The 144,179-nt window shown below is 43.4% G+C and overlaps 2 protein-coding genes and 1 long non-coding RNA gene across 3 annotated transcripts; 1 reads left to right on the forward strand and 2 right to left on the reverse strand.

Annotated features, from left to right (window-relative positions):
- Positions 1-870: 870 nt before the first annotated feature.
- On the forward strand, positions 871-3,237 carry CUNH4orf19 (chromosome unknown C4orf19 homolog). The gene is made up of 2 exons (XM_035452531.1): positions 871-902; positions 2,331-3,237. Exons 1-2 carry the CDS (start codon positions 871-873, stop codon positions 3,235-3,237), a joined length of 939 nt encoding a protein of 312 aa, XP_035308422.1.
- Positions 3,238-9,051: 5,814 nt separating this feature from the next.
- Positions 9,052-10,727, reverse strand: LOC118239641. The gene is made up of 2 exons (XR_004772331.1): positions 9,490-10,727; positions 9,052-9,156 (listed from the first exon to the last, which is right to left on the reverse strand). It is a non-coding gene; the product is annotated as an uncharacterized LOC118239641 (long non-coding RNA).
- A 4,285-nt stretch (positions 10,728-15,012) lies between these two features.
- Positions 15,013-73,999, reverse strand: LOC100773300 (RELT-like protein 1). The gene is made up of 7 exons (XM_027390720.2): positions 73,763-73,999; positions 42,313-42,540; positions 39,583-39,654; positions 33,614-33,671; positions 30,087-30,323; positions 27,806-27,944; positions 15,013-17,057 (listed from the first exon to the last, which is right to left on the reverse strand). Exons 1-6 carry the CDS (start codon positions 73,848-73,850, stop codon positions 27,809-27,811), a joined length of 819 nt encoding a protein of 272 aa, XP_027246521.1. The 5' UTR covers positions 73,851-73,999; the 3' UTR covers positions 15,013-17,057; positions 27,806-27,808.
- Positions 74,000-144,179: the final 70,180 nt, after the last annotated feature.

Consider the following 144,179-nt stretch of genomic DNA (forward strand, 5'->3'; position numbering starts at 1 on the left):
ATGGGGGTGGGGTCAGGAGATGGTGGGGGGAGTGGGAATGTGGAAGGGAGAGGGAACTGGGACTGATATGTAAAATAAGATTGCTTATAAAATAAAAAGAAGGGATGGTTTACTTTTGTTCCCAGACGGAATGGTTCATTTTGGTTCTCAGTTGTAGAAGTTTCAGGCAATTGGCCATGTTTTTGAGGCTATGTCAGTATAGTACATCATGGTAGGATCACGTGACCGAAAATAACTTGGTCACCTCAAGGCAGCTGAGAAAAAGAAAAAAAGAGAGTACTGGGTCCAAATACTCTCTTCAAAGGTATACCACCCTAATGATCTAACTTCTGTCCACGGAACTCCACCTTCTAAAAGGCCCACCACCTCCCAGGCTGGCTACCAAACCATAAACACATGGGCCTTTGATGGATATTCAGTATTTAAACTATTGCCATCTTAATACCTGAGATGGCAAGGAATCCTCTAGGAATGTTTGCATGTCCAGCTGCTGAGCCGTGTTGTGTTCAGGAAGATCCCTAGGTCCCTGAGGAAGGCCACAGGTTACTAAACATCATGGGTCCCTTTGCTCCCTGACATTATTCCATCATGTTTTTCTCAGATGTGGATGGGGGTGAAATACAAAGTCTGGGTGGCTGAAAAGGGGTTTGAGTGAATCAAGTGTAAAGAATGTTTAAGGATTTGGAATCCATGACTTTAGAGATTCGGGGGTGGGGAGCGGTTGTCTTCATGATTCACATGCTATCCTTTGACCAGAACTTACAGATCTTAATTTTGAGTGTCTAAAAATATTGAACTTGATTCTCACTAATATGGCTAATGACATTCTCTTTTTCTTATTCTTTCAGATGATAACAAAAATTAATCCAGATGGGGTGCAGGTGTTGTAAGATGATTCACAGGTAAAGTGAACACAGTTGGCATTCGCAAGGGAATTTGTAGTAGTTCTATAGTCATGTTAAGACTAAAATAAGGCATAAAAGTAGAAGAGGGACTCTAGGAAGAAAATGGGACAAGTGGGCATGGGAGGACCTACTAGAGGATGGGGGGTGGATGTAATCAAAGTCAATTATATACAGGTATGAAAATGTCATATTAAAACCCATTGCTTTGTCCAATGGCAGATGTGAAAGCAATAGCAAGAGTCATAGAAATAAATAAATCTGTAAAGATAATACATGTGACAGCAGCTCAAAAATGAAATTGTGACACCATCAGTGCATTTAGGCAGCTCAGGTTTGACCCACATTGCCAAGACATGAAGGCTTGGCTCCATTTGGCATCATTTACAAACTAGACTTTTTTTTAATTTTCCCATTTCCCAAAACTGTTAGACATACCATCACTCTTGAGGTCAAATTCTATTTCAGTTGAATTTATGTTTCTCACAAAGCCTTCAATGCAAAATAAATAAATAAATAAATAAATAAATAAATGACATTTTAAAGCTCAGGTTATAGAGAACTGAAATGACATCACTGACAATAAAGAGTCCAGTCACCTTTCTTGTGACATTCATAAAACTTTGAGTTATATGAATCATAAGGAAAACAGATTAACTGATGACATGACTTCCGGGGATTGTGGGGGGCAAGGCACCAGGAAGCTCTGACTTTGATTCCAAACACACACTTATAAGCTTTACTCCATCAAAGCCATGTGTAGTGGTCTTTATTCAAAAGTATCTATTAATGACAGCATTAGTTCTCTACATCCATGGACTCCACAGGCCCAGAGTCCACCAAGCTTAGATTCAAATATTCAGAAAAGAAACCAAGTCTGTGCTGAATATTTGGTCTTTTTTCTTGTTGCTTCCTAAACAGTACAAGTTGAAGATAGTCTATATGGCATTTATTTTGCCTTAGGTGGCATAAGGAATCTAGAAATGACTCGAAGTGTAATGAGGGTATACATATGCTGATATGCCATAATTCCATATGAAAAATGTGAGCATTTACAGATAATATTGTTATGTATGAGAGTCCTGGAACTAACCCCTCAGTGATCGTTTCTTTCACCCTACCACAAACTTCATACTTATCATTTCATGACTATATCATATTCCATTGGAGAAATACACAGTTGGTACTTGGTACTTTACCCCTTATTTCCCTGTTAGTGAACTTTTTAATTTATATTTTTAAATTCCATAAACTTCTTTTATAATTCACCTATCCCTTCCTTTTGGGTCCCCTCAGCTCTTTTCATGAGCCAAAGATTTGTATGCCAAGTATATTTATTCTTTTAGACACAATCCCAGGAGCTAGTTCCTTCCCCAGCTCATCTGTCCCAATGTCAATATAACTGATGCCTACTCCTCTCACCCCCAGCTATCTCTTTGATCCAGTTCAAGTGCCCTCTCCTGGTTTTGTCAACGAGGTAAACAACTGCAAGTTGGATGAGGATGACACTGTCAGACTAAAAGGCACCCAAAACAGTGAGGCTGAAGTGCCCAGGAATGCCCTGCACGGTGAGAGCCTGACCAATACAGAGAACAGAGATGGTACAGCTGGTCTACCTCACCAACGATCACTCCCTCAGGAGGACTCAGAAGAGAGACACTGTGTGGAGAAGCATGGTATTGTCAATGGTATCAGCCCCACTGCCACTCTGCATTTGGTCAGGAGTCCCAGACCCCACCAGGTTGACAGTGGCTCCTGGGCCAGCAGCCCCTGGGAAGGCACCATAGACAGCACACACCCAGCTCAGCCCTTCCTTGAAGAAGAGGACTGCAGGAAGCAAAGCTGCATGGTTCCCACTTCAGAAGAGACCCAGATGGTAGCCCATGGAGACTTCAAAGCCCCTGCTGAGGTCTTGGCAGCGGCGGACCATGTCCTACACATACCAGCCCCAGATTACCCCCAGCTCTGGAACCCCACAGTAGACAACGCAGACCCTGCGGAAAAGGATTATCTTTTTGAGAACCACCCTGAGGTGGAGTCCCTGCCCGGAATTCACCCCCGCATGAGTGAGCAGGGTTTGAGCCTGCCCTTCTCCCTCAAGAGAAGCTGGGACTCACTGAATGAGGCAGTGACAACAGAAGTTCTGAATGTCTACTTCAAAGAGGAGGGTCCCACTCACCCTACATCGGTGGTTGATTCTAGAAATGAGCAGGAAGTCCCCCACCCCTACAATGGGGACAGGGATGGAGTTGTAGATGAGGATGCTGAGGTGGCCGAAGCCCTTGCAGCATTAGAAGCTGCTACTGCAGGAGAAGATGCAGATGAGGCAGATTAGAGGATGGGCTGGGTAAAGGCTGGGTGAGGTGAGGCGAGTGAGCTGCAGTCATGCTGAGCAGATAGAGAAAGATAAGTGAACGGACACCGAGCTAACCACTCTGCAGGCATGCCCAGGCAGCCTTACCAGCTGCACCACATGTTTACATCTGTTCTCATCCCATTGCCAGTACCTGTGCCAGGCTGCTTGTCGTAAACAGCATCCCTCTATTGTAGCTGGACTCTGATTCAGAATGTGAGAATCAAAGTAAGAGTGGACCTTCATGCCCATGTCCACAACATATGCAGCTTGCTTGCTGGCCCTGGATGCTCCCCCAGAACATCTGTCCAGATGTGCATGAGAATGCCCCCACACACCTGATCCCAGGGGCACACAAACATGGACAGTGCTGTTTGAATGTATTTCTTTACCTTGTTTTTGAGAGCCAAATACTTCACCCAAGCTAGAAAGGGTGACTATCCAGTTAAAGTGCCTACTGTGTGCCAGAGCTTAACTTCAGGGACAGTCACCCAGGGAACTACTAACTAACCACTTGTGGGACAATCAGGTTCAGCTCTGTGGCCTTCAGGGTGGAGCAGATGTGACAAAGGGTTAGTCCTCAGCTGTGCTATGAAAACACCTAGACCTTAACTTTTTTTTTTTTTACACTATTACTTTTTAATCCCCTTTGGGATGTGGGTGGCTGGCCAAAATCCTTCTTAAAATGTGTGTCATGTTTTTGTTTCAAGTCCATGAGTGTTTTAGAGCAGAAAAGCCATTTATGGAGGGGTTTGTGTCATTAAATGTCTGGTTCTCATTAAAGCATCATAACAGACATGTCTCCCTGCCTTGTCTCAAATCTGGATATGAGTGTCCCAGACCATCAGTGACCATTGGTGTTTCCTCCAGTTTACACAGGTAGACCTTCATTTACGGTAATGGAAAAGGAAGGGCCACACATGGAACCCTTCTGTATTAAGGGGGTATTGTCCCACTTTCAATTTTTACCAGGTTGGTTAGCATCTGATCACTTGGCCACATCTAGCTGGAGAGAAAAGAGAATAGAAAACAATTAAGCTGTGTACTCGTGTATCCCACATCAATTTGGAATATAATTCCCATGGATAAGAGAGAATGGATATTGATTTTGAGGCGAGCAGCCTACAGTCTCTGCCACATCAGAACTCCTAAACCCTCAGGTATATGGTACAACTGACTGGTTTGCCAGAGATCCAAGGATGACACTGATATTGAGTGTGGCATAAAACATCCTTAAGCCTTTGGTCCAGGAAAAGGAAGTCTGGAAGTCTTGACAGCTGCCACCACCCCAGCTTCAGTCACATTCCCAAAATGGACACAAAAAGGAAATTCAGACAGAGCTGTGTAAAGAAGGGATTGATGCAAACACGACTTTCTGTCAGTCCCAGAAGCACTGTAGTATGTGTGCATGTTAGGTTACTCTCAGGATGGCCACTAAGTTCCCAACACTGACGGCTCTCTCAGGCCATAAAGATTTATTTTGGCAAAAAGTAGCTTTGAGAATGTTAATAGATAGCCAAGCATTCCAACCTTTTTAATGAAGTAGTCTTGGCCCTGTTCACCTTTACCCCCATTCAGGCTTCCCCTGAGGACCTCAGAGAAGACTCTGAGACTGAAAAAACTCCCCATTCTGGCTTCTTCTAAGGGTTGGTCCGACAGCCACCAGCATTTCGTGTTTGTAGTGTGTTCTTGGGGGGCACGTTATCGGAAGAGTGATGCTGGAAACAGGGAGCCCTTTGGAACATTTGAACATTTTGAAAGCACAGGCACACCCACTGTGAGGTACCAACCTAGTCAGGCTCAGACTAGCACATGGAATTTACAATATTAAATCCCAATTTTGATTTAAGTTTTTTTTTTTTTGAACAACTTGTGGAACTCAGTTCTCTCCTTCAACTATATGGAGCCCAGGAATGGAACACAGATTACCAGCAGTGGCAGCAAGCACCTTTACTGGCAAAGCCATCTTGCTAACCCAGGATTGTTTTATTACTTACTATTACATTCTGCTTTCTAGAGCTAAGACTTAACATTTAACCTCTCAGTGGTAGAAACTGAATTGTCCTGTTTACAAAACTTTCATGTCTTGGTTGCCAAGGAAAGATAGTTTCAGATTTGGTGTAATTGTCAAGGCAGGTCCTCAAAAGAGTGAAGAGAATCCAGGTGTCTTGCATGGTACATACCTATTTGTCAAAGCTCAATGGATGATGCCACCTGTCATCTCCCGTCTCCCTTCAGGCCTCTCTCATCAGTACATCCTTTCGGCTGAGAAAGCTGTCAGCAGTTCTTATGTGTAACATTGCGTGCAAAATGCAGGAAGATGAGCAGAGATCTCATGTCTTGCCTGGGTTAGTCACCACTGACACCTAATAGCATGTAGGACAGTCCCTACTGTAGCTTGGACTTGAGATTTCTTCTCAGAAAAGGTACTCTCATTTGCATAAGTCTTTTTTTAAAAGAATAATTTGTATTTATTTTTGACACTTCATACATGTTTGATATACAGACTTGTTTCTTTTCTTTTCTTTTGAGACAGGATCTTGCTACATAGCCATGGCTGCCATGGAACTCACTCTGTAGACCAGACTGGCTTTGAACTCACAGAGATCCACCTGCCTCTGCCTTCCAGAGTGCTGGGATTAAAGGTGTGTGCCACAACACAAGCTTGTTTACAATATGTATTAAATACTCTCCACTCCCTCAAACCCCACCATACATCCTCCTCCCACCTTCATACCCTTTTCTTTTGTCTTTTTTTTTTTTTAATAAAATAACCATTGAGTTCAGTTAGTGCTGCCTGCACATACAGAGTTGTGGAGACATCCATTGGAGAATGAGCAACTTTCAAGTGGCCACACTTGAAATCTGACTCTATGAGCAGCCATCAATTGTCAATATCTCCTTGGCTAGGGATGTGATTCCATTAGCCATCTCCTGTCCATGCTGGAATACTGACTGGCTTGATCTTGCATACATCTTTATGATGGAAAAGATAATTCTCCCTCTCTGGTTTTATTTTATTTTTTCTCTAGATTAAACTCATCCACTTAAAGATATTCCTACTATAGAGATGCTCACACACACACACACACAAAAGCTGACATTTGTTTATGGTAAGTGCTTTCCCTGATGATGAAAATGTAACCTTTTATTTTTATTTTTATTTTGGCTTTTGGAGAAGGAGTCTCATGTAGCCCAGGCTGGCCTTAAATGGACTGTGTAGCCAAGGCTGTCTTTGTCAGGATGCTGACTTAAGTTTGACTCACCTGCATATGAAAGTAAGCCTCGTGAAGTGAATTATCTGCTGTCCTTCCCACTAAAGCACCCACCAAACAGGTGCCATTGGCCATGCTCTTAAGATGGGGTATGGCACAAACAGTAACTAAATTCAATCTTGACTGAATGAAAGAATAAACACTCTGCACACAGCTTGAAGAGCCATCCTTAAGATTGCAGAATGATGACTGGACTGTGGGCTCATGTCCCTGTGATATACATGTGTGTTTGTAGTCTGGTGGAGCTCAGGCCCACATGAATCAGGTTTCCTGCAGGTAGTTTTGCTCAGTTTGAACCAGGTTTTCTGGTGAGTTGGGGAAGGGTAGACACAGAGTAGAAGACTGAGTCCTTGTTCACCTGACAGCAGGAATCCCAAACTGTCAAAAATCTTAAGAAAGCCAATGTTTAGGCAAACCTGTTAGGGGATTGGTGGCCTCAGTTTTCAGCCATCTTGAATTTAATCTTTAAAATCCCAAAGAAGGAAGGAAAAGCAAAGGATGTGTCCTTGTGAAAAGGCTCCCACTTGTCTTTCTCTTGATTTCAAGTGGTAGAGAAAGTACTTTGGGCTAGCTTTTTACACAAAGCAACAGCCAAGAGTCATGGTGTCCAGGTGTCCAGAAATTCTGACCCCCAGGACAGTTGCTTAGCATGTCACACACATATGGTATTTAGTCACACTGCTCCTGGAGTCCCCTGTGTCTCTTGCTATGAACCAGTGGTTTACATTTCTTCCTTTTTCTGAGCCTTGGTTTTCTAAAGTGGAGCCGTTCCTACTTTGTAGTGTGAAAACAGATACTATCCAGCTTTAGTGTGCCCTGGAAAAATGCACTATGCTTGCCTTTAAAAAGAAAGAGAGGCTGAAAACAGATTTTTACACCTCAGAACTTAGAGACTTGCTAAGCCTTGAGTGGCTCCCGAGCATCCACGCTGTTGATATGGGTAGGTCCCTAGCCTTGTCTAGCAACACTGAGGCGGTAGCATCAATGGCAGCCACCTTGTCGATCTCACTCTGGACATCAAGAACAAATACTGTACACTCACCCCTTCATAGGCATGCTATAAATAAATATACCGTCTTATTCTGATATGGATTCTACTTCACAGAGTAATAGTAAAAAGAAGTAATAATTAAAATATCAAAGTTGAACTCTTCTTTCCCATACCACCAGGACCTGTGAAACCTATTTAGGAAACCACTGGTTTAGAAGACCAAATGAGCCCACGTTTATAAAAGCACTCTGTCAATAAATAGAATGGGGCTAATATTGACAGAATATACTGTGTGTGTGTGTGTGTGTGTGTGTGTGTGTGTGTGTGGGCACACATGCACTCACACACCTAAACTTGAGCACACGCACAGTTGAAAACACACATCCATCGCCAGCTGCCTGCCACTGTTCCTTCACTGGGACTGCCCAGAGTCACTTTCAGGCTTTTGGGAATAGTTAATATGAAACTAGACTGAAATGTGACCTAAAGGCCAGAAAACAGGCAAAGAATTTTACTCATTTCTCTTATCAAAACTGCACATTCCAAACTAAGATGGGGGAGGGGTGGACTAGTCTAATTAGAGTGCTTAGTTAAAGCCTTGTTACTTCGTGCTTTCCACTCTTCTGATGAAGAATACCCCCATCCCAGCACCCACACTGGGCACAAATGACCACTGTAACTCCAGCTCCAGGGGATCTGACTCCATCTCCTGGCTTCCAGCTTCCATAGGTATATGCACACACATGTGGTAGACACAGACACAGACACAGACATAAGCATAGGAGAATCTTGACACTTTGAAAGCATGTGGTCCTCAGACATAAATGTAAGGATGGCTTCTCAAGTTCAAGAGTCAGCTGTGGTCTCTGGGTCCAGCTGAGATACTCTCCCTGTCCAAAATGTTGATGACTGAAGAGCAACAAAAGGTTTAAATTATGAATTTGCAACTCCATGAGACTTGGACTCAAAAATTTTCATGACATCAGTCATAAGTCAGGTGACAATCTAGCAAAAATGGGTGTCATATTTAAAGTATAGGTTATTATTTGTTTATAGCTTATTTATAGCAAGACGAAATACCTATATAGACGCTACTTCAAAATAATTCACTGAATTAGTTGGCTATTGATCGAATTATTGACTGAAATCCTCTTCATCAGTAGTATCTGTGAGCAAATCCTGCCAGTGCATGTTGAGAGCCATCCCCCAGTCTCATCACCTATAAGCAGAGGTGATGAGAAGTGAGGGCGAGGGCTCCCCCTGCACCATAAGACTACACTGAGACAGAAGTGCTTATCACCTGCCCGGATCTAGGGAAAACCGAAATATTAACTGTCATTTGGCCACTCAGCTAACGTCGTTGGCTCACATTCATGAGTCGCATTCCACATCTTTTTAATAACTAAGTCTTCACTGCCATGAGCTAAGGCTCTCTGGGCCACTTCTGATGACAATCATCTCTAGAGTGATAAACCCTTTCCCAACTACATCACCAATTACCACCCAACATTAAAAATACAGCAGAGGAACTCATCTGGAACATGCTTTATTTCATCCCTTACTGGCTAAAGAACACATAGAGGTACATGCCCACTTACACTTTTAGCTCACAATGCCTGCCCTTGAAATGAGTACCTTTGTAGGGAGCTGCAGAAAACCGCACCCAAAAGATGGCGCCGGTTTCCGCCCTCCGCCAGCCCGACGGCGAGCGCTCTCTGTGTAAACAACTCCAAATTAGGCAAAGGTCATGTATCCTCTTAATTCTGCTTGGAGACAACCTATCCTGGCGTGCCACGTAGGGTTAGGTGATTGGTAGATGTAGACTATATCAGGCCCCGTCTCCCTCGGCCCGGGGCCGCCGCCGCCATTATACACTGTAAAAGCAAAGAGGTTCCCGATTAAACTGTGTTTGAAGAAGATTCCTCGGTGTGGCGTCTTTCTTGCTGGTCAAGGGTGGACGCCGCATACCTTATCAAAATGGATCTTTATTTTGTCCTTCCTTGCCCCCAAATAAAAATTTATACAATAAAATGCATATTTGATGCACAACAGAAGCCTTGAGAGGGCCAATAGGGTCTGATGGTTACTCCAAGGGGTGACATTTGGTTTGTTTTTTTATTTAGTGTGCCTTTTGTTTGATATGGCCAATGTTAGGATATCTGTATGTAATAAGCTAACCCATGGATACTGCAATTTGAACACAGTGTCGTAACTCTGAGGACATTTTTGCTTACAGTTTCTCAGGTAACTCCAGAATAACAATAAACCTAGTTATTTCCTACCATACTAAGATGTTAATCTCCTTTTAGTGATAAAACAAAATTACAACTAGTCCCTTCTCTCACACTTATGAGTCCATTCAAGCTCAGGCAAAGACAATTATTTACTCAAATCAGGTGTGTGACCTGGACCAGAGGACTCAGGCCCAGCAGGACTGGAGTCTTGCCTTTGCTTAGCCTTCCACTCAAGTCCCCAGTTGTCTTCAAAGGCAAAGCATTGTGATAGGGAAAGAAACATCAACTGGCCAAACTCTCAGCATTTAGTCCCAAGAAAGAAAGTGAGAATCTAAATTGTGTAGTTTTGGTATCAAGTGAGTTGAATTCCAGCTCTATCTGGCTCTATACATGGCACACCCAAGCTCAGGTAATGCTAAAACTACCATCCAAAGAGCACATTATCTTTACACGGAGTTTGTAGGATGGGCAAACACATCTGGATGCCCAACCCTGGCTCTTACTGAATCTGTAGGAATAAGCCTTGTGCTAGATCATGGAGAGAGAGCATAGAGGGACTGTGCTAAGGCAATTCAGTTTGCAAGAACTATGCTTGACCAGGACTCCTGGAGATGGGCCCAAGGCAGTTCTGGAATCTGAGCTGCTGTGCTTACTACAAGGGTTTTGGAAAGTATGTGTATCTGGAACTCCTCAGCCATCTCCCTGTCACTCATTGTCTTAGTCAATGTTGTGAAGAGACATCATGACCATGGCAACTCTTATAAAGGAAAACATTTAATTGGAGCTCTCTTACAGTTCAGAGGTTTAGTCCATTATCTGCATGGGTAGTATGGCAGTGTACAGGCAAACATGATGGTGGAGAAGGAGCTGAGAGTTCTATATCCATATCCACAGGCAGCAGGAGAGAGACACTGGGCCTGGCTTGAGCTTCTGAAACCTCAAAGCACAACCCCAGTGACACACTTTCTTCAACAAGACCACATCTACTCCAACAAATAGTGCTACTCCCTAAGCATTCAAACATATGAGCCTATGTGGCCATTCTTATTCAAACCATTATACCCCTCATATTTCAATAAATAACTCCATTGCTATTTGGGGTCTATTGTTTGTATGCATATGGTTGCAACTAACAAGAGCATAAACTATGTAAAGCAAAAGAGATGCTTCCTTGAAATGTTCATGAAACTCAGACACCATACCACAGGGATAGTCTGAGATTCCTGTCTTCCCTCTGCATGCTTCCTTCTAGTCCTCACACCCATTGGTCTATCACAGCCCCTTAGGCCACAGCTTTAGCTCCAGTTTGTAAATATCCCACAGAGGGGCTTCTTTAGGCCAGGGGGGAAGTTAAGCCACAGGTCCACCCTGAACTATTATGGGCAGAGGAACAGGGTACCATTGAGTGTAAAGGAGGAACTATCAGTCTCCAAAGGAACAAGTGCACAGTTGATGAAGCCTGGGTGCACCACTACACACTCTGCCTTTTGCCTTCAGCTCCCTTGTAGCCCTGGGCTTTAGCATCTTCCACACTTGGTCCCTTCTTGAACTCTCCTACAAGGTCCATGAGCTCTAACTTGGCTCAGTTCAGAATAGGAAACTTAGTGTCTCAGCCAGACTCTAGACAAAGCTGTGTGCACTTGCTCAATAGACAGATATGCACAGTCCCACTACCAAGTTTCGTGGTTTGGCTAGGGTTTGTTTCCACCAAAACAACAAAAATGATTTGCAGTGTAATCATGTTCAGGGGCTCATGGGACTGTAGGAGATCGTTAGGTTATGCAGGCTCAACTCTCATGAATAGACTATTTCTTTCTCAAGTAACTGTATTAGGTCTGGAGACAGAATTAAGAAATGAATTGGGTCTTTGAGGCTGCATTAGTTACCCTGAGAGCAGACTATTATACAGCAAGGTCACCCTGGAGTTTGGCCTCTTTCTACATCTTCTTTCACCACTCACATCCCCCTGCCATAGTGATGGTGCTCCAGCCAAGTTACAGTGAACAGTAAGGGCTTCACTAAATGTGGCTGCCGAGCTTAGATTTTTCACCACCACCCTAAACTTGGGGCCAAGTAAGCCTTTTCTCCTTTTAAAGTATTCTACCCCAGATATTTTATTCATAGCTACACAAAATGCATCAACAGCCACTAAAAGGGCAGTGCCCTCTGGAGGTAGATGGGGAGACTGTGTGTGGCAGGCATCATGATTTTGCATGCATTTTCTACTCCTTAAAAACCCACGAGTGGATTCCTACAGCAAGCTGGCTAGCTAGGCAAGACAAATCAGTGATCTCTGGGTTTAGCAAGAGATCCTGCCTCAGTCAATGAAGTGAAGAGAGACTGAAGACTCTCAACATACTCGGGTCCCCCCAACACACACACACACACACACACACACACACACACACACACACACACACACACATGCAAAAGTAAATAAATAAATCCTGAGCAGGGGCCTCAGGAAAGTCGGAGCCTCCGAGAAGACATGAGCATGGTTCCTAGCACACAGCAAGAGTGGTGGAGCTAAGGCTCAACTCTGCAGCAAACACCAGGCTGTCTCTCCAAGTCCCAATCATTTACAATAATCACACCATTTCCATGACAGGACTTAAGGCCTGGGGCTTCCTCCAGAATTCGACACAGTCATTTCTGCCTTCATCCAATACAATGCCTTCAGAAACACAGGTGTCCATGTAAGATAAGGAAGTATTTTGGTGGGGAAAAACGAGATAAATTGACAAGATCAGAAAAACAGACCAGGAAAAAAACAAATCTGATCTTTTACTCTGTTTATATTGCTGTTATATTGTTTATTTTTAAAGGTTTATTTGTTTTGCAAACACACCGTGGGGGCTCTACATGAAAGATCATGAACAAATGGCCAGACCATCCTCCCTGCAGTGCCCACATCCAACCAGAAGAGGGGGCCAAAGAGTCAGTCCTGTGCAAGGTGGATGCTCAGAGCCAAACATTTGCTACAAACCTCCAAGTTATGGGGATCCCACTTCTAGGCAACCAAATGCTTCCATTCTGCACTGTATGTTTTGGATAGAGAAAGGCTGGCCAGAAAGGCAGGTTTGAGAAGGGAATGAATAAGTGTGCAAAACCATGAACAATCCCCCTATGAAGCCTCGGATGTTCCGGGAGCCCAGGCACTGAGAGCACTGACTAGGGACTCCAGGCTGGCCATGGTTTGCCACATTCCCAACACTGACAAACATAAAAGCTAAACAATATCTTGGCATCTCCAATCTGCACCACATGCATAAAAAAGAGGCTGATTAAAAACAAAATATGCCACCCCAAGTAACCCCTTTTGACTATGAGGAATCTGGGGAATTTCCAGTACCTTCCCTCGTGCAGTTCAGGCTTCTGCGTCTTCATGGGGAAAATTATATCAGCCTTTCCATTTGTCCAGCCTACTCAATAGTACATCTTCACACATTCCAAATCAAATTACTCAACTCCACAAAGAGTGAAGTGTACTGAATAGTCATTTGAAACTTCTAGCCTTCACAGAAAGCAGAGTTGGAGTGTGGGCAGTGAGTGACAAATGCCTTTCTGTGTTCCAAATGAATCCTATAACTACACTGGGTAGACAGGCATGAAGGGAGCTGACCCACATAACGAGTTTTCCAAAAGGAAAAAGCTGAGCCTAGTTCATTGCATGTTCTGTTAATAAAGGTGGCTCTCACGGAGAAGTATCCAACTATGTATGCCTGTGTTGAACAAATACATAAAATTATTGTATAATAACAGCCTCGTGTCCTGCAGGTTAACATGAACGTTACAGAGCAAGTCTCGAGTCAGGGGCTTCATGTGGACTTGAGCTCTTAACATACAGGCACACAAAGATATATACACAGACATGGGTTACCATACAGAGAGTCAAGGCTGGGACACCCAGCATCAGCAAGAACATCCTTATTTTCATTTAGAAAAAAAAAAATCATCCTCTAGTAAAATGACTTAAGGCTCCTTGGAGAAGCAGTTGGCCCCAAGACTGGGGCAAGAAACATGAGAAAATAAGAAGGGCCTGGAGCATCTTCTGGGACCAGAAAATAATAAAGGGTTAGAAAAGGAGGGAGGGTGGCAAATAGAGAAAGGAAAAAATGAAGGAGCCATCTCAGGGGGCAAAGACAACAACTTTAAGAACTTTCATTACAAACATCATTCCCTAAGGAACAGAACTCTGCTCCCCTGCCCCATCCAACCCCTCCCCCCAAAAAAAACTCATGTTGATACTAAAATCCCAATTTCTGGAGGGCTCATGTGACCCTACTTAGAAGCAGGATCTCTGCAAATGTAATCAAGTTAAGATGAGTTCTTATATGGATTGCAGTGGGCCCTAAGTCCAAGGGCAGATGGCCTTATAAGGAGGGAAAGGGCAGACACCCAGAGGAAGACATCTCAAGACACAGACCTTCAGTGATCCAACTTCAAACCAAACAATATTAAGAACTTACTAGCAACCATTTGAAGATAGGAAGCATGAACCTAACCCTGGAGAAAACTTGGTTTCAGGCTCTAGCCTCATGACCTGAAATAGTTTTCTGTTGCTTTAGTGTCACCAAGCTCTTGGTACCCTGTTTATGGGAGTCCTGGGGGAGCCAACTCCAGTGCATGGTAAAACTACCAAATGTAAATGTAAGCAGATGTAAAGTATCTCTCTTCTTCATTACAGATGTTAAAAAAAAAAAAAAGTAATTTTACCATAGTGAAACTTTCGACAGGTGAACCAAATGACTGGAAATTACAAAGTGGCACATGTCAACTACATGGTTTCTGACATGAAGCATTGAGAAAAACACTTCACCCAGGTAGCACCCTTCCCGATGCAAAAGTTCAGTCTATCCATGAGAAACACCTACCCAGCCTGAGTGGAAGGACACTGTACACAGCTAAGCAGCTTACTATAAAGTGCCATGATCATGAAACTAGGCTAGTGGACAGGCTTAATGCAATGGGGAATATTAGGGCAAAATGGAGAGCCCAGTTCCGGTTTATTTATCAATTTGAACCTATGATGACTTCTTAATCCTGATCATGTTCCTATGAGATATAAGATGTTGATAAACACAAAAGGTAGCAGAGTGAAGGGTACCCACAAGTTCCGAACTACATGTACTTCCCCATGTCCACAGTTACCCTCATATTAAGAAAGAAAAAACAGTTGTGGGGGGGGGGGGTAGAGGTGCTATGAAAGGGGAAATCCAATGAGGACCAGCCCAATGATCTCTCAACAAGCCAAGACTGAAGATGTAGCTCATTCAAGCACACTGGTTTAACCCTTTATTTTTAACTTTGCTTGGTAGTACAAAATTCATAAAAAGTACAAACCAGACAGTTAAAAATACATTGACACTGGAAACAATGAAAATTTTCCTTTACAATTTTTTTTTTTTTTTACATCGAGGTGGCAACTGATTCATTCATCACACCAAGAAGCTATCCATCATTAGTGTTGTGGACAGTGAGCTCCTCCAGGATCTCCAGTCCTTCTAAGGAAGAGAAAGGAGGAGGGATCCATAAACAACGCCTGTGCTGGGAACACACAGGATTCTCACCCGACAGTGTAAACCAACACAAATCGGATGTGTTCAAAGTATCGAATGCTGAATTTTTGGCATCTCTGGAAGCCAGTCACCCAACTTCTCAAATACTTTAAAATGTTTAAAATGTACTCTTGGTATATAAATACAATTTTAAATATCTTTGCATATTCTTGTTTTTTATTGCTATAGAAAGTGCTCTCTAGATTGAATAAAATTAAAAAATAATTAAAGCTAAAGAATATCTTACATATTAGCCCATCACCATTTAAAGGACTTTTTTTAATGCAAAATGTATGCTTTTTGCTTGTTTAAGTCAAAATATTGGCTTAGCTGCACAAACATCACTCTCACTAACACACACGCCACTCCCTGGACCACAGTGAATCCGGGATCCACACTGGCTTCTCTGCTTTGGAGACACAACAAACATATGCCAGTCATCGGCTACCACTGTGAGATAACATCAAACCACACCTACCACTCACATAAAATGTTAGAAAAAAGTTAGTTTCCAGAAACAGAATCAAGTAAGTATATCTAGAGAAAATACCCTGTGGTATACTTTTATAAAAAATCTTTGTTTTTCCTTTTTTTTCTCTTATTTTTGTGGAGCCAAACAAAAACAAAAACAAACCCTTCTCTTTGAAATAAATGAAGTACTCAGTGCTATCATACCAATGGAAGCAGGGCATAGAGCTTGCCTCACCCCCACACCGACACACATACTTTTTTTGTGCACTTTCGGGTGTTTAATAAAAGCAAGCTAAGAGAGAAAGCGACAGGGCTAGGAGCCACTAAGAGTGGCTGAGCATGCTGGCAATGTGCTCTACCACTGAGCTGTATCCCAGCTCTCTTTTCAATTTTTTGCTTTGAGACAGGGTCTGGCTCAGTCACCCAGCCTATCCCTGAACTCTCTCTGTAGCCCAGGCAGGCCTACAACTTGCAATCTTCCTCAGAAGCTGTTGCTGAGTAAGCATCAGCAGGGGCTTGTTTGCTTAAGAAAGGAGTGTTTTATTGTGGTCTCCCGATGTCAAAACAATTTTTCTAGAGTGACTTAAGCCATTTTCCCTTTTATTCAAATAGACTAAGTGACAACTGTGTAGGTATGTTAAATAAAAACAGTAATAGACTATTTTCTAAGTGACTGAAGAGTGGCAGTAGTGGCCTGATGGCAGCCGGAGTCAGTGCTGAATTCTTGGTCCAATGCCTGTGGTTTCCATCTGATTCCATGGCCTCCTGGGGGAACCAACTGGTGAGATAGATGCTCACACTAGATGCTTCCAAGGACCTTTTGGAGGAAGAGTCTTCTGTCACAGCCCACTGTGTGTATGAAGATCTTCTAATGACTATCAGTTGGAATCCGGCTTGGGTAACAGACACGAACACCCCAGCATAAGCTCAAGCTGTGAACGGCTCCATTGTTCCTAAGATTGTGATTCCAAGGGAGGAGCCGCCAAGAGCTGGGAATGGTGAGTGGCTAGGGACAGTCCACAAGTACAAAAAACAGGAGCTCTTTCCCGATGGGAAATTGAACTGAAATTTTCATCAGACTTTCAATCCCAAAACTTCTTTCAAACCAAACTGAATTCTGTGTTCAGAATAGCAAAAATATTCCCTTTTGGGTTTGAGCCACATGCCCAATGACTTCATGATAGAAATTGTATAAAAGATATAAAAATATTCCCTAGTCAACTTCATATCTTGCATGTTTGGAGGATCTTAGAACTCTTCAAGAAAGCCAATGCTGCAAGAGAAAATAACAACAACAAAAAATGTAAAGCTGTAACAAAAGAGAGAAATACCACACACTGACCTGCATGAGTATTTAAAACCACGGGAAAGCTGTGATTCTCCCTCACCCCAGCTGACCACAGTCCACTTCCCTATTACACCTTCCTTCTAGAATTTAGTCTAAGAACATTTAAGTACCACCAATCCAAAGGAACCTTTCACAGGCGTCACCTAAGAGCATCAAAAGCACAGATATTTACATTACAGTTCATAACAATAGCAAAATTACAATTATGAAGTAGCAACGAAATAATTTTCACCACAGCATGAGGAGCTGTGTTAAAGGGTCAAGGTATTAGGAAGGTTGAGAATCACTGCAGTGGAGTCTGAGAACCAAGGAAACAAGGCTGTTTTCACACACGTTCCCCTTGTGAACCCTGCTTCACTTCTCCAGGGAACACCGTCTTAACCCCTGCCCCTGGGCTGTCACATCATTCTACTATGTTCATCTGCATTAGTTGTTCATTCATGTCCCCTTGGACCTCAGAAGGCTTGCTGGATGGAAGTTACATGGTCAAGCTCAAGTTCACATCCACCTTTGTTAACAGAGACAAACTGAAGCCTTTTAAATTTATTGTTAATAAAGTTGGGCTTTCTGTGTGTCTGTTTCTGTGTTTCTCTCTGTCTATGCCTCTGTGTCTGTCTCAGATATGGTCTCACTGTATAGCCCTAACTGACCTGGAACTCACTAGGTAAACTAGGTTGGCCTCAAAAATCACAGAGCTCCTGCCTTTGTCTTCTAAGTACTGTCGTATATCACCATGCCCAGCCTAAATTAGGCATTTTTCACATTTACTAATCACTGTATTTTCCAATAACACACAATACTCATATTTTGTTGAGGGATTTAAATAATTAAAAACTCATAAATACCAATAGTGAACAAGTGTTTACATATTTGGATCAGTTCAGGGGAAAAATTTAAAAAGCACATAGATTTTTCCATTCAAAATTGAAATTAAAACAAGCAAACAAACAAAACCCAACAGACATCAGTGAATATTCGTGCAAATTCTATTGCCTTCTTTTGTGAACAATGTCCATGAGAAATCAAGCCTTTACAGCGCCTGGGCTCCTGGTACTTTTGTTATTCTGGGAAGTCTGCATGCTATCCTGAACTGGGTTACATGCAGTACCAACTCCTGTACTTAGCATCACTGGGTGACTGAAACACTGAGAAATGGACACTTAAAATTTACCAGCCCTTGGAAAAGTGAAACTCAGGAAGGAATTTAAGCTACTGGAAACACCACTGATGTCTAGTGTGGCTCTGTACCTGGAGGAATGAGGCTGAACAGTCCTCGGACTCTCAGCTCACCTCTGACCTCGGTCTCCACTGAGCCACCCTTGGGCTCCCCAAGGTCTGTCTTTAGGGTCCCCAGAGTCCCTAAGCCTCCTATGCTCCAGAGTTTATGATGAACAGAGCAGATATTACAGCCCCTCTTTTCTATGTCTCATCAAGGGACTAAAGGGAAGGACAAATAGGCTCTCTTTGTTGGTGGTCAGTTACAGGGAAGGGCCTAGCACAGGCTTATCCAGTTGATAGCTTGTTAGCTGACAATGAAACAAAAACCTCTGGTCTCTCAGATCCTGTGGCCCAGAGAACACTAGTAAATGTGCCTCGCGTCTCGGGATATTCTGTGAACAGAAACAATCTGTAGAAGAAAGCCTTAGGAAGAATGCTGACATGGATAACCCCAAACTCCCAGATGATAGCCATAACTACCAGAAGATTCTATCTCCAACAATAAAAGACAAACAGTGTTAAAGGCACCCAGCATGTATGAGCACAGCCATGGCTCCATCAAGATGGAAAGGTAAAGACTAGCTCCTTCTCATTTACCTATGGGCAGAGGAAAGCCTCAACAGCTGGGAACCACAGAGCCTAAGCCATCAGCTTCCACAGAAGCCAGCTTCTAGGGAGCATCTGTGCGCTCAACTGGGCAAAAGGAGGGAGGGGAGCTCTATACACAGACACGCTGCCCAAGTATGCACATGCTGAACACCTACACAGAACACTCAGAACCACAGTCCCTTTTTGGGAACAGGAAGAGATAGATGATGATTTAGGGCTACTGATAAAGATGGAAGGAAGGCTTTTGTTTGTTTTTAAGACTTTTATTTTTTTTCTAATCCTGTAGCTCTTTCTATTGTTTGACTACTTTGCCATGGGTCTGCTGGCTATTTACTATTTATTGTTTAAAAAAAAAACGACTGCATCTGTAGACTGGAGCCTAGCATAATCATCATCAGAGAGGCTTCATCCAGCAACCAACCGATGGGAGCAGATGCAGAGACCCAGTCAAACATTAGGCAGAGCTTGCAGAATCCTGTGGAAGAGGGGGAGGAAGGATTGTAGGAACTAGAGGGGTCAAGGACACCAGAAAACCCACAGAATCAACTAATCATGGAAGGGCTCATTAGACTCTTTGGAAAGATAAAACTATGTCTGAATTGAACTATGCCAGCAACAGCTGATCCTTTTAGACCTAAAGGTCTGTGACCTTGGTGCCCCTGGGTGAGGACTGATTCAGGTGCTCACAAACCAATGCCCATCTTGTCCAGGCAGAGCTTTTTAAAAGCTAATGACATCAGATGACTCTGTGGTGGTTTAATGAGAATGGCCCCCATAGACTCATATGTTTGAATACTTGGTTCCCAGTAGGAAGAATTATTTAGGAAAATTAGGAGGTATGGCCTTACTGGAGATGAGCTTTGAGGTTTCAAAAAACCTATGTCATTCCTAGTGTCTGTCTGCCTGATTGTCTGTCTACCTCTCTGTCCACCTCTCTCTCTCTCTCTCTCTCTCTCTCTCTCTCTCTCTCTCTCTCTCTCTCTCTCTCTCTCTCTGCCTTATGCTTGTGAGTCAAGATATGAGCTCTAAGCTGGTGCTTCAGCACCCACCATGCCTGCCGCCTGCTGCCATACTCCCTATCATGATGGTCATGGACTCAAACCCTCTGAACTGTAAGCCCCAAAAAACTGTTCCTTCTGTAAACTGCATTGGTCATTGTGTCTTTTCACAGCAATAGAAAAGTAACTAAGACACTACCCCTTAGTCAAAGCCTGAAGGTATGAAATGTCCACTACTGTGAGGTTACAGGCATGTTTCTGCTTTTTCCGTTTCAAGGAGAGCAACATTCCCTTACAACCCATGCCCCTGAGCAGGAGCTCCAGAGTGTGGATTTCTTCCCACCCTAAGATCTGGGAAAAGCAAGTCCTAAGCCTGGCTCCCCATCTGTAAAATGGTGGTGTTAGTATTTCCCACAGTTCCCCAAACCACCCTGCTACCTCAGATCTCACTGGACTTCTGAGGAGTCCCTGCATACTGTCCTCACAGTGGGCCTGCACAGACACTGCCTCCTTCCTCCTCATGTAAGATCATAGCTGCAGCTCCCACACACAGCATGCCAGGCACCACACAAGGGACAGAGAGCCTTACCCTGGAAACCAAACCAGGTGACCTTATCCAAGCAGTTTCCTTTGATAAATGTGTATTCAGCCCCTATAAGGCTAGTTAATTAAACTAAGGGTCATCATTCTACCTGAAACTTCTTTATTTAATAAATAAATAAATAAATAACTGTCTTTTCCACAAAAACTCTACATGCTGAGAAAGGGACAAGCTACTGGTTGTAGCTGGCATTTCCATCATTCTCTGTGGAATTTGTATGAATGAATGAATGAAACTAAATAAGAAAAACAATGCCAAGAATGTAAGTGAGAAGGATAAGCTGAGAAGACCCCAAGTATTCTACAGGCATTTGGCAGCCAAGCAGAAGGGGAGGAGAGCTGGCCTCTCTTGCTGAGAGGGGTCAGCTGTAGGTCAGGAGTGATGACCTGTGATTGGCTGGATGCTTGGGAAAGAGCCTGGGTCAGCAAAGCCTTCCCATCCCCTCCTTCTTGGTTCTGATTCCCCAAGGCGTGGTGATTCTCAGGTCTCCTCAGCACAGACAAAAATGGCTCAAATTCCTGAGGGACTTGTCCATCTGGGTGTCCTGAGAGTCCAAAGCTGTTTTGTTCTTAAGAAGTAAGAGGGAATTCACAACACTCAAGAAATAGCTTAATAAACAACAAAGGCTACTGGGAATGCCAGGACAGATTTGACAACAGTGAATAGTTAGTAATAATAATGATGCCAAGGATGGATTTAAGAACTGTACATAATCCTGTCAGTCAAGCCTAACAACCACCTCATTTCATGAGGAGAAAACTGAGGCTTAAGAAGGTTAGGGATGCCCTTAATCCCAGTATCCTGAGTATCCTGAACATAGAAGCAGAAGATTCAGATTGAGAAGGCTAGCCTTAGCTACACAGCAAATTTGAGGCTAGCCTGGGCTACAAGTTAGCCTAGGCTATGAGAGTAACACAACTGTGTGAATATGGTGATGCACACCTGCAATCCCAGTTCTTAGGAGGTTAGGGGTAGGGGTAGGGTGGGGTGGGGTCACTGGGAATTCAATATACAGCTTGAGCTATATAGTAAGTACCAGGTCAGCCAAGGCTGCACAGTAAGACCCTACGTCAGAAAAGTTAAAGGAAAAAAGAAAAAGAAAAATGTGGGTCAAGCAATTTGCTTATACTCATCAGTAGTTAAGTGGCACAGTTTATAGTAAATCTATACATTGAAAATATAGCTTTTAATCACCAAAGTAAATAATCAAAAATATAGTACCTTCATAAATAAATAAATAAATAAATAAATAGGTCTCTGCAAGGGTAAGAGGGGGATAGAGACTGGGGTGAGAGTAGTCAGAATGCATTATACACATGTAACATTCTCAGAGAACAAATTTAATTAATAAAAATAGAAAATCCTAACAACTAACCTGTTTTAATTTTAATAGTCTATTGTAAAACTATAAGATGGTCTAGACAGGGACCCCAAGAATCAATCTCAACAAGGCTCCCTAAGGATCACACTCAATGAAGCAACAGACAAATGAGGTTATGCAACACTGAAGAAGCTTCCACACAGCCATGGGAAGAACAGAGTGAAGACACAACTTACAGAATGGGGAAAATATTTTCTACATCTAGATAGATGACAAATAGGTAGGTAGATAGGTGTGTGTGTGTGTGTGTGTGTGTGTGTGTGTGTGTGTGTGTGCATGTGCATGTCAGGTAAATAATACAAAAAATCTATAAAGAATTCCAACAACTAAAGAATTCCAACAACTCAACAGCAAAAAACTAAAAAAAAAAAAAAAAGAAAGAAAGAAACCCACCTCGATCCAATTTTAAAATGGGATGAAAGTTGAAAACTAGTTAAAATTTTAAATGTGTGAAATGTTGTGCAACTTTCCACAGCAGTGTTTTCAATAAGGTGCAATCAGAGAGAGGAAAAAGAAGAACACACCTCAGAGACACACACCATAAAATGCAAGCTGCAGCATCATTTTTACAAAAAGTCAGAGACCAGTGACAATGAAGACAAGGCTGTGGCATCTGGAGACTGAAAGCAATTCAATTTATTTAACTTTGAAGAACAAAAGCTTATTCTTCTAAGGGGAAAAAAATCAAAACACATTTTCTATGGGGGAAAAAAAAGAAACCATTTTGACAGCATTGCCAAAATAAACCAGGCAGAATGTAAGTCAGAATAGGCTACAAAAAGGAGTTCAAGCCACAGGGGCTGGGAGGGGATAAGCAGAAGGAGAGGACAAACAGACTTTGTTTTTAAAAGAGGGAAGGAGAGAGGGAAAGAGAAATCCTACTCTATTTAAAAAACACGCAATGGTCCTTCAGTAGCTCCAAGGGTCAGCTCAAGGCCCTCCGTGGACACCAAGAGCTGTGGGTATCCAGTCCTCTGTATAAGAAACTACAGCATTTGCATATCGCCTGCACTTCTCCTCCTGTAAATTCTAAACCATCTCTGGGTTTAGAGATGCCAAATCCAAGTAAATGCTATCTATGTAAACAGCTATTGTTCTGCATTGTTTAGGCTACAGGTGTACAAGTGCAATACAGACAGAGGACTTCGAGAAAGATTTTCGGTGGGATATTGGATGAATCCAACAATGCAGAATCTGTGGATATGGAAAACTGACTTCACCAAGATTCTGTTAAAGACAAGAAAGGGGGGCGGGGGTGAGCAGGGAGGAAGAACCCTATAAGTGAATGTATGGTACATTAAGGCAATTAGGAAAACAACTTGGAAACTCCAATTTAAACAAAACACATTTGAGGGAAAAAAATACAACTTCAAAGACTTAATTCAGCTATATAAAAACAGGTCCATCAGAGCTGGAGAAAGAGAGGAAGAAGGAGGGAGGGGGATTTATCATAGATTTTCTATAGACAATGGAGTATTTGAAGTGTCATTACCTTTTGCTGATTCATAAGTAAGAAAAATAAAGCAATTATTAATGTGTAAAAAAACCAAACAGGTCCATCTTTTACTACTTTATGAGCTACGTTTTCTCTCCCGAGACAGGGTCTCACTGAGTAGTCCTGGCAGGCCTAGAACACACTAGAGCAGAGTGCTCTCCAACTCACAGAGACCTGCCTGCCTCTGCCTCCAGAGTCCTGGGAATAGGGGCATGTGTGCATCATCACACCCACTTATTGCTACATTTTACATCAGATCTTCTCATTCTGTCCAGACCCAGAGATTTTAGCACAGATGAAAAATTCCACATTTTCTTAGTTGAAAGTCAAGTCCAATTAACTGTCCCAAGCATATCTTCTTCAGAAACATAGGAAAACTACTAAGAAAATTTTACCAAATATCTAATATTTTAAACACCAATGACTATTGCTTCCTTCTTTTTCTCGGTCCATACTCTGCATTATTCAGCATGGACACGCCTAAGACCTGTTTTTCTTGGACTAGGTTGACATTTGTGACAACTGAAGCCAGGCTACTTGGGTTCCACCCTAAACTCCACCAATTCCAAACAAGTTATTTTAACTGTGTGCTGAAGAACCTCACCTGTAAAGTGAGGTGCCCAACTGATTCTGCAGATTATAAATCCTCAATTAGTATTCTCTCTGCTTTTGAATTTTTTTAACTTCCATAACAAAAACTTGTTCTTTTAATTTCAAAATTAACTACAGTGAATTAGAGTCTCAGAAGATATGTTCCCTTCTTAAGACCACTAGTGAATCTTACCGATTTGGAGAGCATACCACAGTATGGCCACCCTCCACCGAGAGCCAGCTTCATCCCAAACACTCTCTGGGCACTTGCTTGAATCAATGCATTAATATCCTTATTTCATATAAAAAAGGAGGTATGAGCAGTAAGAACTATTTATTTCCAAATGGACTCATAATGGAACGTGAGCCTCCTGGTAGAACCCAATTATGTAATCCTAGTAGATGTCAGTGTGCATTGTAGAGAATATCAAATTCTAGACCAACATGTTACCTGTGGTCAGGATTTCAGGTAATTAGATCAATTTCCTGAAGTGCGATACAGATAGAATGCAGGCCACAAAAGCCAGCTGAGCAATCTTAATTCCTTTCACCTTTCTAAATCTTGGTGTGGCTGTAACCAGGGAAAAGTATGGCATCAGGATGGCCTTGTATTTAGTTCCTGCCTACCACTGGACTATGCTTCTTAAGCAGTCAATTGCTGCTGGGGGGTAGCACACACACTGTCAGTATGACCCCATACTTCTTGCTGTGCTTTCATCACCTAAGACTTCAATACCAGATGTGTCCCTTCCCAGACAGTGATTTTAATCAGCTTCTATGATTATCCAGGTCACTCAGCAGTCCATGTCTAACATCAAAGGCATCTCTGTTCAGTACTGCTTTTTTGGATGATGGGCACGTCCTATGTTTGCAATTCCCAACAGGGCAGACTCCAACCTTGGTGGCTATTGATCATTAAAGTAAAAATCTAAATATTTACTTTGAATTAATTTACATGTAAGTAACTGTGGCTGTTTGAAAGAAAATGGCTCCCAAAGGAAGTGGCACTATCAGGAAATGTGGCCTTGTTGGAGGAAGTGTGTCACTGTGGGGGCAGGTGTAGCACAAGTTTTAATTGTTCTTAATAATAAAAACCCAGAGTCAGATATTAGGAAAGCTGAAAGATCAGAGAAGCAGAGCAGCCACTAGAGCTCTTACTTCTACAAAATCCTCAGACTGAAAAGGGACAGTGCTCCTGTCTCCTCCTACCTTTATTCCTCTCTCTGCCCAGGCATCTCACTTCCTGTCTGTCTGTACAGACCTCCAGACCTCTATAGTTAATTAGTGGCTAGCCCCGCCCTCTGATCTTCAGGAAAGCTTCATTAGAGCATAAACAATATACCACTACTTTTGGAAGTCTCTTTGGCTCAAGCTTCCCTCGGTGTGACTGTTGACTTCCTGTTGCCTATAAGATGTAGCACTCTCAGCTCCAAAACCACACCTGCCTGCATGCTGCCATGCTCCTCATCATGATGATAATGATGATAATGGACTGCAAGCTGCCACCTCAATTAAATGTTTTCTTTATGAGAGTTGCTTCGGTCATAGTGTCTGTTCACAGCAATGAAAACCAAGCTAGGACAATAGCCTAGCTGACTAGAAGCTACCCTAACAGACAAAGCTCTAGAATGATCTGTAGTAACATTCCCTAGTCAGGGCCTACGGCCTAGACTTTCTCCTCAGGAGCACCCTAGGCTAATTGGTCTGGCCCACCATTCTATCTTAGAGTCAGAGACCTGAGAGTACAAAGGTTGGATCTTCTCTCCAGTGACATGACCATTGATATATCTAAAACCTATCCACCCATGTACCAGTTCCCTCATCCGGGACAATGGGATGAACTAACAATGTTTGTAATGATGACATGGACGATATCAGCCTTATGTCCAGAAAACTAGACTACCAAGTTAATACCAATTCCTGTTACTAGCCATTCATCACCTTTTCCCTAGTTTCCTCTCAGCTGAGAAGCCAATCTTTTTTTCCTTGCTTTTCCTCTTTAAAGAAAGTCCCGGCTGGGTGGTGGTGGCGCATGCTTTTAATCCCAGCACTCAGGAGGCAGAGGCTGGCAGATTTCTGTGAGTTCAAAGCCAGCCTGGTCTACCAATGCTACACAGAGAAACCCTGTCTCAAAAAACAAAAACAAACAAACAAAAAAGGTAAGTCCCATAGCCAGGTAGCTCATACCAATAACCCCAGCAGGAGGCTGAGCAGGGACTGTTGTGAGTTCAAGGGCAGCCCAGGCTACATGGTAAGTTCCAGGCCATCGTAAACATAGTTAAGAGACTCTGTCTCAAAAACAACAGCAAGATAAATAAACAAGAACCAAAATCAACAAACAAAAAAGTCCTTGTTTAGCCCATAAAACAAGAAGAGACCCAGTCTCTCCCAATACAAGCCTACACGAACTAGTTCTAAAGAGGAACCAGTGCATTCACGCCTTAGAGAATTAAAGAACACACAGCTTCTCCAGATGACTTCAGCCTCTGAACCTGCACGCCATGAGAGAAGCTTCAGCCCAAATGCCCTTTATCCCCTCCATTCAACCTCAGGGCACCAGCAGCCCCATCCAGCATGTCCAGCATACCAGGCCCAGGGCTTCACTACTGCTTCAGAGAACTCTCAGGGTCACCCCAAGACAGGCAGTGACGTCTCCATGTGCCAATGAGACATAGAAGGTTGTCATGCCTAGCCAAGCCTCAGTGTTAGAGAGTGGTAAACAGAGATTTGAACCTGTCAGCCAGTTCCTGGACTCTGGCTCACTCTGCCAGCTCACTGTACTGTCGAGGCCGTGCCTGACCTCATCTGCCCTCACTTCCTTTATATGCACCAACCCTTCCAGCCTGAAGTTCAGGCCTTGCCCTTTTATATATAACAAGCATAAAGACAACAAATGCTCCCCAGGCCAGAAAGGAGGGAATCAGACGAAAGCTAAGCCAACAGGAAGTCATTACAGGGAAACTGCTGATTTTAAAGCTCTTAAAACTGCAAACAAAGAAGAGTAGCGGTCACCTTGAGTTTTTTCTGAGTGCTTCCGAACAGCTGGTGGAAAGAGCAATGTTCCCAGGTGGGGGGGTGGGAGTGGGGGTGGGGGTCTCAGAGTAATGTTATTACTGATTTCTGCAGAGTAATATTCAAAGGGTGGGGGATTCTCTTTGATACAATAAATGAGGGAGCACACCAATTCAAAATACTGGCCTGCTTGTTCCAGAATTTTTCAAACACAGTAAGATCGCATATCCTATGCTCTCTCTGTATCTTTTGGTTTTTTGTTTGTTTTGTTTGACATAGAGTCTCACTGGCCAGTCTCAAAGTCACAAACTTCTGCCTCAATCTCCTAAATGCTGAGATGGTCCTGTACTACCATTCCAACCTGGGTTTTGTTCCTTTTTTTTTTTTTTTTTCTTCCTTTTAAACAGCTTCAATGGCTTATTTGTTGTACATTCTAAAATTCTGGGTTTTACCCTGTTTTGAATACAAAGATGCTGTAGTGACACTATGACTTCTTGCTCTGAGGTGATGCACCTCCCAGCATGCTGTATGATTCCTGGTTCACCAGTCTCCACCATTCTGCAATGCTCCAAGCCTCTTTAAAGGGGCCCAGACAAGTAATCCTGAGGACTCGGTGCCCTACAGTCATATCAGTTTCACAGAAGTCCTCTAATTCCCCTCCCAAAGGTCATTCCCATGTGACCACAGACCACAGAAGGGCTCTCTGTACCTTCTCCCTCCTCTCCCAGCCCCAGTGTCCCCAAGCCTGTCCCCCAACCCACAGCTCACCTGCTACTCCGTGCCACTTCGGTCTCTCTTCACAGGCGTCACAGGCACATCCCCGTTGACACTCTCAGTCCCACCTACAGACATCAAACTTCTCCGCTCCTTCTGGTTGGACTTGTGCTCCACTTTTGTAACCCTAAACCTGAGGAGGGAAAGGGGAGATGTGATGGGCTTTGCTTCTCCAGTAAGCATAAGGGATTATAGGTAAATAAAAAATCACCTCCTGGAGGACAGCAAATAAACTCAGCACAAAGGAAGAACAGCAACAAACACTCTCGGGGCAAGAGGGGTGCAGACCCCTGTGCAACCACCTCTGACAGTTTACTTACAGAGCATGTGAAAGCACATTAGAAAACACTTAGCGTGAGAGCTGTGGTTTCTAGCGGTGACATGGGCATTAGCCACAGAACCCTGGGGGACAGGAAAAGTGGTTTACAATGCAGATGGGCATAACCAAGATGGTCACAGCATAACCACCTCGAGTAAATACACACCTGCCAGGCAGAGGAGCCACTGGTGGCTCCACTAAGTTGTTTCTGCTTTTCAAAGCCAAATTTAAGTTAATTTTTACTCGAGAGTGATGAAAAAAAATTAAACAAGTTACAGAAGAGAATCTCATGGAGAAACATTAAGGCAGTCTACTGTCTGCTCTTCTAGAACAGCATCATCAAATCTGTCTTCAATAACATTTATATAGTTATGGTCCTAATCTTCTTTAAATGATCTAAAATAAAAATTTCCTCATTTGTCCAAAAGGAGGTCACAAGGAGGAGGCATCTGGGAAGTAGAGACTCTGTCCTGTCAAACTACAAGAGTCTTAAGCAAACACTCTGAAAACCAGCCTGTAATGATTAAATACCTATCACGTCCAGCAGTTAAGAGGGGGGTGGATTCTGAGTCCTGGGAAATGCAGTATGGACCTGAGCTGAGAATTCTCAGCACATTTTCAGAGAGTAAACAGAACATGTTTCGTCCAAATGGCCTCAGGCTCTCATACCCTGCAGTCATCAATACCCATGACTGTCCCTGCATTCATAATGCTCATGACTCTGTTCCTACAGTCATCAATGCCCATGACTCCTCCTCTTAAATGAAGGCAGACTGTTATTAAGTCAGGTCATGAGCTGTACTGCTCTACTGTGAGTGGCAAACAGTCCTCAGCCCTGTGGTTACTATAACACAGGACAAGACTTGACCAAATTAAAATTACAATAATAATTTCTAAAACTGCCAGTGTTTTTGAATGCTTGTGCCCAAAACTAGTCTAAAACCTTTACCTGAGTCCCCATTTTTACTTCTGACAGAAGCCCTGAGAGGTGGGTGTGAGTGCCTTCTCACTTTGTGCAGGGGGAACCTGAGGCACCCTGTGACATAATAGTCTATAAGTAGTGATGCCAGGACCTGATCAGGGTAGATGCAATGAGTCCAGGCAACTCTTCTAGAGGTCTGTCCTAACTTAAACTCAGCACTTACCTTGCCTGACTCCTGCATGGGTGACCTTTTCCCCTGTGACACATTCCTAGGCAATGCACTTCGTATAAGCTCTCAAACTGCATGTGTCCCCTGCAAGTCTGCTCATGTCAAGTCTCACTAAAATGACAATCAAACAGCAGGATCTTCACATGCCATGTGGGTTACAAGGAAATGATGCTTTGGAACTGAGGTCCCCAGGACACAGCAGAGGTGACCTCAAAGAAAGCAGTTACTGCTACTGGTGTGGATCTAAGGTGGCAGAGACTGGAAAGTTCTGGTCCAAATCGGTCTCTATTCTTGATGCATGGCAGCATGACATTTCCTGATTGCCTGGCACTCTGGTGAAGACAAGTGACCAAGTAGAGCCAGTGGATGGGAGTCAGATGATACATATCACCCTCAGGCTGGTTTCACTAAGAACCCCCTCACAATGTCTGCCACAACTCTCTCTGTTCACAGACCTGCAGAGTCATGAGTGGAAGGGGCCCAGGGCTCTGGACAGCTGACAAGCCACACACTGACCTGATCACCTGTTTTAGATTCTCACAAGAGAAACAGAAACACATGTTCTGGACACAGTTGACAGTCTGGGCTCCAGCTATTACAAAGAATAATTAATCACTCAACTTAATTAATATTTGTTCTATAGGAGCTCTCAATAGCTGTCTGGTCTGTCAGAAACATCCAGGATTCAGACCAGGGCACGTCTAAGAAGCCAAGCTCATGAGAACTTATGCTCAAATGAAAAGCTAAATATAAGCCTGTAATCATAGCAACCACGTCCCACACGAGCAGCATCAAGACACCTTACCTGCCGACAGAGAGGACAGTGACCTCCCCGTGACGCCGTGGCCGGGCTTCTTTGGACTTGTTGGTAGGTCTTATGAAGTGCCATCGCTTATGCCTACAGCGTTGGCACACATCCCGTTCAACGACACCTCCCACTGTGTGCAGATGGTGGCCACAGACATGCTTCCCCGGGGTGCCTCCTGGTGACAAGGGCCCAGGACTCACAGGTGGGCTCCCTGGGGTGCTAGGGGTCACAGGGCTAAAGGCAGGGAAGAAAAAGAGAAGGAAAAGGGTATAAAAATGGCTACTTCGAAGAAATGCCAGTGAAGGCAGCTTTCCCCGTGATGCAGGAAGGTTTAAGCTCACAATCCCTTCAATTGTACTCATGAACTCTGTGAACTGGCCCTGGGCAGCAGCACTCAGCTCTCATGCAACAACTGTTCACTCCGAACAATGAAGCGGATGGGCTAGGGAGTAAGCCACTGTTTCCAAGGATAACACACAATTTGACTTCACAATACTATATTCTTTTCCAAAATTCCCATCCTCCTTCCCATGCAATCACAGATTTCTCACACACAGCCAATCATCTGCCTAGAACACCAAGCAAGACACCCTGAATGTGCCAAGGGGGAAAAAACCCCACAATTATCAGAAGACTTAAGATCGTCAGAATATAACATCCAATCTGTCTATTACATCAGAGGAAAAACTTTTAGATTAAGACATAGAAAGTGGCACTCAAAATAGATGCTGATGTGGTTGACAATAAGAAGAGTAGCCACCTGTCTCCTAAGAATGTCTTATGTGTTAATTTAATAAATCCTCATAGACCATTATGATGTATGCATTAATTTCCTCAACATAAAAATGAGGACAATAGGGCTAAAAGAAGCCAAATGTCCAAATGTCATTTCCAACACCCTTAGAAGAGAGTACTGTGCCAGGCGTTGGTAGCGCACGCCTTTAATCCCAGCACTCGGGAGGTAGAGGCAGGTGGATCTCTGTGAGTTTGAGACCAGCCTGGTCTACAAGAGCTAGTTCCAGGACAGCCTCCAAAGCCACAGAGAAACTCTGTCTCAAAAAACCAAAAAAAAAAAAAAAAAAAAAAAAAAAAAAAAAGCCAAATGTCTTTAGTATATCTTGCTAGTATAACACCTAAGTGGTTTTGAAATCCAAACCTAGAAATTCAAACTGCCGAGCCCCCACATTCATGCCCACAGCTACTGACACTGCTTCAAGGACAATGGTGACCAGCTGGGTACCCTGGGCCAGGCTAGCTAAGATAGACAAAGGAGAACTGTAGATGTAAGACATCAGTTACATTCAGAAGAAACTAATCCTATGTAGAAAAGGGGGAATCTAAACAGGATAGGGCCAGACTGACCAGGAATCAGCCTGTGCCACACCAGAGACTAATACCTAATACCTACAATGTGCAGCAAGAGCCCCAAAGTCACACAGGTGGCTGGCAGGAACCCGCCTCTGGGCTGCTGGCAGCCAGTGGACTAGCACACTTCAAAAGCAATCCAGGCCACACTCCACTGAGGGGAGTCAAAACAGTCTAGACAACTAGAGTTCCCAAGTGCTCTTTAGCAATGCCCTTAAAGATGTCCAAATAATGCCGGGCATTGGTGACGCACGCCTTTAATCCCAGCACTCGGGAGGCAGAGGCAGGCGGATCTCTGTGAGTTCGAGGCCAGCCTGGTCTCCAGAGAGAGTGCCAGGACAGGCTCCAAAGCTACACAGAGAAACCCTGTCTCGAAAAACAATAACAACAACAAAGAACAAAAACAAAAAGATGTCCAAATACAAACACACAGTAGGACCTCCCTGAAAGAAAAATGTTAGAATTATTTACCAAGTACCAGTGAATACAAAGCCCAATAACAGGCCCAAAGTCAACTGAGTCCAGGCTCCTCGGAGCTAATATGTACTGAACACCAACATTCTGGTGGAGGGCAGGAAATACAAGTCTCTACACCTTGAGCTGCATCTCCAGAGCTTCCTGAGCATACAGCCCAGTGTTCTACATGACCCCTCTAACGTACACATCCACCACAGCCTATCTGACAAACACATGGACATTAAAGAGGTGTCAGGTGCACTTTGCAGGGGCCACACAAAAAGCAGATCCTCCTTGTCATGCCACTCCACCCATCCGATAGTCTGCATTTCCTGCATATTCTCTGGCCACCCAAACAACCGTTCCCAGGTGGACTGTCTACAGGACCTGTCTACACCAGCACCTGCTTGGAACACCGGCACAGATGGTACTTCTTCCTTATTGGCCTTCTTCTGGTCCCCAGAACCCACCCAGTGCCCCCCCCCAATTCCAGCCTATACCTCTCATAAGGCCTTGCACACCCATCTCTATGTCCCACTGGCTGAATCCCTTCAGAGCAAAGACCTGACTGCCCTGCTCTGTAGCACACTGTATCCTGCACCCAATCAATGCTCCCGATTAGTGAAATGGAGAACTGTCTAGACATATACTATCTATAGGTAATTACAATGGAATCTGATAGTTAAAAAACTGTGACGCATAACTGGTAATTTGAAATCAGATAGTAGCAGGTATTCTAAACCGACCAGATTATCGTTTAGCTATTGGTGCTCATAAAGGCCTTTTAGGACCTGAAGTACTCTATATTCCTGGTAATAATCCAGTGGAATTGGCACAGTGGTATGTAGACAATGGATCTGGAGCTCATAAAGTTCAGTTAACTTGCCCATCAACAGGTAGTCACTACACACTAGCGCAGGACACAACCACTCTACAGATCTGAACCTATGCTTTCACTGTTAGCCAGGGTGTTTGGGACCCAGGCTGATCCAAGGCTTTCTCTGCGCCCTGATATATGGAGAAGGAATATGGCTCCTTGTGTAAAATTAGGAATATGCTTAGCAGAGCCAGCAAAGGCCTGGAGGCAGAGCCTTGGAGGAGCTTCAACTTCATCCTGAGACCTCAACTCTTCCTACCCTAGGGGGCTATGGTTATCAAATCCCATGGCCACTATGTGCTCAGTCTGTGGAGCACTTGGATATCCTGTGTTCCCCTTGATTGGCTTCCTGTTGATGTCACCACATTGTATGACAGCTTTCCATTGTCTGTACCCCATTTCTCCATGAAAACTGCAAATAAGACGCTGTACTTCTTAATAAACTTGCTTGGCATAAGCCATCAGCTCACACAAGAGCTCCTGGTCCCAGCTTTCTATCTTCTTTATCTTCCAATCCCTGGCTCTCACCCTCGACAATAAGTGGTTCTGGACCCTATTCCCGTGATCTCCAATCACAGGGTGATGGCCCCCCAAGGAATACTGACAATGTGTGGACACATTTTAGGTTAAAGGAGAGGTAGTGAGTACTCTGTCACCCAGTGAGCAGAGATGAAGGACTCTGTGCAACAATCCAGCCATTACTCTCAGCAAAGACTTGTCCGACCTCAAATGTCAATAGCACTCAGCTCTAGCTTCACAGAATACCAATGGCGGCAATCTGAACAAATGAAAACTTGTCTCCATCTGTAGGAAAAGAGACACTCACCTTTCAACTTCGCCGATGCTGTTATCAGCTACCATGGCTTTCAAAATATCTGCATTTGCTGAAGAGAAAAAGAAAGAATTAAATGAGGTAAGTGAATAACCATAGTCACCACATTAGAAAAGCTGTCAGTGAAAGACCTCAGGCCTTCCTTCACTTCAGAGGAGTTACCAGAGCCCCGGTGAAGAAGGTAGAAGGTTGAGGAGGTCCAGGGTCCCGGATGAAGAAAGGGGAAGGTTTACTTTCCAGGTGGCCATCTGCCTTTGCTCTCCTTTTGAACTACAAAGGCCCCTAAGTCAGGACAAAACATTCAAATTTCTGTGACATTTTAGGCTTGACCCATGCCCATGCCCTACTCAGCCAAAGCTGCTGTGAATGTCAAGTGTCTTTTGGCTATTTAATTGCCAGGGCCAAAAGCTATTACCCACTCCTAACCTTTTCCATTGGATTTTAAAGCACTGTTCTCATGACTTACCACAATAAATTCTCCAGAGAGGAAAGAATAAAAAGAATTACTATTTACCATGTGAGCCAATGGTAGCATGTAACAGTTTACATTCTAATGACATCCCTGGAGGAGGACAATTAACTCTAGTTCCAGCTTTGTCACTGAAGTATTGAAAAGTAATGATTCATGTGCTATGTATGTGTACTTCACAACCTGACTCCCTCCCCCCACCCAGTTTTTTTCCCTACCCATCTCCTCATGAAAATACAATACTAAAGATTTATATTCACTTATGATCTATGGCGTATCTGCTGCCTTATATATAAGACAGTAAACCTCTTGATTTATTTTATTTTGCACTGCTCCATGATCTTCAGTTTTCACTACCTTGGGAAGCACAGCACCTCACTGCAACGTTTAGGAATTTGTGGAGATGGGGGTGTTTTGAAGAAATACTTACATGTCACCCCTTTCCTTAAAAAGTACTGTTTTTGCCCTTCAAAACTGTGAGGGTGTCAAAAAGCACTGCCAAGTTTTGATGTAAAACCAAAAGCTCTTGTTATTTTTTTTTTTTTAAAGGCACTAAAATTAGAGCCATAATATCCACCCATACAGCAAAAAAGACACATTGACTCTGAAAAACACACTTCATAATCCTGTGACACATGTCATTCTTCCTTTTGACTGCTACTGAGGATTCAGGAAAATACTGTTGCTTTGGTCTGAATGTGGTTCATCCCCCAAAGACTCCTGTGTTGAGCTTGGTCCCCAGAACGACTTCTATATCTGCTATCATTGCTACCCTTGGCAATGTACCCTTTGATGCTATTCTCCCTCAAGTCTGCACATGATGACAGCAAACTGGCCACTTGCAAGGTGGTGCTACGGGAAGTGGCCCAACCTTTGAAAATCAAGTGAAGGCAATTAGGTTACGAAGACACTGCCCTCAGAAGTCAGACAGGTCTTGAAGTACCCTCTCTCCCTCAGTTCCCAGGAAGGGGTTGGTATAAAAATGAGAGGGCTGGGGGTGTAGCTCAGTGGCAGAGCGTGTGCCAAGTCCCTGAACTTGAGTCCCAGCCTCCCTGCACAAGGAGGAAGGCTCCCTCTGGCTTCCTGGTTACTGTGTGTTCTCTTCCTTTCCCCCATGCTTCCAACAAGCTGCCATCCACTAAGACGTGACCCAGCCAAGTGGACCCTCACAGAGTCAAATCAATGAGGCTGCCTGATCTTAGACTATCCTCCAGACTGTGAGCTACAGCAACCACTCTTCCTTTAAAAAGCACTGGCTTTGTAGGTTTCATTAATGCAAGTTGATCTAATAACAGTACATAATCTCGTACGTGGTGTATATAAAATACATGGTAAATGGTCAGTTTGTACTTTCCCATCATTTACCAAACTTGACATGAGAGAAAAAAATAACAAAGGGAATGCTGCTGCTGCTGTAATCGAATTTATAATGATAAGCATTCAAAAGAGAATTGTTTAAAGTTACCTGAGAAAACAATTCCCTACAAATGATGAGTGCCTGCTGAGTAAAATTTATTAGTCCTTAATGCTCTCCAAACTTCTATACTATACAATGCATGAAAATCCCACTGTACACACACACACACACACACACACACACACACACACACACACACACACACACTGCTCAGCTTGGCTCTATGGGGAAGATAAGTTAAGAGACAGCTCTAGGGTTACTCTAGTGCTTGGTATTAGTAAAAAATGATCAGTGTGTGGGTGTGTCAAAGAGCTTTTAAAACCCCGAGAATTTCCTGAGTGAAATTTCATGAGTCAAATAGGAGTGTCTTTTGTCAATCATAATGAGCTACTCGATCATACCTGAGTCTACGGTAATGAGGTGATTTAGCGAGTGGCTGGTAATCAGAAAGCTTGGGAGTGATTAGAGGACTGCAACTTTCAGTCCCAGCTCCCAATACCTGGCCCGGAGCCTCTGTGCCTCTCTTCCATCCAGCTGCTCCTATGTTGTATCCTTTTAACAAATTGCTAAATGTAACAGTAAATCCCCAAGTTCTGTGAGCCATTCTAGCAAATCGGCAAACCTGAGGAGGTAACTGTGGGAATTCTTAGATTCTTAGCGTGTAAGTTAGAGGAATAGAATTGGCATGTAAAGTAGGACAGCTTTGTGGAAAACTCTGCACACCCTATGTTGGAAGCATAGTATGGTTTGGAGATATGACTCAGTGATTAAGAATACACACTGTTCTTGCAGAGAACTCAAGCTTGATTCCCAGCATCCATGGTGATCAGCTCACAACCACCTATGACTCCAGATCCTGGGAGACCTAACATCTCTAGCCTTTCCAGACATCTGCAGTGACATACACATAACCCAAACACACATACACACACACACAGAGATAGACACTCAGATACACACTCACATACCTGCCCAAACACTCAAACTCACACACACATATATATACCCAGACACACACAAACTCACACATACCCACACAATCAAGCACATACACACACATACACTCACAAATACCCAAACACACACACACATGTACCCAAACTCTCTCTCTCTCTCTCTCTCTCTCTCTCTCTCTCTCTCTCTCTCTCTCTCTCTTTCTCCCCCTCTCTCTCACACACACACCACACTTAAATCTTAAAAATAAACCTTTAAGAAATACATAGTGTGACAGTGACAGCACATCCACAAAAACTGTGCCTGCCCAGCAGGTCTGCCATAGTCAAGCCCTGAGGGACAATGACTTAAGCTAAAACTAATTTCAAAAAGTAAAGGCGCATGCCTAAACCCTAAGCAAGAATGTCACCTTGGGACTCTGGCTTCTAAGTGTATACAACTTCAGCCTCATTTTCATCTTCCTTCTCTGGCTTAAATCTATATTAAAATCTTAATAAATCCCAGCTTTGCTTCATTTTTAAAAAATCACAACTACAGATTACATTTACCCATGTGACAAATTAAAAGTACAACACAGAAAAATGCTCATATATCAATACTTCAAATGTTTAAAACTATGTGGTATAGAGGTAAATAAACACGAAAAACATTAATGGGAAGAGTGCACTTCATTTTATTCCTTTTTAATTTTTTAAGGAAAGTTTGAAGTATGGTTATAATTTATAAATATAGAGTGTCAGTTTTAGAAAATAACAATGAAGTCTAATGAAATAAAGTTTGAAGCTGTGCTAACAATAGAAAACACGAGGGGGTAACTAACAATGTGCTTGTTCCATACAGTTGAGAATTTTAGCCTCAGAGTCAACATGAAAAAAATACTAGGTAATAAACTAGTGTGATCCAATTCAGTATTGCCAAATCCTATGCACTGATGGAAGCCTCAAGAGACAGACCTAAATCCAAGTATTCTTGTCCTTTTGTCCTTATTTTACTAAATTTGCTAAATTTTTTTGCGAACTATCAAACCTGAAAAAGAGAAATAGCATTGCACGGCTGGAAGGGGCATTATAGTTGGAACTAGGCAGAAGGGACTAACCACTCAAACCTAAACCCTTGGAGCTTCTCTTTCTTCACCTGTAAATTGAGTATATACCAACTTTACATGGATGTGTTGAGAATGAGATGAGAACCCATAGCAAACTACTAGACCTAAGCAAAAGACATAAAGCACAGCTGGAAAACAGGTGAAATTTAGGCTGGAGCAGGTGGGTGCTCTTACTGAACAGTAGTGGGGAGGGGAGGAGAGAAGGGCTGATGGCAGAAGGGTGGTACTTGCTGATGAAAGCACACACTATAGCACCTCAGCTAAGGGGCAAGGAGTGTCACAGACCTTAAAAATTACTAAGAGCAAAGAATCTGTTCTGGTTGGGGTGTGGCCTAAAATTCATTCATGTGTTGGGAATATTATCCCCCAAAGTCACACTGATGGCATTTGGAGGTGGGGCCTCAGGGTGACTGGGTCAGGAGGGCTCTGCCCTAATGAATACACCATCCACTCATGGGTTCATGGATTACTGAGGGAGTGGCTTTATCATAAAGGCAAATTCTTTTTGGCATGACTGCTCTGTCCTGTCATGTCCCCAGGTCAGAATGCTTCGATGCTGGCCCCATGCTTAGCTTTGCTAGTCTCTAAAACAGTGAGCTAATTAACTTCTGTTCTTTATAAAATATCAAGCTTGTGGTACTCAGTTACAGCAACAGAAAACATTATCTTCCTTAGATAATCCCCAGCATTCAGAACAATGACCCTAACTTATTTAATAACAATTGAATTCTTCACTTTAAAAGTTGACTTAATGGGACAGACTTAGTAGACTTGCTAGGGGAGGCCTTACCTTCTCCGAGGAGCAGATGGGAGGTTGAGGGTGGTGGTGAGTGGGGGGAGTTGGAGAGGAGGGGGAAGGGGGAACTGGGATTGGAAGGTAAAAAATAAATTTAAAAAGTTGACTTAAAATACATACTAAGCATACTGGCATATGTCTATAACTCCAGCATTTAAGAGGTAGGGGAAGGATGACCAAGAATTCAAGACCATCCTTTAGCTATATATTGAGTTCAAAGACAGGATAAACTACATGAGACCCTATCTTAAAAAAAAAAAAAAAAAAAAAAAAGCAAATGGAAAAAAGAGCACTTAAGCCCTAATATTTTAAGGTCTTCCTAGAAGCCACAAACCAGGGAGGCAGAAAGCAAAGTAGTGTTTTCAAGCAGTTTAGGGAGGAAGGAACAGGAAGAGAAACGTGTGTTTCAGTGTGGGATATTTAGGAAGTTCTGGAATAGTGGTGACACCTGTGTAGCACTCAGAATGGACAGGGGTGCACCTGAGTTCTCTATTTCCAAATGGTTAAACTAGTAAAAATGCATGTGTGTGCATGCATGAGCATGTGTATGTGTGTGCATGAGTGTGTGGCATGTGGGAGAGTGCATATATCTGTGTGCACATGTGGAGGCCAGAAGTCAATATGGGTGTCTTCCCCAATCACTCTCTTATTTGGAGACAGGTTCTCTCACTGGATCTGTAGCTCACGAATTGGCTAAACCAGGACCCTGCTATATCCATCTGCCCAGAGCTACAGGAACTCGCTGTCACTCCCCAGTTCCCAACCTGGGTGCTGGGGATCAAATTCACGTCTCATGTCTGTGAAACAAGCATTTAACCACTGAGCCATCTCCCAAGTCCCCTAAAATAGTAAATTCTATGTTTAGAGATTTTACAATGTTTGAGTGTGAAAGACAAGAGGTATGTTACAAGATGTGAATACATATGACATCAAGCACTTCATGTGTGAGGAGCATGTATGAGTGTGACTCTCACTACAGGAGGACACTGAGGCTATATAAAGTCATGTGACACACAGCCTAAATGTGGTGAGGCAGGGTTTGACCAGCTGGCCCTCTGCAATGCTGAGGCCACCAAACACTTGCAGAGGCAAACTCCTGTTGGGACAATGCTAAAAGCTGAGGTAGTACAGAGATCAGGTAAAAGCAGTGAGAAGCAGTTCAAATTCTAACTCTAGATTTTTAATAAGGCTGAAATGTCCTGAAACATGAACATATTCCTACCTTCATTCTTCATGATGTAGTGGACAATTTGCCCAACGGTGTCACTATTTTCATTTATACTGTCATTCAACTCTAAAAGAGAAAAAGGACAGGATGGTGTTATAAATGTCACCAGCAACAAGTCAGGCAGACATTCGTCTTAGAGCACAAGACCTCACTGAACTTCCAGAAAGTTCAAGCACCCTTGCACAGTGCTAAGATTCTGGCTTTGGTCCTTCAGCCCCCATCTTCCCAATGTCACAGTTTTGAGTTCCTTGGCAGAACACACATTTAAAAATTAAAAGAAAAAGGCTCAGGGCCTCAAGATCAATCTCTCAAGATTAAATACCCACTCACTTTGTCTGACAATACAGTAATACATTCATATCAGTCCCCACTGCTCTTATCTCTCCTTATTACCTTAAACCCTCAGGGGAAACAAGAAGAAGGCTAATTAAAAGAAATACCATTTTCCTTGGGTTTTATCTAATTGCCAACTTGCTGTCTACAGTTGGCCTACTGACTTATGTTTTCAGCTGAATTAGTAAGTGTTCATCCATGTTTATAAAACAATTGTTTCCTTTTAAACAAGGTACCTAAATTTGGGCACTAGTTACTTGTTTACAAATCCAGTTTACTTTGAGAACCCAGTACCAGTGTTACATGTGACAGTAGGCAGGAGGAGAACAAACCTCCACTTGGAAATTGATCTGTATAATTTAGCAGGACAAGAAAAAGAGAGACTGGATGAGACACTGCATCCTACTTGGGAAGATGCATGGAGTAGGGTAACAACACACCCATGTACCTGCAAGAATGTCCCCAGAGCCCCAAGGGAAACTTCTCTCCCATGGCCCAGGGATGTTTGGACGGTCAAAGTGGAAGCTGGTGGCTGAGCCAACCTCCATCAGTTCTGCTCTGTTGACAAACACTCAGGGCTGGATTGCTCATTCGCTGCTTATGACTCATCATGCTCACCCCGTTCCTCAGCCTCAAAGGTCAGTGGGGGTGGAAAAGTCAACAGTCCAGCAAGCTGGCAAGGACTGAGAAACCTTCTCCCAGGGGCCCAGTGGGTATGGTCCATGGGTGACCTCTCTGCAAAGATACCACAGAGGGACTGAATGGGATGCAGGGATGTAGAGAGTGATCTGCTCACCCTCAGGCCATCAGGAACTGAAGGGTCCAGGAATAGGAATATAGAAATGGAGGATCCGGGAATAGGAATGCAGATATATAGAAATATGAATTTGTATCCTAAAAGAAATGGGAGCTGATAGTCACCAGTCCTGTCAGTAACTAGGAATTAGCTTTTAACAGTGGGTTTTCCTTGCTTTACAGCTAGCACCAAAGGTTAGCTTTTTACAATGGCTCTCTGCAGCTAGGGGTTAGTTTTTTTCATGATAAACCCCTGCCGCTTACAACCCACAACTGCTGTGGACCAAAGTTAACTTTTAATAAAGGTTTGTGCAAGACCCCTATCCCATAAACTTTAACTGAATATCCCTACGTGACTTACGGCTTTGCACTGTTTCGTATCCTTCCCTGCTTTAGAAAACTGGCAATGCCAGGAAAGTGCAGAGGTGCAAGGAGAAACAGCAGGCTAATACAAACACTAACTTAGCAGAAACCTTGTTAGCGGGAATTGTAAAATACAAATGTCTCCAGGCTTAACCTAGAAATTGTAAAAATTCCTTTGTTCATGCCTAATCCTTACTATAAAAAGAGGGCCCTAACCTGCCCCCATTGCCACAGTTTCAGAAGCCCGAACTCGAACTCCGGCTGTGGTCCCAGTTAACTGGTAAGCTTTTTGTGCCCTGCTGTGATTTGGGGGGGAGGGAGGAGAGGGGAGATAAAGTTTGCTTCTGATTTCATAGACTTTGGTGGTGTGTCCCCCATTATTTGCACACCCCCAACCCAGATTCAACAGAAACCTCCCTAAAGCATAGCTGGAAAGGAATATCAGTGAGGAAAACAGGTGCTGTAGGGTTTATCCCAACACTTAACATACCAACAGATGTGCAGAGGAAAAGGTGCGCCGCCCTGACATTCACATGGAAACACCAGTTCTTGCTGCAAGTCTACTGCACTACAACTGCATCTATTCATTTCATGAGATAAAGTCCAGTCACGCAGATTTTTAGCTAGAACTCCCCCTAACACTAACGCCGCAAACCTGATGAGACTGGTTTCACATTCCTACCACTCTTATTAGAATCTTACTCAATAAGTAGCAGCAAGGATTAAGGTTTATGAGTGGCTGTAAGCGCCAATCACCAAAACACCTTGTCTGGAAATTTCACAATAATCCTTCAAGGTGGAGATTATCCTCATTAAAGTAAATGTCAATAGAATTAGAAATAAATATCCACAGCAAAACTAACATAACAGGCCCAGGGCTACCAGGCTCTGAAGGAAACACTCAGCAAGTATTCAGTAAATGTAGGCAAGTGTTCAAACACTGATTACTGCAGAAAATAATGTTTCCTCATCTTAAAAAATGAATGATATATGAAGTTTTTTTTTTTTTTTTTGGTTTTCGAGACAGGGTTTCTCTGTGTAGCTTTGGAGCCTATCCTGGCACTCGCTCTGGAGACCAGGCTGGCCTTGAACTCACAGAGATCCACCTGCCTCTGCCTCCCAAGTGCTGGGATTAAAGGCGTGAGCCACCAAAAGAAGTTTTTTTTTTTTTTTTTTTTATTTAGTACCTGTTCCTCAACCTATTTAAAAATAAATAAAGCAAAGGTTATTTACCTATCTTTTCCACCTTTTCCTCTTCAACTTCCTGTTCAGCCTCTGTCGTACACCGATAGCCTTTCTTCTTAAGCAAGTGGCAGATGAGGACACCAAGGAGACCCATGATGAAGAACACAGGGACAAGCACATAAGCGATATATTCCGGGTGCCCATTCCCAGCATTGTTGGTGGGTGATGATGGAGTCGTCTCTGCTCGGGATTGTAACGTGCGGCTGCCAGTGTTGTCTACAGAGAGGGACATGCATGGCAATGTTAGATGTTTGTGACAACCCCCAGGAAATATTTCCATTAAATGGTGTGCACTCCAAAAACTGCAGCTATACACGGGTCTGGGGGTCCTGATGCATGGGACACAGGGTAAACTCCCAGGCTAGAGCTGAAACAGTCCAAAAACCAGCTCCTGGAGTATGAGATCTCTATAACAGAGGAGGTCGAAGGCACAGGGTTTTAGAAGAGTGCCCCACACAGAATACACATGCAAGTGTGAAGGGGGTATTACAGCATAGTACTTAGCAGTTATGTGTGAGGACTCGGGAGACACAGGGTGCATACCCAGCTCCACCTTTTAGCAGCACTCTGACAAGGAACAATGATCTAACAACCAAATGTCTCTGCTTCTTATGAAAGGAGCTCCTAACAGTACCTGCACATCTTTCTATAAAGATGAAATCAATCACAAACACAAATGAGGATTTCTGCAGTAGCAAATGTGTACCCTCTTGTCAAGCACTTCCCAGGGATGCAAGTGCATCACACCAAACCAGACAGACAACCATTTAGTTCTCGTATGGCTTATTTTCTAGAAGGATTTAGTGAACTAAGATGGTTAGAGCACAAAGAAGGTGGGGGGAACGACCAGGGATGGCCTCAGATTCCTAAGAAACATAAAAATGAAAGCCTGTGCATTTGTTCATTCATTGGTCTAACGAACATGTACTGTGTGCCTGGTGTGAAGAGAGCTGCTGCTGGGAGCTGGGACAAGAGGGATGGGGACACTAGCCCATTCCCATCTGGGAGCTGGGAAGGTAGCATCAGGTCACATGTAAGGAATTCATGTGCACTGAGAGACAACAGCACTAGGGACCTGTCCACAAGAAAAAGACAGCTGTGGGCGAAGGTATGGTTTGGGAAAAAAAGATGTTTACTTTTAGATCTATCCCATGGACTTATCCCAGAGGCAGCCTGAAAAGGCAGACAGTAAGAGCCATGTGACCTCTAGAAAGTAAGACAGAGAAAGCCTGGGCACACCCCATCATGATAAGTGGTTAGGAAAGAAGAAACAGACTGCAGAGAAAACCTGTGGAATAGATGGGGAAAATTATGAGAACATGGAGAAGAAAGGAGCCCCTTCACTCTAGAGGCTAACTGAAGCCTCTCCCCAGAGGAGAAGCAAGAACTACAGCACAACTAGCAATTGCTATGTAGGCTGCCAACATACAGATGGATGGATGGATGGATGGATGGATGGATGGATGGATGGATGGATGGATGGACAGATAACTAATTTTATTTTGAAATAGCAAAGATTTTGAAATAACCAGACTTGGGGGCCCAAAGGTATATGACCCCGCCTATTTTCTGGGGTTCTCAAACAAGACTATGAACTGTACACTGTGAGCCCTCTTACCTTCAGGTATCCAAAGATCTACAGTTTTGCCTTAGTAACTGTAAGCCTGTCCATACCACTCCTCCCCGAGGAACCTCCTGTGCAACCCTCTGAAGATAATAGTTCAAACCCCATGCAAGCAGTCTGTGTCTCTTTAAAAACAAAGGGAGACCTCTAAGAAACCCACACTGGTATTCTCCAGTATGTTACTTTCTTCTGAGCACCTCTCCTGTTTTAAAAGGCTTCTAATAAACTCTGCCTCTGCTTCCTATCAGCTCGTCCTGAAATTCTATGTTAAAGCCAAGATAATTTTACCTAAGTTGGGATGCCTAAAAGATTAAGGGAACTGAGGATGCTTTGTCTCTGTCCCTGCTACTCTGGTTGACTAATGCCACAGAAAAATAAGTAGCAAATGAAAGGAGTCAGGTGTTCGAAAGTGAAGGAAAACGAGTATTTGGCTGAGACGAGGTCTTGGCTTGGATTCTAATGTGATAAAAATGAAACTTCCGACACAGAGAGTGTCACCTACCCTGCAAAAGAAACCCAAATCAGAAGGACAGCATTCTCAAGAACACACTGGTAAGAAAGGATGAGTTGATGTGTGGCTGTATTTACTGATATGAAATGGGCACAGGCCATAACCACAGGCAACAGTATCAAGTGAAGCATAACTTTGTAAACTGGAGCCCATGAAACAAAGGGCCGCTTCTTTCTCACACGGAAATAATCCATTATTTTTGAGCAGTAAAGGAAATTGCCAGTTTCTTTAGTTTGTAAATGGACGCATTCATTACTTTATTGGGCCATGTCTAGAATTTGAGATAGCATAATTTTTTCCTTACTTCCCATTCAAAGACACACATACACACATTGCACCTGACTCTTCATAAAATGCATTGCACATATGATAGAGACCCCACAGATTATAATAAAAATTTTAAATTCCCTTTTTTCTTAACTGTTCTTATAGTTAGACACACAACTACCACTGTCTAAAAGATTCAGTAGGGTAATATGTTGTATAGGTTTATACCTTCCTTCCTTCCTCCCTCCCTCCCCCTCCCTCCTTCCATCCTTCCTTCCTCCTTTGCTCCTTCCAGTACTCATTTCATGCACAGGAACATCTGAAAGCCAAACAGCTTTCCTCAGAGCCACTACCTGTTTCAGTCAGAAGGTGAAGACCAATTAGCAGCTGGGAAGCAGGGATGAGAGCGGTGGGGCTCAGAACTGGTGTCACAAAGCATCTCTGAATGCTGAATCAGGTGGCCAAGCACGTGTCTTCACTGTCCACTTGACATCTGGTAAACCCTCGCTATATGTTCAGAGATGTGTGATTTGCAAACAATAATCATTTACTTAATCTCAATTATTGTACAATGAAAAAACTACAGATGATATGAATCTAAATTTGTGAGCCATGCAATTCTAGAGATACAATAAAGAACTGAAGTTAAAATCTCAAGCTGTCTGTAAGATATAACCCTTCAGCCACGTAGAAGAAATCTCATCTTTGGTAAGAAAAATGTAAATGTTCAATGATTGTTTTCCTCATTCATAAAATGCAACCAGAGTGACTGTAGCTGAGCTGGGGCATAGTGGCACATATATGTAATCCTAGCACTGAGAAGACTGAGACAGAAGGATTTAAGCCCAAGGCCAGAAGGAGCCTGACTCAAAACAAAGCAAAGTGCTGATTGCATCCTGGATTTTAAAACACAAGCCCATTTTTAGATGGGGCCCTCACTGACAGGTGCAGCCACCAACTCCTCTCCTGAAAATTCTTACCTCCGATACTGAATGTGTTGGGAGTTGGTGCACTATCAGTGTCTAGCCCCCAACCCTTAAGGAACTGACATCCTATTTCCTGTATCTTTAGGCATTTGCCCTTGGCACTCAGCCACACATTATACAGAAGACCAACCAATCTGCATAGAGAAATCATCAACAGGCATTGACTTGCCCCCAGGAAACAAGCTGGTTTGGCAGTGGACCCTGTAGCCAGAGAATGCTGAGATGCTGCATGGAGCAAAGATGAGCTGTCCACATGAACACTGCCCAGACTGACTGTAGCTCCTTACACCAATCAGTGTGTGTTTTAGGACACTAAGCTTCAGGTAATTTGTCATTTTGCAACAGCAAGCAGAATCTCTACCCCATGAAGTCACTGAGAGGATTAACTACACTAACATGGAAAGCTCTCAGAAGGCAAGCCTATTGAAGAAGTTTAGTGACCATCACTGACCTGCAGGACCTAGAAAAGTAGCAACCTGCCACATGAAGCTACTGAAATGTGAATTTAAGGCAAACTTTGAACTTAAAATTTCTGCTCCTCAGTTGTATTAGCGTATCTCGGATGTGCATCAGTCACATGGCTGTTTGCTGTCCTCCTGGGCAGCTCAGATAATGAACGTTCGTTCATTCCCATTGCTGCAGAAAGTTCTGTTTATCAACATTTCAGATTTACAAGGAAGCATTAACAACAACAACAACAACAACAACAACAACAACAACAAAAAGTATTGGCTGGAGAATCTACTGTGACCTATCTAAACAATCCTATGAAGAATAACTTTTAGATAGCATGGTAACTATTAATTAACAGAAAAGAGTGAATAATGCTAAAAGTATTAAGTTGGTATACGGTTATCTTTCTTTCAATTAGCTAATAAATAAATTGTAGAGGTAGTGGTTGGATGGGTATGATCAGAAACACACTGTATAAATATATGAAATTTTCAAAAACTAAGTTTAAAATGTTATTTTAAAAAACTTTCTATTGCCTTCAGCTGAATTATGTCAGAATTATGATTAAGTCATTTACTGAGTTAACAGTATTACTGATCTAGGTCAAATAACAGCAACACCTACATTTTGACAGTAAGAGGTCAAAGTCACTCATTATATCTGCTGGAATAGTGTGCACATTTTAAAGCACTCACAAAAGTTCTAAGGAGATAGAGAAAACTCAAACAGTCCAATGTTGAATGCCCAAAGTGGGGTCAATGTCTTAGCTGCAATACAATCTAATTATTAAAATTAAACTATATATTAAAGTATAAATATGTATAGTGACCAAAAATGATTAAATGATTCTGGTGGAACAATGAGATTAAATTTTATTCTCTGCTTCACTGTGATTTCCTAAAACATGAATTTTTGGAGGAATCTCCATACTGTTTTTATTTTTTATTTTTTTCATTTTTCATTTCCCTTCCATTTTAATTTTTCTCTTCCAGAATCTACCATGCATCACTGCTGGGAAGTCTTTTCAAAATGGTAACTGTTCAAATAATAATAATAATAAATCTCTGATATTTGATTCTAACTTCAAATCTTACATGTAGTTTCTGTAAGCTCTTGGGCCCTAAGGTGACAGAAGGACATGGAACAAGATATAGATGGCAACTGAGACTGAGAATTATCTGGGAAAGGTGAATCTGTTAGGTGTCATACATGGAAGTCTTGTTATGGCACCTTTCAACTCCGTAAGTTGAATTTTGAACAGTGCTATTGGCTTGGATATCATCCTGAAATTGCCACTATAACAATATTAAGAAGTAGGTGCTTCAGGGAAGGATTAGGCCACAAGTGTTCCAGTTTGATACATGAATACACTTATCCTGGGAAAGGGCTGGTTATCATGAGTCAGTTATCCTGGAGTGGATTAGTTATCATGAGTTAGTCATCCCACAGGAGGTTAGTTATCCAGGAGTGGGTTAGTTATCATGGGCTCCTGATGAGAGAATAAGTCTGATCTCCAACCTTCTTATTTGTCAAGCATGCTCTTTCACTCTCTCACCCATCTACCACATTAAGGAGCAGCATGAAGGCCCTCACCAGATGTCAACATCATGCTTTTCATTTCCTGTAAACCAAATAAATGCATATGGTTCGCAAATTACCTAGCCTGTGATATAGCTATACTGGCACAAAATGGGCTAAGAAAAACACAGACCTAGAAGTTGTGAGAGGGCGACAACACTCTTTTGCTAAGCTCTCCATGAAGAGCTTAGCAAAAGAAACATGGACCCATGCTCAGATCCAATGGAGTACTTTCTAGGTGCTGTGAGTGGCAAGTGCTGCAAGAGAAACTAAAGCAGGAGGAAAATGAAAAACAAAAACACTACAGAGGTTCCTCCAAAAGAAATTAAAAATAGAACTGTCATTTGATTCAAAAAAAAAAAACCTTACAACTCTGTTTATATCCAAAAGAATTAAATAAGGACCTATTTGTGCTTTCCACAAAAATAACATAAATGCCTCTTGATGGACAAGGGGATAAAGAAACTGTAGCATACATACACACAGAATAAGCTACTACTCAGCTCTATAAAAGAAGGGAAATAAATGTCTGATAACTCAGATGAGCCTTGAGGGCATTACACTAAGTCAGTCACAGGACAGCTATCACATGACATCACTTACATAAAACATCTTGAAAATGCAGTGCCCACTTATCTGCAGGGAATTCACACTAAGATACCCCAGTGGATGCCTGGAACCACCAGGAGTACCCAGCCCCTATCTATTCTGTTCCTTCCCATATGTACATACCTGTGATGAAGCAGTGTGACTTTAAGACTGAGGACAAAAGATGCATGAATGTTCCCTGTGAGGTTTTGAATGACAATGCCCACCTCCAGAAGCTCATAGATTGAAGGCTTGGTCACTAGGGAGTGGAACTTCTGAAAGACTTGGAAGGATTAGGAGGTGTGGCTTTGTTGGTGAAAGTATGTCACTGGGTGGGCTCTGACACTTTCAAAGCCCATGCCTAGCCCAGTGTCTTTCTCTCCCTGTCTGTAGATCTTGATGTAAAGCTCTCAGCTTATGGCTCCAGCGCCATGCATGCTGTCATGCTCTCTGCCATGAGGATAATGGACTACACCTCTGAAACTGTAAGTGAGTCCCCAATTGCATGCTTTTGTAAGAGCTGCCTTGGTCATGGTGTTTCTTCGAAGAGGCAGAACGGTGATTAAGACACACCCCTTAATCTTTTCTTACTATACTGTCAACTTTTCAGGTAAAAGAAGCCCTTTTATGGCTTCTCTTTAGCGTATCAAAATTGCCAGTATCCTTCTTGCACTTTGGAGACATTGTACTAGATAAAGGTCACCTGCAAACAAGGACTGCAGTACAGTCAGTCAGTCTGATGACTGAGATGGCTACTAACAGGTTGGCAGCCAAGAGCATGGAACCCTGGACAAAGGGATGATTCATGTCCCAAGCTGGAAAGAGCAGGAAGGAGCAGGATGGCTCTGGGTTTCGTGGCACTAAGAAGAGAGTGTACAACTGCATTGGTACCAATATTTCATTTCTGTAATCTTCCACTTAATATTTTTGCTCAAAGCTGATCGTGGGTAACTAAAACCACAAGGAGCAAAACAGTGGCTATGCAGGGACCGCTGCGGTCAGGGCCCTAGAAAGAGAAAGCAGACAGGGTTGGGGGAGGAGATGTGAATGGTTGTTGTACAGAGGGCATAAAGTCCCGATTATGCAAGACAAGTAAGTCTGACAATACTACACTGTGCAACTCATTTGTTGAGAGGAAGAACACATGTTAAGCATTCTTACAGAGGAGGGAGGGAAGTAGGGTGGGAGGGAGGGAGGGCACCTAAAAATGGTTAGGAAGAGGTCTTTGAGGACCACAGACAGATCGGATCACACAAATTTCCCTGAACACATGAGAAATCTGTCATTTCTAATTTGGGAATTGGTGTGAAATCTTCTAAGTTCTCTCTTGCAGGATTTTTCTCCCTATTTCTTGGTAGTTTCTTGAAGTAAACATTCCTTTTAAATCCTAAAAGAAAGTCACGAATGATGGTGTATGTCTTTAATCCCAGCATTCACAACGCCAAGGCAAGTAGATCTCTGAATTTGAGGCCAGCCTGGTTTACAGAGCCAGTTCCAGAACAGCCACAGCTACACAGAAAAACTCGTATGTGAAAAACTAAAAATAAACAAACATGAATAAACAAAATAAAACCTAAACTAAAATCAACTGAGGAAAAATAAGACAAAAGAAGAAACAGCAAGCACAGGAGGTCTTTGGTGGCTGTGGACAGCAGTGTCAAGGGACTACAGTAAGATGGACAGCAGGTCCCCAGGTGAGGAACTGGGAGAAAGAGCATGCATTTCCCAAAGTGTAATGTGAGCACACGCAGCAGGAGGGAGTCCTACTGTGGGTGAAGGAATGAAACTTTTCTCTGGAGGCTTTCTTTTTTCAGTAGAAGAAACCAAAGTGTTGGTCTTTTCCACCTGTCACTAAAGCATAACAGAACCTAAAGTTGGGGGGCGGGGTTGTAGGAAAAATGTGCACTTTGGCTCAAAGTTCTGGAGGCAGCAAGTCCAAGAACTTGCGCTGGTGGTGCAAGTTCCCTGTAACTCTGATGGGAAGCAGAGGGAAGGGCTTCAAGTGCAGGAAAGCTAGCACCAAGACAGCCTTGCCCCGTGGCAACACTAATCAATGCTCTACCATAACTAATGGCTCTCATGGCAGCAAGAAGTTGCACAGGCTAGCTTTCCATCCACTCACAAGAGCTCCACTCCAATGCCACCTTCCCCAACACAGGAACATCAGGGACCTACTCAAGCCACAGCAGCGTTTATTAAAGGAAAGGGCAAGAAATATGGAGTGTTGAGCCTGAGATTACCACGTAGAGAAAACTATCAAACACTTAAACAGGAAGAGCTATTTTTTCCTGAGGGATCCTTAGGTAGGTGGAAAGAGCCAAGGAAACAGGTGGATAACATCCTCTATTTTTCTATTACATAAGCAGCAGCGGCATGTGTTAGGAACAGGGGCGGAGCAGAGGGACTTAGAGCACAGGCTCAGCAGAGGCATTAAGGAATGGGAGAAGCTGGTGAAAAGCATGCAAAAGGGCATGCAAGTGCTACATGTCTTTTTCCATGTACGCTGACTCACCAAAGGTATACAGTGCATGCTGCAAGGTCCCAGAGGATGATGACAAGCAACTGGGTGGGGGGTGGGAACTAAGGCAAGGGAGGGAACAGTGAGGGTGAGAGGGCTCCAGGGGTACAGAAAGCCTGACCTACCTACAATGGCAACCACTTCAATGGCCAGCAGTCCTGAGCCAACATCATACTAAGCTCTGACTGGCTGCACAATAAGCCTAGTTTATTGGCATCATGCAGACGGCTGTGACCCTCAAGTTACAGATTAGCAAACTGAGACACAGAAAGGCTAGGATTTTCCCAAATCACATGGCTACTGAAGAAGTGGCAGTGCCTGGATTGAACCAATCAGATCCTACCTGTTCCTCCAGGCTTCCTGTTACCCTCAGTGTTCACATCAATGAAGGGCTCAGAGAGTCCCAGCCAATGCCAACATGCTTGAGTCTTAATAATTTTAACAATATTTCACCATTTTAGCCATTTTCCTGCTAAAATACTGAATGCTACCCTGCTCTCTCATACACTATTTGACCACTTAAGTTTATAGTAAAGGTTCTCAAACTTCCAAAGCTTGAGTTCCAATTAGGACTACAAGAAGTAGGGTGTGTTTTGAAAACTGTCAACCATTTTGTTAACGATAAAGCAGTTTCCCAAATGAAGGACTTCGAGCTCTGTCCCCAGTCTCCATTTTCCCAACTCCCAAACCAGGCCTACCCTACCCAACCCATAATCTGGGGCCCTCACAGATTTGTTGTGTCTCCAAGAATAAGCTACCACCTCACCTTGAGAACCTGTAGTGCCCTGGAGCAAGTCAAACAGGCCCTTCTCAGCCCTGACATCAAAGATGATCCCTTCCACAAATACTACCCAACAAAGACCAGATTATATCAGTATTGTTTGGAGTTTTTTTTCCCCTAGACCTGGCCAGCTTTAGTTAATTCACAGTACTCTAAGGGCTCACTGTGTCTCTGTTTGGCCAAGGGCCTGATGAGCAGATTACAAAAGAAGATGTGAAGGAAAAATGACTGAAGATGTCCAGAAGTGAGAAAGGGTGAGGAATGATTCTAAATCAACCTAAAATGCCAAAAGCAATTTTCTACTGTTTGCAAAGTATTTCTAACTGATCAGAGAAGATGAGACACAATGGGACAGAAGTGTCATTCCTAGAGACCAGCAGGCATAGCAAGAGGGGTTCAAACATAATAGGGAAGAGATAGTAGAAAACAGAGCCACCAGACAAGTGGTCCCTGGAACCAATTCCAACACAGCTTTGTTCAATCAAGGCAATGAGGAAGCAAACACTCCAAGTGCTCAGCAAGGTATGCATTCATAAGTTCAGGTTTCCCACACAGCCATCACCAGAGGATGGGAAGACAACCCCTCCCAAACACACATTCTATCAGCTAACTCTCCAACCACAGTGTCCAAGAACAGTTACTTAAAGTCTAGAAAACTGACTGAGATGGCTATCCATTCGTTCCCCTGAAGAGACTTTTCTTCGAGCACCTTTGCCACCAGCCACCTCAGTGACAATGAACAAGACACTTCACCTGTCTCAGCCTCAGTGTGCTTACCTAGAAAATCCTGATCAGGAGCCTGTGTTCTTTATGGTCTCAGAATCTCACAACTCAACAGCTTTCTCCAGCCCCATCCACCCATGATTCTCTGGGTTTAAGAGACTGGAGAGAGCAAACCCAGCCTCCGTGTCCACAAGGCCAAGCCAGAGCCCTCAAACACCACCTCTTTTACATCTCACTCCATAATCGAGCGAAATCTTACAAAAGCATTCTGTGGGAAAGTCAGTACTGCCCTGATGGGTAGCGTATGATCTCTACCCCACTTACTTTGCCCCACAAATATTAATAGATGTGATTAGACTTGGATAGGGAGACCACAGCATTCAGAGTTTAGACCGCAGCTCCAACGGCCTTCAATCATAATGCCGAATCTCTATGAGGCAAATTCTACTTCACAGGAGAAGAGGCAGAAGTTCAGATATGGGATGACACTTGCCTAAGGCCTCACAGTTTAAAAACAAAAACTGACAAGAGGCCTGGTTTGGGCAGTACCACCACCTTTCATCCCAGCACATGGGAAGCTGAAACATCACTGGAAGTTGGAAGGCCAGCCTGATCTACAATGCAAGTTCCAGCTAGCCAGGACTATCTCAAAAAACAAAACAAAAACAAATACATAATTTCTCAAGTCCTGAAACCCTAAATCAGAACCACGATTGTAACAATCCATTCTGTCCCTCACAAGCCTCCATAGTTCCAGAACTTATCAGCTAGCCCCAAGACTTACCAGGCAGTACATGGCTTCTTAAATTTTTTCCACTTGCAACCCCCTTTTTACCAGAAACCCTAGGTATGTAGATATATAAAAGGGTACACAAGTCACTTACTTTATAATATAGTTAATCATAAGGAAACAGAACAATTCTTCTAAACATATCTTTCCATTCAGGGAAGGGGAAGCAAATTTACATACTAATGAAATGACTGTACTTGTTTACTTTCAGATAAGGAATTAAATCTTGACTGAATATCTGATACTACAAAGAACATCTTCAACACTTTTCAGAATTTATTAGATACTTTGATTTTTTGTAATCATCATTGCTAATAATTCTGATTTGCATGGATATATAGTACCAAATGACTGAAACACATTTAGTCATTCTGGAAGTTGTTGAAAATTCTGTCCCAATTTCAAGGCAAAATCACTTGATTATTTTTCTGAAGCTCAAGTCAGCGACTCAAGCAGCAATTTTGAAAACAAGGAATTCTAATGCTGTCATCCAAAGATACACTATTTTAATATTTAGACGCTGAAGAATGACTAAAGTCCCTCCCATGATTTCATCACTGTTTCTGCCCAGCAGAACGTGGCATGTGTGTGTACGGTAAAAGGGCAGCAATCTATAACATAACAGTCTCCATGAGATCCAGGGGTTCCCAGGCAGCACTCATCAGTATTGCCTCATGTAGCATCAGGTACCGGCAAAGTGTTTGGGGGGGAGGGAAGCAATGAAGCCACAGAATCCAACATAGACAATCCCTTTCAGAAATTTCTCGGGCTCATTGCACATTTTAATTTTAATCAATTTTTGGTCACTGTACATTCACTTTACCATTGCCATAGTTTTCATGACCGCACATTCAGTGTGGAACTCTTACGGGGTCACTACCTATAGCAGAAGAAGCTGTGAACAAGTAGGACCCCATCTGCTTTGGTGAGGCTATAGTTAAAGTACAGTCAAAATCAATTACCTATAACAGGAACTTAATGCAAATTCTGTTAAATGAAACCATCCCCCAAATATTTCTGTGTGTCTATGGAGACACCAAAAGTCACAGAGTCTGTAGAACTGTGTCCTGCTCTCAGGGCCAGTGCTGAGATGTAGCCTTCACTCAAAATCAAGAAGTTTAAAAATGGGTGAAGTGTAAAAATGGATGAAGAGAACAAGTGAACCCATGTGGGCACTGAAGAAAAACATGAGTCCGGATATCAGTGTATTTAAACTTTGTGGGTCGGCTCCTATACAGGTAAGTAAGTGCTGGAGCCCCACTCTCTGCACCTACCTACCTGCAGAGCCTTCCTACCCCACTGCATACAGCACCCCCTCCCTTACTGTGTCAAAACCTCTAAGAAGTTATAAAACTTGTGAGCACCAGTCTGCCTTGGCAGGCAAAGGCTGCTTTGGAATCAGATGGAAGCCTAGACAGACACCTCAGTAAACCACATGGGAGCCCGTACTATCAGGATCTGAACCCCTGGAAACCTAGCATTGCTAAGGCAATCATCTGTAATGGGGAAATGCATACCAGTTTCCAATGTGGTTACTCAGACGCCACACTTTGAGCCCAGCCTCTCTGCAGCCTGGGTTTCCTTCTGGAAGTACCACAGGGGTTGAGAAGGAAAGTACCAAGAACCCAGAAAGGATGAACACTAAGTAGACCTACAGAGAAAAACCGAACCTGTTTAAACAAAAGAGGAACAGGCAGTCTCTACAGGAGGGAGGCTGGGAACAATGCAGAATCACTCCGAACCCCAGATCACTTCCACATCAAAGGACCGAAACTGAGGTGACGGCAATATAAAAAAAAAAAAAAAGTAAAAGAAAAAAAAAAAAAAACCTAATCTAAATATTTGCCATCCCTGGTTTCAATTTAAACTAAGGTCGAGGGTGTGATTTTACAGTCTAAGAAAGTCCCCAGCAATCTCTAACACTGGAGGTCATATCTTAATGCCACAGAACTCCCTGACCCAACAAGTCCCTTAAGGGGACAGAAAGGCTGACCATAGACAACAGCCACTGACACTATCCCTTAGGAAAGGACGAACTCCAGGATACCAGAAGGTCTGGAGAAGTCACTTGCTTAAGTTCTGGACTCCTCAGGCATCTTCCAGCCCACCCCAAACAATGGCTGGTATTCAGGACACAAGAGAAGTGGATCACACCAGGCCTCACCTGAAATGGGGCATGGTTAGCTTACCACACTTCCACTCTGGCACACTAGCCAGGAAACCATCAACCATGCCTCAAAGGCAGAGAAGGCTGAGGAGTTCCAGAGGCACCTCAAGAGGCAAGGCACATCAGTGAAGTCACACAAAGGATTATGCCAGAATGACATCAGGGCCGGGGACAGCACCTCTCTTTCTTCTTGTTCTCCTGCCCTCTTCCTGTCCCCACATCTGCCTGCCTGCCCATCCATCTGTCCATTCACCTTTAGCTGTTTTCAATGCTGTGCATAGGAGAAGGTTTTACATCTTTAGTTCTTGGTAGCCCTGTCTTCTAGGGCAGAGCTGGGAGGCTGGAAGAGAGGTGTAGAAAGACTTTTACTATAAACCCATCTGAACATTTCAAGTTGTAAATTACACACATGCACAGGAGAGGTAGTCTCTGTGTTTATTTCTGACATATGCCTTTCAAAAAAAATACATAGTTTGCACTGTAGAGGTGGCTCGGTGGTTAAGAATACTTGCTGTTCTTTCAGAAGACCCAGATTTGGTTCCCAACAACCTCATGGCTGCTCACAATCATCTGAAACTCCAGTTCCAGGAGATCCAATGCCCTCTTCTGCCTTCCATGAATGCTGACACACATAGTACACACACATTCATGCTGGCAAAACACTACTATACAAATAAGTAAAAATAAACCTTAAAAAACAAACTAACAGATGGGCTACAACTTTATCAACTGACCCCAAAGATGGTCTGTAGCCTAAGTCAGCACGTGCCATCCCATCACCTCTCCTGATGGCTGAGAGGTGCCTCCCTCCAGGGAGACACTATGTATTATCTACATATACTTGCATCTTCCTTCGGTGTAAAAATCCTCTTAAGGAGAAGTTACCTACGAGGAGATAGTACTACACTGACAGCATTCCTCAAAAAAAAAAAAAAACAAAAAAACTCAGCATCATAAAAACCCCCAATATTAACTATAAAAAGCAAAAGGTCATTCAGAAGTACAACACTAACTCACTTCTTCACAACCCTGCAAAGGCAAAGAGAACAGAGGAGCTTGTTTCGCCTATGACACATGTCCCATCCCCATATATAAAAAGTGTTCACATTAGTCACAGACTATACTGCATTGGATTTTTATGCAACAGTTGCTACAGACACAACTTGTACGCTCAATGGTAATGGCATGGCATCTAAAACTCTTTTAGGAAGGAAGACAAAAGGGAAAGAAGGAAAAATGGGAGGAAAAAAACACAGTCATACACATTAGCTAGAAACACAGTAGGTAAGATATGAATATTCCTGCCCAATTAACATGGTGCTGTTCAATGCACTTGCACACTGAAAATTGGATCTGGACTCTATGGCAGAAAGGAATCAGCCGAAATGACTACCCATATCCTCATTTGGTAAGTAAATCAGAGCCTTCCATGCATCACAGTGGTAATGATAGAAAGATAAGTCCAGCAGAAACAGCTAAGGTCAGACATTTTGTCCCCTTCCCTGCCCACTCCCCACACCAGCACACCCCACAGAGACACAGGTCAAAGTTACCAAACACAAATGGAACACAGAAATCAAAACAAACAAACAAATAAATAAATAAAACCCTCAACTTAAGTCGAACACTTCTGAATGCCATAAGGAGGGCAGGTAGATACCAGTCACAGCTTCTGGGATGCAATGAGGACACCCTGACCCCAGCCACATACAACAGGTGACAGCCGAGGCATTCCTTGAGAAGGGCTCCCAGATCATCCATGGAGCACATCCACCCCACTCTAACTTGACAGGTACTTTTGTTTCGATCTTATTTGGGTCTGATGCAATTAGGTCCTATTTGTCAAATGCCAATGGTTCCCAAAGACGTAAATAAGCAGGTTATGCCCAAAGCTGAACATCCGCTAAACCTGAAGCAGTGCACACTGTCCAGTGGCCTTTCCTGAAAGACAGCCATACAAAGGATGCCCTGGCCTCATCTACACCAACAGAGAGTTCCAGTTTGCAAGGACGCAAAAGGAGGCTACAAATAGCAGTATATTCCTAAACCAGCTTTGTGAGTTGGCCCTCAATGTGAGATGGTCACAGGACACCAGCTCTCTGCAACATGCCAGGTCCCTACAGGGACACTAAATCCAAGCTTATGTAACCTCACCAATGGCCACTGCCCACTTTTCAGAAAGCTGTGATACTAACAGATCTGTTCATGTTCCTCTCAAGAAACCAGGCAAGACTAGGCTAGAAATTATTTAAGCTACAGAAAGAAGGCCAAGTAGTACAAGCCAGAAGAAAACCATCGAACAGGAAGCAGAAGACAGGTCCAGATGTCCCATTTCCTTAGGAGGGGAGCACTGGGTATTCCTGAACAAATCAGTGACTCCCCTGAGACAGACAGAGGGGGGTTGACATAGGGGACCAAGCTTGAGGAGCTGGATACCTGGCTTCTGTGTACAACATCCCTGCCAGGGTTAGGAGGCCAGCCAAATCTTACCAGCAAGCACAGAATAGAGCAGGGACTAACTACACAGGGAAATGAGGGTCCTGAGCAGAGCAAAGGCTTCCCAAAGGAGCTGGCCCAGCTCCCATGGTGGGGACAGGAGGTTCTCCTCCCCAGGAAGTTCTAAGGAGCAGTGGTTTCCATGCTCCAAGCCTTTGGGGTGCTCAGATACTTTGCCACCCAACTTCAATGACAACTTCAGTGTTTTTACTTGCATTTATCTTCTTTAATGCCCACAACTCTGAGATGGATGTTAGTGTTGTGTTGAACATGTAATGTTGCACAGATGCACGAGTGTGTGTGTGTGTGTGTGTGTGTGTGTGTGTGTGTGTGTGTGTGTGTGTGTGTGTGTGCTCGGCAGAGATCAGTACCAAGTGTCTTTGCCAATTGCTCTCCACCTTGTTTTTTGAGACAGGATCTCTCACTGAACAGAAGCTCACTAACTGGCTACAATGGCTGGCCAGCAGGCCCCGAAGGTCCTCCTGTCTCCACCTTCTCCCTGACACTCATACACACACACTCACATACACACACACACACACACACACACACACACACACACACACACACACACAGGGATCCAAACTCGACTCCTCATGCTTAGATAGCGAGCACTTTACAGGCAGAACCATCTTCCTGGACTAAAGTTATTATTTTGTGTCAGCTCTTTTATTTACCTGGCTGGTGTTTGTTTTGTTCTGTAGTAGTGGGCAAGAACTCAGGGACCTGCATATACTAGGTTTAAGTGCTCTACCACTTACCCAGTCAATAGATGACCAGACAAAAGTTGCTATTGTTAAAGCCATCTAAGAAATGGAAACAATAAAGAATAAAGCATTGGAGTCAATGGCTCCTCTGGGGAGTGGTTGGGTAGAGACTTGAGCCCAGGATCACTGCAGGCAAGACAGATTCGGAGCCAAAGCTGGGCAAAGAGACAAAGCAGAAAGGAAACCAAGTATTTCTTGTTTACACTCTGTTCAAGTTGCCTCCAGGCTATGAGACCCCAGGGCAAGCTGAAGTTTCCCCATCAACAAAATGTGGACAAAAGTTGAAATGTTGTGTGTTTTCTCTAAGATTAATTTGGTTTTATCCCAGTTCAGTGTTGGTGACAATTAGTAGCAGTTACAGACATAAAAAGCCAGACACACAGAAAGACAATGAACCCCAGGAGCCTGACTAGAGGGGGCATTACTCCATGTGAGGTACAGAAAACATGAGCCCTTAATGTGAGGGAATAGCAGCTATGGGCACTGCCATGCCACATGGCAGGCTAAGTAGATTTCACAATTAGCAGTACAGAGCCATGAACCATGGTAGCCAGTCAGGACCACGGTGCACAGAGCTGCAGCAAGCAAGGCTGAGCCAGGGCAGGCAGGCTCCACTCAAGGCAGAGCTGTGGCAGGCAGGCTTCTCTTAAGGCCAAGACACAGCAAGCAGGCTCCAATCAAGGCAGAGCCACAGCAGGCAGTCTCCACTCAAGGGAAAGACACAGCCGGCAGGATCCCACAGAAGGCAGGCTCCACTCAAGGCAAAGACACAGCAGGCAGGATCCCACTCAAGGCAGAGCCACCAGCAGACAGATTTCCACTCAAAGCAGAGCCACAGCAGGCTCCACATGCTCTCACATCAGTCACATACAGCCAAGCTTCTCTTCCTTCCAGGAACAGGAAGCGGAAAATGATTAAACAGAAAACTACAAAAGTCCTAAACAGAGGGCATTCTGATTAGTCACAGGTTCAGTCAGGCAGTTCCCACACGCCAGGCACGTGGGTCTGGCTTCTGAGAACCTGAGAACTGGGAAGGGAGGAGGGATAGCCAGGAAACCTCAAGGATTTGAGGCCACTGAAGTCACCTGATGTGAAATCCCCTCGACTACCTCAGGAGCAGAGCCAAGGGAAGAGGTACCAACAGGGAAAACAAAGATCCAATAGGGAAAAGAATGCTGAAAAGATGAGACATAGACAATCAGGAAAACCCCAGAAGGGGCAAAGTTAAGTCTGAAAGTCATTAGCATGATGCCCAAACAGAACTCTGAAAACCTGGCACAGAACTTTAATATCAGAACATAGAAGCTGAGACAAGAGGATTAAGAGTTCAATGGTTGCCTGAGCTACAAAGCCAAATTTCTTTAAATTGTTTAAAAATTAAAATCTTCAAAAATCTACACATAAAAAATACTATAATCATCACATATTGATATTTATTTGTTCTGTTATTATACCAAACACTTTATAGAGATAGTAACACATTTAACCTTGACAATGATCCCAGTTAGGTAGACATTACTTTAAGCCCCATTTTACAGGTGTAAACACTATACCACAGAGAGGTCAAATACTTTGCCCCAGGTTGCACATCTAGCAAGAAGCAGAGGTGAGGCAGGAGGCACTGTTCCCTGATGCTCTGCTATCTATGAAGTGCTAGAGTGAAGGCTCTGGCATTCAGTACAATCCCACAGACTAGAATTACCCACAGTTCTTCCTGCAATGGGTAATACGATGGACACACAGAATTAAGGAGAGCCTTAAGTAGACAAGTAGAGAATGAGCTCCAGAAGTTGTCCTCTGACCGCCACATCTGTGCTATGACATGTGAACTCCCCAAATCCATGCAAATACAAAAGAACACACACATATAATAATAAAAATTTTAAATATAAAATGAGTGATTTATGCATAGAAAAAAGTAAAGTGTTGGACAACACTTTCTCAAATTAGTTAATATTTACTTTTGATTCGTAGAGCATTAACATATTTTTCTCTATTTCTTTACATTTTCTAAAAATATGTTAGTGATAATCAGAAGAGTTGGACTTTTCACTACAGATAATGAAGTCAGAAAGGAACCTTTTATTACTATTGGGTCAAACATGAAACTGCCAGAACCACAAGTGGCAATAGTTGACTATTGGCATTTTCCCACGGTCCAACCTAACAGTAGTATTCATTCTGCAGAGGTAAACCAGAATGCAGGACTAGAATCCCTCACTAAGGGGACTGCCCAAAGCTATAACCCACAGTGACATCCCAGATACATTCATAGGCTGGAAGCAGAGACGATGCCATGAAACCTCTGATGCACATCACAGAAATCACTGGTCAAAGAAAACCAAAGGTGTACCTTGCTTGAACTTCTGTGTATGATGAAGCATGATATGAGCATATGAACAGTACAACAATGACCTGATAACTTTCGCTTTCCTATTATTTTGCAAATACCATTGAACCTTTCTCTAAGTAGAATACAAGAGTAATTACAAAGATGATCCCAGGCATGTTTTAATGTTGAGATATATAGCTTCCCAATGAGATTTGACTATCTCAGTATTCTAACACACACTGGGTGTCCTAGAGTTCAATTAAATTCTGCCGCTAACAACCTGGAGTTAGTGTTGAACCACGAGCTAAGAGCTATCCCTGCTACATGGCCCCCACTTCAGAGGCCAGCCTCCAAGAAGTCTCTTGGCTAACTTCATTTCTGTCTGGTTACATATTTGAGGGTCTCCACAATGCCTCCCCTCAGTTTCAATAATTTACTGGAGTGACTTTTAGAACTCAGAAAGCAGTCTTCTGTGACCACAGGTTTATTTCAAAGACACGGCGCACCAGGACACCCAAGTGGAAGGGATGCAGGAGGCAGAGGGCAGAGGGCAAAGGGAGGAGGACAGCTTCCACACCCTCTCCAGGGTACCACCTGCCAGCACAGCCCTAAGTTCATCCCTAGAAGCCCCTTCACTGCCCTGGTACAGAGCTTTTAGGAAAACTGACAGACTCAATCATTGGCTGATGTTCACTGAGCCCCAGAGATCATGGTAAGGATAGAAAGTTCTGGCCCCTCTATCACATGTCTGCTCCCTCTCATCACCAGGTCCATGCTGAAGCTATGTAGGGCCCAACCCACAGTCACCTCACTAATGAAATCTCAAGTGTGGTCAAAGGGGCTCTTTATATACAAGAGAGGCTCACCCATCTACACTCCCTTTCAACGGTGAATAAATTCAGGGTTTTTTTAAAGACATCTGCACCAGAGATGGGAGGCACCGACCCATTACAATAACCAAGGTCAAAACCTCTACTCAACAATATTTCCAGGTACAGCACTGTCTCAGCATGGGCCTAGCAATTCTCCAATCTCTCTGTTCAACAAAACAGTTGTCCCTCCCTCCTCAAGTCCTCTCCCATCCATACCAGAGATGGAGTCTACTATCTATGGAATGACTGTTGACACAGCACAGACACCAAATATATGCAAGATCACTCTCACACTGCCCTTCTCCCTGTCCATCTCCCTGTGACATTACAAAGCACTGAGGAGCAGAGAAATGGGCCTGCAGGAAGTGACAGAAATGGAACCCCTGGTCAAGCTAGGGCTTTAATTCACCCCATGTTGACTTGTGTTTTATTATAGACACTGTCCTAAAGGTGACAGCACTCCATTCGGGAAGGAGAAGCAAACAATGTGCACTTGAAGAACTGCAGGGCAGAGAAATAGAAATGTCCAATGGGCTTCCAAAAATACATTTTTAACAGACATGATCCTATATGCCAGCTGATTCTGATGATTTCCAAAGAATGATAGACTAGAGACAAGTGGGTACCATGACTGCTTCTTGGCTTTCACATGACCAGGGCTCCACCCACTATACTAACTTCATGATTCTCATACCTGGCATTCCTTAAACTGAAAGATTTTTCCTATGCACACATCACATAAAACCTACTGTATTGGCAGGGCATTGGTGGCGCACAACTTTAATCCCAGCACTCGGGAGGCAGAGGCAGGCAGATCTCTCAGAGTGCCAGGATAGGATCCAAAGCTACACAGAGAAACCCTGTCTCAGGGGGAAAAAAAAAAAAAAAACCTACTATATTGTTATATGTTATGTTTGTGTGTTTGTGTCACTTACAACGAATGGTATTATTTACTTGATCCCACAGGTGACTCCTAGATGTTTTTTTTTTTTTTTTTTTTAAAAAAAAAAAAAGCATTATTTTGCACTTGGACTCCCTTGTGCTCTCCTCCCCACCTGCACCCTACAAAGATACAGGAAAAGGAACCAAGCCACCTCAATGACAATACGGTACCTGCCACAAACTCAGTGCTATTCATATCAATATTTGGGGCTCTTGCATCACAGAGCAATGCCCAGGGCTCCTCTGGTCCTCCATCCACCGCTCCCCAGCCTGACCATCCCTTCTACTGCCTACACAATAAAGTGCTTCAAGAGCTCAGGGGCCTCACCTTAGCCTCCCCAGTACAGCTTCCCATCACACAACAGTCACTGAGAAAGTGTTCTACATGAACTGCAATTAACTTTTGTTCCTAGCTCCTGTACCTTCACCCATGCTGTTCCATGGGGTTGGTATGTGTGGTCTACTATAGTTCCCTTTGTGGATCACTTAAATGCCCAATTCTGGGCTATGGAGTCCTTCCCGGCTTTCACTTCAAAAAGGAAGTCTCTTCCTGAGATCCCACACAATACTTAAGTGTGATTCTGATTACACCAAACTCCTTTTTCCATTACATCACAAGACTTCCATTCATGGCTTATCTAGAATTCTCCATTGTATGTTTCACAGGACAAAAACTAAATCAGTAGTTCACTGGTTCCACATATACAATAGCTACCCAGCAGTATCTCAAATACAGAAAGCCCCGTGTTTTAATTAACCGTGTGCTGTGGGCACAAGATTATCTACAAGCTTTAGCTGCAACAACTATCATCGGACACCTACTTGGCAAATCCAAGTGTGAAATGTGTTTCCCCTGAAAAGCCCAACTTACCTGCTCAATCACCCAAACTTAAGCATGGCTCAAGCCTTGGCTTTTGCGATGGTGGCTGTTTGGTATTTTGCCCTTAGCAGAGGCAAGAAGGTGGAAAGATCTGGGAAAGAAGTGAAAAACATTCAGGCCATGATAGCATAGACTACATACTTGCAAAGGAAAACAAAGCCATGTCTGTGGCTAGCCACCTGCCACCTTGCCAATGCCAGGAAGTCACAGCTGTTGCTTTCTATAATGTGGCTAATACAACATGACTATGCTGGGAACTTCCAGCTCCAGAGGCCCATGAGAATAGTGGGAAATGGATGTCCCCTCCCCACCCCCCTCCCCCCCCCCAGCCTTACACTGTGAGACAGAAAGTCCAGGGAGTGCTTCAAACTTCCACTCCTTAGAGGAATCTCAGAAAGTCATGTTATGTCCCTGTGTTTGCAAAGAGGAGGTGTCTTGCCAAGTGATCAGCACTAAAAGGAGTTCCTCCTTGGCCCTGTGTGGCATGTAACATAAAGGTTCTTCATGCACCACTCACACTAACTTAACCAGCTGGCTAAGGAAGATTATCTAATTGGTGTTCTTTGGTGAATTAAACCCATTTTTTCTTCCCTCATATCTCCACTGTGCTGTAATTTTAGAAAAAACAGCTGTTATGGGAGGAAGGGGTATCTCACTATGCAGTCCTGGCTGGCCTAGAACTCACTATGTAGAGCAGGCTACCCTAGAACCACCTGCCTTTGTCTCCTGAGTGTTGAGATTAAAGGTGAACACTACCACACCCAGACAGAAAAACATTTCTAATCACATGCTCATTGTATTACCAGCTTCAGATGGTAACTCAAGCCTATAACTCCAGCACTCATGAGCCTAAAGCAGGACTACAAATACATTTTTTTTGTCTGTTTTATGTATAGGGGTGTGTCACTTGCCTGTATGTATGTACATCATTTGCATGCCTAATCCTGTGGAAGACAGTAGATGCCCTGGACCTGGAGTTAGAGACAGCTGTATGTAATGATAAATCTTTCCACCAGCCACGAGAGCCCCGCTGCCACCTGGGCACCCAAAATAACACACAGAGATTAATATTAGGTACAATGCTACTGGCCAATAACTAGGATTTCTTATCTGCTAGCTCAGTCTTAATTATCAACCATAACTATTAATCTACATATTTTATAAAGACTTATCTGATCAAGGACGCTGGAGGCTTGTGCCCTCTCTTGCCAGGCTCACATAGAGACTCCTGTCTTTACTACATTTCCCAGAATCCTCCTCGACTCCTAGCCTCACTTATCTTGCTTCCCTATTGGCCAACAGTACTTTATTTATCAACCAATAAGACAACATATACACAGAAGGACCTCCCCCATCAGCTGTAAGCCACAATGTGGGTGCTGAGAACCAAATTGGGTCTTCTTCAAAAGCATCGAACACTCTTAACGTGTGAGCCATCTTTCCCACCTCAGAATTGTACATTTAAAGTCTACTTAAACTACAGAGTGAGTTCAAGGCCAGCATGAGCTACCCAGTGAGACCCTGTCTCAGGGAGGGAGAGAGGTAAGGCAATATCTGAAGACATCCTAGGTTAATTATTTTTGAGTAACAAAAATCTACATTCTCTTGCTAAGATGCCTTGGTCTCCTCTTAAAGTAGATGGAACAAGAATAAAAATGACAAAGAAATATAAAACTTTGCTCCAACTGTTGATGGCAGAGAAAATATGTCATTTCACATCATACAAAGAACATTTGGGGACCAGGAACATCCACCCAGCTTTGGCTTCTCATCTTCTGTGATAAGCAAAAAATCTTGCTTCTCATTCTGATTTACTCCCTGTAAGTCTCACTTCCCTTCCTGCTACAAAACAGACTATGGTAACCTGCTCCTCACAGTGATTGCAAAAGTTAAATATGATCAAGCAATCAAATATTTAATACATCTCATATACTCAGCCGAGACAGAGTTCTAGTTAAGAGGAAACATAGAGTTGAAACCAGTGCACACAACTGAGGGCCAACAACACGAAAGAGTTACAGCACAACTGACCTGCATTCAGGCCATCATCACAAGAATACACTCTGAGAGAGGTCACAGGCAAGAGTTCCTGGAAGCATTATTATTGATCTCAGCTGGAAGCATGGATACAAGACAGGATAGGATAGCCCAAGACAATGGGTAGGAGCACAAAAGAAGAGGAGTAAGCCCACCCCCCAGCCCCCTGCTCACATCTGATATTTAGCCAACATTACCAGGAAATGTGACAGAAAAACAAACTCTCCCTCTTCATCCCAAGCCTATTGTGCTGCCTTAGCCTCTCTTCTGCTATGAAACTCTGAGGGTTCAATCATGAGGATGCCACACTAATGACTAGTAATGCCACACTTCCTTTATCTAAAAAAGCTAACCACTTCTAAACACGGCATCCAGTTAAGTCTCCACCCTCCTAAAGCCTTACAATGTGAAATAAATGTGAACATTTAAGCCCTTAGGGAACACACTCAAACCATATCCAAACCATCACACACACACACCTCTTCAGCAACTACTGGCTCCTTTCACCCAGCTACCGCCTACAGCTGCACAGTGGAAATTTAAACCTTATTTGCTCCAGAAAGCCTGCCCAACCTGGCCTGGATTCTCAATTCTCCACGCGTCCCACTCCCAGTCCCAGGTTAGATGCTCTGACTCAGTGCCTCTCCTTACAGAGGTGCTCATTGCCCTCATCTTTTCTGACAGCTCCACGGGGCAGTGAATCCACGGACTCTGTTCACATCACTTTACCCTCTGTGTGCTTTGTTAGGTGTTGTAAGGTGCTTTGTTAATATTTGGTGAATGATAAAAATCAATCAAAAGAACCTATTGCTATGGTTTGACTGTGTTAAGATTTAATTCCGAAATTCATGTTTGTGGTGTACTGAGGTGGGGCCTTTGAGAGGTAATTGGATTAGATGAGGTAATGAGATGAGGTTCCATTGTGACATTAGCAACTTTATAAGCATGTATGCTCTGGCTTGCCACATGATATCTTCTACTGTGTTGTGATGCAACTTGGAGGTCCTTTCCAAATGCCAAGCAGATGCCAGCAACATGCTCACTGACTTCTCACCCTGCCAAACCATGAGCCAAATGCACTTCTGCTCTTTATAAACTACCCAGTCTCAAGCATTTTGTTATAGCAATTGAAAACAGGCCAAGCTGCTCATGAAATAAATAGCTTTAAATATTTCATGTGTTGTGATATCTAAAATATCACACACACACACACACACACACACACACACACACACACACACACACACACACACACCTGGCATGGCACAAGCACTGGCTGTCGGAATACAATTGGCCCTGCCTTTGAAAAGACTCATGAACAGATTTGGAGTTTACGCCAAAAAATGTTCACTTCCTCTCCATGTCTCTGGATCCCCCAGCGTCCTCATGATTGGCATCCTCTCTCCATGACTAGTTTTGCCACCTTTGGAAGGAAACAGAACTCAGAGGCTGGTAGACAACAGAGTGTCTAATTAATCCAGAGAGGTGCAGAGGGACTCATGGCTAAGATCTGAGAGTGAATGTTAGGAAGAATAACTTCCCACACTAATATAAAGAAAAAGAGGGCCAGAGAGCGGTCTTAACTGAGTGCTCAATTCCCAGCACCCATGTTAGCCAACTGACAACTGCCTGTAAATCCTGGTCCAGGGGATCCAACACCTTCCTCTGGCCTGTACACACATGTACATATATATTTGCACTCATATGTGTGCACACATGAACACACACAGACACATCAAACATTCACACAGATATACACATATACATAGAAAACTTTTTCTCAAAGAAAAAGCCTGGATTCCAGTTCTAGCCTTTTTTTCTTCATTCACATTTTAAATACCTATTGTATTCCAGGTCTCACTTCAGACCTGGGCCTCCAGTGGTGAACAAGATCCACATATGATGTCACCCTAATGGCTGCTAGGAATGAGCTGCACCTGACTCCTTCAGGCCACAGAATCTTTCTGGGCTCAGTTTCCCCATATGCACAGCAAAGGGGATAATAACAAGATGAGCATCTCTAAATGCATTTGACTAAGAACAACAGCCACCCCTAAAACAGCCAGTCAGTCACTCTGCTGAGGTCAGGTTCATCCCACACCAAAGAACTTTGAGTGTGTGAGCACCAGGAGCAGGTGTGTGGACCAAGGAAACCTGCCAAGAGCAGAGAGAGATGCATGCTGGGTCCACTTCAACACAAGGACACTTCAACAGGACAGGAGGATCCTAGAGGGAACAAAAGAGCTTAAATCTTGGTAGTCCAGCTCAGTTTCCTCTCTACTAAATAAATTCTGAGAACATCATCAGGAACCCTGCCAGCCCCTAATACTACAGACTCTCCTTTCCTGCCATGAATTCTATTTCATCCAAACAGCCCTGGAAGTAAAGAGAAGCCCAGTAATCAATTAGACCCTCAATAACCAAAGCATATATCATAATCATTCCATCAAGTTCTAAGGAAATACAGACGCATTTTTGCACCTACAACTAGATTGGTTGGCTGCATTGATGAGTCCATCCCCCAAGGTTCTTCCAAAAGAAAGTGCCATGGTCTGTCTTTACAAGAGTAATGAATGGTGTCTTTGCCTCGTTCTCTTTCCTTCCTTGTATTAATGTGACTGCCAATGACTTTGCCTCCCAAGAGAACCCCCAGTCAAGCCCATTGTCCCCTATTCCTCCTCCCCTAGGGTAGAAGTACTGCCCAATCCTGCTTCCTCGAAGCCCCCTCATCCCCTTCCATTGTCAGCACCAGAACCCAGAGCTCCATGGTATAGGACAACGGATGCTAGCAGATGGCAAAGAACCAGAAATGACATTTCTAGAGTGTTTAAGGTGCTGGTTGGATTTGTTTTGATTGTTGTTTTGCTTAAACAAAATTTCATGCTGTAGCCCAGGTTAACTTGGAACTCACTATGCAGCTCAGGCTGGCCTTGAACTAACAGTAATCTCCCGCCTCAGTCTCCTAATGCTGGGGTCACAGGCTTAAGACCAGCTTTGGAGTGCCTAAGAACTTCATTTCACCCTTTCAATGTGAAATGTTAGTGTCTGACTATGAACAAATAATAACAACAAACCCTTTGAACACAGCAAACCCTGCCCCAAGCACTCACATGCTTTGTCTCACACAACTGTGATAATAACCACATGAGGCAGCTTGGCCATATTTTCTCCACAATACAGGTAAGAAAGGTAGCTTAAAGATTTGTTTTCTCTGTACAACAGGCACTTTTATCAGTGGTTGGAATGTTGCTATACCCAGGAGTTTGCAAACCTAGCAAGGGAGGGTGCTTACAGGCGGCTCTTTTGGAGGGCTGGTGGCTGGTACAGGAGATAGGAGAACCCAGGCTGGGAATTGTCTCTTTCTGGGATCCCAGGGCAGTGCCAAAGGAGGAAAGACAAGGAGGCCTCTGGGTATTGCAAGTGGGAATGGAAACTGGGTCTCCTGAGTTCAAGCAGGCTGGCCAAAGGAGCCTCAAGATAAGATGACTGGCCCCAAGAACGCAGATTGCCTGGGGTATCCACCACAGCCCAAGATGTCCCTTGGTGGATCCAATTTCTTTCTCTTACAAAGAGAGCCGTGTCACTAACTGGCAGAGAAATGCAGAGAAGAAAGCCAGCCTCGCCTCTCAACTTACCATCAAAGTTCCATTACAAACAACATTCACTCATAAAGCTACCGAATAGACAAAAGCCCAGCTGCATCCAGGTGTCTTTATTAGATTCCACTCTAGAATGTCTAGAATATCAAGGCTCTTCTCCTGAAGTGTTGTGCATCAGAGGGGTAATTCATGGCTATTTGGCTGTTTTTAAAACTCTTCACTGGCTATTTGTCATTTACCAAATCTCTGTAAGATTTTAAGATGGACTTTACTTTTATTTTATGTGTGGAGTATTTTGCTTCCTTGTATGTATGTATATGTGCTATGTTCATGCCTGGTGCCCATGGAGGACTGTCTGGGTGCTAGGAATCAAATTTGGGCCATCTATAAGAGCACTTACCACTCTTAACCACCACGTCTTTCCAGTCACTATGCAGGATTCCTGCTATTTCTCCATTGGATGTTTTTAGATATTTGCATGGAATACTTGTACTTGTATATAACAAAGGTTATATACAATATATACATATAGAAATTCTCCATTTCTCCAGCCATAAACATGGGATTAAAATCAGTCTTATGGAATTGCAAGGATTAAATGACCTGAGTACAAAGCCCACCCCACCTGCCATCAAACAAGCAATAATAAACACTGAATCCTCCTTCCAAAAATGGTAAAGAAGTCACAATGCACTAAGGCCAACTTTCAATTTTAGACCTTCAGTCTTATACAGATCTTTTTGTTATTTGTTTGTTTGTTTGTTTAAGACAAGGCCTCACTATATAGCCCTGGCTGTCCTGAAATTCACTATGTAGACTAGGCTGACCTCAAATTCAGAGATCAGCCTCCCTCTACCTCCAGAGTGCTAGGATTACAGGCCAATGCCACCATGCCCAGCCTTCTTACACAAGATTTTTTACTATCTTCGTTTAGAATCTCCAAAAACTTTACCAACTCCTTGTTGTATATGACATTTACATACATTAAGATTGTACAGTATTAAATCTAAGTAAATTTTAACATATGAATAATAAATCATAATTCCTGGAGTAAAGACCAAAATTGTATTGATGTCATTTACATGCAAATAAAAAAATAAAACTTTAAAATCTTTACCAGCTCCAAAAATCACAAGTACACAAAGATTACTGGACAACCAACACTAAGGATAGTAGTTTTAGGGGGTTTTTTTGTTTCTTTGTTTTGGTTTGGTTTGGTTTTTCGAGACAGGGTTTCTCTGTGTAGCTTTGAAGCCTATCCTGGCACTCGCTCTGGAGACCAGGCTGGCCTCCAACTCACAGAGATCCATACACCTGCCTCTGCCTCCCGAGTGCTGGGATTAAAGGTGTGTGCCACCAACGCCCAGCAAAAGTATTTTTATTTTTTATGGTTTTTCCAGACAGGGTTTCTCTGCGAACCTTATGAAGGCTAGCTCTTGCAGACCAGGTCCCAAGTGCTAGGACTAAAGGCGTGCACCACCACTGCCCCAAGTAGTTTTAAGTTTTAACTAATGATAATTTAGATTATATTTTCATATCTGTGTGTGTGTGTGTGTGTGTGTGTGTGTGTGTGTGTGTGTGTGTCCTTTTGTAGGGCTGGAAATTGAACCCAGGACTCCTGTACATGACAAGCAGGCAGGTGCTCTACCATTGAGCTCATCCAAAGCCCAGAAACCACAGTGCCCTGATGCCAAGTTTCAATTTTAGTCCTTCCAACTTACACCAGATTTTTTAAAAAAATAATATCATTTGTTAATGTGTGTCATTTTTAAATAATGTAATTAAAATGGCACAACACATAATAAGACTTCAACATCAAAGCCCAACCCGTCTTTAAAGAAGTAAAAACGAAAGTTTTCTGTCTGAATCACCTGGACGGTGGCTTCTCACATTCAAATCCTCCCAATGTCTGCCTACCCTTTTCTGAAGGGCTAGGAAATACACAGAGAGAAAAAAAAAGAAATGACAGCCACTGGTAACATTTTTCATTTCCTCTTGAAATTTGGAGGAAGCATGAAATCCCAAGCTCCAAACAGTAACTTTTTTTTTTTCAAAACACTGCACCCAATGTCTGTGTCTCATGTGGATATTCAGCTAGGCAGCTACCCAGCCAAAGGAAAACCCAGAATTTAATCAAACATATCTTCAGCATCTAAATGAGGAATCTGAGCGGGGCTGGATGGACGCCCACAGATCCCAGGCCCCATGCATCTCTCACAGCACCACCCTGGAACTGTTTCACTCCCCTCTCCACTCAAGGGCTGCGCCCACTGTCTGATAGGAAAAGTGAGAAACCAATAAGCCCAGAGGCTGAGTAACCAGAGAACTTAAGTACATGAATAAGGCAAGACATGGAAAAGCTTCTCTGGTGTTCATAGAGTAGTTTCTAATGCCACTTTTTAGGCCGTTTACAAAAAAGGAAGTGAGAGAGACTGTCGCCACCCACTGTGAAGCTATCTGTCCTTTTTCCACTGCACGGCTGCACATACCTACATGTTCATGCTATGAGGTTTGGCTATCTTAAAACTATCTTACAATATATGGTGCTGAGGGTGACTTATGCTCTAAATTCTCTGGGTAGCAGTGGAAGACAATGGAAAGAAAATGAGTTTAAAATCAAGCAAGCTGTGTTCTCTCTCTCTCTCTCTCTCTCTCTCTCTCTCTCTCTCTCTCTCTCTCTCTCTCTTACACACACACACACACACACACACACCTACCTTACCCAATGCTTACTGATATAGTACCTACGTGATGACAGGCCTCAAATGCTCTACTGAAAATAAATGCATCTTGGGTTTTGAAGAGTAAGTTCTAAAATACACATAAAGTGGCCAAGCAAAGCACACAGCAGGCTGGCTGTATGAGTTCCCATCTCTTTCTTCCTACTTCTCAGCTTTGATTCCAAAGATATCAGTCAGATGCCAGCTTGACACGAGCCTCAAAGCCTGTTAGCAAATTTGAACCTGCAACCTTTCCATCTCAGATACTTCACTCATCTCAAGCATTAACTTTCACCAGAAAGGTTACTAGCACAATTAGGTAAGACCTTCTTCAGTCCCATTGCAGGCCTGACACCCAGATGTTGTTCAGAAACCCAGCAAAGCATAAACCTACTCTAGGAAAGGGTATCTCCTGATGAAGGCTGATTACAAGCCTCTTGTACTAAATTGTAAGAATCTGACTCCCAAGTTAAGCTTTTTTTTTTTTCCCAAACTCTGCAACAAGTGATTACAGCCAGATACTACCTGAAGCTTCCAGTCGAATTTGAACCTATTTCATAATTACAAGTCCCAGCAAAGAAACACAGGATGCACACAAAAGTCTCGTATCCAATCAAACTCATCACTAGCTTCCCTTTCCCCTGGGTGGATGGCTGAAGGAAATGTGAATCTGCTAATCAATACTCAAGAGACACATATCTATCCTGTCCCCTTCCTAGCACGTTGCGATTCCGATGAAAAAGTAAAGGCCAAATGATAAGCCAGTTTCAAAGCTAAGTGACTGGAATGCTCAGGACTGAAGAGCAGTGCATGTATTTTATAAAGGAGACAGTCGCTGTTGGAAGCCTTCCAGCTGCTTATTATTTGGGCCTGAAGAGGAGCCACCCCTGAAGGCAGCTTGGCAGAGCCTGCTGACGTAAGAATCAGTCTGTGGTAACCCCAAATGGCCAGGAAGGCTTAATCTATTTTTTTTTTAACTACTGCAGTGAGGTCGCAATTAAGAGGGGGAAACAATGATTGGGAATCCCTGGTGTGTGTCTTATAAAAACAGGAGTGTATGAGAGGGCTTCCTTTAGAAGAGATTTCAGTTAGAAACTCCCTCCTGCTGAGAGCTCCTAGTTGAGGACAACACTTAGCGTCTGCTTCGCTGGTGGCTTCCACCCTGACCCCAGAGGATTCCTTTTGTGATGACAGGATCTGATACAAAGAAAAAGCAGGGTACATTACAGATGTGCCTTTCCTCTTTCCCTACCTAATTTATCCAGGAGATATGGGAAGGAGTACGAAATTACTGAGTTACTCTACAAGAATCCATAACCACCTGCAAAGACTGGAACTTTCAAGGCTTTAATACAACGAAAATGGGGGGGGGGGGAGGAAGGGGTAGCAGCACCCGGTCCCGGGTATCAAGATCTTCGCCTGGCGAGGCCTTTGAGATCAGGACGATAGAAAGGGGTCCGCCGACCAGCCCCTAGGGCACGCGCGAGAAGGCGCCCCAGCAAGGCGACACTCTGAAGAGTCCGGGTAGGGGTCCCGCGGTCCTCAGAAGAGGCAGGGAAGGGAAGGCGGGAGCACGGCAGGAGGGTGGGGAGGGACTCGAGAGCCGCGCCGAGCGCCGCACCCTGCCCGGGCCACCCCAGGACACCCAGATGTTCAGAGCCGGATCCGGTATCCGAGCAGGACGCGCGCAACTCAGGGAGCGGCGGGGCTGCGGGGTCGACCCGTCCCTATCCGCCAAGCCCCTCGCTCCCTTCCGCGTGCAGACCCGACTCAACACCTGGCGCCCCCGCCCGGACCACGCACTCACCCGGGGCCACCAGCGGCGAACTCATGGCGCCTCCCAAGAACATCGCAGCAGAGAGCACAGCGGACCCCGGGAGTCCCCACGGAGCCATCGCCGCGTCCTGCGCCCTCCTCTCCCCGGCAGCCGCGTCCTGGTCCGGAAAGATGGAGAAGCTCCAGAGGCGCCCCGCAGATTGAGCCGCGGAGCTCGGCCTCGTCTAGCCCCTACTCGCCTAGCCCGGACCCACCGAGGCCCCGCCCACCATACGGAAGCCCCGCCTCTGTCCGCCGCACCCGGATCCCAAGAGGCCTGGCCCCACCCCACATGCATGGACCCGCCCCCCGCGCCTCTCCCTGTCACTCCCCCTTCCCGGCGGAACCCTTTGAACGCGTCAGCCGCGCGGGTAAGCCGTGACCCCGCCCCAAGTCCCGCCCTCCGCTGCCCCGTTCCGCCTCCTCTGGTTGGGCGGGCTTCCTTTTGAAACCCTGCCCAGCAAGGTGGCGGGACAACGCGGGAGCCTCGGGCGGGTTGCTCCTTCTTCTGGGTCCTGGGACTAGATGTGGGAAGAGGAAGACTGAAACTGTGCCAGGAAGCCCAGCATGGACCCCAGACAGAGCCTGCAGTAGAATGGAGCGATGTTTTTTCTTCTCTATTAGAGTCTCTAGCCAGTTAATTAACCTGGGCTAGTGGTCTAGGAAGGAATGCTTTGTTCAAAGTCATGTTTGGTTATTTGAAAATTAAGGGGAAAAGATGAAAAACTTCCAATTGTTCCCATCGCTGCTTCTGTCTAAGATTCTTCTGTGGAGGAACAGTTCTCCACACACTTCCAGGAATAACTTACAGGGCTTTGGTTTGGTTGCTTGAGTTGGATTCCATTTTGTTTTAATCATATGCCTACATTGCAACTTGCAAACACTCACCTGAAACAGCTCTTCGAGTTTATTCAGTCACTTCTTAGGTCTTTATATCCTCACATCAGCTCTGTAAAGCGAGTATTATCGCCAGGAAGTGAGCCCACGATGTTTAAGCCACCGTGCTTATTGTAATTAACTCCAGTGTTTGCTCACCCCACTAACCTCAGCACCTGGCTCAAGGACAACATGCTAAAAGAGGTCAGACGTAGTTTTTAAAGGAGAATGGGCCTTTTTCTGAATAGCTACATCTTAACTAACCCTTGGAGACTCCATAACAAGGTCCTTAAGGCCTAGACTTGTCAGATTGAGTTAAGCAAGCCCTGAGCTAAAGCTGAATGCAGGCTGGGTCTTCAGCCTCTTCTGTAAGCTGACTGACTGATGGCTTGGGTGTCAAGGGAGGGTTATTTCTCTAACATCCTCCCTGTGTTCTGCTTGTCTGCTACAAACAGCACTGATGTGAGAATTACCAGGGACAGTGGCTGAGGCTGAAGGTTGGAGACCCTACCCTTTGAAGCTAAAGGCAGGCACTATGGGTCCTGTGACCTGTTTGTGGCACATCCTGTAATCTGACAGACTTAGAAGAAAGCCTTTTCTACTTGTATGTCAAAGGGAAAACTTGAGATGAATGCAAAGAAAAGACATTGTACTACCTAGTTTTATGTTAACTGGACATAAGCTAGAGTCATCTGAGAACCTCATTGAGAAAATGCCTCCATAAGATCTAGATGTAGTGCATTTTTCTTAATTGGTGATTGATGGGGGAGGTCCCAGTCCATTGTGGGTGGGGCTACCCCTGGGATGATGATCCCGGGTTCTATTAGAAAGCAGATTGAGCAAGCCCTGAGGAGCAAGTCAGTAAGCTGTGCCCTTCCATGGCCTCTGCATCAGCTCCTGCCTGCAGGTTTCTGTCCCAGTTGAGTTCCTGACCTGACTTCCTCCAATGATGAACAGCATTGTAGAAGTGAAGTCTAGCAAATCCTTTATTCCCTGTGGTCATTTAAATAGGAATGATTCCCATAGACTCATTCTTTGAATGCTTGCTCACCAGGGAGTGAAACTATTAGGAGGCATGGCCTTATTGGAGTAGATGTGGCCTTGTTGGAGGAAGTGTGTCACTGTGGGGTGGGCTTTGAGGTTTCAGAAGCTCAAACCAGGCCTAGTGGCTCATTGTCTCTTCTTGCTGCCTGAGGATCAGATCCCTCTCAGCTACGTCTCTAGTACCATGTCTGCCTGCATACTACTATGCTTCCCACCACGAGGATGGTAATAGACTAAACCTCTGAACTGTAAGCCATCCCCAATTTAATGTTTTCCTTTATAAGAGTTGCTGTGGTCATGGTGTCACGTCAGAGCAATAAAAACCCTAACTAAGACATTCCCCAAGTTGTTTTGGTCAAGGGGTTACATCAATAGTAACCCTAAAAAATAAGCAATAGGACAAACACTCATATGAATATCTAACTATTAAGGGAGAGAATCCCCGCTTAGAAATTAAACTATAGGGCTGGAGAGATGGCTCAGCGGTTAAGAGCACTGGCTGCTCTTCCAGAGGACCCGGGTTCAATTCCCAGCACCCACATGGCAGCTCACAACTGTTTGTAATTCCAGTTCCAGGAGATCTAACACCTTCACACCAATGCACATAAAATAAATTTAAATAAACTAGTTTTTTTAAAAAAAAAAAAAGAAATTAAACTATAAATTATCATCATGGCCAAACCAGCTATGTCATTTGCTGGGCCTAATGCACATTGAAAATACAAAGCTAACTGTTAGAAATGTGTCTGGGATCCCAGGAAAAATGCACATAATTCCAAGTATTTTGGCAAGGCAAAAAGATTTGCCTCTGCAAATGGTATGCAGCCACACCAGATCAGACAAGCACACCAGTGGGTGTCCTGCAGGGTTTTTATTCCTAAACAAAAGGGGTCCTATGTCTCACTCAATGGTCAGAGCTCAACTTCATGTGATTATGTGATTGGCTAGTTTAAAGTGACAAAGCAGATAAGCCGGATGCGATTTTCAGCAGGAAGCACAACCTCGAGAGCATATTTTGATTTCAAGAACTGCTGACCCTGGAGGAATTTGAATTTCTGCTAAGCAGCTTCTTTACAATTTTTAGTGAATATTTGTCTTATTTAACCCTTGGAAAGACAAGACAGTATATTGCTACTATATTTCCCTAATAATGAAGAAAAAGTTTATGTTGCTTGCAGAAAACATGGATGAACTGGATGCCATCATGTAAAGCAGATGTAAGAAATTCTGTGCTAGTTGCCCTTGGCCTTGGGTTTCGGAGACAGGCTGGGATATATAGGTTGAAGAAGAGTAGGAGAGGAAGTTCCATCTATGTGCTATGGGAAAGCCGATACCCATGCTGAATGAATATTTAGTGTTGCTGCTCTGAGATCACCCATGTTCAGGAAATAAGCCCAATAAATTTATTTGTTCCCCAGTAAGCAGCTTGTGTGGAATCCAACTTTGGTTTACCATTGGGACCTTAGACAGGAGGAGAGTAAATATCGCCTTGTTCCCCTAACACACCAGAACAAAATGTCTCAAAACATCATGATTGCTGTGATGAAAACACTATGATCAAAAGCAATTTGAGGAAGAAAGGGTTTATTGGGTGCTTTCTCATGTTTATCATCCAAGGAAGTCCAGACAGGAACTCAAACAGGGGAGGAACATGGAGGCAGGAGCTGATGGTGCAAAGGGCACTGAGGAGTGCTGCTTACTGGCTTGCTTTCATGACTTTCTCATAGATCCCAGGATCACACCAGAGTGACTCCACCCACAATGGGCTGGGCCCTCCCCCATCAATCACTAATTAAGAAAATGCCCCACAGGCTAGCCGCCCCACAATCTTAAGGAGGTATTTTCTTTCTTTTTTTTTTTTTTATCATTTTTTTTATTTGAATTAGAAACAAGATTGATTTACATGACAATCCCAGTTCCCTCTCCCTGCCTAGGAGGCATTTTCTTAATTGAGGTTCCCTCCTCTCCCATGACTACAGCTTTGTCAAGTTAGCATAAAACTAGCCAGCACAATTGTTTACACTTTTTGTTTTCCAAAAAGAATTTATTTAATTGTGGGGATGGGTCATAAATCAGAGTGCATGAGGTGAATTTGAAAACCTTATACAATGTGCTATCCTTTCTGGTGTTTTGTTATGTTTTAGTTCCTCTATGAGAATTGGGTTAATCATTCTCCTTAGTATAAACCCTTCCTGTTTTCCTCTCCACTGCTAAATGTTCATTTTCATCACCATCATGTAATTGCCGAGTCTCTAGTGACTGGTGTTTACTCTAATTAACACTGAACAAACTCACTAGAATTCTGTCTTTATTTAGATGTGGTCATTCATCCGTATGAGCGGTTATATCTAGGAAATAATTTTACATTTTTTTTAACAACCAGAACTGCAAGGGAATAGAACAGCATTTTTAAAAATTTAGGTCTTTGAACCTAACAACAAATATGCATTGCATATGCCAAGAGTGGGAGACTAAGGGACAGGATTGCTGTAAGTTAATTAAAGATTCTAGCATTGCTTATAGAGATTTCTAACTTAGCTGGAGAAAGAAGACAACCAGATGGTGAAATGGAAAAGGTCAAGGGCCCCAGGGTCACAAGAGGGAGCCTGCCTAGGATGGCTTTCTTCACTGTGTTTATTTTCTCTGTTGATTAAAGAAACAAAGGGCAGGAAGAATCTTAGACACGGCAGGCCACAACAAGAGAGAGGAGAGAGAGAGATAGAGAGAAAAAGAGGAGAGAGAGAGAGAGAGAGAGAGAGAGAGAGAGAGAGAGAGAGAGAGAGAACAAAGCACACAGAGAAAAACTCTCTGCACAGAGGAGACCAAGACACACACACACACACACACACACACACACACACACACACACACACACACACACGCGGCTGGGATTTTAAGTGTTTCTAGTGTCCTGGGGTGGGTCCCTCTCCCCTAATTTTGGTTTGGACAGTTTAGACAAAAAAAGGGGTGGGGAGCTGGCAGGTCCACAACTTCAGGTAAACACATTCAGGACAGGCTTTAAACATAGTCTGGCCAGCCCAGAGTGGTCAGCCAGAAAGGCAGCCCTGCCCTTGGGAGAAAAAGCCCTGCCATGCCTTTTTGTATTGTCTGTGGCCCCTTTCCCTGTCTGTCTGCCTGGTAGAGATCTATCTGGCTCCTAGTCCCTCACAATGACTCACCCGGAGCCAAACAGCTCTTCTTGTATAAGTGGCCTGTACAATTGGAGGGGCAACAGGATGATCTCTAAGGGCTACCACCCTTAAGAGTGTAGATGACGCTAGTCTGATGAGCAGCCAAATGATAGGCTGCTAAAGGCTGCCTAGACTCCAGGGTTCTCAGCACAAGGGACACAGCTAGTGCTGCTTTCAGAAAGACATGTCACTGCCTCTATGAAACAAGTACCAGCAGCTTCCAAACCAATTTTAATACCCAAAAAATGTCTCCAATGTGGCCAGATGTTCCTGGGGTAGGAATGGGAGACAAAGTTTCTTCTAATTGAGGATCAGTGAAGTAGAGAAATTCCAAGAAATGTAGCTAGTCTACCCCTGGACACTCAGAAAGGTGCATGGAGGAGGTGTAGCCTGAGCTAACCAAAATAGATTTGACATAAGATGAATTCCCAGTGTTGAATTAGGTTTTTTATGTTTTTTGTTTGTTTTTTTTGTTTTTGTTTTTTAACCCCATTGTGAATCAGGAGATATCAGATAGGTCAATCCTCCTTTTGCCAACATGCTCCATAGAAGCCAGGGGCATATGAATTGGCGATTGGCTCTGGTGTCCTTAACCTCTGTCCAGTTTGCCTGGATCACATCAAGGCATTCTTTGTGGGCATATAGTCTCCAAAGTGTTGCAAGTAAATGGTTCAGACCATTGGCTGTCTCATCTCGGGGAACATAACATTGCTCTGGCGATCATCAAGACAGAATTACAGGGCAAAACATATGGCCAGGGGACAGATTTATGAGTAAACATTTCAGAGGATAGACTCTACTAGGTACAAGGTGCTATCTTGGACACACCTCCTTTAGATAACCACCAACAGGAATGTAAACACCAGCTCTTCAAAGAGTAAAGACAGTAGAAAGGAGAAACTCACAGGAATGAACAGAGCTCAATCTCAAGGTCTCCAGCCAAGGCAGCCATGCTTCTTTCCCACCCAAACCCACCTCATCATGACTGTGACCTTTACAGACAGACGTCGAACTAGTTTTCCTTAATTCAGAAGAACATGAAGCCACCTTCCAGGGGCTTTAAATATAACTGTTAATCCTAGACAGGGAAATTAGACATAATTCTCCCACCAGCAGACTATATAGGGTAAATAGTGTACACATGTGCATAACTAGGTTCTATGTCAACCACACTCTAACCATCCTTGATTTTACCTATGCTGCCCTAAGAAGCCTCACTTTGCTTTGGGCAGTAGGACAGAGATAGCTACAGATGACTACAGATAGCACAGAATGCAGGCTACTGACACTGTAGAGTTACAGGTAGAGGTGAAGTGAACCATACACATCCCTCTAGGACCCTGGAAATCCCTGTCCACTGAGCACCAGGGCAGATCGACACAGGTTGAGCAATAGTATTCTGTTAAACTAGCTGGAAGAAGGGGTGTTTGTTTGGCTAATTATAGAGACTATTGAGAGCCATAAAGATTTGAACAGCTACTGCAGGTATTGGGAGGTCTGCCCAAGGTGCACCACTGTGCATAGCTGAGCAGACACCTGATGGTCTGCAGCCTATTAGTGTTTCATGGGCCAATCTGAGCAGCTGTGTGATGCTCTGGGCCCAGGCACAACAGGAAGTAAAAGCAGTTTAGGTGATGTTAGAAGTAGAGGGGTGTTCCTATAAGGAGTCTGATACTTGAGGAGGCTTTTCCACCACTTTTGAAAGCTAAGGAATTTAGAGTACAAGTTTCAGGTTAACTTAGTCAGACAACAGAAGGACACAGCTTCAGAAATCAGAGAAAATCTGAAATGTCTGGCAATTCATGCAATGTGACATCAGGGTGACAAGTTGGAAGGTTGAAGAGAGCAGAGGATGAGAGCTGCAATTTTTGCTGGATTGCTGAGAATCCCATATGAGCCGTTCTGTTGCCAGAGTAGTCACATGAATTCCTCTTGTCTCCTCCTCGATATTGACAGCAAGTCTGCCTTCTTGGCTAGCTACTGGGTGTCCACTATCACAAACTCTGTCCACTTGTGGGTGAGGAGATCTCGCCACACCCTAAACTCCATGTGGACCATCACATCTACCCTACAAGTCCCACATCCACAGTGTGACATCAAAAAGAGTGTAGGGAGATACTTTGAAAGCTAAGGGGTCTCCTTGCAAGGACTATGCACAGCCAGGAGAGAGGAGAGAGAGAGAGAGAGAGAGAGAGAGAGAGAGAGAGAGAGAGAGAGAGAGACAGAGAGAGAGACAGAGAGAGAGAGAGAGAGAAAAGAGAGAGAGAGAATAAGGAAGTTACAAAGATTAGAGTCTTACAATGTTTGTAAAGGTGTTGTGAAAATCCCTTCCCTGTGGAGAGGTTTGTCTACTCCATCCTAAGGTCCAAATGACAAACCTAAGTATGATTCCACCAAAGTTCACCCTATGGAACCAATGAATGTATTAGACTTGTTTACAGACCATGGTTGAGAGGTTACTGATAGGAATATGGGTGATCCCAAAGCAGCCACAATGGCAGGTTTTAACCCAGCATGGATGTTGGCTTCCACATAAACACTATCCCCCATCTTCCCCACCCTGTATACTTTAAGCCCTCTCCAAGCCCCCAAGGCCACCTGCAATGGAGGCAGAATTACTCACATCAGCTGATAGTCCCCTCCTTTTAGAAGGAGATGACAACAGTAATGGTGACAGACTTTCTTGAAGATGGTGGTTGTTCAGCTGAGAGAATGGCACCTCACAACAATAGGCTAAGCAAGACTATAACTATGTGAGTTCTATCAGTGGTGGTTTGAAAGAAAATGGCACCACATAGACTCACCGTGAGTGGCACTATTAGGAGGTGCAGTCTTGTTGGAGTAGGTGTGGCTTTGTTGGAGGAAATGTGCCACTGAATGTGGGCTTTAAGGTCTCAGATGCTCAAGCTAGGCCCCGTGTATCTCAATCTCTTCCTGCTGCCTATGGATCCAGATGAAGAACACTCAGCTACCTCTCCAGCACCATGTCTGCCTGCATGTGGCCATGCTTCTTGCCATGAAAACAATGGACTAAACTTCTGAATTGTAAGCCAACCCCACTTAAATATTTTCCTTTATAAGAATTGCTGTGTAGCCGGCAGTGGTAGCACATGCCCTTAATCTCAGCACACAAGAGGCAGAGGCAGGTGGATCTCTGTGAGTTTGAGACCAGCCTGGTCTAGAGAGCAAGTTCCAGGACAGGTTCCAAATAGCATTGGGATTGGTGAAGCAGGGAGCAGCCATTTCCAAGGATAGACAATTTGGGAATAGTCACTCAGCTCCAGAGATGCCTTATGGGAAAGGCTGAGGCCTCCATTACAGAGAAACCCTGCCTCGGAAACACCAAAAGTAAAATAAAAAGGGTTGCTCTGGTCATGGTTGTCAGGTTTCTACCCTGGAACAAATGGTGAGGTCCCTATTTAACACATCAAAGCATACCTGACCACCAGGTTCTCCCTGCATTCCTCAGTCCCTACCTGTTACTGGGCACTCCTGGCTGGCATACCCTGCCCCCTATTCTGATTTGTTCATCCCAGGGCCTGGGTTGCTTATCCCTATATAATCCAATCATTTTGGTTACCTGCTTTCTTGGTATTTTGGGGTCTCCTGTCTGCTGCACCTAGTTCCTCTCTCTACCTTTACTCTTCTCCTCCCTCCCTCCCCACACAGCCCAGCTGAGGGTCATGTACACTCTGGACTTTCCCAGAAGTCCCTGCCTCTGGCCATGCTCTCTAGAATATTTACAATAAACTTGATCATACCTAGGAGCTGTCATGTTTCCTCTCTTTCCTTTTTTAGTTCTTAGGCAATGACTACTAATTGGGATTGGTGAAGCAGGGAGCAGCCATTTCCAAGGATAGACAATTTGGGAATAGTCACTCAGCTCCAGAGATGCCTTATGGGAAAGGCTGAGGCCTCCATTACAGTTGCATCCCACTTGTCATCTTCCTCTCCTTGGCCCTAGCCTATCCCACCATATGTGCAGGTAAGGATCAAGGACATGCCCTGGTGTAACACCAAGTCTTTCCGCTGAAGCCACCTGAGCCCTGCCTCCATGTGGGTGCTTTCTGCCAGCCGCCCGAGTTCAGGGGGTCTTGTTTGATCAAACCATATCAGTTTGGAAGGAATCCACAGCTTTTCATTTTTCTGTGAAAGCACAAGCAAGAAATCTTTTCCCAAGTAACATGTACTTAGACTTAAATTTTGAAGTCAAAGCATTTTTAAAATGTATTAAGTTGGATTAATTCAGTAGCACTTATAATCAAATGTATTTTAGCAGCTGTAACTCTTTTTTCGGCAATCAAACAATTTATAGACAACAATATAGCATATAGTATCCAGACTCTCTGTGTATTTTCCATCTTTACGTGGCTTTTTATCATTCTATTTCTTTTACTTCTATATTTTCCTTTTAAGAGACAGGGTCTCTCTGTGTAACTTTGGCTGCACTTGAATTCATTCTGTAGACCAGGCTGGCCTTGAAGTCACTGAGATTTGCTTGCCTCTGCCTCTCTAGTGCTGGGATTAAAGGAGTGTGTGCCACCACACCCAGCTACTCTATTTCCTTCTTTTAAATACATCCTAAACCTTTAGAGGTTTTTCTTCATTTGAATCTGTCTTTATTGTAAATAAAGATTTTTCTGGCCATGCAGTCTGTTATCTGCTAAACAACATGGCTAAAATCAAAGTGGTGGCTTTTTTAGCCACTGTCTTTACCACCAGACTGAGAGTTGTGCTCACTGCCTTGTTCTATGCTACCATCAAGCAGCAAGCTGCCGGCTTAGAGATGTGATCACTGCAACTGCCAGCTGTGTGGCATGCTCTACCTACTGAGCTAGCCGAGTCTTTTAAAAGAAGCCCTGCAGTTTTTTCTGCTTAGGCTGAGTCAGAAAGCCTCCCTTAAAGGAACCACTGAAGACTCCTCTTGTCTCTAGCAAAACAGAGCCCAACTGAGACTTCTGCTGCTAACAAGAAGTCGTGCTTGTCTCTGTTCTTTTGCTGCTAAAATCCCTTCGTAACACTACTGCCAGCTGCACAGGTTCTGCCTCCGCTTGACTAGTCTCAGGAAAGTGGCTGGCGGCGGTGAGAGCGCAGAATCCTAACCCTAGAACTCTCAAAGGCTGCAGGCCATCTCAGGTTCACTGCTTCCTCTGGGAATCTTGGGGCATGGGGTGATCCCACTTGACTTATTGTTACACCCTGGGAAGCCCCTTCCATGCGAAGGCCCCTCTCAGAGTCTACACCTGGGGAACCTGGTCTCTTTCTCTCCTTCCCTGTCAGGTCTTTCTGCTCTTCATTGCCCACCCCATTGTACGTCCATTTTGGTTTGCTGTTTGTTACTTTTACAGGACTGTGAGGGGGAAAAAGAGCTGGAGAGTTTGCCCATATTATTCTCACCAGAACTCAGCGATACTAGGAGTTAGAAGCAGACTCGGTGCCTGATAATTGTCTTTGGAAACACATTCAGCTCCATCCCATGCCCCACATACGTTGGTCCTCACACCAGGAGACACAACCCTCTACTGCCTGCTTAAAGATTAAGGACATGCATTTCTGCCAGCTCTTTCATCCTCCCACAGTCTGTGGACTCCAGGGCTTCCACTGTCTTCTATCTCCTGAGGAACAAACCCTGCTTTTGGCACATTGGTGACAAGATTTGACTTCTTACACATGTAAGGAACATCATCATCATTATTATTATCATTATCACTCTAATAAAACTATGGGATACACTTCATGATGAAGATGCTCCTACAGGAAGACAGGATCTGAGTTGGCGTGGTAGATAGGAACATTCAAAGTTGTCCATGACCTGATCCCTGGAATTCGTGAATATAGTAGAGGGGAATCAACTCAAAATAAGGAGCATGTCCTAGATTACCCAAGTCTGGTCAATGTGATCAGAAATGTGCTTAAAGTAGAAAATGGAGCCAAGCCACAGGAGGATTATTCGGGAGAAAGATACTGAGAAACAATGTCGCTGACTTTGAAAATGAAGGAAGGCATCATGCCCTGTGGATGTAGGAGGCCTCTGCAGAATGGAAAGGACACAAGATCCAGTTTATCCTCAAGCCTTCAGAAATAACCAGGAGCCTACATGTGTTGGTTCTAGTGCAGTGACACCCATTTCATGCTCCTGTCCCACACAACTGTGAGGTGAGGTAGTAAATTGGGGGTGCGTGAGCTGAGGACTTTGTGGGAACTTGTTCTAGCAGCAATGGGGAAGGCATACAGCAGGGTAACTCAGCTCTACATGGTAGCTCATGGTGGGCTGCTGAAGAGATGCTAAGGCCACCGATGTCTTGAACCCAAGGCCTCAAATGTTGCACTTGGCATCATCCCTGGCTGCCATTATGAATGCAAAGTGATACCCTTTGAGCCACATTCATGTGAGACTCAGGGGCTGGTGATACCAGGAGATTCATGGATCCTGTAAAAGTATCTACAACCTACAAGAGGTCTGGTTATCACCAATATAGCAGCAATGCCCGACAAAAATATCACATCAAATAAAAAGATATCAGTATACTATCCAAACCTTCTCCCTGCCAATTCTCTCACCCAGGAATCAAAAACGAGTCTATTCCTGTATCATGTCAGCTTACTCACTGAAAAACAAAACAAAACAAAACAAAACAAAAAAAAACAGAGGTTAAAAATATTGAACCTGATTACATCTGGCTCAATATTGTTGGCAATGAACACAATCCCTGGTGTTGAATTTGTTACATATTCAATAAATGTGTTTACCAGCATGACTCTCTTTGTGATGTGAATAAATTTAACAGTCCTGTGATACTCATGTGAATTTAGATGACAGTCTAAGCCAAGATTATTATGCCAAGAACTGAGGAAATAAAAAATGGTGAATTAGAAAAATATCCTAACACAAATGCATGAAAATGCCATAATAAAAGCCATTGCTGTGTGTGCTGACTTAAAAATTAGTAAGAAAAAAGAACAAGTGGGTGGTGCTTTCTTCCTAGTGAATCTTGGCAAGCTCTCTGAGCTGGAAGCATGATGAAAAGATTAGCTGCAACTTTCCTAACAAAGCTTTATATTCAAAACCAACATCTGAAGGCAACACCATTTGTTTCCTGTTCTGCCTCTTGTAGTCAAGGGCTGTCTGAAGTCAAAAGCAATTTGGTCATGGCCAAGAGGGGATAGACTGAAGTGCCACTGGGGAAAATCTGTTCTTGACCTTTCTTAAACAGTTGTCAGTTAAGTGGGAGAAAATATTGGGGTGGCTGTTTGGCATTTTTTTAATTAAAAAATATTTTGAGATGTACTACTCTGAACTCTCTAGGTAACCTAAGATGACCCTGAACTTCACCCTCCTGTCTCTACCTCCTGGGTGGTAGGATTATAGACATGCACCATCATGCCTGGTTTATGGATGTACATGCCTTGCCCATGCTAAGCAAGTACTCTACCAACTAAGCTACAGTTCCAGCAGGTGGTTGTTTTAGATGCCAAATGTGAACTGCCTCAAATATTGTCTCAATAGAAGGAATTAAAATAAAAACTTCAAATTTCATCAAATGACCTTAAGGTAAATTGACAAGCCACGGATCAGTAACAAAGTCATGATTCTGGTCTGTAACATGTTCAAGCAGTTTAATATGGATGGCTCAAGAGGACTTTTAAGACACTTGCAGGGGTTGCCTCCATCATGAGTTGGGCAATACCACCAAACAAATACAATTTTTGGCTGCCTCATTGTCTAATTCACTCTCTTTGGATCTTTCTCCTACCTAACCCTCAAGAAGTGTCCACCTTACTGGTCCTCAGAGTGCAGTTCCAGTAGGGCTGAGGCAAGAGGAATGAATTCAAGACCGGCATGGGGAACTTAGCAAGACTCTGTCTCAATAGGAAAAGTTAAAAAAATAAATAAATAAAATGGGGTGGCGGTGTAGTTATAGTTTAGTGTTCTTACTGACCATCCTTTGCCAGGCAGTTCTCTACAAAAAACACTTGGGTGAGGATAGAAACATCTGGTGGCACTAATACATAGTCACTGGCACCCACCCCCCCCAACCCCCATACCCACACATAGCCACTGAACATCTAAAATAAGGCCAGTGAGAATGAGGAATGTAATGGTAATGTCAAATTTCATTTAGTTTATATTTAGGTGAAGTTAAATGAGGTTAGTGGCTGCCATATTGAACAGTACAATGAGGGAAAAGCATGACACATTTGAGTGCACCTGAGTTTACCAAGAAGCATTTTTAGAGATAAACCACTTTAAGTGAAAAATCTACACCCTTTCTAATTATTTGCATGTTAAATATTGTTTTGTTTTTTGATTCCCTACAGCACATCTCCACTGTCCATTATTTTCTTTGATGATTGGTTTTGATAAATAACAATAATACGAATATTATCTAAAAATCTAGACAACTGGCATTTTTACTTTACAGAAGCCATGGTGATTTTAGTTGCCACAAAAGACAATTATTATTATTATTATCATTATTATTATTTTGAGTCAGGGTCTCTTTCTGGAGCCCTTGCTTTCCTGGAACTCACTGTGTACACCAGGCTGGCCTTGATTCACAATTCACAGAGATTGCCTGCCTCTGCCTCCCCAGTGCTAGGATTAAAGGCATGAACCTTTAATCTGGTCAACTTAAAGACTTTTAAGAAAGTATATGTGACACAGGCGAAAGAAGTTATACCGATATTTTAAAGTAGTTTGAGATTGAATGAATCCGGGGCAAATCTGAATACCCACCACCACCCTGTCCCCACCCTCCAAGGCTTGAGAACAGACTACTGTTGCTGCGAGCTCCACCCTCACTGACTCCTGGGGCAAATGATCCTTCCCTTTTACCCTGTGGCAGTGCTGTCAGCCAGGCTCGTGCATCCATGGTTCCTGCCTTGGAGTTCTTCCTTCGTATCCTCTGTGTCTGTCCTTTTCTGTCCCTGCCAGAAGCATTCTGCTGGAACTGCATTCTTGGAATCCTTGTCACTCTGTGGAATCTGAGCCACCAGCGTCTCCCACATAGCTTTCCTGAATGACCACATTTCTGTTCTGGCTTCGGCTGAGAAGAGTGATTGGCTCTGAGTCACACCTTAATCTTTTCAGCAAACAGTTTTCTAACCACATAGCTTTCTGCTCTCACAACACGATATCTGGACAGTCTGAAAAATTTCTTGAACATGAAGGGTTTTTTTTTTCATTAACAGTTCATTCCTTAATATGTCACTTTTATCACTCATTTTCCTTTCAAGAGCAAAGAAAAACCAGGTAGTGTGGAGATTTCCTCTTACACAGTATGCTTTCCACCCAGTGCAGGAACCAATTTCACAGTTTCCTGCCATTTTGTAAGAATTGATTTTCCTCCGGTACCCAAAAGCATTGTTAATCATTTCCTTCTAAGCCTTCACCAAGAAACTTCAATGCTCATCTTTCTGCACACCGTCTCTCCAAGAAAATCCAGGGTCTTTCTATCACAAACTTCAAAGTTCTTGGTGTGTCTACTAAATACCCAAAGTAACTTCCATTTTTAAAATATCCAGTGTTATAGAAGTTCCCCACTTCTCAATGTTAAAAGTCTGTATTGATGTCTTAGAGTTTCTGTAACAAAATGGCACAAATTTTTTGGCTTTACATCATGCATTCCTTATCTCACAGAGCTATAGGTTTACACTCATTCTGAAGCCTTTAGAAGAGGTCTTTGTTTCTTCTAGCCTGTGGTATCTCCAGGCATCCTTTGACTTGGTCTGTTTCTTCTCCCCTTATAAGGACACCAGGTCATATGGCGCTAAATGCCTGTCCTACTCCAACATGACCTCGTGTTAGCTAATTAAGTCTGGAATGAGTCTATGTCCAAATAAGATCACATCCTGAAGTGCTAGAAGTTAGGACTTCAACATATCTTAGTGGGGACACAATTCAATCTGTAACTGGACAGATAGATAGATAGATAGATAGATAGATAGATATAGATAGATGAGAGAGAGAGAGAGAGAGAGAGAGAGAGAGAGAGAGGTGTCTCTGAAAATGTATACTGAAGGGTACAGCTCAAACACAAAAGTTCATGTAGCCAATACCTAGATAAAGACCCAGAAGATTAACAATACCCCAAAGCATCCTCATGTCCTCTTCTAGTTACTGTCACTGACCATTGCCAAGAATTGCTTCTGTAACTGGTTTAGTCTGAGTAGCTCTAGTTCTCCACATACCAGTTTTTCTTTTAGTTTTATTTTCCATCCACAACATTCATGATTTTGAAGAACACAATTCAGTAGTTTTTAGTACAGTCATAAAACTGTGTAAGTATCACTGTAATCTAATTCCAGAACATTTTCATCATTAAAAAAGAAATTGTGCCCCCGTTATCATCCTTCCCATCATTCCCCACCCAATTCTTGGTAATCACCAATATGTTTTCTGTTCCTACCCATTTGCCTATTCTGGACATTTATATCACACATCTGGTTGTAAGTAAGGACATAACCTTATGCTTCTGTCTTCCTTCACTCTTAATGTTTAACAATTTGTCGGTATCTCATTTCTTATTACTAACTAATACTACTATGTACAGATGTATTCATGTTACATCTATTCTTCAGTTGATGGATATCTGTGCTGGTTAGTTTTCTAGATACTATAAATAATGTTACCATGTACATTGGTATATAAGTTATTGTGTGGGCATAGGTTTTCATTCTTTTAGCTATATATTTGTATTCTCTTGTAGCCTAATCATAAAATACAGTTGAAGACTTAGTGTAGATGTCAATTTGTTGATTTTAAGTTAAAAGTAATCTAATCCTCTGGGACTAGAGAGATGGCTCAATGATTCAGAGCACTGGCTGCTCTTACAGAGGACTTGGATTTGATTCCCAGCACCTATGTGGCAGCTCACAACTGCCTGTCACTCCAATTCCAGGAGATCTGATGTCCTCTTCTAGCCTCTGCAGGTATCAGGCATGCACATAATGCACAGATGTATACTCAGGCAAAATACTCTTACACATAAAATGAAAATAAATAGATCTTTAAAAAAGGAAGAGACTAAAACTCCTATACCAGCAAGTAACTTGGGCTCTTGGGAGAACTGTAGCTTTCTTGGTCTTGACATACATAACCATTTTCTGTGCATCCTTCCAGTTGGTAAGCGATTAATTGCTTTCCACATCAGTGCTATTGCAGAAGCAAGATTTTGCTTGACAATAAAATGATACCTGCTTAAAATGACAAAATGGGATCTTTTAGAAACTGCTAATTTTGGTGACAGTGGCAGGGTGGGGATATTGAGAAGCAAAGCACATACTCATCATGGTTCCCTGGTGAGGACATCAAAAAAAACAAAAAACAAAAAAAAAAAACAGTGCAAGCAGAATCCCCAGGGAGCTGCTCTATCTGCTCTATGAATCTGGCAGCAATGATCAGGATATGGTATTGGATGCCTGCCTGCCTGCCCTGCCTGCCTGCCTGCCTGCCTGCCTGCCTGCCTGCCTGTCTGTCTGTCTGTCTGTCTGTCTGTCTGTCTGTCTCTCTATCTCTATCTCCTCCCTCACTCCTTCTATCTCCCTCCCTTCCTTTCTCCCTTTCTCCTTCCCCCTCTCTATTTTTTAACATTTATAAAGAATGAATGAATAGACAGATTCTTCTCAAGGGACACGTGACAAATAAGATATAAAAGGTAGTAAAATGAATATATGTGTACAGATCAGCCCAGTACTTTTGAAGTCCCTCTGTTTTTCTTTCAGTGTATTCACTATGTTCAAATCAGAGGGGGAGGGGGATGGTTTTTATTATAACCACTGCACATCTGTATGTACCTCTAAACAATATATTGTGTTCCAGTCATTTAGTAGACCCAGTTGCTTATATTGTTCCTGAACTCGTTTTTGTTTCACTCAATGTAGTGTTTGTAAGGTTAATCCATAATACGCATTTTGGTTTATTCACTGTTAATACTCTGTTTTATAGAAATAGTGTACAACATTTGTTCTTTGTGCTGACAGCAAGATGGGTAGTATACAGCAAGATGGGTAGTATTTCTTTCTTTCCTTTGTGAACAACTCTATTATAAGCGTTCTCACCCATGTCTCTGGAATATACTGTCTTCTAAGCTATATTCCCACATACACACCCAGGAATGGAACTGTTGAAACATGAAGTGTTTTGAAATTTTTTATTTTGCTTTTTGAAACAGGGTTTCTCTGTGTAGACCTGCCCATCTTGGAACTCACTCTGTAGACCAGGCTGGCCTCAAACTCAGAGATCCACCTGCCTCTACCTCCTGAGTGCTGGGATTAAAGGGTGGCTCACCTCCGCCAGGCTATGTTTTGAATTTTTCAAGTAGTGATAAGCCATCTTCCTAAGTGGTGATATAATTTTGGACATTAGTATGCTAACATTCTCTATTACTTTATGTCCTAACTAATCCTCAACTTTGTTAAATGTATTAATTTTGCTATTTGAATGATTGTAAGATGGTACACTGTCAATCACTGATAGTAACTACCACCATAGTAGCCTAAAAAACATCCACTTATTTCTCACTGGTCTTGTGTACAATAAGTGATTCTACTGGTCTAGTTGGGCCAGGCTCTGGTGGTCTCACTTGGATTTGCTCATTACAGAGATCTGACTGGTTGGGTTAAGATTGCTTCATGTTTCATCTCTGTTCTATGGGGGTCTCATCCTTCAGCTGCCTAACACAGGGTGATCTTCATGGTTAAGGCAGAGGAGCAAGAGAAAGAACAGAAACATGTCTGCCTGCAATTAGTTTGCTATTGTAGGTTGAAGATACCCAAGCCAGAGTCATTGAAGGCCATGGGAATGTCATTGAGTATAGCCAGGGGAAGGCATGAGAATTGAGGTCATTAGTACACTCAACTGGAATGGGTTTAGTCTGTGTTTCCTTGATTGGTATGGAAGTTGAACACTTTTTCATATGTATTTATTGACCATTTATGTTTCATCTTCCAAAATGACTCTGTGTCTTTTGTCCACTTATACGCTTACTTTAGTTTTTCATATTTTGGCTTCTAATACATAAGGAAATGATTTTGTATATGATGGGAAATAGGCAATCACGATGTGTAAGCACCCCCAAGCAAAAATAAATAAATAAATAAATAAATAAATAAATAAATAAATAAATAAATAAGTTCAGTTTGTGTTATCCATACACTCACTGGAGCATGGTTAAACTCTCAGTGACCTGCCTGTTAAATAGAGCTGAGTGCTTTGCCTCCCATGCCCCTGCTGGAAGCTGTCTATTGTGGAGAGCTACACTTCAGCATCCTGTCACAGTTTTTAAGAGTTCTCAATGGCTTTCAGTTTAGGCTATTACAGTTTTTTTTTTTGGGGGGGGTGGTCAGGGTGGAGGTAGGGCTTTTCACAGAAGTCTTCCATATCTCTCTTTCTCAGCTGTGGCTCTGCAGCCATTCATATCATTGTCAAAGAATCTTATTTGCTCTTTACTGTCTTCAAGAGTGTGGATCGTGGGCTTCTGCGTGGTTTCTGATGTCAGCACAGACCACAACCAGGGCTTCTGTTTGCAGTAGGACAACCAACACAGACAAGGCCGTCCAATGCAGTTGGGATCACAGACACCAATATGATTCAGGCTGCAGTTTAGACCACAGACGTTTGCCCAGCCTTTGGTGACAACACGGCCATGGGCATCAACACAGACCCGTCCATAGTCAGACCATGGACCTAGACCCAGACATCACCATGGCCTTAGGTAACAGCTCAGGCCACTCAGATCAGTGGCCTCTGGCAGCAACACAGCCCAAGAACATCAACCTGGCTTCAGGCTGCAGCACAGAGTACAGACATTTGCATGGCCATAGACATCGCCTCAGACACAGGCTGCAGCAGGACTTCAGACCCAGACGTAGCCCTCAGCCGCACCCTGGATCTAGACACCACCTGTGTCTCAGGTGCGGCACTGGTCACCCACATAGGCATGGTGGGGGAGGGGACAGCATGGCCTATGGACATTAACATAGGCCCAGGCCATGGCACAAGCCATTAGGTGATAGCCTGGTCCTCAGACATCATCCTGAACCCTGGCCACATCAGGGCCACTGACCCACACATGGCCCCCAACAGCATCACAGGACACGGTGGTCCTTCAATCCAGAAAGTGGACCATTCCTCATCTCAGGCCTCCATCACTGCCCAGAGCTAGGGTGATCTTGGGCAGCTTGTTCAGGGGGCTGAGTCTGTGGGCTGCTTCACATCATCCTATCGACCCAACTGGACAACTCTATGATCCACTGCTGACCTCAACCCTCTCCCACCCACAGCACATGCACCGCTCTACCCCTCCATCACTCCCACCTCTCTATCACCTGTTCCTTCCTCAAAGTGGCACCCACCCACCAGGGCCCACCACACTCAGACTAGTATAGAGATATAATTTATGCTGTTCCTTTTGTTCCCCTAATAATAACAACATTGGGCCAGAGAAATGACTCAGCAGTTAAGAGTCCTTGTTGCTTTTGCCGAGGACCTAAGTTTGGTTTGCACCACCCACAATGCATGTATAAATGCAGGGAAAACACTCATATACTCCCTTAGGAGTTTAATGCTCTTCTGGAGTTTTGTCTCTTCGTTTAGCAAGGTTCAATAGTTTGCACATCTCCTATCTTTTCTCAAATAATAAAATGTCTCACTATTTTTTGTGTGTATTTGGCTATATATAGTAGTATTTTTCAAACATCTAAATTAAAAAAAAAATTGTGGTGGTTTTGAATAGGTATGGCCCCCGTAGACCCATGTGTTTGAATGTTTGACCTATAGGAAGTGGCACTGTTAGAAAGTGTGGCCTTGTTGGCGGAAGTGTGTCACTGTGGGGGCAGGCTTCGAGGTCTCATTTGCTCAAGCTATGTGTAGGACACAGTTCATTTTCTGTTGCCTGCAGATCAAGATGTAGAACTCTCTTCCTATTGCATGTGAATCCAGCACCATGTCTGCCTGCATGACACCATGCTCCCTGCTGTGATCACAATGGACTAAACCTCTGAAACTTTAAGCAAGCCCAAATTAAATGCTTTTTTTAAAAAAAACTAAGAGTTGCTGTGGTCATGCTGTCTCTTCACAGCAATAGAACACTGACCAAGGCAGGAGGAGCTCACAAGACATATTATAATTGCTAATGTTTATTAACTGTTAGTCCAACAGTAGTATCTGCAACTGATCCAGCAGTTTGAAACCGATTTTGCATACACCCATTATCTTTGGAGGCATATACCACCTTCCTTCCTTCCTTCTTCGTTCGTTCATTCGTTCCTCCCTTCCTTCCTTCCTTCCTTCCTCCCTCCCTCCCTCCCTTCCTTCTTTCCTTCCTTCCTTCCTTTCTTTCTTTCTTTCTGGCCTTCCTTTATGCTGGATGTTAAACCAAGGGCACCATATGTAAGAGGCAAGGTTCTACCATTGATCTACTCTCTCAGCCCAAGAAATACACATCTTTCTCAAGATTCCTTTTCCCTGTTTGACTGTTTCCAGTTGTTGGTCATAATTAAGATAGCTCTAAGGTGGCTTTTCAATATCAGGCAGGCATTTTACTCCTGTATTCTAGGAAGCAACTGTAAGGTAAATTTCTAAGGACAGACTTTGGCATCCAACTCTGTTGTAGTCCATCTCTTCTTGTGTCTTATTGTCTCTGTGAGTAGGAAAAGTGGTTATCACATGGAGCCGCTATGGGAAATGAATGAGATGGAACCCAGGGCTTTTACCTATTAGACAAGTGCTTTACCAATGAGCACTTCAAAGTCCTCTTTAACACTTAGAACGTTACCAAAGAGCCCTCAATACATATTAGCCACTTTTTAGTTTTCTTATGACTAGAGTTTGTAATTTCCTCCCATGTTAGAATCTTTTTGATTTTGCCATTCAGTAATTGCTGAACTTGTACAAAATGCTACTATACTGTCACTTAAAATCAAGCAAAAAGCCCAAAATTAACTTTTTGGGGACTGAAGAGATGGCTCATTAGTTAAGAACCCATACTATCCTTGCAGAGGACCCAAGTTCAAATCCCAGCATGCATATAGGGCAGTTCACAACTTCACAACTACCTGTAACAGTAGCAAAAAGATAATCTGATGCCTCTGGCTTCTCTGGGAACCCGAACTAACATGCACACACCCCCACACATAGACATAATTAAAATAGTTAAATGAATATTAAAAACAAACACTGCCTTGAAGTATGTCATAACTATTATGGACAATTGTTCTCAAGTTGAAAAGGCAGTCACCTCAATTTACAATGGGTCTAGTAGAGAATGCTTGGAACCCCAGCATTGGGAAACTCAGGCAGAAGGATCTCAAGTTTGGGGTCAGGCTGAGCTATGCAGGGAGACTTACCAATAGTTAAGTTCCAGGTTGTCTGGGGCTGTGTAGAGAGACCCTGTCTCCAAAATTAAGTAAATACCCTGGGGGGGGGGGCGTTGGGAGGACACACACAACCAGCCAGGAACTGCATAGCATTTTCCATGCCTGATCCAGCTGAGGACACACATGGCTCCCCCCTCCCCCCCAATGGTTTCTAGGTCTGGACACATGAGAGACAAAAAACAACAACTGTGCACCGTGCCTTGAGGCTGAGGCAGGCAGTTCTCAACCAAGCCCTGCCTGTGACTAACCCAAGAGCCCTGACACTAGGTGATTGGGCACCATTATGGTGAGTGAGTACAGGTTAAGGAAACAAAGGAGAGAGAGAGAGAGAGAGAGAGAGAGAGAGAGAGAGAGAGAGGGGGGCTCATGGGCTGGAATTCTGGAGAGGTAAGGGTGGTGAGGAATGGGCTGATATGAATTGCCTGCTGGCCACCTGAGTCCAAGGAGACATCTGGGCTGGCCTATTGTCAAGTGCCAGATCTTGGTCTGCGGTCCTGAAGCAGTTGAGGGATCCTGTGTTGATGTCTGTGGCTCCTGTTGCCACTGAGGGTTGTACAGTAACCTATAGTCTGGGCCACCACCTAGGGCCATGTTGGTATCTAAGGGCCATGTTGCTGATCCATGTAGTCTGTGCTGTCTCCTGGGGCTATAGTGACATCCTGGCCTGGGTTGCTGCCTAGGCCCATGTCTGGGTCTGTGGTCCTGCCACAGCTGGGGTCTGTGTTGATGTCCCAGGCCCATTTGCCACCAAAGGTCACATAGATGCCTAGGATCTAGGCCACGACCCATTACCATGGTGGTGTCTGAGGCTGGAGCAAGCGGATTTGAGTGGCTAGCACTGTCCCCATAGGTCATGGTATAGTCCAGGCCAGAACTGCTGCTGAGGGTCATGCCTAGGTCTGTGGCCCTGCTGCAGCCAGGGTCTATGTTGATGTCCAAAGCTCCTAATACCATCAAAGACCATGCTGATGCCAGAGGTCTGGGCCACCACCTGGGGGGCTATGTTAGTGTCTGAGGGCCATACTGCCATTGGGGCAAGGCAGATCCACGTGACCTGTGCTGCTACCTGAGACCATGGTGACATCCAGGCCTGAGGCTACTGCCTAGGACCATGTCTGAGTTCATGGTCCTGCCACAGCTAAGGTCCATGTTGATATCCTTGGCCTACATTGTCAGCAAAGACCACATGGATGCCCGAGATCTAAACCACAACCTGTGGCCATGAGGGTGTCTGAGGGCCATGCCACAGCTGGGGCCATGCTGATCTAAGTGGCCTCTGCCCATGTCTGGGTCCATGGCCCTGCAGTGGTTGGTGTCCATATGATGACTCCTGTTACCACCAAGGGCTCTTCAGACACCCAGGGTCTGGTCAGCCACCTGAGACCAAATTGGTGTCTGAGGGCCATGCTGCCACCAGGGCCATTGTGGAGTCCAGGTCTGAACTGCTGCTAATTGCCCTGTCTGGGTCCATGGTTCTGCGGCAGCTGGGGCCTGTGATGATACCCATGGCCTGTGTTCACACAAGGGGGCATTGGAAATATGCTATGTTGAGCCAGCACTGTCCATCACTGATCCTGAAATAGCTGGTCCTGCCCCTGGCTGGATATTGCAGCAGGAGAGCTAGCCTTACCCCTCAAGGGATAGTTGCTCCCCCCAAACTTGGGAAAGATGCTCCCACCCCTCACCACAGGTCACCTGGGCAGCACACTAGAGCTGACCCTGTTGTTGGCTACATAGGTGAGCCAAGCCCTAAGGGCATGAGAGCAGCAAAGCTGACCCATGCCGTCTGTCACATAGTGGCATGGGTAAAGGAAAGGTGCTCTCCCCCTTCTGCTCCTTGCTACCTGTAACAGATGAGAGAGCTGGCTCCAAGAGTGAGAGAGCTAGCCCTGCCCTTCAGCTACAGCACACAGGAAAGCAGACCCTGTTGGGGGTGGCACAGGGAGACAGCCATGAGGGCATGAGATCAGAAGAGCTGACCTTGCCCTGCCCCATATACCCTCTACAGAAATAGGGAGGGAGGACCCTGGACCTCACCTGGACAAAACAGTAGAGCTGGCCCTGGTAGTGTGAGTGTGGGTCACCTCGATCTGAGGCCCTGAGGCAGGAAAACTGGCTCCACTCTTTGCAGCAGGCCATTGGGTGAGCTAGCTGAGGCAGTGCTGGAGAGCTTGTCTGAGTAATCACGATGAGGGAAAGCTAGCAGGCTGACCAGTGCAGCTACCACCCAGGCACAAAACCAGGTTGGCCCACCCCAACATCCACCTCCTCTATGAACTATTGAAGCATGTGATGGGGACAAACCTACAGATCCAAAACAGCAGGTTCTCCATGACACAGGACAACAACAGGGCAACCAAGAAGTGCCCCAGTGAGAGCCCATTACAGGTAGTATGGTAGAAACCAGAGGCCTTGAGCCAAACCAATGACTCATGGCAATGAACACTTGCAAGTAAAGATGAATGGACTAACGGGTAAACTGTGTGATTTAACAGAGCACACTACAGCTTCCACAAGATTCTTCTCCTTTTGTTTTTGTTTTTATTTTGTTTGGTTTTTCTTTTAAATTTTGTTGTTTTGGGGGGGCAGGTTGCAAGGGCAGAGGGCAGATGTAAGGGTATGGGGAGAAAAATGGAGATTGTAATGCAAAATGTGAAATCCACAAAGAATCAACAAAGGTTTTTTAAAAAATTAGATGAACAAATAATATAGTAAAAGCCCAAATAAAAATAAAAAAGTGACAACCTCATCATGCTGCCTACCCCTTTCTCATTTCAACAGAAACTCTGCAAGAAGCAGTAGCAGAGTCTAAGCTGCCTCTTCCACCCACTAGCAAATCACGTCATGCCAATTACCTGGTAGTTCATATGAGGGAAGGATGACTCCAGAAGGCTGGCAGGCTTCCTAGTGCTTGGGAAGGCAATTTAGTTTAAAATATAGGTGTTGTATAATGACATTTGGACCACAGAAGTTTCTTGAACTATGCTCTGGTGAGTGAATGTCTCTCCATGTCATCTGCTGACTTGTCTCTTGGCCAGGCCTTGCTGTTTTTAGTGAGGGAGAGAGAGAGAGACATTGCATTCACTGCTCTTGGCATTGACTCCTGCCCATTAGCTCATTTTATCCTCACATCAACCTGGTCAAGTTGGGAACGGTCGGGTTTTCTTCTCTTACCTTATAGTCCTGTTAATTGTTATGCTTAAAACATAGCTGCTTATATTAGACACCCAAGCCAGAACCCACTTTTAGGGTCAATCGATCTGTAAATAAGTATTTATTTCCTCTGAACCTTTGTTTCTATGCTGAGATGAAAAAACAAAACACCGCCAAAACAACAAATAAGGCAACGAAAACATAAAACACAACATGAGCCCTGTGAGTTCAGACCTAAGGTCAGTTACTGCCATCTAAAAGCTGCCTCTTTCTCACGCCTTCTTAGAAGCTGATCCACATATAACCTGAGTCTGTTTCCATCAAGTATTGGTTCTGGAGGAGTAGACAAACATATAAGGGGCAAAGTAGCTTCTGCAGGGGATAATGAACATTTGGGGACCCACAGGTGGCAGCTTGATGACCACAGGCCCCTCAGAAAGAGCAGTACATGCCACATGCTAGGATGCCATGAGAGTTTGGGTCAAGACCCTGACCTTGAGAATTAGGCCTGGACCAAGTATTTTACTTCCCTGTTTCTAATCTCTCTATAAAATCTAAAGTTCATATGCAAATGACAACTGCCTTATAGGATAATGGTCAGTGCGAGGATCATAATATAAATCTAATAGGAGCCCAAACAGAATTAACCATGAAGGAAAAGATTGATAAACTGGCTTAATTAAAGTTAAAAAAAAGAAGTTTCCTAACTGAAAGATGTTGTTAGCTGGAATGTTAGTGTGGAAGGAAAGCCCAACACCTTGTTTGTCCCAGCAATGCATATCTATGGTGATACTTTCCACCTATAAGTTCATTTCAGCATGCTGGCACTTTTCCTTCCAAAGGCACAGTTCATGTCCATCACTGGGAGGACTCACTGGGCGAGTCTTTGTCACTATTTTGATTAATGCAATAGGACAGAAGCAATACTATGTAAGTTCTGGTGCTGCATGGCCAAAGATGATAATTCTTAACTCTCTTGGGACACTTGCCTTGGAGTTCAAACACCATATTGTAAAAAGATGATATAGATGAAGACTAAAGAGATTACATATTAGTAAAGTATTTGCCTTGTAAGCACAAGGACCTGAGTTTGATGCCCAGAACCCACGTAAAACAACAAACACACAAACAAAAAACCAACAACAACAATTTAAAAAAAAAAAAACAGCACTGGGAGCTGGAGAGACGGTTCAGTGGTTAAGAGCACTGGCTGCTTTTCAAGAGGGCCTGGGTTCAATTCACAGCAACCACATGATAGCTCACAAACATCCCTAATGAGATCTGGTCCCTCTTCTGGCCTGCAGGGATACATGCAAGCAGAACACTGTGTACATAATAAGTAAATAAAACGTTAAAATCTAGTACTGAAGTAGAATCAGACATATTCCTAGAGCCCACTGGCCACCCAGCCTAGTCCTCTTGGAGAGCTCCAGGCCAATGAAAGACCCTGCCTTTAAAAAGGAAGCAAGATGACACTAAAATATGCTTGCCATAGGCTTCAGAAAACCTCACATTTTAGTTTCAACCATTTTTTTCTGGTAGTTGGAGTCCCTAGATGAAGATAAAGAGGCATAGAAGTGAAAGAAATTTTATGCATATCTATACATGTAGACACATATATGTACACAGTATATATATAGATATATGTAATGTATAGATAACTGATATGTGAATGTTAAAAATGTAAACATTCTTTTAAACACTGCTTATTTTAAAATGTCAAATATTATTTTAGACAATGTCAAATATTATTTTAGGAAAAGAAAGAATGAAATTCTTTAAAAAAAAAAAAAAGGAAGTAAGAGGGATGGAGAATGGATACCCTGAGAGGTAACAGGCAATGCTGTCCTTGGACCTCTTGTGCATATGCATACATGCTCATGCCACACACACCCACACAGACACACACAAATACACACCAACAACACTATCACCACCAATAACAAATCAAAAAATTTGAAAGAAGATAAGGAAGGAAGGAAAAACACAAAAATGCCTTAAAAAATAGGAACAGAGGCTTCTGCCACTCAGCTCAGTGGACCAAATGACCAGGTCCCTTGGGAGTAATGTGCCCTTGGTTGAGGCTTTCTCGCTGATGATGCCTGTGTAGAGCAAGCCTTTCCATCAGATCTGTTTGAAACCAAAGCAATGTACTGGCAACAATTGCTTAAATGACCTCTTAGAGTGATGGCCTATTTCCAAAATAAACTGTTCTTGTCATTTGTCCCTGCCAGCACGAAAAAGTTGGATGGCATTTTATTTCTCACGCATAATGTCTCGAAGAAAGCCTCATATTAATGGCTCTAGTCCTTGGCTAAATAGACTTAAACTTGCCACATCCTCATTTGAGACAATAAACTCTTTCTGAGTCACCACCTTGTAGTTTGAGTCTCAGAAACACATTTGCATGCCAGCCTCAGTGTGTGGACTGTGAACTTGGGTAACGAATGGTTCTAAAATGGTGTGAATGCATTCCAGCACCCACCCAACGCTGACATCCCAAACATGATGCAGTAATAGAAAAGGGAAGGTGCCAGACCCTATGTTGGCTTTACCCTCATGACAGCACAGAGTGCTCAGCCTGAGGAGGAGCTGTGTCACTTCTGTTCATGATCTGAGAAAGGTACTGTGGTGTATCTCAATGTCTGCCAGGTACAGATAATTTGTTTTCCCTTAAACTCCCATTTGAAAGATATTCACTCTTTCAAAAATCTAGCATTCAAATGGTACCTATGGTACCTCTGCTGCTATAGGAGTTTCTGGGTCTGATATTTATATATTGTAAGTTGGCTAATAAGATTATCTCTAAGCTAATACATCCCTCTCCAGCATTAATTATTGATGAGGGACCCTTGGGAGCACTAATAGAGTATAATCAATAATGGGGGGAAATGCTGAGCTACTGGATGTTCTCTGCTCAAAATACACGAGTCACTGAGTCACAGTTGCCCTCAGCAGTTTTCTACAATTTAGTGCCTGGTTGAGGCTCCCCAGTGTTACTCACAAGAATAAACTGTGTGCCCAGAAAGATATTTGCATTGTTTGAGACTATTCACAAAACTAAGAACCCATCAGAATCTGTGTATATCCCACCCCCATTGTCTAGGCAGGCAATGGATTCCTTCTAAATAAATGAATCAATAAATAATTGAAAAGTAATAACAATTTCAGTCATTTAAAAATACTAGAATCAGATGGATCTGTTTGGATGTACTTTATCAAATAGTAAGTGGAAAAGAATATTACTCATTTATATACTCATTTTCCATTGTAAATTCTGATATAACTCATTTCATTCAAATGGCTTCCCAGGGACTTGGGAAATAGGAAAAATGTAATTACCATAAAGCCAAAAGTATTGTTGTTGAGGAGCTGTATGAATATTCTTCAGTTTCATTGTTACAAAAGAAATGGAAACAACATTTGTAGCTACTTTTCAAATGCTAAAATTATAAGGAAACTTTCAAATTGTGGTATATCTCTGCTACAAATATGGATTTATTAATATATTCCAATCTAGATACAGTGGGGACCCTTGATTGTATTGTTCTAAGCACAATAAAACTAAAACTTTCCCAAAGGATAATCATGAACTATATTCCAGAAAAAATAATTTTAAACAACTCTGCATTTGCAATTGAATTTAGTAATTTTCCTGCAACAGGTTCACACATTTCACATGTGGCCAGTATTTGTGGATTGGCTAGTGCTAAGTAATCATTTTACTCGTGTGGACATTCCGAACAGTGTCTAGACATCTGCTTATTCAACTCAAACTTGAGGCTTCTTCAGACTCATCCCAGATCTTGGACTCTCTGCTTACTCCTGGATGAATCACTGCCAATCCCCAGAGGCACTTCCAGTTTCTCAAATGGGACAAAAAAAACTGCCAGCTTGTCCATCATCTGCTTTCTACAGCTCCTAGTGGAGGACAAGAATAACCCCAAGGATTCTGATGAGGATCTAAATAGATGATGGCCAAGTTCTCACAGGGAAAATGCTGTGTCCGTAAGGCAAGATATTTATTATGATGTAACTAGAGATCCTTACAAAAGGTTGCAAATAAAACAAGATGTGTAAATGCTTAGATAAGGTCAAATGTTTAGGATAACCAAGATTTTTGTGACTGTAAAAGTAATGCATTTTTGGTTAGGAAAATATAAAATAATTAAAATGAAGATGAGAAAGTAAAAACTCATACTATAACATCTCCACACAAAATCATCCAGAATTCATCCCTGATTGATTGTTTATCCCCTTTCCTTCTGTTAGAATACTTAAAATTACCTATTGGTAATGTAATTAAATGGACATTTAATTAAATGAATTAATTAATATAAATATTCATGGTGCATGTTCTTGTCTCTGAGAAATGTACCAAAGCTCTAGTAAGAAAACTTCTGTAGCATTTCACACTGATGGAAATATAGTGTGAACACTATAAAAACACATAAATAACTTGAGTTCCTAATTTTTTACTCTCTTTTTTTATCCCCTAGTCAGGCTGAACATACACCCCCCCCCAACATACACACAGCATTCTGTACAACCTGGCCTCTAAGATTTTTTTGGACATACTTTCCATTTTCAAGGCTTTCCATATCTGTATGTTTAATTCCTATGGTGCCAAAGGCCTATGGTAGCTTACGGAGGTGGGCTTTGGGGCAACACAGCTAGAAGCTGACTCCAAACCTTCTGATACAAGACCAAAGCAAATTCTTTCACTTCTATTTGTCTGTTTCCTCACCCAGAAAATAAAAATAATAAAGGTTCCTACCTGAAAGATTAGTTACAAAAACAAAGTGCCTTAAAAATGTGATCTGAACCAAATTCTAGAGGCTAAGTTGTACAAAAGAAGGATATATGGATAAAAGGGTTTACTGAGTGACTCACTATGTCATACTATAGCTTCCATGAAGAGATTTTTCCTTTTTTGTCTCTCTCTTAAATTTGTAGGAATAAGAGCCTTACTTCTTACCCTAAGGATATGGTCAGCCAATGAGGGAATGGACAAAGTACTCATGATCCCCTCCCACTGTGCTGATCTGTGTGGAGCTCAGGCAATTCTTAATAAGGACCAGAAATTTCGGAGTTGAGTAAGAAGGGACCTGTAAACAGGGCCTCAGCCTTGGGTCTCTACCCATCAACAAACAGAAAACACTAAAGACAGCCTCTAACTTCTAGCTTCCAGCGGTGGAAGGCCCGTTGTTAAGAAATGTTACCAGTTTCCTTTTTGTGGTGAAACTCCAGCTTCCTAGCTAGAGTGGCAAACTGCACTTGCCCCAGGGGTCCAGAGGCCAGGATGGGTACGGAAACTTGTAGAGAAAGAACAGGAAAACCCTTTTGGCAAATGGCCTTCTGCTGACTTCTGGCAAGGTCCTTGTTAGCCCTGAAGTAGGATGGGTTTAGTTTTGTTCTTCCACTTCTTCATGCCCCTTCAGGCAACACTGGAAAGAGGGCACAGTGTAGACAGATCTGTAAACAATCCTGAATCTGAGATCTCAGGGGAGTATATGCTGGTGCTGGGTTGGGATCAAGAGCCCAGTGGAAAGCACAAGTGTTCAAGTCCAGAATGGCTTGACCTCGGAGCAACTGATTTGGCTAGAGGGAAAGGGGAGAAAGGATTGTTTGATGGGGTATCAGTCTACATATGAGGTCAAGGGTGCTTCCAGGAAGATAGGCCTCACTGTATTAAACATTTAAGTCAAAGACCACTATGAATTCTTATTCATTTATAATTATCTTTCTGACATAGTTTCATACTCATTCATGGTCTTATGCAGAAAATAAATCATATGCCTTCAGCTGAGCTAAGATAGACTTCTTTAATTGTTTTTTTATTTTTCTCTGCTTGCAAATAAAATATATGTTCTAAAAAAATATATGTTCTAAAAGGGCTGTCTTGTTGTTGGAGAAGTGTCTTAGCAATTTGGAGCAGCACTTACTGCTCTTGCAGAAGACTCATGTTTGGTATCCAGCACTCACATGGTGGCTCACAACCACATGTAACTTCAGATTCAGGGGGATCTGACACCCTCTTCTGGCCTCTGAGAGCTCCTGCATTCATGCACTGTACATAAACTCACATAGGCACACACATACACACAAATAATAATAATAATAATAATAATAATAATAATAATAATAGAACAAATAAACACACCTTTTTTGAAGGACTTCTCCATTGTCCACTTTGTATCTAGCACAAAGAAAGTGTTTTTTTTTTTTTTTAAAAAAAAGTTTTTAAAATAATCAGTGTGGTATAAAATGATGTTCCAAGAATAGGTGAGTTCCATTCTGTTTTTTTTTTTTTTTTTAACATAAATAGGATCATGGATCACATATCTCTGGCTCCCCAAAGTGTCACTGTTTCTTTTCTCAGCCATATTCACATTCCAACACACTTCTTGTATCTTCTAAAAAAGAGAGAAAGAAGCATGCCACAAACAGCAGCTGGAGCCTGTCATAGAGGCCTGGCCTCTATAATCCTAGAGTTTGGTGGAATAAGGCAAGACAATAGCCACAAGTTCAAGATCAACCGCAGTATATAGTAAGCTCCAGGCCAGCAGAGTTACGCCTTGTCTCAAAAAAGAAAAAACTTCATCAAACATAAAACAAACAAGCAGTATGCACCATGGGTTGGGGAGTGGGGAACTGAACATGGGAAGCACAGGGTAGGGGGGTAAGGGAGTGGCATTGTTAGGTCAGGGCAGCCATCCGATTCACACCATCATGGTGGACACATGGCACTGTGCATTTGTCCAGACTCAAAGCAGTGAACAGCACAAAGAGCCAACCTGAATATATGTGATTCTGAAACATATATAATTTTATTGTCATTGTTATTAGCATGTGTGCATGAAGTATGCATACGGGGCCACATGCCACAACTTGTATGTAGAGGTGATATGACAACTTTGTAGCATCAGTTCTTTCCCTTCACCTTTCTGTCTATCTGTGGGATTGAATTTAGGTTCCCCAAGCTCATAGAGTAAGTGTCTATATCCACTGGGCCATCCCACCAACCCCTAAAACATCATTTCAATAGAAGTCCCTGGTATGAAGTGAAGAAAGTATCAATGTCTCCATTGTAAATAATGAAACATTTTCTTTCAGGATATGGATGGTTTGCTGACCCAAGCACTTTATGAGAAGAGTCTGAGACTAACCACAGAGGAAACAGCACACATATTCTACATAGAAGGACATTTCCCCCTGGGCCTGAAATTCTAGTGTCACTACTTGTGCATACTGAAGGTGAATAGTTTAATAATGCCTGGCTTCTCACTGCTACTCAGTAGGTACAGATAATCCAGGAGAAGAGAATAGGAATGTCCATGTGGGAGTGAATTCGAGATCAAGAGAACAGGCTTTAACTTCTGTTTCGTTTGCACAGGCAGTTTCTTGTTTGTTCTGTGCTCCTGTAACAGAGCGTTCATGGCTGGCACTTTACACTCAGCAGATGACTGGCTCACAGTTGCAGAGACTTTGAAGTCCAGTATGGAGGTTTTCCACCTGGCAGAGGACTCCTAGCTGTATCATTATGTGGTGGAAGGCAGAGCGAGTGGGCAAGAGGGAGCCCAAATTGCCATTTCATAAGAGTAACAATTTCTTCCACGAGGGCCTAATTGCCTCTCAACACTGTTCAAACAGCAGTTGGGTTTCAGCATGAGCTAAAGTGGGCTTTCATAGCACAGCAGACAGCCGGAGACAGACTACTGCTGGGTAGGTTAGCAGATATATCCGTATCACTGTGGCCTGTCAGCTGAGGGAACATAGAAACACAGGCATCCCAACAGTATCAAGTATATCAAACCAGAGCTCGGCTTTCCATACGCTTTCCAGTAACAGAATTAGGAAGCATCGACTAACTCCAGGACTGAATCAGGAAATAAAACGATCCTGGAGTACTTAGGACCAACAGAGAGTAAAAAAAAGCTGTAACTCACACATGCGCACATAGTTGAGATGTCAAATGGGCACAAGAACCAACAAAAGGTTCTTCTAAGAGTCAAAGATGGAGTGAACTGGGGTAACAAAATAAGTAAAGGAATAATGATCTATAATTCCCAGCATGAAATAAACATTCAAGAACTCACAATGGTGTTTATAGACTTAGAGAATCGGCTCTGCAAAGTTCACCTCTCAACTCCATATGCCCATCCTACCCCAATTATACATTGCACCACCACAGCAACAATAAATACAAAGAAATATAGAGAAACAGTCACAAGCAAGGATCCTAAGGAAAGAGACAGCTAAACATATAGTGGTGCCTGCAATGGCATCCTGAACAGAAAAAAAGGACATTAAATGGGATTAGGAAAACAACAACAACTAAAAAGGTAAATGAAGTACAGTCATTAATAATAATACGACAATAGAGACTCATTACTTGTGGCAAATATACAAATGTTCAAGGTTAATAACACGGGAAAGCAATTGTAGGCTAAAATATATGGGAACTTTCTGTACAGTTTCACAACTTTTCCACAAACTCAGCTCGCCAGGCAAGCTTGGTATACTCTTCTATTAATTCTGTTAGCTCCACACACTCTCCGGCTTCTCCCTCCTGTGCTTTCCCAGCCATGACTCTGCTATCTGTTTTGATCTCCAACAAACATAACTTCTCCAAGTCTCCCAGCAATGTAAGAGTTTGCCTTCAGCCTGAGCAGTCCCCTGGGTGGAACAAACTCCATCACTTAGCTGAACAGCTTTGGCCCTGAAGGACACCCTTCTGATTCGGTAGGTAGCTCTCCAATTCAGGGAGATGTGCTCAAATGGCTTCATTGTGATTTACTGTGTGACTTCCTGAGCAAAAATGGGGGTGGAAAGAGCCCTACAGACTACATCTGAAAGACTACAGGTTTGGGAGATATGCAGACTTCTGGGAGTTCCATTACAATTCCCACAAAAATTAAAGAAAAGACTAAGAACTCAAAAGTCAGGAGCTTAGTAAGCTAGAGGGTAATGGTAAGAGAATGAAAAAAAAATTGCTCAATAGGGGAAAGGTTTCTACTGAAATCGAGGCTCCCTGTCACTCAGGAAGTGACATGAAAGGCCCTGGGACATGGCATCACTGGTTTGCAGACTCACCCACTGTCTCCTAATTGTTTCAGACAAGCAACCCTCACCTTTTCAGAGGAAATTAAATTCAGACACAGGTCTTACTGTGTAGCCCTGACTGAACTGAAATTTGAAACAGTCCTCCTCTCCCATCTTCCTAAAAATAGTCATCTTTTAAAAACGAAATGTTTTTGTTTTTTATTTTATTTTATGTGATGAGCATTTTGCCTGCACATATGTTTATATCACAGGCAGGTCTGGGGCCCTCGGAGGCCAGAAGAGGGCATCAGGTCCTCTGGAACTGGAGTCACTGATGGATGTGAACTGCCTCATAGGTGTTGGGAACCGAACCCAGGTCCTCTGTAAGAGCTGAACTATTTCTCCATCCCTCTAGAGCCACCTTTTAAAGGAGCCACTAATGCTGACAGAGATCAGGACGGGGAGACAGTGGTAGGTACCAAATGCCCATGGACTTTTTTGGCGACATTCTCACTATTCTCTACCCTAGTCAGAAGGTGGTAGTTTAGTAGTCACAGGGGGAAATACGTAAAACATTTGAAGCTATTATGTCTTTTAATAATCCACAAAATAGATGCCATTTAAGGACTAAAGGGCTAGTGCTGCAAACTAGCCATGCCTTCCAGAAAGAAGAAAAGCAAGAGTGAATGATGCACTTGATAGGCAGAGGCTTCAGGATTGTGAGTTCAAGGCCAACAAGGCCTACTCAAGGAGACCCCCCCCACACACACACACACACACATTTTCTTTGTTGTGTTGAGTGTTGGCTTCACTGGGGTCCACAGAAGAAACTGGTCCACTCTAGAATGAATTTTAACCTTTGTCAGCTACAGGGGAGTCAGCCTCTGGCAAACTGACTGACTGTAGCTTTGCAATAGGCTTTTTTTGTTGTTGTTCTATAATTTACATCTTTAGTAAAAACCTCTTATATGAAACTCCCCAAAGAGACAAATGCCAAAGCAATTCCCAGTCACAGGACATCTCAGTTTTCTGAGTCCTCCCACTACCGAGTTTTACATAGCATTTGAACCTTTAGGAAACTCTCAGATAGGATTTGCATATTTCAAACAGAAGGTACAGGACACAAAAGCAGATCAAAGCCAGATGTTAACACTCTGAAATCAAACCAGCTGCAGGGCTCTTCAGGAACTCTTACTATACTTTTTTAAAAATGTATTGTGCATAAACACATTTGAACATGCATATGATAGTACTTTTAAATTTTTTTCAGTGTCTTCAGGCTATTTTATGCTTTAAGGAACAAATACACAATTTTATTTAGTGCTAACTTTATTGGGAATGCTACGCATGCAATCTGTAACCCCCATCAACACTCTGCATTTTCTTACACTTCTCTGTTGTTTCCTGTGTTCCCTACCTTCCCATCATCATGGACTCAGAAGAAAACAGACAGTTTGGGTTAAAGACAGAAGGGAGTTAGAGAGGTGGCCAAGAGATTTGTGTGGATCAGGAAGCCTGAAAACCAGACACGATAGGAATGGAGCTCGCCAATGGCATTCCTGGCCAGAGCAAAGCAGAGACTGCCTGAAAGGTAGAAGCTATAGGATGGGAGGGGCAGGGAGATTTAGAACAGAGCTACCCAAGAGTCATTATGAGTCAAGCACAATTAGGAACCCAGAACCTAAATCTTGAAGTCTTCAGTCACGGACTGACCATGTCAAGTAATTCTGGCCTTTCCTTCTCTCACTCCTCCTCCAAGCTTTTGACTCATGTGCAATAACAGACTTTTTGGAGTCTTCCAAGAAGACTATAAAGCTTCTTATTTGATAGAAGGCATGCCAAGAATTTGGGCTGTATTTTAAAGTGCCAGGGTAGCTTTTGCTGTTAGCTTATAGCCAAGAACTGCCAGTAAGAAGTTTCACTCCCTTGGGGTTGCCTTGCACTGAGGGAGCCCAAGTCACATTGAGAGGTTGGCACTCCCGCCAATAGCCCTAGCTGATTTCATTGCTTAGGCACCTCAGCCTCGAGTGAGAGTCATTGCAAATGACAGGGCATGGGGCAGAGGCTCTCTCTCCTGTGCTGTTCTTGAATTCCCAAGCCACAGACTCCAAGAGCATAATAAACATGACACTGCGTCATATTAAAGCATTTGTTCCAGCATGACAGTCTATCGGTGTTGTTGCATTCCCAATGGTACTGTCGGATAGACAGCATCACAGAGATGGGGAAACTGAGTATTAGAGTGTTCTTAGGACTCTATGGCAGATCACAGCTCAAAGAAGAAGTGGTGGCCAGGTTGAATCCCATGTTTATTCAAATCTAATGCTAAAGCTCTTACCCCTTCCAGGGAACCATGGGAAATCTCCAACTGAAAGATAGAGCCAGGGTTATGTGTCTGCCTCCCAAATGCACATTGGCTCTTCTATATTGAAATAATAATGTGAAGCACGTTGGAATTGAATCCCCATTGTGATGCATCGAGAGAATAGAAATTCAATCTATGATATTTAGAATTGAGGCCTTTAGTAGGTGATGTGGACGGCATAGGGTCACCAGGGTAAGGGTTCAACAACTGAATACTGGCAGCTTAAAAGATGCCAAAGAGAGACTGGGACATACTTGCAATGTCTTGTGCTGCTTCAGGCATCTTCCAGGCAGATGGCTATCATCAAAAGTGTTCTCTAGACCAGTACTGTAGTCCCAAGTAAACCTCTTTCTTCCTAGTTCACCTTGTCCGTGGTACTGTATTATTAGCCATAGGAAGCAGATCATGACAAAGTACTCTTCTGCATTCGAAGTCTTCCCAGAGATGAGAAATACTTACCACTAAGAAATGTCTCTGTTGTTTATAACTTGGAGGGACAGAGTGGCTCCCTTTTTAGGTACAATTTGAAGCTGCTCCTGTGTTTGCTTGAGGCTATAAAATGTCCTGACTGATCTGTGGACTCGGTTGGTGGTGATCCAGATGGGACAGATATTCTCCTTTCTTTTTTACTTTTCTTTATTTCTCTTCACTCATTGTGATGTTATTTGAAGTTTCTGAACCAGTTATTCCACTGCTTCAAGTTGGGGGAGGAACAGGGAACAAAGGCCAGGGGAACTGTCACATGTTATTTGATTGGACTTGGTTTATATATCATCTATGGTTTATATATCATCTATGGTTTATATATCATCTATGTCTGTAAGAAAACCTTGGACTGGTAGGTAAAATGACTCAGAGAGTAAAGGCTCCGTAAGCCTGCTGACCTGAGTTTTTCCTGTGGGATCCATATGGTAGGAGAGAATTAACTCTCACCCAGGTAGTGCTGTGGCATGAGCACACACACACACACACACACACACACACACACACACACACACACACACACACACATATATATATGTAATTAAAACCTTTTCCTTTTTTCTGAAAAAGCAAACCCCTCACATTGGTCTCATTTAAATATTTTTATTTTTCTAGCTTTAAATATCCTAACATCTTCTTACTAAGCCATTAAATTCTATGGCTATAATTTATTTATTCCGCAGGGTACTTGCTAGGTTCAGGTGACTCATAGATATTAAAATAGCCCTCAGTTGGATTCTGGCGCTCTCATAGCTTTGCCAGTGACTGGGTGACATCATTCTATTATGAATCAAGATTCCGTTCATCTTAGAGATTAAGTCTGAGATGAGAAGCCATTCCCTTAGGTGACGGAGCTTATAAGCACCAGAAACAAACAAACAAACAAACAAACAAAATCATCAAATTTCTTCTAACTCTGAGATTCTCTTTTTATTTTCTATACCATTATAAACCTATAAAACATGAATCATAAACTATTGATTCTTAAAGTACTGCATTTAAAAACAGAGAATTTGGACATTTAATCCTAGCAATTAGGAGGCAGAAGCAACTGGTTCTCTGTGAGAACCAGCCTGGTTTACATAAGTAGTTCTAAGCCAGCCAGAGCTGCAGAGTGAGACTCTGTCTCAACAAATAAATAAGGAAATAGAACTTAAAGAAAGGTTCAACTTATTAGTTGCTAGCAAGTACCCTGCAGTTGTGAGAATGCCCCTTCCACTGAAATTTTGCTTTCTTACCATAATGTTTTCCTAGAATATTCCAGACATTAACTTGAATTGATTATTGCCTTTCTCTCCAGTTCAAGCATTTATATTCATCACTTATAGATAACAAAACAAAACAAAACAAAACAAAACAAAACTGTGTGTTCCAGGGCCTTGAGCATGTTGAGCAAGCATTCTGTTACTGAACTATGAATCTGTGGCACAGCAAACAAAATTTTGAATTGGAATTCTATGTTGACTAACTGCATGTGTGACTGGGATAATTCATTGTTTGCTCTGGGCCTACAGGTCTCTAAGGTTCTCTTCAACTTCAAAGTCTAATTTGAAACACAACTCAGCTTCTATTCACCACTTTGCAACAGACCACAGTTTTCCATCTTCTCAACATTTCTTATATTGAAATTCTAATTCTAATGTAATGGTATTTTGAGGTGCAAAGCCAAGGAAGTGAGCAGATCATGAGGGTGAGTAAGTGTCCTTAGGAAGAGGGAAAGTTGCTCACCTCTTCCTACAAGTGAGGACAGAGCAAGGACCAAAAAGCAAGGACTCTCCAATAGCACACCTGTGCCATGGTGGCCTTGAAATTCCCAGCCCCTAAGAGTGGCAGAGAGATGAACTCTTGCTACTAACCCAGCAGTTTTGACACTTTGTTCCAACAACCCAGCCAGCGTGGAGGAAAGGCTATCCCAGGCTCAGCACCCTTCAAGGTAAGTTGAATCTTTTATAGTATCGAACAGAACTGCCTGACAGACTGGATTTGCCTGGGCCTGCTTGCTGATCCCAGAACAGAACTTACACAGGAGGGTGGACTCTGCAACACTTCTCCAAGCCAACCTCCCCTACAGGAGAGTTATTTTTTAACATGAGTCTGTATTTTCCATTCAGTTTCTTGGCCAAGGCCCCATTCTTTCCCTTTAGGTGGCTGTATAGCTGGGCTGCTTCCCATTTTATTTTTCAATGCCTTTTAAACTGTGATGACAGGGTTTTTTTGTTTTTTTTTTTAAAGTCCAATGAATCTCACACTAATTATCTGGTGAATTTTCAGGCACAGTAAAAGAAATTTATATTAAATCCAACTATTCTCACCACCCCCTTCAGTGGAATATGGAGAGATTGTAGAGAATGACATTTGGGACAATTCACATCAAGGATATGCTGGGTACTGTGCTGTGGTTATAGATAGGACCTTGGCTTGTCAATAGATAAACTAGCCATTGTATAAGCAATTTCGTATCAAGTTCTCCGATGAATCATGCAGCAGGGAAGAACTTCTTTTTAAAATGCCAGGAACGTTGCCTAGTGTCAAGGAACCAATCAGAAGTTAGCTGGTGGTGCTATGCTTTAAGGATCTGGGTGTGCTTTACAGACAAGTGCACAGCAATGATGCTCAGAGCATAGCAATCACCCTGGGAGGGCCTATGGGCCATAGCAACCAGTTGACCAATCAACACAGGGCAAGCCTGGAGGCACACCAATCCTGAGTCTGTGTGTATCCCTAGACACGCCCCTTAGGCTGCCCTATAAGATCTCTATGCAGTGGCTTCTCGCTGTCTTTTCTAGCCATCCGCCATGGCGGGTGGATGAAAGACCTGAGCTAACATGGGGTTAGCTCATTAAACAACTGCAATGAAGCCTCTTGCTGTTTGCATAAATAAATAAATAAATAAATAAATAAATAAATAAATAAATAAATAAAATGCCAGGCATGGTGATGCATGCCTATAATCTCAGTGCTGGGTGAGTTGAGGCAAAAGGACTGTGAGCTCTAGGACAGCCTGAGTACCATAGCTGTCTTTTAAAAATGTGTGTGTGTGTGTGTGTGTGTGTGTGTGTGTGTGTGTGTGTGTGTGTGATTGTGTGATGGGGTGTACAATAAGTTAACTTACTTTTGAGAAACAGTTCTTTATCAGCTTTTAAATGTATCCCGGCTGGTGGTGCTAAAGGTGGTAGGGATGGAGGCAGTGGTGTGTGTGTGTGTGCAAGTGTGCACACACACTCATGTGTGAGCACACAAAAGAACATATGAGTGCACTCACTAGCACTTACTGGAATGAAACCTAAGTCCTTGCAGATGATGGTCAAGCACTGTAGCAATGAACCTGCCTCAGGCTGGCTCTCCAGTTTTAATTCGATCAGTTCCTTTTTATTTATTGAGCTGTCCGGGCTGCCTCTCCTCCCTGTTTCTGCACTTTCTGCCTCCTCCATCTGCACTTCTGAGGCTCATCCTTGAAGAACTTGCTCCCTTCTCATCCTCAGGCACCATCCAGTGTTCTTCCAAGTAGACTGGTGTTGAACGCCCAATGCAAAGGAGGTGCTTGATTGTGCTTGTGTCTGTCTTTGAAGTCTCCGCAGAGCATTGCTCACTTATTAGGTTCTCAGTGTCTGCCTCCAGGCTCTCTTTGGAAAGCAGCCTGCTCTCTCCTGCCTATATCTAGGTCAGGGCCTGATGTATGATTAATCCTTAGCAGTCATGTTCTGAGTGAACAAAAGTTGAATAAAGACCACAGGAGAACCCACAACTCATTCTTTAAACACCGGTCAGTTTGGCTAACAATGCTGTGGGAGACAGAGTTGGGTACCAGAGTCCCTGCTCACCATTTTTCAGTCTTCCATCAGGAAAGAGACACACCCAAGGCAAAGTAAATCAGTCAGTGGAACACAGTAGCAGCAGAAAACAGAAAATCATTCTCAGCATTAGTCCCATGGTGCAGAGGAAATAGAGTTTGCTTTTGACTTAATATCCAGGGTTGTATTTCAGCTGCGTTTTCATTAATGAGTATAATTTGATCAAGAAGAAATCCTAAAGGTAAAGCATGCTGATGCATCTCTCACCAATCAGCATTCCATATGAAGCCCAGTCCAGGGTTTTGCATGCATAGGGGCTGTGCTGGTAAGTTTTTGTCAACCCGACACCAACTAGAGTCATTTGGGAAGAGAGAAGCTCAATTGAGCATTGTTCCAATCAGATGGTCCTGTGGGCACGACTGTGGAGCATATTCTCAACAATGGCTGATGTGGGAGGACCCAGCCAAGTGTAGGAGTGCCATCTCTGGGCAGGTGGTTCTGGGTTGTATAAGAAAGAAAGCTGAGCAAGCCATAGAGTGTAAGCCATTAAACAGCCTTTCTCTGTGGCTCCTGTCTCTGCTCCTCTTTGAGTTCCTGCTCTGATTTCCCTCAATGATGGACTGAGACTGGAACAGGCAAGCCAAACAAACTGTTTCTTCTCCAAGTTGTTTTTGGTTGTGGTTTGGTTGTGGCAACAGAAAGAAAACTGTGCTTAGTCATCAGTGGAATAAAATGACACCCCAAACACTCAATTTCTAGTTGCCTGAGATTCTTAGGGTCATGTATATGCACGTGGGAACTACATTCAGAGAACTAGTGAGAATGTGGCTGCCCGGCTGGTTTCTGAGCAGATCTGCTTAGCGATGATTAATGTAAATAGCTTGTGGAATGCCGAGTTTACAGCCAGTGAAGCCTGTCCGAAAAGCCAGCCTACCAGATATCACCTACTAGATTAACATCCCTGGGCAATTTACATGATTTGCCTCAAGCTTCTGTCCTTTCCTATAAAAGATGAACAATATTCTCTTTAATGCATTTGGGGAGGATTAAAAGAGACGATCATGTTAACTACCTAGTAGAATCTAAGCTCTTAATTAAAATAATACATAGATTTGCTCTCCACTTGGGCATGGCAAATACTCCCAAACCTTTAAAGTCTGGTGGTAGGTAACCAAATGCACTTTAACTTATTAAATCTAGATTAAAGGGTAAGCTATATACATGAACATTTCCAGAAGCTTTTAACCGGTGAAGGGTTTAGCATATGCTTAATAGGCATCTAGTAGTATGTGATAGGCATTACTCTAAGCATAGAGGACAGAGTTGAAAATAGAAAAGCTACACATACTATCTTTAGAGCTTAGTGGACAAGATAAACACAGAGAATGTGAATCTGGGGGCACGGTAGCTGAGATGATGACGAGGGTTCCTGCAGTTGTCTCTTGAATGTGCTTCAAAGGTTCGGATGTTGAAGGGCTAGACAGTAGTCTGTGATGCTACTAGGAGATGGTAAAATCTTTTGGAGGTAACCCCAGGAGGAGGAAGTAAGTCAAGGCTTTGTCTTTTATTCTTGAATAAGTTATTGGGTGCTCTCTCTCTCTCTCTCTCTCTCTCTCTCTCTCTCTCTCTCTCTCTGAGTGTGTGTGTGTGTGTGTGTGTGTGTGTGTGTGTGTGTGTGTCTGTCTGTCATGTTCTCCCCCTACTTTCTCTTTCTGTCTTTCTGTCCTCTCCCCTGTGCTCCTTGCTGTGACATTGTGCCTCACCACAGCCCCAAAGGCAACAGGGGCTGAGCACTAGTGGACTGAAACCCCACAAGCCTACGAGCCTCTCTCATGTGTGCCCTAGCCACAAATGTAGTGTTCATCTCAGTGATAGAGCACTCATTCAACATGCTCAAAGCCCTGAGTTTCATGACTACCATGAAAAAAAAAAAAAAAAAACAAGGCTAAAACTAAAAATAAAGCAGTAGAGTTGGGTGTGTGAATGAATCTCCAGGGAAGAAAATGCCAAGGAACGACTTTGGCTAGACAAGCTCTTTCCCAGCTTGCTCCAGGCACTACACAAGGTCAAGTGGGATAGCTTAGCTTTGGGAAAGCTGGGGGATGCGGTGGGAAGATAGTCTGTGCTACCCCTAAAGGTCAAGATAGCAGATTTAGTGAAATGGTGGGGCAAGGCCTGGGAATCAGACACTTTAAAGATTAGAACTCTTCTGAGAAGTTTTGCTTTGAAGAGATGGAAGGGAATGGTTCAGGGCTTGGAGAGGAAGTGGAGTTGATTAAGAAGGCTTTTGGGGTATTAGATAAGTTAAATAAGATAAAATTTATGATTTGGGAGGAAAGCTTGACAGTTGAGGAGAAAGAAAGAATTTCTAGAACCAAGTCCTTCAGTAAGCCAGAAAGAGTAGGGAGGACTACAAGGGGACTTGGGTTGGCATGGCCAGTTGTGTCAGTCAGTTTTCCAGGACTTATAACACATATTTGTGGTCATCAACTAATGAAAAGCAAAGGTTTATTCTGACTCAGTTTCATTCCATGCTGGGTTGGTTCCATTGCTTTTGGACCTGAGAGGAGTGAGCACATACCTGGGGTAGGAGTGGGGGAGGTGGGCACATGGCAGAGCAAAGCTCTTCAATTAGGAACAGGAAAAGAGAAGAGGAGACCAGAGTCCCACAATCCTCTCTGAAAGCCTACTCACCAAAGGCCCCATCCCCACAGACTTAACCTCTCAAGGGTGCCACAACTTCTTCACAATGCCACACTGGAGAGTCAACCTTTAACAGACTGCCATTGAGGGGACCCACCCCCCCAATCCAAAGAGTAGCTGGGTACATAGTCATTCCTTATAACAGGAAAGAAGGGAGAACACAGGACATAGAAGAGTGTGTAGACATAGGAACACTGTGTGTGTGTGTGTGTGTGTGTGTATGTGTGTGTGTGTAGGAATGCTATGAGTGTATGTGCACACTTGACTGTCTATGCAGATGCTATAGAATAACCTTGAGTGTTGTTTCTCAGGATCATCCACCGTGTGTGTGTGTGTGTGTGTGTGTGTGTGTGTGTGTGTGTGTGTGTACACAAATGTTTGTGTATATGTCTATTCACATTTGTACATTTCTCACTGGCCTGAAACTCACCAAATAGGCCAGGTTGGCTGGCCTTAGCCTAGGACTCTGTTTGACTCTTCCTCCCCGGTACTGGGATTACAGGCATATATCACCACTTTACTGGTCAAGCATCTATCTCCCCAGCCCAGGCCTCTGTTCTCTGAGCAATTTGGTGAGCAACATGCTATTAATTTCCCTGGAGTAAGGAGCTATGGGAGCTAATCCATGGCTAGGGATGATAGTCATAGAAAAGAGTAACTGTGATCAGTCAGTGGATCATCGAGTTCTTCACCCTTGTACAGCCACACCTTATGTATAACACGAATGCCTGTCACTGGGGAAGAACTGGGGAGGAGGAGAAAGAAGAGATGACAAGATTCTCAAGAGAAATGATGGGCTTTGGGAGATATGATGTCTAGGGTTAATGAGCTATATTAATCAAGAAGACTTGAAGGCAGAAGCTGAGATATTCATAGTTTGAATGTTTTATTAAAAATCAGTGGGAGAGATTTAACTCATATGAAATGGGAAATTTAAATTATTTATATCACTTGCTAATAGGAAATTTTAAATTAAAGTTGTAGGTACATGAACCTGATTTAAATAATTCAAACACTTTCATTAATCCTTAACACACCCTGGATAGATTTTATTTTTCCAAAATAATTTACATGGGAGTCTCACCCAGAGGCTTGCTATCAATTCCCATGCATCAGTGGATGAGTCAAGAGCCCCAGAGGGAGGCAGCTGCCAGGAACTAGTTGCATCTCAAGGAAGTGAAAACAAAAACCTTTGGCAATCAAGCTACCAGCCAAGGGTCCCAGGGATGGTCTCAAATCTGTAAATTTGACCACATTAAAAAAAAAAAATCCAACCCTCTGTTTCTTATAGACACACGGTGTGATGGGAAGGGACCTCATGAGATAACTTAGACTCTACAAACTTAAGAGATGTGGCTTGGCATTTTTCTGTGCTGTGGTCTTTCTGAGCTGCGGTCTCCAACCCCGTGAGGGTTTTTCTCTGTTGTGTTAATTTGTGCTGTGTCTCACCTGCGGGCAGTATCTGCAATCATTGTGGCTAGCAACTTAGGCCCAGTGGAACAGGCATCCAATTCCAGATCCCAGCTGGGCCAGAACTGACTGGCTGCCTGCCTCTGTATCCATTCTTCTGTATTCCATACTAATGGAAATACTGATTTTGATCTTGGCATGTGATGATCAAAAAGAATAGCAAAGGTATTTCTGCATCTCTTTGTAGTCAATGGAGCCAAGGTTATTAAGTTTGATCCAAGAGGTATTAGCACAAAGGCTTGGCAACTTTTTAAAAAAGATTTTATTATTTTAATTTTGTGGGTATGTGTGTGGGCCTGTGTGTATGTATTGTTTATGTACTTCCTGTGTACGAGTGCCCACAGAAGAGGGGATCAGGTCCCCTGGAACTAGAGTATAAACAGTTTCATTTGTGCACTGAGCACCAAGCTCCAGGCCTCTGTAAAAGCAGCAAATGTTGTTAACTGCTGAGCCATCTCTCTAGCCCCAGGCTCTGCAACTTTTAGGACGCCTCCTTCAAAGACAGCTGGTTCCCTTTTAGCCTTTTCTTATCTCTATCTTCTTGGGAAAATGCTAACACCGGTGGTACTGCGTTGCCATCTTGGACCACACCCTAGGAATGATCAACAGTGAACTGGAAACCTAGCAAGCTGATGGAGCTAACTTTCCAACTCTCTGGCATCTATCTCTAGATCTTGTTTCCAAAGAAAGAAACAAGTGTGTACCTGGAATAAGCCATTACTTGCTTCCTTCCTAACAAATACGGCAGTTCTCAAAGAGGTCTAAAATGAGCATCACTAACAGCAAGAGCAGGACATCTGGGAAGGATCACACAACCTGGTACTGAAAGAACTCAGAAGAGACCCGCACCCAGGAATCAGCGAAACCACGAACTCTGGATGCAACAACAAGAGGGTTTATTGATGGCGCCGGGCACCCGGGGACTTAGCTTTTTGTTAGGCTAAGCCCTGAGCCCCGGAAGGGGAGTCCTTTTATAGGGGAAAAAGGCACCGTAATAGTCAGGCGAAATGGCCTTTATCTTTTGCCGGTCCAGATGGCTGACCTTGGGACGGAGCGATCCGGCGGGGGCCGGGGCCGGCCTTGCGCGGCGGCAGCTGTGGGGATCAAGGGTCAGGGGGTGCAGGGGAGGATGTATTCGCCAGCTGCATGCGGGGAAACTTAAAAGAGAAAGCTAAGGGCGGGGGTCTTTCAGTACCACATTACACCACCTTGACCTCGTCTCTTCCCTGGTCTCCCACATCCTCACAGTGTTCCCACGAGCCCCACTTTAACAAAGGGCAGGAGATATAACTGGGAAACTAAAATTAGTGAGAAATTACTTATTTCCTTTCTGTCTTTCCCACTAAACCAGAAGATGGTGCTCTCAAAGTCTGTCCCAATGGCTACCCACATCAGAATCTCCTGGTGTTTGGTAAATATTCATCCCACATCTGTCCCAACAAAATGTCTGGGATAGACACAAGAATCTACACGTTTAACTTGACTTCAGCCAGGTTTTTACACCCACCTGGTGCAACCTCCCTTTATGAGCAGCTCATTTGTTTGCCTGTTACAATAATGGCTTTGTTTTATAGACATATGTTCTCCAACGTTTTAACTGGGTGGGGGAGGGCATAAATGTGCATAGGAATGAGCAAATGCTAGGTCTGTATATGAGTTTTCACTCATGAATCTTTGTCTTTTCAATCACTTCCCCAGTTCCATACTTTATTTGAAGGATAAGGCAGGATTATTGTCCCTGATTTGCAGAGATAAAGTAGGCCTGAGGTGCTAACCAACTCGTTTTTCTCCTTCAGTGTTTATAAAGAGCTAAGATTTAAACTGAGCTCTTCTCAATTAGAGACCAAGGTCCTTTATTCTCACCTAGTGATCCCGGGCTATTAGAATACGCATTTGTCTGAGGATCTAAAAAATGCCTTCTTCTCAGTGTCTCATTCACCACTGAAATATAAATACCTGTCTCATAGTCATCTGTATTTGCCCACAAAGAGAACATAACAAAGCTCATGTGTTTGAGCCAAAATCTTTTCGTCACAACTGCCTAGAAATTTGACTTAGACTTGCAGAGTTTAAGCCAGACTTTCGGGTCAATTCAATACAAATTCATCTAATGATAGATGTTTTGGATAACAGGACAGGATGCAAATACAAAATGAGCAAACACTGGGGCCTCCTTGAGTGTTGGGAGCATTTGGCCATAATTGAGAATACAAGCCTAGCATCGGCAGAAGGCCTTGATCGTGGAACACAACAATCCTTAAAGTGGAAGATGGTAAAGACTTTTCTGATCAGGGCTTCACAGCATTGGAAACACCTGGGTTACTCCAGAGGCGGCTTGCACCACACTCCTGAAGTTTTCAACTGTGCCCTTAGGCACAGGTCATTATTAATTTGTTTTAAAGATGTTTACATCCAACTTGAAGGGCTAATGTTTTGGATTAGGCTTTCAAAACGTGTTCTATAGAAGCCTTTCTGGATGGTTGGCTCCCTCCCTGCCAAAGAAACTACTCAGGAAGTTGCAGCCAGATGGCAGTGACAGAAGCTCTGGGGAGCACATAACGACATTCCATATGGCACACCGTGCATGCAAGGCTTTCTAAAGTGCTTCTACCATCCAGAAACGGATTAGCCCACAGTCACAGAGAAACGAAGCCTCCTTTGGTGACCTTCCCTGCAGGCCAGGAGTCCATTTCACACAACACCCAAAGCAGCAGAACAAGTACAATAAAAATGAGCAGAAAACCTCAAAGACAAATGAACTAAAACCCAAGCAACCTGCTGCAGAGCCCTACAGCCTTAGCAGCCATGGCAGCTTCTTCCTGGAGTCAACTACTGGCTGGAGGGCTGTGGGGCTTCTATATAAAGGCAGATGGAAGTTTAACATGAGAGTCACACTTAACTATGGGTGAGAGAGTCTGTAGCTTCAGGGCAGATAAGATCCACTGCCCGAGAGCCCAAGAGTAAGTTTTACATTTTCAATGGATGGAAATGTATCAAAAAAAGAAAGAGATTTCACAACACATAAATGTGTTACAAAATTCAAGGTTCTACGGGGACTTCCAAGAGAAAGAAAGTCCCAAAATGGCCAGTAATGTTCCCTGGGGACACCGCCATGCATGTTTCTTTCCGTTTGTCTTCAGAGGCCATCGTGTGTCAACAGCAGAGTTGAATAATTGTAACAAAGACAGCCTGATATGTGCACCTAAAGAACTGACTGACTGTCACTTGTAGTAAAGCTTTGTAGGCCCTTATTCAAGCTCAGCTTCAGTGATTGAATAATGAGGAGCAGAGGTCTGACACCCAGGACTGTTTCTACGGCTGTGTTAGAGATCTTGACTAAAATCAACTTAGAAAAGAAAAGGTTTATTTGGCTTGCATGATCACATGATCGAATGCCATGATCACAATCTGTTATTGAAAGGTGGCAAGGCAAAAACTTCAAGCAGGGCAAGAACGTAAGGCAAGAACTGAATCAGAGCTGGGGGAATGCTCACTCAGCTTGTTTTTAGTTGGCTTTGGTGGTTTTGTTTTGATATACTCCAGGACCATCTGCCCAGTGGTAGCACCACCCACATCAATCAGTAATCAAGAAAACGCCACATAGACTTGCCTACAGGCCAATCTGATGAAAAGCATTTTCTCGATTGAGGTTCACTGTTCCTAGATGGCCTTAGCTTGTATCAAGTTGATGGTAAACTTGACGAGTACAGGGGCGGTGGCGGCGGGGGGGGGGGGGCGGTTTACAGGAAAAGAACTTCTTTAACTTTGTACTTACAGCAAGGGCTTGTTCTGACTTGGAGTTCCTTTGTAGCAGACTTTCTTGGATCATCAACCCCCAAATCATAATACAGAGACTTATTAATAATTATGAAAGCATGGCCTATAGCTTAGGCTTGTCCCACTAGCTCTTATAACTTAAATTAGCCCATTTCTATTAATCACATGCTGCTACATGGCTTTTACCTCTACTTCTTCATGTCCTGCTATCTCTGTCTCTAGCTGATGACTACCCTTTCTTCTTCCCAGAGCTCTCTCTGTCTGGAAGTCCCACCTATATCTCCTGCCTAGCTATTGGCTGCTTAGCTTTTTATTAAACCAATCACAATGACATTATCTTTACACAGTGTAATCAATTATCTCACAACATTCCTTAGCCTGTGTGGTTGCCATGACATTTGTGTGATTGTCGGTCTTCTCCATTGGATTGAAACTTTTGCCAGTACAAAGACTGAGCTTGCTGTGGTCATATTAATCATTATCAACATCCTCCTTGTCAACTCCCTCTTTGTCTCTCATGCAGTGCTTCTCCAGCACTGATCCACCACTCCATTTCAGAGCCTGGATTTGAACAACGCAGGACCAGTCATAGGTTCCCAACTTCCTATGAAGGGGTAGGAGCACAGATGTAGCAACAAGGAAGTATGACTCTCTACCAATGAAAAACAAGAGGCAGGTGAGTGAAGTGGATAAGTATAGGTGAAGTTTTCTTGTGCCGGAAGCTGCTTCCAAATAACCACCCTGAAACTTAATATTAATTATAAATTCTCAGCCAATAGTTCAGGCTTGTTACTAGCTAACTCTTACATTTAAATTAACCCACATTTCTTATCTAGACTTTGCTACATAGCTTGACACCTTTTCTCAGTACAGCATGCCCATGTTGCTTCTCTCTGCATCTGCTCATGACTCCAGACCCCACCCTTCTCCTTCCAAGCATTTTCAGTTTGGCTCTCCCACCTAAACTTATTCTGTTCAGCTATTGGCCAGTCAGCTTCTTTATTAACCAATGAGAGTAATACATATCAATAGCATACAGAAGGATTGTTCTTCTTCTTCCATAAACTTCTTGGAGATGAAACAGAGCTACTCACCTTTCTGAGTGTTTCACTTGACCTCTTTGCAACCTGCAGACTTGCTTACACCACAGCACACCACACACCTCTCGTCTTGACTCTTTTTCTTTTTTTTTTTAAAGATTTTATTTATTATGTATACAACATTCTGCTTCCATGTGTATCTGCACACCAGAAGAGGGCACCAGATCTCATAACGGATGGTTGTGAGCCACCATGTGGTTGCTGGGAATTGAACTCAGGACCTCTGGAAGAGCAGCCACTGCTCTTAACCTCTGAGCCATCTCTCCAGCCCCTTGACTCTTTTTCACCTCATCATTATGAGCCTGGGCTGTACCTCTGAGCAGCTATACTAACTACATGAACTGATCAATGGTTGCCTTGTTTCTCCCTTGTGTTGCCGCAAAACACACCCAGTCAATCCTCTACTGCTGGACATGAAGGTCATCTCTCATTTTTTGCCAGTCATGACTATTTAAAATATTAATGAGTTTGGGTTGTTCTTATCTGTCATCTCTTATCTGGTGGTATCACATTGCTGCAGAATTATTATTTTTATCCTAAAAATAAGAGGTAAGCATCTTTTAGACTTCTGGCATTTGGTCTTCCTTTGGAGATTCATTTTCTGCCACTCATTTTCAAAGCTCATGAGTTGGCAATTCTGAACTATGTGTAATTCCAAGAGCTCACTAAAACCTCCCCGCCTTTGCATATGCTGCTACCTCTACCAGAAATGTTTCCCCAGCACTGTCTGCCTAGCAACTTCCATTCACCCTCCAGCCAGTGTCTACATACCTTCCACCGCTCTGCTCCCATCCTCTTGCAGGCAGGACCTTTTTCTCTGAAGACATGGCCGCTGCAGCAGTTGCCATGCAGTAGATTCATCATTTGCTTGTACTTCTATCCCCTTACTCATCTATTATAGTTTACAGCAATAGTATATTTTACCCCACTCCAAGATTATTAACAATCACCTAATACATCAGCAGCATAGTTGTCTTTAGGGCAGTGGTTCTCAACCTTCCTAATGCTGTGACCCTTCAATACAGTATCTCATGTTGTGGTGATCCCCAACCATAAAATTATTTTCATTGCTACTTCATAACTGTAATTGTGCTACTGTTATGAGTCAGAACATCTGATGTGAGATTCCAAAGGGGCTGCAACACACAGGTTGACAACCACTGTTTAGGGATACCAGCAGTCACCCAACATAACTGCATTCAATACCTTTTTGTGAATGGCTAAAGATTTTGTATACCAGAAAATATTTTACCTTATAAATCTCAGAAGAGAGCATGAATCATCAAGAGAAGGATGGCTTTCAGGAGTGAGATGAACCTAAGTTTGCACTGCTGCTCACTAATTCATTGTCTTGCATAACTTTCTGAACCTTGGCCCAGTGGCCATGAGAATACTGACCTCATGAGGATGGCTGTAAAGATTAATTGTGGTAACATAGAAGTGTATATTGTCTTTACTGCTGCTAGAACATGGAGAATACTCAAACAGTGTAGTCCCTGCTCTTCACCTCTCTTCACAGCTGTCCCTAGCAGTATAGATTTGTATAAATTGTGTAGTTGATTTTAATTCCAAGTATTTAGAGATCTATAATAACAACATCAAACCCTTCCTACATAGCCTACTGAATGCCAAACATCTTTTACATGCTTTATGAATGTTGAGAGTTTTTTAAATGGATTAGAAGTATGCCTTTAGAGCATTTCTCTTTGATGGCCTGAATTAATTTTCAAAGCATTGGGAAGACAACCAATTTCTAGATTGTTAGAAATTTTATCTCATCTTCCAGGACTGACATAAAAGGTTCATGTGCCCACCCTCCATGAACAGTGCCATCATATCCAAAATACAGGTTAAACATATGCTTTATGTCATCAAAAAAAAAAAAAAAGCTACACTTGCTGCCCACACCAAGAAAAAGGGCTCGGAAAGAAATGATGCTGTTATTGTTGTGGCTTGAATAAGAACAGCCCCATAGGCTAATAGATTTGAATGTGTGGTCATTAGGGACTAGCACTACTTCACAGGGATTAGGAGGGGTAGCCTTGTTGGAGGAAGTGTGTCATTGAGGGTGGGCTTTGAGGTTTCAAATGTTCAAGCCAGACCCAGTCTCTCTGTCTCTTTCTGCTGCTTAATGATCCAAATGTAGAACTCTCAGCTACCTCTCCAGCCCTTTGTCTGCCTACATGCTTCCTGCCATGATGATAATGGACTAAATCTCTGAATGTAAGTACTCCCAATTAAATGTTTTCTTTTTATAAGAGTTGCTGTGGTCATTGTGTCTCTTCACAGCAATAGAACACTGATTCAGATAGAAATGGGTAGCAGGGACTGGGGTATTGCTGTGGCAGTCCTGACCATGCTTTTGTTTGGAGAAATATGGAATACTTTGGGACTTTAAACTAGAAAAGTGGTTGATTATTTTAAGCAGGACATAACGGGCCATCCTAGTAGGAGCATGGAAGACAGTGGTGTAATCAGAGGTTTCTCGTCGAACCCACTAGTCCCTGCAGCTGCTTATCAAATAATCACTCTAAGGTTTAATATTAATTAAAATTGTTTGACCAGTGCCTCAGGCATATTACTGACTAGTTCTTACAATTAAATTAACCCATTTTTACTAATCTGTGTATCACCAGTAATGTGGCTTACCAGTGATGTTCTGGGATACATGGTATCTCTCTGACTCCCCCTTCTTTCTCTCCATATCTTTATTTGGATTTCCTGCCTGGGTCTATTCTGCATGGCCATTGGCTAAATAAGCTTTATTTATCAACCAATAAAAGCAACACATATTTACAGCATTGATTATGTTGTGTGGTTATTAGTGGCCAGTCTTATGCAGATCTATAATGAAAAGGAACAAGATGAGCAAAGAAAAATACAAAATGTACAGTTTGAAAAGAAAAAGGGCACCAAGAAGTATAATGCAACTAAGTCCTGTCCTCAAGGAGATAAAAGGTTTAAAGAAAAGCCTGATGCTAAATGGAATAAAGGGAGTGGTGATCCTTGGGCCAGATTCCTCCAACTAAGCTTCCAACTTGTGAAAGAAAAGTTTAGGATTGGGTGTGGTGGTACATGTCTTTAATCCCAGCCCTCTGGAAGTCAGAGACAGGCAGATCTCTGACTTTGAGGCCAGCCTGATTTACAGAGTAAGTTCCAAGACAGGCATGCTTAGACAGTGAAGAAAATCATCAAAAACAGAAAGCTCACATGCATGTAATTGAACTAGGGGGCCATGTTCCAGCCACAGCAAGCAGCAGAACTTGGCAGCTTTAGCAATGTGGTTCTGGCTTCAGAGTCAAGGATACAAGAAAGGGGTTATGGAATCTCCCTCCATGACAAAGGAAAGTTGCTCAGGCCAGGTATGTGTCAGGGGTGTCCCTGCATAGAGTCCCAGAGAGCCATTATTCGACACTGTGTGAAAGTGAAGCTTGGATTTCTTTGGAGACCCCAAGATGTTGGAGATGCCAGACTCATGGAGTACTGTAACAGGCTTTCTTTTGGGGCACCAACCAGTCCCCAAATCATGACATAGAGGCTTATTATTAGTTATGAATGGTTGGCCTTAACTTAGGCTCATTTCTTGCTAACTCTCATAAGTTAACCTATTTCTCTTCATCTATGTTTTGCCTTGGGGCTTTTTACCTTTCTTTCCTTCTGTATGTCTTAATTCATATCTGGCTGGCTGGTGGCTGCCTGGCTGGCTAGCCCCAGGTGTCTCCCTCTTGTTCTCCCTCATTCTCCAAGTCTAGATTCCTCTTTCTACTTATTCTCTCTGCCTGCCTAGCTACTGGCCAATTCAGCTTTTTATTAAACCGATCAGGTACCTTAGGCAGGGAAGGTGAAACAGTAACACATCTTTACAGAATTAAACAAATGCAGTATAAATAAATGTAACACATCTTTATATCATTAAACAAATGTGGTATAAGCAAATATAACACACCTTTACTTAGGGAAAGTGATACTCTGCAAGACAAACAAATGTAAAACATCTTTGTCTAGTTAAAGTAATATTCCACAATAGAATACCTGCTAAGGAGAGTTGCTAACAGTGGAACCAACCCAAGAAAGAGAAGTGTATTGCAGCTAAAAGAAGTTAGAGAGCTGAAGAGTGCTTTGATCTTAGACATGGAGATGCAGTCTGGAGTTTGCCCGGCTGGTTTTAAATCTTGCTTTGGTCCATTTTTCCTCACTATGCTCCCTTTTGGCATGGTGATGTTATATCCTGTGCCATTGTATGTTGGAAGTATGTAATCTGTTTTTTGATTTGGATTTTATAGGGGATTACAGTTAAGACACTACCATCGAGTCTCAGAAGACACTTTGGACTTTTAAACAGTGCTGAAACTGCAATAGACTATAAAGACTATTTAAGTTGGACTGGATGCATTTTTGTATTCTGATATGGCTTTAAGCCTATTGGGGGCCAGGAAGTGGAATGTTGTAGTAGGAATGGCTCCTATAGGCTCATAGGTTTGAACACTTAGTCATTAGGGACTGGCATTACTTGATGGGGATTAGGAGATGTGTGTGGCCTTGTCAGAGTAGGTGTGGTCTTGGTGGAGGAAGTGTGCCATTAGGGGTGGGTATTAGGGTTTCAAATGCTCAAATCAGGCCCAGTCTCTCTCTCTCTCTCTCTCTCTCTCTCTCTCTCTCTCTCTCTCTCTCTCTTTCTCTCTCTCTCTCTCATTCTCGCTCTCTCTCTCTTTCTCCTGTCTGCCCATGTGGATGTAGAACTCTCAGCTACCTCTCCAGCATCAGGTCTGCTTGTGTGCCACCATGCTTCATGATGATAATGGACTAAACCTCTGAATGTAAACAAGCCCCAATTAAATACTTTATTTTCTTTATTTTATGAGTTGCTGTTGTCATGGCGTCTCTTCACTGCAATAGAGCACTGACTAAGATATTTATGGGGGAAAAGCCATTGAAGTGTGTGGCAGTCATGATCTTGTTAGTCATGAGCTAGACTTTAGTTTCCCTTGAATTACTTGTGACCAAGTAGAAGGCAGAAAACAGTCATCCACGTCTGTCATTTGGCACTTCTGGGGGTGCTAAGTGGCTCTACCCATTGTCATCTGTAGGGTGTTATGAGTGATTGTCCTCTGAGAAAAGCATAGGACTCCACCATTTGGATGTGTTCTCTTACAAAAGGACCATCCCAAATGGGCTTATTGACTGTTTACACCCCTCCTGGAGGGATGAGGATGGTCAGGAGATCCTCACCTGAGTATCCAGCTGCTCACTACATCTGTTGTACACAACTCTGCCTTAGCTACTCGTGGGCTAGGGGAGGGACTAGAATATATAGGCCAGGAAAGACGAGAAAAAAAAGGGCTCCATGTTTGTGGATACTGGAAAACCTTATCCATGCTGGGTAAAGGTTCCAGGTGATTCCTATTGGGGGAAGAGCACCCACACCCCTCTAAGTAGCCTTCCGTATATGCTCTGGAAGGAAGACCAATAAACTAACTGATTTCCCAAAATGTACTTCAGTGGATTGTCCCTTGGTTTGTCATTGGAACCTTAGTAGGAAGGGATGATGTTGTTTGGCTCTGCCCCAGGAAGGAGTTTTAGTAATGCAAGAATTTCTCAAGTGGCATGTGAAGATAAGAATAGACAGTTGAGTGTTGAGCCCGGCCTTCAACCCTGCACCTGGTAGACTTTTTCTGAGCACAGGATAGCTGACTCTAGTAGCCCAGATGAGAGCAGATGACAAGCAGAGAGCTGGAGCTCATTCTTACAAAACCAGTAAAGTGTATGGTTTCCTAAGCATTGTTTCTTCCCTTCTTCCTCCCTTCACCTCTGAATTGCTTATTTGTGACAGGCAGTTTGTTATACACCTGATAGCCAGGCACCCACCTCATCCCTTCTAACTTTCACCAGTGGAAATCTATCCATCTCAGTGATTGGGGCATCTATTCCTCTCATGGGTGATTAGTCATGTCTGGTCTAACAGAGGTCTGTCCCACCTGCAGCTTCTGGTCACATGCATTCCAGAACATCTATTTTTTTAATATGGCACAACACATTTAGATACCACAGCATCATGTCTCAGAGGCAAATGGTTGGATACTCCTGGAAACTTTTGATAGTGTTGGGTGAGAGGTGGGCATGAGAGCCTGTTCTAGACAAGGAGATACATACAGGGGAACAATGCTTGGGAAGTTCTCATAGAGAAGTAGAAGTCCAGATGGATCAAGCTGAAAATGAAACTAGGCATTATTTACTTGGTTCCATATAATAAAGCATTAACAAGATTTCTGTATGTTTATAAGAAGAACAATTGACATAAACTTATTATTGTGTGTATATTGTAGCAGAGGGAAAATGCGTTTAGTGTTTAATTACTTTTTCTCACTGTGACCAAACACCCAGCAAGAAGCATGTAAGGGAGGGAGGACTTATTAGGGCTGACAGTTTGAGGGTGTAGTCCCTCATGGCAAGAAAGGAATGACATCGGGTAACTGGTCACAGTTCAGCCACAACCAGGGAGCAGAGATGATGGATGCTAGTTCTCAGCTCACTTCCTTCTTTTTGCTTGACCTAGAATCTCAGCGATAGAATGGTAGCACCCACTTTTAAGGTGGCTCATCCACATCAGTTAAGCCAGTCTAGAAACTCCCTCACTGATGCCTACTCCTAGGTGAGTCTAGATACTGTCAAGCTAGCAATCAGTATTGACCATTATAGAATGTGAGACAAAGTAATGACCTTCCAAGGCTCGGGGTATGGCTCAGTTGGAGCACATGCCTTGATGTCTGAGTCCCTGGGTTTGATTCCCAGACTGCAAGAATTGGGGGGGGGTCCTAAAATGTTGATATCTCAATGCTAGCAGGTTAGATTAAAATTTAACAGTAACTAGCTATTTCCCAACAGAAAACTCATTTCCTTGCTTTATTTGGATATGCCCCATGGACTCACAAGTCTCCAAATGGAGAAGAGAGCAGAAAAGATAAATTGATAAAGTCGGAGACAGACCACTGACTGCCATTACTGACTCTACGGCTGGAAGGGAAGCATCAACTCTGGATGCCCAGGAGCTGTAGGAAGCTGGAAGAGGCAAGATAGCCCTGACAACACGCTGATTTGGACTCAGCGAGACCTGTTTTGTCTGATTTCCAGAGCCATGAGATAATATACGGCATCATTTTAAACCTTTGACTTCATGACCGTTTGTCATAGCATCATCAGGGAACTAATACAGTAGGCAAGAGAGGTGCTGTGGCAGGCCGGAGAAACCTGTCCCTGTATTCAGGCATATCCTCTTCATTGGTACAGATGCCACCTGGCCTTCAGGCTCACCAGGCTATTCTCATGTGAGGTGAAATTCAGCAGCCACCATTCAGGGCACTTAGCACAGTGCCCTGGAGCTAAGTGGTGCTGTCAGAACCGCTTTTCTTTTATGGAATAGCTATTTGATCATTGGATTCCCCCTGGCTTGCCTGGTTGAGTCACCTAGAGTGCTTCTAGAACACACCTGTGTGTTCTAGAACTACACCCTCCTAACTACCCATCCTCATGGTATGGAATGGGGCTGGGACAGAAGTTGAAAGCTTTCTGTATGCTTCTAATGTTCAGTCAGGGTGGAAAGCCACTGTATCAGGTGAACAGTGGAGGCATCAGTGGCCTGTGTCATTCTGAAAACTCTGGCATTGGTGATAATGCAGTGCAAAGGCGGTTTGCAGAGCATGGCCTAACACGGCCAGCTGTCCCCAACAGGAAATGTTTACACGTGTTTGCAGAACTTCTCTATCAGCATTGAGTAAGAGTCAGCTGTTTTTGTAAGACTAGCCCATGAACACTATAACCTCAGACTCTAAGAAAGAGTTGACAGTACTTTAGAAGAGCCCAGTAAAGTATCTTGACTTATTACTGAGCAAAGATGCTACATGGGACAGTGTCCTTAAGGGCTAACCAGAGAGATCACCAAAGACAGCAACATGTACTTGGTGGGACAGTCTCAACAGCCTTCTCTTTGCAAAGGGGGAAATTAACATTTCTTTTATCACATTTACTTATTTTTTATTATTATTGAGTGTCCCTGTGTGCATGATAGCATAGGGTGCTCATGCTAGGTTATGTATGTGGTCAGAGGACAAGTATGTAGAATCTGTTCCCTCCTTTCACTCTCCCACAAGTTCTGGGAATAAATGAAGTCACCAGGCATGCCAGGCAAGTGCCTTTAGGCCTCAGCCATTTCACCAGCCCTATAAATAGAATTTTTATAGAAAGTTCTGGTAGTTACTACCTTAATCTACTGATCACATTCGGTGTTAGTCACAGTGGGACACCCTGACCTTATGTGACTCCTGATAAGATACAATATGAAGGAGACAGAGTCAACAGTGAATGTTCTTACCAAAGAAATTTAGCCTAAATTTTTTCAACTCTCCACACTTAACTTGCAGGAGAAGAGAAATGCCTGGACAAAGGAACAAGGTGACTGGGACCATGAAAAAGCAAGCAGGTAAGTCACAGCTGGCATGGTCTCCTGAAAGAGATAATATGGCTTTTAAAAATACAATTATTTCAGCATAAAAATAACAATGCATAACCAGATATGGTAGCTTAGTTGGATCCTAGCTTATTTTATCTTTAATATAGAAGGAAAGAAAAATAAATAAATGCCTGTAAAATTATTTTAGGAAATTTTCTAAAGAAATTTGAGTACAGACTGTCATGACAGTCAATCTTAATTGTTGACTTGGTGGAATTTAAAATCATCATGGAGACCAACCTCTGCTCCTGTCTGTAAGGGAGTCTCTAGATTGAGGTGGAAATATGTACCTTAAATGTGGCCACAACTGTTACATGGCTGAAGTTCTGGACTGAATAGAAAAGAGACAATTAGCAGAGCACAGACACTCATTCCCCTTCCCTTCCTGACTGTGGACACCAAGTGACTTGGATGCTTCAGGCTCCTGCCACCATGATGTCCCCACCAGGATGGACTGTACACTGTAACGGTGTGCCAGTATAATCCATCCTTCCTTAAGTTGCTTTTGTCAAGTGTTTTGTCCTAGCAATGAGGAAAGAAGTAATACAGACTGGGTATTAGATGGTATTAGAGAACTGTCATGTGTCTTGAGCATGATACTGATATCATGTTGTGTTGAAGAATTTCCTCTTTTTAGCAAAACTAGTTAGGGACAAAATGTCTCAGCATCTGAAACTCATTTTCAAATGTTTCAGCAAAATAAAAATGCATATACACGCATACCCATACAAGCAAAGAAAAATATTGCCAAAATGCTGTCAAACTGTTGAAAAAGTGGTGGGTACACATTGCACTCCTCTTTTCAACTTCTTGAGTGTTTTAAATGGTTCCCATAAAATCTGGGGAAACAGTATCATCATAATCTCCTGTGCCAGAAATGGCTCCTCCAAATTTGGTCTCTGGGAGTGTTTGAGGTTGGCATCATCCCTGCAACATTTTCTTCTGAAACTGTCACTTCCTGAAAGTGTCCACCCACACACAGGCCACCTTCATGGATGGCTTCCTTCTCAGTCTTGACCTTATGCTTCTACAGTTATTAAGATGGCTTTCACAAGGCTCATCTGAGGAGCTGGGACTCCCTCCAAACACCTGATGAAGTTACCAGATTCCTTAATGCAAGTGTCCCAGGACTTCCCTGTTGTTATATACAAACTTAAGAGAACAAATATTAGTTTTGTATATACACAATCTAATTGATGTTTTCAAAAATAGCATACTGTACTATGTGTTCCAAAATGTCACCCCCTAGAGCACGATTGCACAAGCCAGCCTAGAAATGTGCCTTTTAGGATCACCTTTAGACACAGCTTCACATTCTTTCTTGATGCTCCTGTGCCTTTGTCCTTGAAGGGGATATTTCATCAGTGAGCAGCCAAATGTCACAGAGGGTCATGTAAAGTAAGTAAGCCGGCAAGAACAGGAAAGTCCTTCTAGCCAGACACTAGAAGGATTATGTAGGATGATATTTATTTTCTTAAATTAACTGCCTTTGATTGTCATTCATTTAAAATACAGTCCAAACTTTGGTAGACAATGTTAGTGTGGCTTGAAACCCTTTAGGTAAGCTATTTGAGTGGTTCATTGCCTCCCTTGGAAATGAACAACTGAACTTTGATTCTGAAGTTGGTTATTTTGCAAGGAACAGCAGCATGGCTACCTCATCAACTGTAAGGCATAAATGCACTGATCCAGGTAAGCCACTTAAAACAGGGCTTGGTCTCTGTCCTAGAGTTTCTATTGTTGTGAAGAGGCACCATGACCACAACAACTCTTATAAGGAAAACATTTGCTTGAGGGAGCTTGCTTATAGTTTCTGAGGTTCAGTCCATTATCATCATGGCAAGGAGCATGGTGGCATGCAGGCAGACAGGTTGCTAGAAAAGTAGCTGAGAGTCCTACATTGTGCAGGCAACAGGAAGTTGACTGCCACACTGAAGTATCCTGAGCATAGGGAAGCTCAGAGCCCACCCCCAGAGTGGCACACTTCCTCCAACAAGGCCATACCCAATCCTCCAACAAAGCCACACCTTGTAATAGTTCCATTCCTTATGAAATTATGGGGGCCAATTCCATTCCAACTACCACAGTCTCCAGTAAATCTCTAAAATGTTTGTCTACTATGCAAAGTATTGCTACTACTATTCATCACACATTCAGTCATATTACTTTGCAGTTATGTTTGTGTATGGAACCACAAAATGTTCCTTTTTATTGCAGGTGAGAGAAGTTTAGTTCAAACGGCTTCATTCAGAAAGAAAAAAAATAGGATCATATAGTCAGAAAGTGCAGATTCAGAGGTAAGTTTTGGTATGTCTGGATCTAGGATTCCAGCAATGACACCAGGGCTCTGTGCCTCCTTTCCATTGTTCAAATCTGCTTCCTCCTTAGTGGAGTTATGGAAGCCTCTCTCCAGGAGATGGTCAAGATGTCCAGTAGGAGCTGGATGATACCCTGAGCCTTAAACAGTGTTGCCCATGATTCCCGGAAACACTCAACTGCTTCTGGCATGTACTTCATGTGAAGGTGAAGGCGAAGGTGACTCCAAACAGTCATATGATCCTAGCTCACTTCTGAGCAAACTGCTTGGAGAGGAGTGATGGATGGCTAATGTTGGTCCCAAGAACAACAGAGGCAAAGGCTTGAGAGTTCTTCCTGGCCTTGTGAAGTGGGAGCAACAGTATCACCAGAGACCATGTAGACAGAGACATATGTATGCCCTCTCCGAACTGAATATCCTGCTTCAATTTATTCTGTATCCCTTTATTATCAACAAGGAGTTGTCATGTTTGATCTCACACCGTGTCAAGAATTACACTATGGGCTCTACATGAAAATAAAACACACTAAGAGTTGACTGTGATAGAAAAGAAGGCCTATGCCAGCTTCCTGGCTGCACATTTCAGATATGTCACCTTCCTTAATGTCCTTTCTACTGGGGAGTAAGCATTGCTCTCCAAGATGAGGAGCCTGAGGCTCAAAATACTTAGTAACTGGCTCAAAGCCACACCTCTTAGCAAATGACAGAGCCAGGATTTGAACCCATTGTAATCTGACCACAGAAACCTTGATCTCTATCTTCTGACCACTTGATTTTCATAAAATTCCCATGAGGTAGTTCTTTATGAAAGCCACCATGTTAGTAATGAGGAAATAAGACTCTTGAGGAGGTTGAGTAGATGGCTCTAGGTCATGCTCAAGCCCCATCTAGCCAGAAATGATGACACAGACCCTGGAAGGGCTACTGTGTGGGTTGTGCAGGTTGGAGACTGCACAGAAGTGTGGCACATTGGGGAGGCTAAGGGTGAAAATCCAGCATAAGTTCTACTCATAAATCATGACCCCTACCCCTCACCTCCCTGTACAAGACTGGATGGGGAGCATTTGTAGGCTAAGCAAAACCTCTAGATGGGTGAATAAAACCCTTGCTCAGGACCTGAAAAACAGTTGATTGCATGATTCCCAAGAACCACAATAATGAGGAAGAGATGTATTCTGTATGCAACCACAAAATGTTCCTTTTTATTGTAGGTGAGAGAAGTTTAGCTTAAATGGCTTCATTAAGAAAGAAAAAAATAGGATCATATAGTCAGAAAGTGCAGGTTCAGAGGTAAGTTTAGGTATGTCTGGATCTAGGATTCCAGCAATGACACCAGTGACACAGGTCAGGGACATTTGGCCACTCTATCCAGACTTTAATATGTCTGATAATCCTGCTTGTCTGGTCACAGGAAATGGCTTCTGGATAAATGAGTCCCACATGACTGGGAGTATTGGGTCCATTCAGAACCTGGTGTGTGAACCCATTCTAAGAAGAGCAGAGCTTGGCTGGCCTCTGTTCATCCCAGCAGGATTGGCTTACACAGGCACCATCTCTATTCAGATCAACTGGGCACACAGAAAGGGACATGCTCAAGAATCCAAGATGGAACTCCATCAGTCTGATAAAGAAAGTTGGAGATGGCTAAAGCCATTTAACAGTGCCATGGTCTGTCACATTATTATATCATCCCTATTGCCACAAGGATCCCAGTGCCCAATGAAAGTGGTCATTTATACATGCCACAGATCTCTATCTAGCTCCAGTGGGCAAATATTGATTAATCTTTGCTGCCTGTCATATGTTGGTCTCCTTCTTGTATAATGTCAAATAAGAGGGATTGATGCAAGTCATTTGTTTGGGAAGTGACCCCAGGAAACAGACTAATAGCACACATTCAAAGATAGGGGGAAAATGTATTCAAAGCAATAAACACAAAACCTTCGTTACAATGGGCATGCAATAACAATTATTCCCTTTAGTTCCCAGCCTGCTTGATACTGTGTAGGATCTGAGCTGTGTATGTGCTAGAATTGATGGGATGCTTATATCTAATAAGGCAACAGTGGACCTATTCTCAACATAAGCTAGACATACGCAGCCCTCAGGGCCACCTGGCAAGTTCAACCCATGGCTACAACATGTGCTTCATGGCAAGGAGTCAGTGTTTGAGGGAGACATTAGCTAGCAGCAGGATTGGATTTGTCCTGTCGTCTATGAGGCAATAGCTCTTTGGAGGAGTGGGGAAGGACATTAAGATGTTGGTCTGTGAGACTTCACCCAACAACTGATGGGACCAGATACAGAGTCCCACAGCCAAACATTAGGTGGAGCCTGGGGAGTCTTGTGGAGGAGGCGGAGGATGGATGGGAGGAACCAGAAGGGTAAGGAACACCACAAGAACATGGCCCACAGAATCAACTGGCTGGGACTCATAGGGGCTTGCAGAGATCAGGGGACCTGCAAGGGTCTGGCCTAGGCCCTCTGCATATATGTTATGGCTGAGAAGCTTGGTGTTCTTATGGGACTCCCAACAGTGGGAGTGGGGCAGTCTCTGACTCTTCTGCCTGCTAGTGAGATCCCTTTCCTCCTACTGGGCAGCCTCATCCAGCCTTGATATGAGGGTATATGTCTGGTCTTATTTTATTGGATTATGTTGTGCTTGGTTGATGTCCCTGAGAGGTCTACTCTTTTCTAAGGAGAGATGGGAGGAGTGGGTCTGGGGAGAGGGGAAGTGGCAGGGAGAGACTGGAGGAGGGGAGGGGAAGCTGTGGCCTGGATGTAATATATGAGAGAAGAATAAAGAAAAAAAAATGTTGGTCTGTCTGAAATGTCCCACTGTGCTTAGAGAATACAAATAGTATCTCTGGTTTAAAAAAAAAAGTGGCAGAAAACAAGAAGGGATTTCATTGGATCACTTAAGATCCATACTACAGTGAGGAACCAAATTCTTTTCTTGCTTTCTCTCATCGAATAACATTTTGCTTAGGCATAAGACTGGCAGCCAGAAACTACATTCCCCAGCATTCCTTGCAGCTTGGCATTGCTGGGTGACTACGCTTCTTACCAATTACCAGTAGACCACATCTTCCTTTTTTTTTTTTCCCCCAAAGGAAATTGCTTTTTCCCTTCCTGAAAGCTCTTGGCTCAGCTTTGATTATGTAGAAGAGGGCAATTTCTATGAACTTAGTTCTATTAACTAAGAAAAAGCTACCTCATACAAAGATAAAGTTCAGCTGGGTGTTGGTGGCGCCTGCCTTTAATCCCAGCACTTGGGAGGCAGAGGCAGAGGATCTCTGTGAGTTCGAGACCAGCCTGGTCTACAAGAGCTAGTTCCAGGACAGCCTCCAAAGCCACAGAGAAACCCTGTCTCGAAAAACCAGAAAAAAAAAAAAAGTTCATAGTGTCAATGAGAAGACATTTTGAAAAGTTACAAATCGTAGGGGGGGGGGAGAGAGAGACAGAGAAACACACAGAGAGAGCATGTTCCTGCAACACTTATACACTCTTCCTCATCCAAGAAGACCCATAGAAGAGACAGAGGAAAGTAGGTATGACATGGTGGTGGTCAGTTGTTTTCTACTTCCTCTGATGCCCAGGTAATGTGTTGAGAACCTCAGCTAGCAAGACTTTTTTGTCCTAAGTAGGAGATTGGAATCTCCTGAAACTGTGTCCGGTCTATGAAGCCCAGGCTAATATTCTTAGAAAATATCTAGGAGACAAATGCTCTATGTTCAGGGTCATGGGCAAGCTGGCATCTCATACAAAGTGTGTTGTCCTTTGTTATTTAACTCTTTCTAAGAGACATCTAATAATGAATTTCATATAAACATTTTTAGGATGCTTCTTAAGTTTGAAAAGTTTATGATTTGTCAAAGAAGAGTGAGGATGTTGTCCGACTACATTGGCCACGCAAGGTCCTCTTTGGTGGGGAGTGTGGCATCCTTTAAATACTTCCATAAACTGCACACACATCGCTAACACAACAACTCCAACTCTAACATGCCAACTCCAGGAAGGAGAGAAATCCAGATCCCCGAGGGAGCATGAGTGTGACAACCACCCTGCCAGCATGAAGGACCTGGCTTGTTTGGAAAGAGCAGGAGAATCACTCTTAAGCCCCTGACCTTTTAAAAACATGTTTTGTAGCCACTTAACCTTTATCCAAACAAATACACTAAGACGTATTGGGTGCTAAGTGGAATATATTCCTTCATTTTTCTAACACAATGGACATATTGTATTGTCCTATTTGTTCCTGGGACAATGGTTCTCCAAAGATATCTCCAACCTGAACAGAGTGACAATGAGTCACATTGTGTGGAGACAGGAGTGCCAGTGGTAGAGAGGGACGGCCCACCTCTGCACCATGCAGCTGCTGGTGGGATGCTGTGGCCTCCATGCACCCTGGAGAATGAATGCAGTATGGTTGCCTACTTCCTCCATCACAACTGCTCATGTGTCAGAGATTTTTAAATAAAAAATTCAAGAACAGATGGCAAAATAAAGATTCATTATATGTGTGTAGTCTATGCTTTGTCTCATAAGCATATCAGAGTGTGTGTGTGTGTGTGTGTGTGTGTGTGTGTGTGTGCGTGTGCGTGTGTGTGAGAGAGAGAGAGAGAGATCAACATTTATGCCACTTCTTGGGAATAATAAGTTCATTCTGCCAGACCCACTATGGCTCGGCTTTGGTCTGAAGAAGCAAGCTCCATAAAACTCATCGCCCTGCCATGAAGTATGTGTCAGAGCCTGTGTGCCTGCCACCTTAGTACTAGATGAGCTTGCTGTGCCCATTAGGGAGGTCAGTGGGGGATGCAAGGATACTTCAAGAGTGGCAATGACAGTGTAGGATAATGTAGGATCTCTTTTAGTCCTTGAATTGGTATATGGAGAGATGGCGACTCAGTTTCCAGGTAACTATTGCTGTGGTTCCCACAAGAACACTGCTAGCTCACACTGGTGTGGGGTTTAATATGATTGAGCCTGTGATGATTAGGACATGCATTAAATCACTGCACCCTTCTTCACAAGAACCTTTGAAATAGGTCACACATTCAAACCTACCCAAAGCTCCCAGCCATGGCACATAACTACCATAAGCAGGCAGGGTTCAAAGGGCAACTCACAGTCTTCATAGCAGGCTTTGTGCCCTGGCATGTGACTTACCCAGAAGCACCTTCCTCTCATTGCCTCAAAGAGATTTCTGCTGGCTAAGCCCTATATGGTCAAAAGCAGACATAGGTCTTCTCCCTCAGGAAAGGAAAAGGCTAGCAGGCACCACCTCTCCTTAATACAGATCAGCACTGAGGGTGGCTACAATGTGCCACTCTGCTGGTGTGTGAGCTGATTTTTTACTCTCCTTCCTATGAATCTTGGCTTTCATGTCCTTTAGTCATTCATCCCTTCACATGACCAGGTACAGTGAGCATGAGCACAGAGCTGAGGGCTGGCTACCTGCCAATGACCTCAGGGTGAGAAGAGCATAATTTCTGTTTGGCTCCATGCCAGGCCACACACAGCAGGGGCTGGGTGGGTCTTCAAGGGATGCTTGCGGACATCCAGAACAAAAAGCAAGGACCACACTCAAAGTAAAAGCTCTGCCCTTGATGGTTCTTACTTACTGTGGTTATTTTCCAAGAAAAACAAACAAATGTCCTGGCCACTTTTGAAAATAAGTAGCAAGAAACTCGAATGGTAATCTGTTGGCAATAAAATGTACACTGTGGTTCTATGTCCTTGCCAGTCACAGACACAGAAGTCTGGCCACAGCTCTGTAATCTCGAAGTGTATGGGCTTGGTCAATTATGTGAATTCTCTGGGTCTCTTTGTGCCTTGGAAACAGATGGAATGCATTTATCTCATCAGGTTACTCTATCCTAAGTTCCTAGCTGAGCCTATGCTATCATGAGGGAGGTAATGAGGGTGCAGTGTGAGGAAGGATATTTCTAGAATGGCAAATGCAGTGTAGGGTGTATGTAGGGTCTCTTTCCACCCTGAGACTAGAAGAGGTGGAGAACTGGAGACTCGGTTTCCTCCTGGTAACTGGATATGCAGCTCTGGTAAGAATGATGCTAGCTCACACTAGCTGAAGTTTCAGTAGCTACTTGCTGTAGCCGGCTTTCTTTGGGCCACCAACCAACTCCCAAATTGGTTAAGAATGCTCAGTCTTAGCTTAGGCTCATTTCTTGCTAGTTCTTATAACTTAACCTGTTTCTTTCCTTCTGTATGTTCTACTCCGTGTCTGGCTGGCAGGTGGCTGCCTAGCTGGCCCCAGGGGTCTCCTTCTCTTTTTCCCTGGTTCTCTTTTTTTCTCATTCCTTGAGTCTAGATTTCCCCTCCCACTAATTCCCTCTGCCAGCCAGCCTCACCTATCTCTCTACTGCCTAGCTATTGGCTGTTCAGCTTTTTATTGGACCAATCAGGTGCCTTAGGCAGTCAAGGTGAAACATGTCTTTACAGAATTAAACAAATGTAACACATCTTTGCATAGTTAAGGTATCCTTACAGAATTAAACAAATGTAACACATCTTTGCGTAGTTAAGGTAATATTCCACAACAGTTTGGGCCCTGGTGAAGACTTTCTGCTTTTATTACAGCATGGTAAAGGCACTATGGAATGACAAGAAAAGGAGGGGTTCTGGAGCAGGGGTCATGAATATGTGTGTGTGTGTGTGTGTGTGTGTGTGTGTGTGTGTGTGTGCCTGCACACAAATGTACACACACATAACAACTCACTTTGGTGGAAACTAACTGGGTCTCTCAATAAATGCAGGACTCTCTTCTAAGGGTGTTGGAAATGGTATAATCAACTTCCTCCAGGCCTCATATCTTAAAGATCTCACCATGTAGTATTTCCACACAAAAGCACACCAACACCTGAACCCTCGAGGGACATGACACACTCAAACTGCAGTAAGGTATTTTGGATACAAAGAGATTAAGTGCCTGGGCCAACGTCATGGAGTTTGGGAAAGACTGAGCCAAAATTTAAAACCGAGGCTCATAGAATGGCAAAGTCTCATGACAAAGTCACATGAATCAGGTCTCTTGACAGCATGTTGACACAGAAAAAAGAAAGGCAGGAAAGGGTGAAAAAGCCAGGTGTGGTGATGCACACCTGTAATGTTGGCATTTGGGAGGCTAAAATAAGAGGATCATGAGTTTGAGGCTATCCTAGGCTGCATTCTGAGGTTCTATCTCAAATTTAAAAAAAAAAAAGAAAGAAAAAGAAAAGGAATATGATAGACACACATTGTTGAAAATTCAGAGACATCCTGTGAGGGTGCGGGAGGCAGCCATTCACATTAGCCATGGCGCCTAGGTCCAAGATGGAGGCTAACTCTAGAAGAAGGGAGACAAGAAAGCAGATTCTCCCCAAAACCTCCAGAACAGTGGTCAAAGAATATATAAGTCGAAGGACCCTATATCAGTTATTCTACATTTCAGATATTTACATGGTGATTCATAATAGTGGCAAGATTATAGTTATGAAGAATCAATGAAATAATTTTTATGGCTGGGGTTCAGCACAACATGGGAAACTATATTGAAGGAACTGGCTTCCCTTTTGGCAGCCATAATGGTCGAACATGTGCTTCTATGACCTTGACCTAGACACTAGAAAGTCAGATGCCTGTCTCGTGACAAGGAACCAATCAGAAGTTAGCTGGTGGCGCTATGCTTTATGGCTCTGGGTGTGCTTTACGGACAAGCGCACAGCAATGACATAGAGAGCATAGCAACCGCCCTGGGAGGGCCTATGGGCCATAACAACCAGTTGACCAATCAACACAGGGCAAGCCCTCCAAGCCTGGAAGCACACCAATCGTGAGCCTGTGCGTACCCCTAGACACTCCCCTTACGCTGCCCTATAAGATCTTTTGGGAGACCCAAGGAGCCGTCTTTTTCTAGCCGTCTGCCATGGCGGGTGGGTGAAAGACCCGAGCTAACATGGGGTTAGTTCGTTAAACTACAATAAAGCCTCATGCAGTTTGCATCAAGCTTTCGCCTCCATTCTGTGTTTGGGGTGGCCGCCGTCCTGGGCTAAGATTCTGGAAGCCTCAGCTTTCTGAGGGTCTAACAATATTAAATGGTTGCAGCACCAGAAAGGTTGAGAACCACTGCTCCAGAAGGAACCAGCTCTACCAGCAACCTTTCTTCAGCCTGATAGAGCCTCATACTACAGAGCTCCCAAATATAAGCGCATGTGCTCATTTTAGTCACAGCAACACATGGAAGCTGCAAAGGAAATGAACACATCCTGACCCTCACTTCCTATTTTTGCCTCTCATACTTAGTACTTACATTTACACTCCAGTCAGAATTACAAAGACAACTGCCACTTGCATAATCATCAAGATTTGCAAAGACAAACTAACGCCTTCAAATTCACCCTGGGCCAGGCACTGTGCAAACCCTTAACATATCCCTGCTGTTTGGTTCTAGAAATACTGTATTTGTCCATTGTTACATGAGCCAAGATTCCCCCCATATGGTTCTAATTTCACCTACCATACTTTCAATCAGCACCTGCAACTGTGGTTGTGTTTTCTCATACAGACCATTCATCCATTCATCTGTCATCATACCTAGAGCCGTTAGACAATGCCAGCCCTCAGACAGATCAAATGCTCCATTCTCTCTGACCCATTCATGAGAAATAATTGATCCTCCCTTGAATGCCTTAAATGTTTGTAATTGCCTGCTACCACAATGTGCTCAGATTTTGTACTTTGGCATTGAAGCCTACAGAATACCAAATTCTTGCTGGTCAGTCTTCCTATAATGCTGTTATTATAAAAATGCAACGGGCCAAAACACCCAAAAAGGAAATATTGAGTATTTGTTTCTTTTAAAAGAAGGGAGAGAACAAAAGGAAAGGAAAAAGTCTAGTGTTTACTTCTCACCTTTGCTTCCTCCCCTCTCAACCCCAGGGAGCCTCAGGTGCCCCTTGTCCTCTAGAACCCTCCCCTCCCTTGGCACTGAGAGCAATAGCTTCCAGAGTTTCTCACCCCAGCTCTAAATGCATTATTGTAGCTATCCAGATACTGGCCAGAGCCTCTCATTAGCCCTTTAGTTGTAAACCACATCACTGTTTTGTTTTGTGTTTCCTCAAAGAGTATTTCTTGCAAGCCAGTGGCCAGTAGACCAAGAGAGCAGGTTGTTAGTCTATACAGCCAGGTGGGCAGTGCAGCAAGGGGCAGTCTGGAGACAATGCGCCCACCACACATCTCATAAGTGACAGTAGCACACCTCAGGGTAAGCACTTTTGTTCCCTGTGCTGTTCCCAGAATCCCTGAAGGGGAGTCTTTCGTCTGAAGACACTGATCATTGGTTCCGAATAACTCCTCCCCTCCCCCAGCCTCCAACACCAATACCACCACCACCACCACCACCACCACCACCACCACCCCCGGCTCGGTCTCCTAAATAGAGCTGCGCAGGTGGGAAGGGCTTGATAGATACCTCAAAAGTAGAGTCCTCAGGCAGAGTTTGGAAGGCTTTTGCATACTATTCTCAATCTTACTGTGACCCAGGGAGGTCAGTAGTGGTCAATGGCTTTTTCCACTGTATCACATGCCTCCGCATGAAGGGTGGTTGCAAATAGAGAAGAAAGAATTTGGCATAGGCATTCTTCAGGTGGTTTCTCCGAGTGCCAGTCTGTACCTATTCTTGGAAAGCCATATGCTTAACTGGTTGTTATACTTTTTCATAATTTCCCAGTAAGTCCTATTTATGCTCTATCACTGAGTTTATTATAGATTGAACTAAAACTCACCTTCATTTCTGAGAAACCCATTTGCTCAGAGTGCTTTAATTAACACATCAAACAAAGGAAAGGACGCTAACTCCAGAAATGAAGGAGTAGATTGGGGTTGCAGTCCTGAAGCTGATATCTTCCAAACACAAGATCACTGATTTCAACACAAAGGATTGCTGAGCCTCTCTCAGCATATCCATGGAGGGTGCTCCACCAAATTTTCTCTTGTCTTTGTCTCTGCTGTTCAGGTTCCAAGGAATCTTAGCCTCCCCTCTGCTTTGTCTCAAGTGTCTGCTTCTTGCTGGACAGAAGGACCCAGAACACCCTCTCTCCCTCTACTTCTCCCTCTCTCTCTCCCTCCCTCCCTCTCTCTCTCTCTTTCTCTCTCTCTTTCTCTCTCTGTCTCTGCTTCCTATTGGATCTTCCTATCTAGTCCATGCTAACCTTTAA

This window comes from Cricetulus griseus (genome assembly GCF_003668045.3).
Source record: "Cricetulus griseus strain 17A/GY chromosome 1 unlocalized genomic scaffold, alternate assembly CriGri-PICRH-1.0 chr1_1, whole genome shotgun sequence".
Lineage (NCBI taxonomy): Eukaryota > Metazoa > Chordata > Mammalia > Rodentia > Cricetidae > Cricetulus > Cricetulus griseus.

What these genes read in the sequence shown, in the direction of transcription:
- CUNH4orf19 (XM_035452531.1), top strand. Translation starts at nt 871, where the DNA reads ATGGGGTGCAGGTGTTGTAAGATGATTCACAG. An exon ending in TGTTGTAAGATGATTCACAG is followed by an intron (nt 903 to 2,330) that starts GTAAAGTGAACA and finishes TCTCACCCCCAG; the next exon opens with CTATCTCTTTGATCCAGTTC.
- LOC100773300 (XM_027390720.2), bottom strand. Translation starts at nt 73,850, where the DNA reads ATGGCTCCGTGGGGACTCCCGGGGTCCGCTGTGCTCTCTGCTGCGATG. An exon ending in TTCGCCGCTGGTGGCCCCGG is followed by an intron (nt 42,541 to 73,762) that starts GTGAGTGCGTGG and finishes CCCTCTCTGTAG; the next exon opens with ACAACACTGGCAGCCGCACG. An exon ending in CTACATCATGAAGAATGAAG is followed by an intron (nt 33,672 to 39,582) that starts GTAGGAATATGT and finishes TTTTCTCTTCAG; the next exon opens with CAAATGCAGATATTTTGAAA.